The sequence below is a fragment of the Sciurus vulgaris genome (assembly GCF_902686455.1).
Source record: "Sciurus vulgaris genome assembly, chromosome: 8".
In the NCBI taxonomy this organism is placed as follows: Eukaryota; Metazoa; Chordata; class Mammalia; order Rodentia; family Sciuridae; genus Sciurus; species Sciurus vulgaris.
Genome location: NC_136468.1, coordinates 7467198 through 7595915, shown reverse-complemented (window position 1 = coordinate 7595915; position 128718 = coordinate 7467198). Strand labels below are relative to the sequence as shown.

Here is a 128718-nt window from a genome sequence, read left to right as displayed (position 1 = left end):
ACCAGGACAATGAACAAGTTGTCCTTGGCAGATACGTCCCACTGGTGACCATCCTCCGGACCATGAGCTCCCAGGGTGCAGGGTGAAGTCTCCATCAGCTAGGGGTCCCCGGCACAGACTGGACTGGAGGGGCTCCATAAAGGTCTGCTGAACGCGTGACCCAACCACCCCTCCTCGACCCAACCACCCCTCCTCGTCCCACCCACCCTCCTCCTCTGCCACCTCCACAGTTACTTTCACAGTCCCTCCGCTCTCCCTAAAACCCCCTCCCCACCTCTTCTTCAGGTCTAGTTCTGAGAAGAGAGCCCTTTTCTTTCTGGCAGTGCTGGGATTGAATTTAGGATGGCACCACTAGGCAGCACGCCGCCACTGAGCCACATCCCAGCCCAGGAAGTCCTCATCCAAGCTGCTCAGGGACGGGGTGGGCACAGGGGATGTGCAGTCTAGGTGCTGAGCGCCAGCTTTGAGGAATGAGAACATGTAGAAGAACACGGAACTTTCCAGGAGATACCTGGAAGCTGCACAGTGACAGCAATGAGCCCAGGAAGGGGTGGTGTAGGTGAGAAGCCTGCAGGGAAACGGGCACTGGGACCCTAGGATGGGAGTGAGGTTGTGTGTGGATTCCGTGACAGGCTGCTAATTTCACCTGCCATCTGACCTGCCCCTGCCCTGGCCAGGTGAAGGAGGGAGGGCCATCAAATCCCAGAGGTGGGGGTGCTGGCCAACGTGCAGACTGGGCAGCCAGGAGACGTGGGTTTGGATCTCAGAGCTGCCAGGCTTCCTGGGCTGCAGCCAATCGGAAGTTCTGCATTCTTCACTTCTCCCTGGTAAGGACCAGGAGCCACCAACGCCCCTTCCAGCAGTGACAGCAGACGTTCGGCTGGTGGTACAGCAGAACTGATGGAGGACGGGGGATGGGAGGTCACAGGGTGCTGGAGACAAGACGGGCGGGAGAGGGGGAGACATGCAATGGCGCCCTGGGTCTCCCACTCCTCTGCCTTCTCTCTCCAGGTAAAACACCAGCCCTCTAAGTGGCCACTGATCTGCTCTGGCGCCACAGATCAGCTAGCATTTTCTAAAATTTTATGTAATAGAATTGTACCCAACGTACCACGATCAGTGTGTCCTTTCACCTATTGATAACATTTGAGTTGTTACCAGTGTTTTGCTTTAGTAAATCAAATTCCTGTGAACACTCATGCACAAGTGCCAGGAAATAAGCTTTCTACTTTTCTTGGCTAAATACTTTGGCAATGGAGAAGCTGGGTCACACGGTAGCTGTTCTGCCTTTTGAGAATCTGCCAGCCATTTTCCTAAGGGGTCAGAGCATTTTATGTTTCCGTTGCTGGGCATCCTCAGCAGCTTGTTATGGTCAGTCTTCCTGACTGATGTTCTAATGGCATGTAAAGCCGTATTTCATTGTGGTGTTAGTGTTTCCTCAATTGCCAATGATGTTGAGCATAGTTTCTTGGGTTTATTGCTATCACTGTCTTATGCAGTAAGGTGTCGGGTCAGATCTTTTTGTTCATTTTTTAAAAATTTGGGTTGTTTGTTTTCTTATGATTGAGTCTTGGAATTTCTTTGCATTATTAGAGGCCCTAGCACTGTTGGGACTAATGACACGTTAACTAACTCAGGCTGACTCCTTACTCCCTGGCGAGTGAACAAGATCAAGGCCTCAAAGGCGGTTTCAAAGGTTAATGATGATAAATCAGACCACCGTCAGGGATTGGTTAACAACAGTTCGGCGAACGTGATCAGCTCCTGCTTGCCATATAGTCCTATGGGACTCTCGCCTGCATGAACCCCCGTGCCTTGCTGACCTTTAAGCTGATTGGTTCCCACCTAGCCTCCACCCTACATAAAAGCTGTGTGACCTCCTCAATAAACGAGTTCCTGCTGTGACGGGTCTCCCTGACACGTCTGATTGTCCTCCGCCTGGAGGGCTGGGTGCGGTTGGTCAGTCGGCCCTACTTATCCCGGTCTGACCTTGTTGGGGAGTGTCCCCTTCCCTCGCCACTGGTCAAGAAAAGCAAGGGGTCTTAAGACCCCGACATAGCACTGTATCAGATACGTGATTTGCAGATACTTTCTCCCCAGTCTGATCTTTTAATTCTTTCAACAGTATCTTTCAAAATGTAAATGTGGCCCTTTCGGCTTCCGCTCTTGGTCCATGTGAGAAGCAGGCTGCTGAGATGAAAGTGATCCGGGCTGCGGAGGGTCTACTGACTTGGAGCCAGCAGGATGAACTAGTGGATTTACCAAACTACCCCTTGAGTGCCAGTGAAGATGAGGGGGACAGCGATGGAGAGAGAAAACATGAAAAGCTTCTGGAAGCAATCAATTCTCTTGATGGAAAGAACAGGTATAAGTTGGCTGAGAGATCTGAGGCTAGTCTGAAGGTGTCAGAGTTCAATATCAGTTCTGAAGGATCAGGAGAAAAGCTGATCCTTGCAGATCTGCTTGAGCCTGTTAAAACTTCATCCTCATTGGCTACTGTGAAAAAGCAATTGAACAGAGTCAAATCAAAGAAGACTCTGGAATTACCCCTTAACAAAGAAGAGGTTGAACGGATCCACAGAGAAGTAGCATTCAATAAAACTTCACAAACCCTGTCCAAATGGGATCCTATCGTTCTGAAGAACCGGCAAGCAGAGCAGCTTGTTTTTCCCCTGGAGAAGGAGCAGTCAGCCTTTGTTCCCATTGAACATGTGTTCAGTGGCTGGAAGGCAAGAACTCCCCTGGAGCACGAAATTTTTAACCTCCTCCATAAGAACAAGCAGCCAGTGACAGACCCTTTACTGACTCCTATGGAAAAAGCCTCTCTGAAAGCCATGAGCCTGGAGGAGGCTAAGATGCGCCGAGCAGAGCTTCAGAGAGCCCGGGCTCTGCAGTCCTACTATGAAGCCAGGGCTCGAAGAGAGAAGAAAATCAAAAGTAAAAAGTATCACAAAATTGTGAAGAAAGGAAAGGCCAAGAAAGCCCTAAAAGAGTTTGAGCAGTTACGGAACATCAATCCAACTGCTGCGTTGGAAGAACTGGAAAAAATTGAAAAGGCTAGAATGATGGAGCGAATGAGCCTTAAGCACCAGAACAGTGGAAAATGGGCCAAGTCAAAGGCAATTATGGCCAAATATGACCTGGAGGCTCGACAAGCTATGCAAGAACAGTTGGCTAAGAATAAAGAACTGACACAGAAACTCCAAGTCGTCTCAGAGAGTGAGGAGGAGGGAAACACAGAAGAGGAAGAAACCCTTGTCCCTGATGTAGTGAATGAAGTACAGATGGATGCAAATGGACCCAATCCCTGGATGCTCAGAAGTTGCAACCCCGATGCAAAAGAGGAAGAAAAACCGATGGACTCCGAACACCTGCCTGAGCCTGTGGCCCACCAGTTTTCTGAAAGTGAGGAAGACGAGAGACCAGTGGCAGAGGAAGAAACTTTGTTGAAAGAATTTGAGGAAAGGAGAGCCCTTAGAAAAAGATCCGAGTTCAGTCAGGATGCTGAGCCCATGGGCAGCCGAGAAACACAAGATTCTAGCAGCCAGGAGGTACTATCTGAAGTAAGGGCATTGGCTCAGAGACTCAGCAAAGGAAACCTTCAGTCCAGGAAGCAAAGAGTGACTTCCACGGGAACTGTTCTCCAAGTCCAGAGAGAGGAACCTGCCCCAGAAGAAGAAGAGCCCCTTTTGCTGCAGAGGCCAGAGCGAGTACAGACTCTGGAAAAACTAGAAAAGCTGGGCAAAGAAGAATGTTCTCAAAAGAAGGAGCTTCCCAGACCTATATTACAAAGGGAGTGGACAGAGAGGAACCCAAATAATCAGCCAGATGCCTCTAAGGGGAAGAAAAAGGAGCAAATGATTAATCTATAGAACCTCCTAACTACAAAAACTCCTTCTGTGAAGTCTTTGGAAGTTCCCACAATAGAGGAATTGGAAGATGAAGAAGCAAAAGTACAAAAGCAAATGATAAAGGAAGCTTTTGCTGGGGATGATGTCATCAGAGATTTCTTGAAAGAGAAGAGAGAAGCTGTGGAGGCAAATAAGCCAAAGGATGTGGACCTGACACTGCCTGGCTGGGGCGAGTGCGGTGGTTTGGGTCTGAAGCCCAGTGCCAAGAAAAGATGCCGGTTTCTCATTAAAGCCCCTGAAGGTCCTCCAAGAAAAGACAAGAATTTGCCAAATGTGATTATCAATGAGAAGCGCAACATCCATGCAGCAGCTCATCAGGTGCGGGTGCTTCCATATCCATTCACCCACCATCAGCAATTTGAAAGGACCATCCAGACCCCTATAGGATCCACATGGAACACCCAGAGGGCCTTCCAAAAGCTGACCACTCCCAAGGTTGTCACCAAGCCAGGTCATATCGTTAAGCCTATAAAAGCAGAGGATGTGGGTTATCGCTCTTCCTCAAGGTCAGACATCTCTGTCATACAGAGCAATCAAAAACGACTCTCTGGACATCACAAAAAGCAGCTGAAGAAAAGCTCTACAGATTGAGTCACCAGAGGAGTACCACCTTGGTGCCCAGGACCAGGGGCCCCGATAGTTCCTCCTTTGGTTGCTGTGCTGCAGGATGAATTCCAAAACCAGTTTCGCACACTATGGGTATAACATAGGCCACCTGTTATAAATAAAGGCATTTTTATCTATTTAAAAAAAAAAAAATGTAAATGTGGGCCTATGCCGTGGCGCAGGCCTGTAATCCCAGCAACTGGGGAGGCTGAAGCAGGAGGACCTAGAGTTCAAAGCCCAGCCTCAGCAAAAGTGAGGTGCTAAGCAACTCAGTGAGACTCTATCTCTAAATAAAATACAAAATAGGGCTGGGGATAAGCCAATGTTCTTGATTTTCATGAAGTCTAATTTATCAACAGATTTTGGTGTCATATCTGAGACATTTTTGCCTAACTCAAAATCACACCACTAGAGCTCAACCTCAGAAAGAATTCTAATTTCTGAATTGGAATTCTTGGAATATGACAGACCCCCTCCTCTACCATGCAGAGTCCTCTCCGCCCCTCAGACCCCTGTGCAGGAGCAGAGGAGGGAGCAGGGTTCTGCCCAGCTGCCAAGCTGGCTCCTGCCCCCTGCAAGGGCAGACTGAGCAGGCTGGCTGGGGTAAGAAAGGCCGGGCCTGGCAGGCAGAAGATGGCAACAGGTGTTTCTGTGTCACTGAGTGAGTCAGGCCCGTGAGAACCTGGCTGTCGCAGGGCTGCTGCTCTCCCAGGAGACTGGCTAGAAGAGTCCAGAAACAGCCGTCAGTTGCACAGTTCAATGGGTGTAATTAGGTCAGAAAGACAGACGTGGGGGTGTAGCTCAGGGGTAGAGCATTTGACTGCAGATCAAGAGGTCCCTGGTTCAAGTCCAGGTGCCCCTTTGATGGTGTCTCTTTTACATGCCAGGGTCACATTGGCCCTTCTCCCCAGCCTGTCTCAGGCAGGAACCACGTGTGTTCCCCTCGTCTCCGGGTTCTGCTTAGGCCACGTCTGTGTCATCTGAGGCACAGGCTGTCCTCCAAGGCAGTGATCACGAGGCTCCTCACTGGGTGGCCATTCAGCTTTTCAGAGGTCTGTGGGGTTGAGGAGTGCAGTTTTTTGCTCTGGCAAATCTCCAGATTGTCACCTCTCCAGGAAGCTCCTCTTGATTCCTTGCTTTCTCCCTCCTCCCTCCCGCCTCTGCTTAGACTCCTGCCCCTTGTGTGGAGATATTTCGTTCAGGGGTTAGTCTCCCATTTGGACTAAGACACTTTACGGAACAAGGACGATACCTTCCGTGTCTTTGTACACTCAGCCTGGATGACAGGGCCCTGTATCGTGCAAGCTTAGTGTTTGTTGAATGGATGAGTGATGGAGCGAAGTAACAAGCCCCTTCCGCGAGGCCTTGGAGTGTGGAGGAGGCTCTTCCTGGACCGGCAGCTCTTGTCTGGTCACTGTGTGTGGACTTAGGAAAACAGTGGAATCAGGTGTCCCTTCCAGGTGCAAAGGTGGTGCCCCCGGCCTAGTCTGAGAGATGGAGGGATCTGAAGAGGACTGGTTGAGGTTGGAGATGAAGAAAAGAGGGCAGACTACAGTGGAGAAAGCTGGCTGACCCTAGAACATGCCGAGAAACAGTGGATCGCAAATCACAGGCAGCCTGGGTGTGGTGCCTGGGTGGAAAGGTGCTAAGGAGGGCATCTAAGCAAGGTGGGGCATAGCTCAGGGGCAGAGCATTTGACTGCAGACCCAGAGGCCCTGGTTCAAATCCAGGTGTTTCATTTCTCGTTATCCCTTTTAATCACTGAAGTAGGTGCTGGAATTTCTGCTGCTTCTTCCCACAGTGGACCATTGAATTAATATCGGTGCTTTGTTCAGTTCAGGGTCTGGAACAGGACAAGCACCAAGAATCTTCCTACAGTTGGGTGGATGTTGAAAGTGCCCCAAAGTCCCGTTTAAATCTTGTCCCTAGGGTGGCACTACTGGAAGGGGGTCATACCCTGGGGGAGGTCCTTAGGTCATCACGGGAAGACCCTTAAAGAGAATTCTGGGGACCTAACAATTCTCCCTTGGCTTCCTGGCTCAAGTTGAGACCCTTTGCTCCAACATGTGATTCTGCCATTGCTATCCAGGACCCTCACCAGAGGCCCAAACCCATGAGAAGGCCTGATCTTGAACTTGAATCCCCTGATTGTGAGCTAAATACACAAATTCTCTTTATTAAGTCAGTTGACTCAGGTATTTCATTGCAGCGATATGAAGCTCGCCGGTTGCCCTCTCCTGACTGTTTCCAGGAAAAGCGACATTTCAAAATAGGCCGCACGGCCCTTGGGTACCTGGAGACCCCCTCCCTCCATGACCCACTCAGTGACTTCACCTTCTCTCTCGACAGCCCATTTCCTTGACCTCACTGAAATGTCCAGAAAGCAGGCGCAGCTGTCCCACTGTCTTGCCCTTTGTGACATCTGGGAGGAATGTGTGCATCTTCACACTTCCCAGAGGTAGCAGTCATGACTTGAAGGCCATGTCAAAAGCAGTCTCTGGTCAGGTGCAGTGGTGCATGCCTGTGGTCCCAGAGACTTGGGAGGCTGAGCAAGAGGACTGCAAGTGTGAGGCCAGCCTGGGAATTTAGGGGGACCATGTCTCCAAAAGACAGTTAACTAAAAAGGGCCGGAGATATAGCTCAGTGGTAAGGCACCCCTGGGTCTCCGTCCTGGCAATTTCACAAGAGTGCCACCTGTACTTCAAACTCCAGACACTTGATTCTTACTTCTTACTTCTCTCCTACCACTTTATGTGCCTTACCCAGGTCAGTGACAAGTAGATCCTACCTCATGGGTTTGATACGCAATACCACAAATAAACAAACTACTAGAAACACTGTAAAATAATAATGCTAACTGTGCCAAGTTTGAAGTCCAATGGAAAATTGGAAAGCAAGAAAAGCAACCAAGAAATTTTGAAAAGAAAGCAATATGGAAATTTTGTATGCAAAAACACAGTAACTAAAATCAAAATTAATGAATAGGATTAGACTTTATGTAATGAATAGATTAATCTGAAGAGAAAATCAATGAACTAGAAAACTCAGAGGTAAAACAATCCCTTAAAAAGCAAGGAGAAGCCACACAGAAGAGAAAGAGATAAATGTAGAGGACAGAGTGAGAAGGTCTAACATACGTGTCACTGGAGTCCTGAGAGAAGAAATGAAAGAGAATAAATACACACAAGATTGAGGAGACAATGGCTGAGACTATTTTGCAACTAATGGAAGACATGAATTTCAAGCTTGAAGGACAAAATTAAGTCCATTCCTAGAGTGACTGTAGCAAACTTGCAGAAAGCCAGAGATCACTAGAAACTGTCATCATGAAAAACAAGACAAAACCAACCAACCAACCAAACAAACAAGAACAAAACCCCACTACTTTCAGTGGGGTAGCAATTAGATTGACAACTAAGTTCTTAAGAACAACAATGAAAGTCAGAAAGCAGAAGAATCGCATACACTGAAATACTGTCATTTCAACATTTCAACTTAAAAATTTGTTCTCAGAGAATGAAGGAACTTTGAATGGTGTAGAGGACAATGGGGTGGGAAGGGTTGGGGGACAGAAAGATAGTAGAATAAAACAGATAGTATTACCCTATGTATAAGTATGATTACATGAATGGTGTGAATCTACATCGTGTACAACCACAGAAATGAAAAGTTGCACCCTATTTGTGTACAATGAATCAAAATGCAGCCTGTAAAAGTGAAAAATATTTCAATAAAATGAAAAGAGTTGGAGATGTGGCTCAGAAGGAGACCACATGCCTGGCGTGTGTGATGCCCTGGGTTCAATTCCCGGTGTGTGTGTATGTGGGATGATTGGGCCATATAATAATATAGTATATTAAGAGAAATAAATGATCTCCCTGAGGCCTCCTTCTTCTGCCATGCCTGGGGCTGCTTGTGTGCTCGTTCCGTGCGGACCTGGTACCTCTTTTGTGAAGCGGCAGCTGAGGAGACTCCAGCGCTCCCCACGGCCGATGAAAAGCCCAAGGAAGGAGTCAAGACTGAGAACGACGATCATATTAACTTGAAGGCGGGGCAGGACGGTCTGTGGTGCAGGGTAAGATGAAGAGGCAGACACCACTTAGTGAGCTCATGAAAGCCTATTGGGAACGACAGGGTTTGTCGATGAGGCACATCAGATTCCGATTCGATGGGCAGCCGATTAATGAAACAGACACACCTGCACAGTTGGAAATGGAGGATGAAGATACAATGGATGTGTTCCAGCAGCAGACAGGAGGTGTCTACTAAAAAGGGAACCTGATACTCTACTTCAGAACTCTGTTCCTACAAACCAAGAATACAGTCTTCATTAGAAAACTGCAATTTGGTTCCACCACATCCTGACTACCACAGTATAGTTTTCTCTATTCTTTCATTTTCTCCTTCCCCATTCCTTTATTGTACATAAAGTAACTGGTGTGTGTGCACAAGCATATTGTATTTTTTTAAACTAAATACTCAATGATAGATTTTGATTGACATCAAAGGGAGATGGGATGGGGAAAAATACTGCTTCTGTGAAATTATCCCCTTTCTCCATTAGTTGCTTCCTCAGTCAGCTCTGATCTTTATATTCCAATGAGTTATTTTGCTCTCACTCTTTTAAATAAAAACAAAAAACAAAAACAACAAACAAAGAAAACCCTGAACAACATAAAAATCCTTGCATACCTTGTTTGATTGGAGAATTTTAATGTTTTTCATTTATCATTGTAAAACCAAGGACAATTTTATAACTTTTTTGTAAGTAACTGTTACATGTAGGGCAATCTGTCTTTAAGTAGGGGTAAGTTACTCTTAAAAAAAAAAAAAGAAGATTCCTAGTTTTCCCTTCAAGTCTTGTTTAAATAAACTTTTTGTTTAAAAAAAAAAAAAAAAAAAAAAGATCTCCCAGAGAGTACAAAAAAAAAAAAAAAAAAAAAAAATTGTTCTCAGGTAAAATATTCTTCATGAGTAAGGGTAAAATAAAAATCTTTCGAACAAACAAAAACTGGAAGAATTTATCAAAAGCAGCATGCACTGAAGGAAATGCCAAAGGATTTATTCTAAGCAGAAGGAAATTATCGAGATAGAAGAATAGAGATATAGGAAGGAAGAAAGAAATTCAAAAGCAGTTAAGTGTGAATAAATCTAAATAAACATTGCCAGCATAAAACAAAAATAATGACACTGAAACAACTTTGGAATAATGGAAAAAAACACAAATTTCATACAAGTAAATGGAGTTAAAGTGTTCTAGGATGCTCATATTAATTGAAACCAGGGTAAAATGATTGGTTAGCCACAAATTTTGAGAACTAACTCTGCAAAATGAATTTCTAGCGTAACCACCAAAATAGAAAAAATAGTATTTGTAGTTTTAAAATTAGCAAGGAGAAATAAAATAATAAAATATAAAAATCTCAGGAAAACCATAGGTGATACAAATTGAAAGTACAAAGTTGGGTGGCATATTTAAATACAAATACATCAGCAATTACATTAAAAGTAAGTAAATTAAATACCCAGGGTTAAAAGACAAAAATCATCTTATTGGGTTAGAACAATCAAATGACTAAATTCTGTTAACAAAGAACTCATTTAAAACTTAGAGACACAGAAGAATTGAAAGTAAAAATATGAAAAAATACATTCAAGGCCCAGGGTTTGATCCCTGACACCAACCAATAAGCTAATATTTGTGTGTGTGTGCATGTGTGTGTGTGTGTATGTCCTTGAAGGGGAATATCTATATTCCTTATAGGGTATTAACACAGAAAAGTAGATGCATGTTGCTATGAGGAAAAAAATAGATTTTAAGACATGACATATTACTGGACATAAGAAGATATCTCTTAAAAGTCTGAATGCACCAGGAAGATATAACCATTTCTAATTTTTAATATTTATGCTCATACTAACATAGTCTCGAAATACATAAAGCAAAAACTTGACAGAATAACAAAGAGAAATTTTTAAAAATTCAGAGTAGTAAATTTTTGTATAGTTTACTCATTAATTAACAGAACACAAAATATCACAATCAATCTAAAAGATTTGAATAATACCATTAACAAAATGAACCCCAGGCAATAAAATGAGCACCAAGTCCAACAACTGAAGGTCACTTACTCTTCAAGAAAACAGGGAACACTCAGAAAAGTTGATCACATACTGAGTAACTAAGCAAGTTCAGTTTTTAAAGGATTGACAGATAATGTATATTTTCCTGTCACAAAGCACTTAGGCTAGATATCAAACATAAGAAAGTAATAAGAAAATTTCCATATGTATAGAAATTAATGGATGTAAATAACCCATGAATCAAAAAATCATAATGAAAATTAGAAAATAATTTGAACAAATGATAATTCATATTGTATCCTATAATTGATAAGAGAGCTAAATCAGCACTTAAGGACATTTCATAGTTTTGAGCACTGTAACAGAAAAGAAAATACATGAGCTAAGAATCTTCTTAAGAAATTAGGAAACAACAAACAAACATGTGAAGGGAACCAGGAGAAAAGAATAAAATAAAACCCAAACAGAAATGAATCAAATAGAAAACAAACACGATGGACAGGATTAAAGAAACCGAAATCTGGTCTTTAAAATGAAAAATAAGATTGATTAACCTCTGGTGAGACTGATAAGAATAATAAGAAAGAAGATAAAAATAACTAATGTCAGGAATCAAAATGAAGAACCGCAGATTTTTTAGAATTTCAAAGTTCAAGAATGATGATAGAATATTGAAAAAAACAAGTGTACCCCCAAAACTGAAAATCTAGTTAACAAATAGGTAGAAAAGAAATTGAAAATCTAGTTACCAGAAAGAACTTTCCACGTGGCAGGTGCTAACCTGCATGCTTTACCAGTGTTGATGTATTCAGTCAACTCCATAAGGTAGGTGCTGTTAGCTCACTCCTATTGCTGTGTCCTGTTTCAGTTTCTCAAACTGAAACTATGAGCGGTAAACAACTTTCCAAGACTATGATCAGACTGAATTCATATCACGATGCAATGTGTTTAATTTTACAATAACCTGCGAGTGTCACTCACCACAGTATCAGACTAAAGAAGAAAAATCATGAAATTGGAACTCTTTTTATCACCTTTAAGGGCTGACACTCTGGGGGGCACCCAAATTTTAACTGGGATCCTCTTGATCTGCAGTCAAATGCTCTACCCCTGAGCTACACCCCCAGCAATGGTGCCGAGATCCAGTTAGCACCCTTCCCCTGTGCAGCCACACCCAGTGCCTCTGTCCCAGGTGCCGATTCAGGCTGTGTCTCTGAGTTGCCAGGCCCCATCCCCTGCTAACTCATCTCTCTGCCTGAGGGAGTCAAAAGGCTTCCCCCGCCCCCATGGTGTTAGAGACTCTCTACCCTCCGTCCGGGTGAGGGCAGGCTGAGCACCCCACAGCAGAGATGCAAAATGCCCACTGGGCTGGCCAACCCTGCAGTACCTCAAGGACAGAGCCTGTGTCATCTAGACACCAGGTCAGAGCTCTCTCCACAAAGCTGCACCCCAGGATGCAGCGGACCCTCTCTTCTGTTGCCCCAGAGATCCAGATCTTCAACCCTTTGATCTGCTGGGTGAGACGAATCCTCTGAGAAAAATTGAAGAGGTGATTTTCTCTAAAGTTCAAGTGCGCCCTTCTGTGCTCTGATCTGGGATCTGGAAATGAACTCTGTGAACCCTGCTTATCCTTTCACTGGCTTCCTGGCTGGTCCTGCCAACAGAGGGACCGGAATGGCAGAGCAGGGAGAAGCTCTTCCTCCCCACTGCATGGTTAATTCTTGTCCGTGTCCCCTGGCAGAGAGTTTGTCCCGGCAGCAACAGTGACTGCAGACTGCAGCTTAAGGCTCACAGGACCAGCTACGTACGTCATGTGTGCTCGGACACACTTGTACCTCCTTGGGGCCCTGGTCCCTTTGGCCCACGGAGATAACTCTAAGACCAACAGGTTCAAGCTCTTCTCCTCATACCTTGAGCTAGGGATGGCGGTAGCTCCCTGCAGGACTTTCTCCATGCTGCTTAGTCTCCCCCTTTGCCCATTCAGTTCTCTCATTCCTGTTTTCTCTCCAGTCCCCAAAAGACTTGTTGAAGTCCTAACCCCCAGTGCCACACAATGATTTTATTTGGAAACAGGGTCACTGCGGATGTAATTAGCTAGGATGAATGAAATCATGTAGAGGCAGGAGGGCCTTTCATCCAATGACTGATGTCCTAATAGGAAGAGGAAAGAGATGTTCAGGGGAAGATGGCCACGTGAAGATGGAGGCAGAGGTGGGAGGGCTGCATCTACAAGCCCGGAAGGCCGAGTTCACTCAACAAACACCAGAAGCTGGAGGAGGCATGAAAGGCTTTTCTCCAGGGCCTTCAGAGAGTGCAAGGCCCTGGGGACAACTTGACCTCAGATTTCTCCAGGACTGTGAGACAATGTATTTCTGTTATTTCAACCCATCCATTTGTGGTACTCTGTTAAGACAGTGGAAACTGATATATGGACTGGCCATTATGTGTATTGAATTCTTTCTGTTAAAATAACTGGTGTGGTTTTTATCTCCTTTATCTGCAAACTGGACTTTGGATGACAGAGAAATCTCAGTGGGGCACCAGGAAACAGATCCTCAAAGATGGCATTAGGCATGGATTTGGTTTTCTCCTTGGTTGTTCAGGCACTACTGAATGCCTGGGTGGGTCCTGAATCTTAGGGAATGGCCACAAGGGCACTGTTCAGTAGGCATGTGGTGAGCAAGCTGTGCCATCAACATAGATCAGACATGTTTGTGTCCTCCGTAAAGTCAGAATTTATTGAATAACAATTAATTTGCAAACTACATCAATTTCATCAGCTTTAATTCACCAAGGACTCATGGTTCATTTAGTGACGAGACCATGGCAATCACAAGTTCTTTTATTCTGTTCCGATTATAATTACTAATATTTATAAGATTAAAGTCACACATCATACATCACACAATGGCATGTGACATGATAATTACATATATATATATATATATTAGAGAAAGGCTAAGAAAGGTTAAGGTGCTCACAGAGTTTCAGGAGGCTGAGAGCAAATGTAAATGTAGAACATGACTGCAGGTAGTTAGATAAAGGTTCTAACCAATCCTCAGATCCAGACAGCATGCAATTTCAAGACATCTGCATTAAGTGTCGCGTTGAAGTTGGTCATGTCAGCACGGGCTGGAGAAACTGCTGAGCTGAAGCCCAGGGACAGTGGGAAGTTCATCACTGTGGTGATTCTCCTGGGTAAGACTGTGACAACTGACCAGGTGATGGCATCCGTGTGCTGCTGTGCCCAGTCTCAGGGTGCGCCTCTTTTGGGGCCTTAGGTGACGGGTTATGTCTGGTAAGACTGAGGAACTCCTGCGTCTGACGTTTCTGATATGATTTGATATGCCCAAGTGCCCATGTGCTCCCGATTTAATTTTATTAATTACTTTATTGACATGAATCAATTATTTACCAGTCTGTGCCTTATGGTTGATCTGGGCCGATGGTGGTTATTTACTTGTACAAACAAGGTGTGAAGTTTTTCTAATTGTTGTTAAAATGCCTAACTCAGGCCGGGCACAGCATGAACACTTCCGTTCCGCACAGCGTGAAGCACAGCACAGTGGGGGGCTAGGGAATGGCCTCCAGTCCAGGAAAACTTGATTTTGTCAGTTCAGCTCAGGAGGAAAAGCGTTTCAAAGAGGGCACCAAATCTGAATGAGGGAGCTCCTGACCTGCAGCCAGGCTCGGTCCCCAGCCACGCCCCCTTTTACTGAGAGCAGGTGCAGTTCGTCCCTCTCCACACTTGCAGGTGCTCGCTCTTCCTCCTGACCAACTGCAAATGGACCTCCTTTTGCAAAAAGACGACACGCTTCTTGGCACCAGCCTGGAAGGTCACTGAAGCTTCCATCTGAAGATGAAGTCTGTGCCTGGCTTGGTGCACAGGGCCGGAGGGAAGATGCTGCTCTCTGAGCAAGGACTGGACCTTTCATTGCCCGCCTTTCAGCTGACATCACTTCCCAGTAAACAATGGCGTGGAACCGAGATGACCCCTCGCCTCCCCTTCAGATCCCACGTCTGTTGCAGGCACTTGAAATCCGCCCAAGTCCGGTGAAACGAAACACTCCCACACAGCCAGCTCCACCCAGCGGTGTCCTAGGGGCAGGCGCAGGGGCGGAAGAAGCCTCGGTCTCGTGATGAGCTGGGAAAGAGGAAAGAAGAGCCAGCGAGCCCAGGGGCCCCGACCTGCTTCCAGTCAACGCAGCCGAGCTAAATCTGCGCAGGTGTATTTCCTGCTTTTGGTCACAGTCTGCCTCCTCTGCTCTAAGAGAACCTTTCCTTGTCCCTGAGTCCCTGAAGACGGAGATGTGAGGAAGAAAAAGGTCTCCTCTCTCTTCCTTGAATAAAATCGGTTTTCCCTCGCCAAAAAAAAAAAAAAAAAAAAAAAAAAAAAAAAAAAAAAAAGAAAGAAAGAAAAGAAAGAAAAGAAAGACTAAGAAGAAAAGAAAGGAAAGGAAAGAGGAATGAGGAAGCAAGTGAGCCAGCACAGTAGCTTTTTCTTGCCCAGGTGACTGTTGACATTCGTAGTAACAGAAAGTCCCGGGGTTGCAGTCTGAATTCAGAATTCAAGCGTCTAGTCTTCGTAATGATCAGTCCTCCTGAATCATGTCAGCGCCTCTCCTCACCTAGAAGTGGGTGAGTTGGGACAGGCCCTTCCTCTGTCCTTCCCCTCCTTGCATCATCCCTCGCATTAGAGAGGAAAGGCAGAATAAGAAAGCCCTTACCCGACTGGTTCTGTATTAAGGCAGATTTTCTTTCTCTGGGTCTGCAAGCCTTTAAAATTATCCTTGGGCCAGGCACAGTGGCACATGCCTGTAATCCCAGCGGTTCGAGAGGCTGAGGCAGGAGGATCTCAAGTTCAAAGCCAGCCTCAGCAACTGAGCAAGGCCCTAAGCAACTCAGTGAGACCCTGTCTCTAAAAAAAAAAATGAAAAGGGCTGGGGAGGTGGCTTAGTGGTTTAGCCCCTCTGGGTTCAATCCCCAGAACCAAAAAAAAAAAAATCCTTGGACATTTCCATGGGGACTTTTCAGTGGCCTCTACTGGGAACATTTGTCTGCTTCCATGACTGGCAGCACACTTTTCTTGGCCTAATATTTCTACCTGAGCCCCTGGCTTTCCAGGTCTGTGTCACACAGATTCTCTCTGTGGGGGGTCTGCGACCCCTCCCTCTTCTTAGACAAAGCTTAACTTGGCTCCAGAATGGCTCCCTTGTGTGAGCTGTAGGAAGGTGTCCCCATCTTGCATGGCAGACAGGACCTTTCCAAGGGTGGCACTGCTCCCCTGCACCTGTAGAACTGGCCACCTCTGCTCAGATGGCCTTCCTGCGTCTGGGCTGGGCATCCTTCCATCACACACCTTGACCCCAGGGCACGTGGACCAAGGTCTGAGGTGGGACGCTCAAAGCTCCTTTCCTGGGCTCAAAGTGAGGGGAAACACCTTAACTCTTTCCCCTTGAAAAGTAGGGGCAAGTGTTCCTCACCAACACCCTCTAACCTCCAACCAGGTAACCCTCTTACACTGGCTTGGTGGGACCCATTGCCATTTCCCCCACAGTGGGGGCCCCGATTGGCCAATGTTAATTTACCATCGCTAACAAATGAAAACACGGCTTCCCCCCTTTCCCAGCTCTTGATCTAGTTGATCCTTGATTTATCTTAACTTTGCAGGGTGGGGGGGTAGAAAAGCAAATTTATTTTTGCTTGACTTAAATAAAAACAATGCTGCCTCTTTACTGCTGTATTTAGTTTTCATTTCTCTGATTGAGAATGTTGAGCATCTTTTCATAAATGTATTGGTCATGACAATAACCTCTTCTGTGAATACTAATACTGTCTTTGTCCATTGTTTTGCTGGTTCAACTATTTTTCTTTTCTGGTTGATCTGTAGGAATTTAAAAAAAAATAATTTAAAAATCTTTAATTGTGATAAAAAAATAAGATATAAATTGGTCATGTTAAACGTTCTAAGCGTGCAGTTCATCAAGGTTAAGTACACTTCATTACATATACCCAATCTCCAGAACTTTTTCATCTTGCCTATATTCTGGTGCAAATCCATTCCCCAACATATGTGTTGCAAAATTCAGTCTCTTGTTTAGGAAATGTTTTGTTACGTAAAAATTTAAATTTTGAAATAATCAAAATTATCTTTTATATAAGGATGTAAAATTATCTTTTTTTTCTTTTTTTTTTTTTTTTTGGTACTGAGAATTGAACCCAGGGTACTTAACCACTGAACCACATCCCCAGCCCTTTTTTATATTTTATTTAAAGACAGGGTCTTGCTGAGTTGCTAAGTGCCTTGCTAATTTGCTGAGTCTGGCTTTGAATTCAACGATCCTCCTGAGGTGCCAGGTTTATAGGCCTGGGCCAACATGCGGGGCCCAAAATGATCTTTTATAGTTCATGATTTGTGTTTCAGAAACTCTTCTCTGGGGCATATTTGTTATTTATTATTAAATAATAAATAAATAAATAAATATCCTCTTCTTGGCCAAACTTCAATCCAGCTCCTGAACCTTCTCCTAGGCCCATTTGTGTACTTCCTGGTGAAATCCCGTTTTAGCAAAGAACCCTGCTAAGTCAGTCTAGCATGAGCCACCATCCTTGATATCTGATCACCTTGTGTATCTGATCAAGTTCCTTGTCATCCTCTACTGCCTCCCAGGGAATATCTGGTCCCATGTCCTGTCTCCAGCAGGAATCTTGTTAGGTTGGTTTTGCAAGAATCCCACTTTCTCCTCTTAGTAAATTTCCAGCACTGACCCCACCCTGCTCCTGGCTATACCTTTTCACTTGTCCATGATTTTCAACTCCATGTTGGAGTCGAAACCTGTCTCTCTTCCCTCACTGCAAGACCTGGTTGCTGTGGTCCGTGTACCCATCTCAATGGTCCTGAATAGAGTCTTCCTTACCATGCTTTAAGTATCATTGAATAATTTTCTCTTTCATAGTATGCATAGATGAGTGTGTGTGTTTTCTAGAAGTTTGAGTTCATATTTAGGTCTTTATTTGGATTCTTCTTAATGGAGTGAGGTAGGGATCATTTGTCATGTTTGTTTTTTTCAGTGCTGGGGATCAAACCCAGGGCCTCACATTGTTAGGCAAATGTTTTAACACTGAGTCACACCTCCAGCTTGGTGATTTTTTTTTTTTTTTTTTTTTTTGAGACAATTAACCCAGTACTTTTATTGAGTCCACTGTTTGCCCACTGATTGGTGACACCATACAGGTCTTAATATTCTGAGATCACACTTCATCTAGAGCAACAGTGTCCAATAGAAATATAATGCAAACAACAAGTGTGAGTCACATGTAATTTTGTTTTCTAGTAGACACATTAAAATAATAATAAATTATTAAAATTATCTTAATTCCATATTTTACCTAATCCAAAAATATCTAAAATATTATCATTACATCATGTACTTAATATAAAAAATAGTAACAAGATATTTTACATGTTTTTGTGATGAGCATTCAAGAATCTGATGTTGAGGACTTTTTCACGTGCTCTGACTGTGCAGAAGGTTGGAATACCTTCCCTACTGTGGGGAATTTCTTCCTTATAAGACCAGCATTCTCAAAATAAAAGCCAGATAACCTTGTTCTCCAGGACCCTTGCAGAGGGTTAGGAATGGCCCGGGGCTGTAGGGAGCTGGTGCTCTCCTTCAAGGCTTGGAGGGGGAGGAGGAAGGTGGGAGCCCTTTGGCCTGCAAGGGCGGAGTTGTTGGTGTCCTGCTGTCAGGGCTGGTTTCTGGAAGGAGTGTGGTCTCTGGCAGCCAGTGCTAGTTGCTGCCTCTATTCTTTCTCCACCAACCAGCTGGCTGCGTGGCGCAGGGCGTCCTTCCTGGAAGGCTGGCCTGAGTCACTCTCTACACCTCTGAACTTGCCAGGAGCTTTCTAATAAACTCCCCACTCCTCCAGCTTCAGTCTTGGTTCCTAGGGGCCCTGACTGACACAGGAAGCAGAATCTCGAGGTACCTACTACTCCACACGAAAGACCAAGAAACAGATTTCCGAGAGGGCTGTAGAGCAGGGCTCTTCACACTGTCCCTGGTGAAGGGTCAGCTTTGTTCATGTTTTCTTACAATCCGTCAAGGATCAATACTAGCCCATCGGACTCTCAGACTTTGAGACTCACCACAGTACCAGAGCTGACCATGGCAGATTGTCCTGGATTTCATAATTACTGACTCTCAATTTTTGAATGGTTCACAGGCAGACGGGCAGCAGAGAGGTGGTAGACTGGTCCCAATTCATAGGCCACACCCTGACTGGCACCTGTCTGCAGGATATGCTGAATGAATTTCTCTGGTGGCTAGATTTGCCTTTCCCACTCTTCTGAGTCCTCCACAGACCTACCTTTTCCAAACCAGGAGAGTTGTGCACAGCAGCAGTTAGGAGCCATATTTAGCTGCTGGGAATCAGCTGGAAAGCAATGGCCATGATGCTGAGGGCCAGAGGCTTGCTGCAGGAGTACCTCGCATTTCTCACTCTTGTAGAGAGGTGGACTTGGACCAGGCACATCCAGGTAGACCATGGACCCTGCAGCCCTCATGTGTAGCATCATTTGGCATTGTTTTTTGGCAAAACATAAATAAAATAGGCAAAGATCCAGAGTCACTATGTTTCATAATTATGTATTTGGCAAAGTTGTCATGCACAACGTATGTGGCTGTGCATGACTGTCCTGTCAATAGTCATTGTCTTTCCGATGTCCCATCTATAAAGACCTGTTATGTGAATGTCTGCTTTTTTTTTAGACCCATAAAATATGCTTCTCAGTTGATGAATTGGGTTGTTTTAATTTCTGTTTGATTTTCAGGAAATCACAAGATAGGCTTTGTGTTCACAGTAGTAGCAGCTTCTCGTGCAAACTCTCTGGGATAAATGTCTATTTCTTTCCTAGGCATTCAGGACTTTCCTCCTTAAACATATTTGTCTGCTGAGAATTTTATTGTGTCTTTATTGTAAACTGACTCAGATCCAATTTTTTAAAGAGGAAGCTTGGTATAAACAAATAAAATCAGGAAAGTACTAATTAGGCAGTAGGGAGAGAGAAAACCTAGGGCAGACTCCTACTCTCCAGGAAAAAATTATGACTGAGGACTTATAAATGAAATATGAAAAATGAAATATGAAATATGAAAAATATCACAATAGGAACACTTCAGTGTTCACCACTGTTGGAAAGATTTGATGTTGGGAGGCTGGGTCGGCCAGATAACATGGGTTACCTCTCCTCAGAAAAAGGATTGGTACTACAGGGGGCACCTGGATTTGAACCAGGGACCTCTTGATCTGCAGTCAAATGCTCTACCCCTGAGCTATACCCCCTGCTGCCATCTGCACTTAATAAAACACTTTCATAACTACAGTCATTCTCAAGCTATGCTGTGGCCATCCAGTGTCTCTGGGAGTTACCCAAGCTGCTATTCTGCTCACCCGCCCTCACACCTGCCAGAACCTGCTCCCCTTCTCTAAAATATTCCCACCTGTGCCCACCTGAGCATCTCTCTCCCCAGACCACTTTATTATTTATTATTATTATTATTATTATTATTATTAGGTACAAGGGCGTCTCCCCACATCACTTAATATCTGAGAACCTTTGCTTTCCCCGGGGTTGGTTTCTTTTTGCAGGGAACCAAGGCCTGGACCATAGGAGGCGCTCAGGAGCATAGCTGGCCCCACTGAGGCATCAGGCCAATTAAGGGGCAGCCTCAGGTTTCTGGAGGAAGCGGAGTGTGTAAGGTTAACTCCAAATGTCAGCAAAGCTGCAGGCCATTGAGCATGAGCCTTCTTGCTCTGGAACTCAAAGAGCCTCTACCTGACAGTAGCAAAGGGCCCAGCCTGGAGCCATCATGGACTCTACTTGGTATTGAGCCCTTCTTGGGCATTGCGCACCAACTCTACTATGGGATAAGGCTTCCACTCTTTTGTTCAGGTTATTCTGAGATAAGATTGGCCTGTGGCTCTCTTCTTGGAATGTAGCTTTTAATTGATTTTTGGTATCAGGAGCACGCAAACTTCCTAGTATAGTATGGAGAGATTTCCACAGTTTTCCATGCTCTGGAATCTTCTATAAAACACGAGCGTGACCTGTTCCTCACTATGCGTCGGGGAAGACTTGGCTCTAAGCCCTGGGTGTGGTGGCTTTGAGAAGAGGTGTTCCACATCTTTTAGATGTGTTCATGGTGACTGGTCCACTCAGGTGACCCACTTCGTGGGTCATTTTTACTGATTTATTTTCAGTATGAAAATGGAATGCAGTTGTCCATAGTATTCTCTTACATGGTGAAAATTCACCTCAGCATGTTCTGGCTTTTTGTTTTTCTGCAGTGCTGGGAAGTGAACCCAGGGCCTTGGGCTTGCACAGCAAGCACTCTACCACTGAGCTACATCCCCAGCCCCTCTGGCTTTTCTTTACTATGTTGTTCATTTGTCTCTTCAGTTGATTCTCGGTTAGACCACTGGAAGGTTTTCTGGTTTCTTCTCCGGGTGCTGGGGAGGGAACCCAGGGCCTTGCACATGGGAAGCGCACACCCCCACTGCTGAGCTATATCCCCAGCCCACTTGCTAATTTTTTTGAGGCAGAAATGGAGATCCCATTTCAGTGACCAAAAGTTGGTCTGAGTAGTTTTGACTTCATGTATTTTGAAGCTCTGTTAATAAATGAATCACCTTGAGGACTGTTATATTTCCTGGATGAACCGATCTTGGCATCATTATGGAACGTCCCTCCTTCACGCTGACATTTCCCTTATTCTGAAGTCTACTGACTCTGTAATAACACAGCCTCTCCATCTTCCTTTTGGTTATTGTTTGTTTAGCACATCTTTTTCTCCCTTTTAATTTAAAATATGTCTTTATATTTAAAGTGGGTGTTGTTATAGAGAGCATATAGTTGTTTTTAAACATCTACCCTAACAATCTCTGACTTTTAATTGGAATGTGATACCATCTGTGCCTAACGTGATTGTCTGCAGGGTTGCCTTAGCATCTATCAGGTTACTGTTCTGTTTATTCAGTATGTTCTTTATTCTTTTCCCCCTAACTTTGGATTGAGTATTTTTGATGATTTCATTTTGTCTCTATCACCAGCTTATTAGCTATTCCTCTTTTATAATTTTTAGTGGTTTCTCAACCACTAAAAATTACAGCAACATCTTTAATTTATCACATTTAACCTTCACACAATGTAACGCCACTTGGCTGACAGCCTAAGAATCATGCGTAGATTCCCCTTTCCCCCACATTGTCCTTTGTGTTACTGATGCTATAGATTTTACTTCTTCTGTGTTCTATAAGCCCCACCTACATTGCTATTATTTTTGCTTTAACATTCAATTATCTTTTAAAGAAATTTAAAATGGGAATTAAAATTTACATTTAAAATGAGAATTAAAAATTATATTTATCTACTTACCATTTCTCATATTCTTAACTAATTTAATCCATATTTTCATCTGATATTACTTTTGTCTTTGCCTGGGAACTTCCTTTATTTCCTGGTCTACTAGTGATGAATCCTTTTGGTTTTTGTTGGTCTGGAAAAAAAAATGTATATTTACCTTCATTGTGAAAGATACTTTCACTGAGTATAGAACTCATTGGATACAGAATGAATGGTATTTTTTTTTTTAATGTTCTTTTTCCCCCCTCTGGACTGTGTGGTTCTAATGTGAAGTCTGCTTTTCATTCCTCTGTGTGAAATGTATTTCCTCCATTTCTATAGTATTATAGGTTTTTTTTTTTTTTTTTTTTGGCGGTACTGGGGATCGAACTCAGGACCTTGTGCTTGCAAGGCAAGCACTCTACCAGCTGAGCTATCTCCCCAGCCCTATTTCCTCCATTTCTGTCTTTAATATTTTTCTCTTCATCACTTGCTTTTGGGAATATTATCATTGATGTGCTTTGATTTGATTTTCTTTGTGTTTCTTATGCGTGGTGTTTGTTCTGATTCTTGATCTGTGGATTTCTAGTTTTCATATAAAGACTCTGGGCTATTTAAAAATTATTTCTGTCCCTTTCCTTTTGCTCTCCTCCTCTGGTATTGTAGATATGTATATGCTAAACTTCTGGTCTCACAGCTCACTAACCTGTGCTCCATTCTCTGTCTTCTCTGTATTTCCGTTTGTAGCTTATATTGCTGTGTCTTTAAGTCCAATGAGCTTTTCTTTTATATTATTTACTCTTGCTATTTTTCATTTCACCACAAATGAAAATTTTCATTTTTCGAAGTTATATTTGAGTCTTTTTTGTATCTTTACTCTCTTCATTTTTAGTTTCTTCTTCGTACTTTAGTGTATTTATGAGTGCTACTTTAAAGACCTTTTCTGCTGACTCCATCATCTCTGTCTTCTGCATCTGTTTTGCTGAATATGGTCACGTTTTCTTCTTTCTTTGTATTCCTGGCCATTTTTGTTTACATTCTGGACATTTTGAATTTTATGTTGTAAATATAAAATTGGGTGCTGAGTTTGGCTGTGTTTCTTCGAAGAGGACTGAGTACTAGATGTAGATCTGTTTCCGTGGAGTGCTGGACTTTGTTCTGGCCTGTGCTCAGCTGCCATTTTGTAAGAGGACCACGTGGCTTGAACCTGACACAGGGACAGAAGGACCTCAATCCTATGACCACAGAGAAACAAATTCTGCCAAAACCAGTGAGCTTGGAAGACAACTTCAGCTTCAGACACAAATGCAGTCCGGATGACGCTTTGGTCTCAGCTTCTGAGACCCTGGGGAGATGACCAGCTGACATAGCTGGAGTCCTGTCTCACTTGTGCTTGTCCGATTTTAACATGTGGACAGTAATGCAGAGAAGCCAATGCGTCTGACATATTTTTATTCCTTTCATTTTCCAAGAGAAGAGGACATGCCATGTAACACAGAGCTGCACAAGGAGTCATGGGTTTTGATCAGGAGGCTGAAGGAGGAAGGGGAAGACGTAGACCAGAGTCTTTCTTGGGGTTTTCCAGGGGAAAGGCAAGGGAAAAGCATGGGAAAATGTCTTGGATTGGCTAATCTGAGTAATTCTGGTGGATTTAGGACATAGAGGATGTCCCTGTTTATCCAGGGTCCACACAGATGGACTCCAGATTGAGGCTGGGAGAGTCCTCCAAGCCACCCCACAAGTCACAGGTGTCCTCAAGACCATCCAGCTCTCTGGTTCCATCTGAATTCGGCTCTGTAACCCACCCCAGATTCACCCAGTTGGCACTGCGGCCCTGCCGCCCCTGCCGGCGCTCCCAGGACGGCCTTCACTGCCTTGGCTTCCCCTGGGCTTTCGTGACGCTCCGTGAGCCCCGTGCCCATTCTCCTCTGTGGCGTGTCTATGTATCTACTGGATAATAAAAATGTGCCCAGCAACCTCTCTTCAGTGACAGACAGATAGATAGAAAGTGCCTTTGCCTTTCCTTTTAATTCTCCCAAATCTGGCCCTGGACCCCTGGCTTCCTCTTTCCACCGATGCCTAAAGGGCAGACCCGCAGCGTCCTTCGGAGGTTTGTCTGCAGTAAAGCCATCGGCGCGTCACTTAGGAAGCGCCCCTGGTGCACCTGCCGAGCGCCAGGTCACTCCAGCGACAGTGGCGGGCGTTCTGCCGTGCCAGCACCTGCTCGGCGGGGTGCCCAGAGACAGGAGCCAGGCCCAAGCAGCCCGTCCCCTGCCACCCCACGGATGCGGCACCTTGTCCGGGGCACAGGGACAGAGAACCGAAAGGTGGGCGCCTGCGGCCGCGAGGCGGGAGAGCTGCCCAGCTTCTGTCCAGAGCTGGGCCTTCCGGAGACCGCGGCGCCATCGCGCCTGCTTCCTACCGCGGGGTCCCGGGCTTTTGAATGGTCACAATGGCAACTTTCATATTAGGCCTATTTTATCAAAAAAAAAAAAAAAAAAAAAAAAAAAGGAACAAGAGTTTTGCAAAAACCCGAAAGGTGCCTTCGCCGCCCACCTGCCGAGGGCCACCAGGGCAGCTGCTTGGCTCTGCCCGCCCTGGCGCCCCAGCTTGGAAGAGCAGGCTGGGCAGGCTTCCGACTTAAGTTTTGAATCTTATCTAAATCTGTATTGTGGAAGAAGTCAGTTCTCCTATAGGCCTCTTCCCCCCTGTCCCCGAGATGCCACACACATGGACACAGCCACAGGCTGCGCGTACACACATACCCAGAGACACACCACACGTGTTCCCACACAGGTACTGCACACTGACAAACACACTCCACACACATGTACGCATACCACACGTGTCCATGAACCATACCTCTGTGTAGGCAGCACGCACACACACACACATGCACCATACACACCATACACCACACGCTTCCTCTCCTCCAACTCACTGTTCGGTATTTATATTGGGTCCATGTCAGTACTTTCTTACTGCTGAGTTTCATAGCATTCTCTGGTTAGGTTTTCTCTCTGCATAACTCTATTTGCCTGGGAATTTGTGATTCGCTGCTTTATATGAACTCAGTGAATCATTCCGGTGACTGACAGAGGAGGAGGAAGTCTCCTTTCACACTGCCCAGCTCATCAGTTAATCTATTCGTGCCTTTTCTTTTGTTTCCTGGGGACTTACCTCCTGAAGTGCTCCATCTTCCTGCCTGAACTGCCCCCTGGTTCACTCAGGACCCTCCTTCCCCCCAGCCTGGGGGTCTCTGCCACCATGCCCTTTGTGGTCTTGTGTCAGCTTGCTAGGGTGTGCCCTCCAGTGGTTCCCTGGGACCTGAGATCTCAGCAGACGCCTCCTTCTAAAGCATGTTGGGTTGGTAGTAGGTGTGGGAATTCCATGCCCAGAGTTGGGAATTATTTTTCTTCCTGTTGTGGTTGGGATATCAGACATCTCACAAAGCTCATGTGTAAGACAATACAAGAACATTCAGAGGTGACACTATTAGATCATGAGAGCTATGACATAATCAGTAGGTTAATTCACTGATATGGATTGACTTGGTGGTAAGTGTAGGCAGGTGACGTGTGGTTGGATGAAGTAAGTCACTGGGGGCATGCCTTTGGGGTTTGTGTTTTGTTCCTGATAAGTGGCGCACTCTCTGCTTCCTAGTTGCCATGTCCTGAGTTGCTTTTCTACACCACACCCTTCCACCATGATATTCGACCTCTCCTTGGGCCCAGAGCAATGGAGTGGCTGACCATGGACCAAATCTCTGAAGCCATGAGCTAAAATAAAATTTCTCCTCTCTAAATTGTTCTTATCAGGTCTTTTATCACAGAAATGAAAGCTGACTAACATCCGTTTTCCCTGACTTTTAGTGTTCCTGTTAAGAATCCAATGTGATTTTAATTCCTTAGCCTCCAAATCTGCCCTTTCCCTCTTGCTTTCCATGGAAGCCTTTAAGATTCTACAATTTCAGGGATGTGGCCCCTTGGTGAGCATCTTGGTGTTGGTTGCTCCCATCTGCAAGCTCACCCCCTGGGCATTGGGAAATGTCCTCCTCTCTGTCTTCTGAATTCTTTCCTTTTGGACTTCTATTGTTGGAAAGTTGGATTTTCTAGATGTATCCTCCAGTTTTTAAATCTGCTTCCCCTTCCTATTTTTCTCATTATCTTTCCGTTCTACTTTCTGGATAAATTTTCTTTTAATCCTTCTATTGAATTTTTTATTTCTTTTGTCATATTTTAAACTTCTAAGCCTTCTTTCTTATTCTTTGAAGTCTTTTATTGTTTGTTTGTTTGGTACCGTGTTCTTATTTCATGCATGCAGTGATCTGAGAGCTAACTCCCCTCAGCGACAGGACCCGGTCAAGCAGAACCCTTCTCTTCCCTTCTCTCTCTGAGAACAGCAATGATTCACGTGTACTTTTGAAGTTTTCTTGGGCTCCCAGTATTGTCTCATTTTCTTTTTCTGGTTGATTTTTTTCTGTGTCTTTCCTATTAGAGATGTTGCCTGGGGATCTTTCATTATCCATTCAGAACAAAAAAGCATCAATTAAGAGTGAGGCATCAAGCGGGTGGGAGGCTGAGGTAGGAGGATCATGAGTTCAAAGCCAGCCTCAGCAACAGTTAGGCGCTAAGCAAATCAGTGAGCTTCTGTCTCTAAATAAAATACAAAACAGGGCTGGGGATGTGGCTCAGTGGTTGAGTGCCCCTGAGTTCATTCCCCAGTAGCGAGGCATCTAATGCAGATTGGGTTCTCTCTAAGTATGGGTGGCCCTTGCCGGTCAATGGCTTCATCGTAGGGACAGACAGGAGAGACTAATTTTGCAGATTACACATAAATGATATTACCCATCTCTGGTTAGGGCTGGCAGTGGGCTATGGCCCATCAATAGGGGCAGGAGATGGAGAGGTTTCACAATGTATCATGTAGACTTCGCCTTATTCCTCTCTAGAATGTAAGCTCCGTTAGGACAGGGACTTGGTTTTGCCTAGTTCTGTGGACGCGTTCCTGGGCCAGCTGCACTGTATACACCCAGCAGAACGAAGCCTGTTTTCGGTTGAGCACTCCTTGCTTATGCTGCAGAGTCCTGACTCCCTCTGAATCCGACTCTGCAGGGCAAGCCTCTCTCCTGCCAGAGCCGGAGGAGGGCAGCCGCTTAAGGTTCCTCTGTGGCTGAGGGACAGGGTCTCTCTGCAGGGGCAATAGTTTCAACAGGTGCTTCTGTTGCCAGCTGCCATGAAGGCCTGCCGGCTGGGCCCACTGCTCCTGCTCCTGAGCCCTGCTGGGGGTCCTCGGGGTGGGGTACTCACGCCTCACCTGGGTTTAGTCATGAAGGCATTTAGCGTTCAGCTTCCCTGATCTGTGAAATCAGTCATCACTCCAAAGTCATGCTGATACCTGTTATTTTAACTCCCATTCTCTTTGTTCTTTCAGTATAAATCCTCTCTAATACAGGAAAACACATCCGTTAATCTTCCTTTCTTGTTTTCTTTCTTGCTTCCTGAGTGCTGGAATATCTGTATTCCGCTTTCTGAAGATGATTCAGAGATTTTTTTTTGAGCAAACAAAAATACAATATTTATGATCAGCTAATCCACCCTAAAGGAAATATCAGAGGATATTCTTTAGCCAGAAAAGACAGAAGGAATGTTGGATATGCAAGGAAAGAAAAACAATGAAAAGAATATGTGTATAAATATAAATGAATTCTGATTGTATAAGATAACGATAATAATGTCTGAGTTTAAAATATATAGTTAAAAACAGCAATATTACCTGGGTCACGGTGGGAGTGAGTTAGAATAAAAGTGCTTTACTTTATGGTTCTCGCAACGTCCTGGGAACAGGGGAGACACACCATCACTGTTGGGTTTGGATGTGCCAAGGACACGCACTGTGACCTCTGGGATCACCAGCTTAAAAAGGCAACAACAACAGTAACACAATGATATAACTTTCAAGCCAAGAGAGAAAAAGATAGAATTATAAAAACAATAGTTTTTTACCAAAGAAGGGGGAAAAGAACATAGAACACTGAGCTTAAACAAAAGCACCTACTAAAATGGGAAATTTGAAATTAACATACCAGCAACTACATTAAATGAAACTCAACTAAATGTTTCTTTTAAAAGGCAAATTTGGGGCTGGGTATAGTGGCGCAGGCCTGTAATCCCAGCAGCTCAGGAGGCAGAGGCAGGAGGATCCCAAGTTCAAAGCCAGGCTCAGCAACTTAGCGAGGCGCTGAGCAACTCCGTGAGACCCTACCTCTGAATACAATACAAAAAGGGGGTGGGGGTGTGGCTCAGTGGCTGAGTGCCCCTGAATTCAATCCCTGGTACCCGACCCGCCCCTACAAAAAAAAGACAAAATTTGGCAAAGCAAAGTTTTAAAATATCTGTCTATATCTGTGTCTCTACATCTAGCTATCTAGATTTATAGAGACACAGATATAGACAGATATATGCTCCTTATAGAAACTGAAACAGAAATACAAAGCAATAGGCAAAAGCAAAAGTAAAAGGTTTGAAAAACATATCACGCCAACACTAATGAAAACAAAGCTGAGCAGCTTACTAGTATGAGACAAATCAACTACAAGGCAAAAAGATTACAGAGGAAGAGGGACATTTTGCAATATTATTTTTAAAAAGATTAAACTCTTCAGGATGTCATAATTTTTCTAAATTTGTATGACCTCATAACACACCATCAAAATGTATAAAGCAAAAAAATTACAGAACTATAAGGAGAGCAGACAAACATGTAATCATAAAAGAAGATATTAAGACATATCTTTCAGTAGGGATGGAACAGCAGACTAATATCAGTAAGGATGCAGATGATTAAAACAACAATATTTATAAATTCAATCTAATTTATAGATACATAGCACATAGTATCCGACAACTAGAGAATATTCATTTGTTTAAATTTCACACGAAACATTTTTGAAAACAGCTTTTTACTGGCCTATGAAGAAAATCTTGACACATTTCAAAATATTGAATCTGATTAAAACTATACAGAATATTTTCTCTCATCACAGTGCATTTAAATCAGTTTCAAAACAATGCTTAGATATTTTCCATACAGAGTTGGGTGCGGTGGCAAATGCCTATAATCCCAGGGTCTTGGGAGGCTGAAGCAGGAAGATTGTAAGTTCAAAGCCAGCCTCAGCAATTTAGCGAGGCCCTAAGCAGCTCAGTGAGGTCCTGTCTCAAAAAAAAAAGGGGGCGGGCTGGGGCTATGGCTCAGTGGTTAAGCACCCTGGGTTCAATCCCTAGTACTTAAAAAAGGAAAAAAGAAAAGAAAATTCCCATGCAGGTGAAGTAAGGAAATACATTGATAATTAAGCCTGGGTCAAAGAAGAAATCTTTGGAATTGAGAGTGTGCTTTGAAGTTTACGTATGAACATGTCACAAAAAATCCCATCATTATGTACAAATATAATGCTTCGAATAATAAAGTTTTAAAAAGTACTTTGGAGGGATCCAAGATGGCGGACTAGAGGGAGGCTGTGTTCCTTGTCGCTCTGTAACTCTGGTTTCAAGCAGAGGATATCTGTTTCTTGGTGAGGCAATTTTTGCTGCTTATCGATCCCCTGCTGTTTACGCCATTTGTCTGCTGTGATGACCTACAGTCAGTCTGCCAGTATATCAACGCCATTTATGAGTGCAGATAGCTCACTGTCAGGCACCTATCATCCACCATTTGCCTGCTTCTGGCCTGTCCATCGCCTGCCTTACACCTATCCATCACCCAATGCACGAGGTTCACCTCCTGATCATCCGACAACAGTCAGCAAACTGATCACCGACCGCCAGTGGAGCACCAGATGCCTGCTGTTGCCTGGAAGTTCTCTGTCACAGTACCTGCAGGTTTGATTACACGTGGCTGCCGCCATTTTGAGACAACAGCTAGGCCCCGGAGGACACCTGACTGAGCCCCGTCTCAGGATACCTCAGCCCAACCGATCACTCCCTGCCTCTGGGGCCCTCACATCGACTGACTGCTCCCTGCTGCCAGGACCCCCAGACCGACTGATTGCACCCGGCCTCCAGGATCCCACAACCACACCAAACACACCTGACCTCCAGGACCCCTGCCTGACCAACCGCATTCCGCCTCCAGGAACTCCAGCTGACCATGTCCACACCCTGAGCTGCAGCTCCCCATTTGCCAACACATTTAGAAGCCAGAGCTGCCATCTTGGATAATCCTGGAACCTGTAGCTCTGATCTTTAGGTGGGGCAAATCCCATCCTGAGACGCCTGCTGGAGGCTTGAAGCTCATTGTCAGGTACCTCTCATGCATCAGGCTACTGAACACTGAGAGGCTTCATTACTATATGACTGTTATACTGTAGATTTTCTTTTTTTCTCCTTATAGAAAAATTTAAGTTTTTATTTCTTTACTTTTCTTGCTCTCTTTTCCTTTTGCTTACTTGTTCCCTCAGTGTCACTTTCTCCCTTTTTTGCATGCTAATATCCAATTTCTTTTGATTACACTCTCACCCTTTCTATTATCTAGAACTTCTGTATAATCTTTTCTTATCCCATTAACAGCCACATTCTACATCCCTCTGCATCCTCTTTGTCCTCCACTAGAAACTGCAGACCTTATTGCAAATCTGTTTGTTTTATTGAAGATAATATTTTAACTCATTCTGTTTATTATGACAATTTTGTTATTGTCCTCATAGGGGCTATTTGGTCTAGGATTGCATAGTGTCTGAATTGGGCACTGCTAGTATTGATCTCCCCTTAAAGAAAGGGTTTTGGAAACCTATAGGGCCACTATAAGCCTATAGGGGGAAATCTGCAATACCCCAGATCTGTACTGCTAGAGGGGAAGATACATAAACAACATGAAAAAACAAGGGAAGAAAATGATCCAAACAAATCTAGATCCTATAGTAATAGAATCCAATGACAGTATATTAGAAGAAATGTCAGAAAAGGACTTCAGATTATACATGATTAAGATGATTTGCGAAGCAAAGGATGAGATAAGAGAGCAAATGCAGGCAATGAATGATAATACCAATAAGCTGAAAGAGCACCTGCAGGAAGCAAAAGATCATTTCAACAAAGAGATAGAGATTCTCAAAAGAAACCAAACGGAAATCCTTGAAATGAAGGAAACAATAAACCAAATAAAAAACTCAATGGAAAGCATCACCAAAAGACTAGACCATTTGGAAGACAGAACCTCAGACAATGAAGACAAATATGGAATCTTGAAAATAAAGTTTCCCAAACAGAGAAGATGGTAAGAAATCATGAACAGAATCTCCAAGAACTATGGGACATCATGAAAAGACCAAATTTAAGAATTATTGGGATTGAGGAAGGCACAGAGATACAAATCAAAGGAATGAACAACCTATTCAATGAAATAATATCAGAAAATTTCCCAAGCCTGATGAAATGGAAAATCAAATACAAGAGGCTTACAAAACACCAAATGCACAGAATCACAACAGATCCACACCAAGGCACATTATAATGAAAATGCCTAACATTGAAAATAAAGATAGGATTTTGAAGGCCATGAGAGAAAAGCATCAGATTACATATAGGGGGAGACCAATACGCACAGCAGCCGACTTCTCAACCCAGACTCTAAAAGCTAGAAGGTCCTGGACCAACATATTTCAAGCTCTGAAGGAACATGGTTGCCAACCAAGAATCCTATACCCAGCAAAACTAACCTTCAGATTTGAAGATGAAATAAAATCCTTCCATGATAAACAAAAGTTAAAAGAATTTACAAATAGAAAGCCTGCACTACAGAATGTTCTCAACAAAATATTCCATGAGGAGGAAATGAAAAACAACAATGTAGGTCAGCAAAGGGAGGAACTACCTTAGAGAGAAACCACTCAAAGGAGAAACCAAGCCAACTTAAAAACCAAAAATAAGCCAAATGACTGGGAATACAAATCATTTCTCAATAATAACCCTGAACGTTAATGGCCTAAACTCATCAATCAAAAGACATAGACTGGCAGAATGGATTAAAAAGAAAGACCCAATAATATGCTGCCTGCAAGAGACTCATCTTATAGAAAAAGACATCCACAGACTAAAGGTGAAAGGATGGGAAAAAACCTACCACACACATGGACTCAGTAAAAAAGCGGGGGTTTCCATCCTTATATCAGATAAAGTGGACTTCAAGCCAAAGCTAGTCAGAGGGATAAAGAAAGACATTTCATACTGCTTAAGGGAACCATAAATCAGGAAGACATAACGATAGTAAATATTTATGCCCCAAACAATGGTACATCCCTGTATATCAAACAAATCCTTCTCAATTTCAATAATCACATAGACCACAACACAACAATTCTGGGTGACTTTAACGCACCGCTGTCCCCACTAGATAGATCTTCCAAACAAAATCCAACCAAAGAAACCATACAACTCAATAACACAATCAATAACCTAGATTTAATAGACATATATAGACTATTCCATCCATCAACGAGGGGATTCACTTTCTTCTCAGCAGCACATGGAACCTTCTCGAAAATAGACCATAGGTTATGCCACAAAGCAGCCCTTAGGACATGCAAAAAAATAGAGATACTGCCTTGTGTTTTATCAGATCACAATGGACTGAGAGTAGAAATCAAAGACAAAATAAAAAAGGGAAATTACTCCAACAGTTGGAGACTAAATAATATGCTATTGAATGAAACATGGATAACAAAAAACATCAGGGAGGAGATTAAAAAATTCTTAGAGGTCAATGAGAATGATGATACAACATATCAAAATCTCTGGGACACTATGAAAGCGGTACTCAGAGGAAAATTCATTGCATGGAGTGCATTCCAGAAAAGAATGAAAAGTCAACAACTAAATGACCTAACATTACAGCTCAAAGCCCTAGAAAAAGAAGAACAGAATAATAGCAAAAGTTGTAGAAGACAGGAAATAATTAAAATCAGAGCTGAAATCAATGCAATTGAAACAAAAGAAACAATTCAAAAAAATTGACGAAACAACAAATTGGTTCTTTGAAAAAGTAAACAAAATAGACAAACCCTTAGCCACACTAACAAAGAGAAGGAGAGAGAAAACTCAAATTACTAAAATTCGTGATGAAAAAGGAAATATCACGACAGACACCACTGAGATACAGAACATAATGAGAAGGTACTTTGAAAATCTGAATTCCAACAAAATAGAATCTACTGAACACATTGACAATTTCTAGAGACATATGCTGCTCCCAAACTGAACCAGGAGGACATACAAAACTTAAACAGATCGATATCAAGCAATGAAATAGAAGAAGCCATTAAAAACCTACCATCCAAGAAAAGCCCAGGACCAGACGGATTCTCAGCTGAGTTCTACAAGACCTTCAAAGAAGATCTCATTCCAATACTTCTCAAGTATTCCAGGAAATAGAAAAAAGGGTACCCTACCAAAGTCATTCTATGAAGCTAATATCACCCTCATACCCAAACCAGGAAAAGACACATCAAGGAAAGAAAATTTTAGACCAATATCCTTGATGAATATAGATGCAAAGATCCTTAACAAAATATTGGCAAACCATATCCAAAAGCATATTAAGAAAATTGTGCACCACGATCAAGTGGGGTTCATCCCTGGAATACAAGGGTGGTTTAACATCCGTAAATCAATAAACGTAATCCATCATGTCAATAGACTAAAAGATAAGAATCATATGGTTATTTCAATTGACGCAGAAAAAGTGTTCAACAAAATACAACACCCTTCATGCTCAAAACACTAGAAAAAATAGGGATAGTAGGAACATACCTGAACATTGTAAAGGCTATTTATGTCAAGCCCATGGCCAACATCATTCTTAATGGAGAAAAACTGAAACCATTCCCTTTAAAAACGGGAACAAGACAGGGATGTCCTCTTTCACCACTTCTCTTTAACATTGTCCTCGAAACTCTAGCCAGAGCAATTAGGCAGACTAAAGAAATTAAAGGGATATGAATAGGAAAAGAGGAACTTAAGCTGTTACTATTTGCTGATGACATGATTCTATATTTAGAGGATCCAAAAACCTCCTCCAGAAAACTTCTATACCTCATCAATGAATTCAGCAAAATAGCAGGCTATAAAATCAACATGCATAAATCTAAAGCATTTTTATACGTAAGCGACGAAACAGCTGAAAGGGAAAGAGGAAAACAACTCCATTTGCAATAGCCTCAAAAAAAAAAAATAAAATACTAGGGCATCAATCTAACCAAAGAGGTAACAGATCTCTACAATGAAAACTACAAAACATTGTAGGAAGAAATTGAGGAAGACCTTAGAAGATGGAAAGATCTCCCGTGTTCTTGGATAGGCAGAATTAATATTGTCAAAATGGCCATACTACCAAAAGTGCTGTACAGATTCAATGCAATTCCAATTAAAATCCCAATGATATACCTTACAGAAATAGAGCAAGCAATCATGAAATTCATCTGGAAGAATAAGAAACCCAGAATAGCTAAAGCAATCCTTAGCAGGAAGAATGAAGCTGGGGGTATCACAATAGCAGAACTTCAACTATACTACAAAGCAATAGTAAGAAAAACAGCCTGGTATTGGCACCAAAATAGACAGGTAGATCAATGGTACAGAATAGAGGACAGCGACACAAACCCAAATAAATACAATTTTCTCATCCTAGACAAAGGTGCCAAAAATATGCAATGGAGAAAAGATAGCCTCTTCAACAAATGGTGCTGGGAAAACTGGAAATCCACATGCAACAGAATGAAACTAAACCCCTATCTCTCACCCTGCACAAAACTCAACTCACAATGGATCAAGGACCTTGAAATCAGACCAGAGACCCTGCATCTTATAGGAGAAAAAATAGGTCCAAATCTTCAACTTGTTGGTTTAGAATCAGACTTCCTTAACAGAACTCCCATAGCACAAGAAATAAAAGCAAAAATCAATAACTGGGATAGATTCAAACTAAATAGCTTTCTCTCAGCAAAGGAAACTATCAGCAATGCAAAGAGAGAGCCTACAGAGTGGGAGAATATGTTTGCCAATCATACTTCAGATAGAGCACTAATTTCCAGAATATATAAAGAACTCAAAAATCTCTACACCAAGAATACAAATAACCCAATCAACAAATGGGCTAAGGATATGAACAGACACTTCACAGATGAAGATCTACAAGCAATCAACAAACATATGAAAAAATGTTCACCATCTTTAGTAATAAGAGAAATGCAAATCAAAACTACACTAAGATTCCATCTCACCCCAATTAGAATGGCGATTATCAAGAATGCAAGCAACAACAGGTGTTGGCAAGGATGTGGGGAAAAAGGTACACTCATACACTGCTGGTGGGACTGCAAATTAGTGCAGCCACTTTGGAAAGCAGTGAGGAGATTCCTTAGAAAACTTGGAATGGACCCACCATTTGACCCACCTATCCCGCTCCTCCGCCTATACCCAAAGGACTTAAAATCAGCATGCTACAGAGATACAGCCACATCAATGTTCATAGCTGCTCAATTCACAATAGCCTAGATGTCCTTCAATTGATGAATGGATAAAGAACCTGTGGTATATATATACAATGGAATATTACTCAGCTATAAAGAAAAATAAAATTATGGCATTTGCAGGCAAATGGATGAAATTGGAGAATATCATGCTAAGTGAGATAAGCCAATCTCAAAAATCCAAAAGGCGAATGATCTCACTGATAAGTGGATGATGACACATAATGGGGGGTGGGAGGGGGGCAAGAATGGAGGAAGGAGGGACTGTATAGAGGGAAAAGAGAGGTGGGAGGGGTTGGGGGAATGAAAAAATAACAGAATGAATCAAACACCATTACCCTATGTAAATGTATGATTACGCAAATGGTATGCTGTTACTCCATGTACAAACAAACAACATGTATCCCATTTGTTTACAATAAAAATAAATTAAAAGAAAAAAAGTACTTTGAATGATAATAAAAATACTACATGCGGGATTCATTTAAAAGGATGATTTAAAGACTATTTATAACCAATATGATCACGTAGTTGTTTTGCATAAAATGCTTGGAAGACCTGCCATATCTAAAATGGTGGTGTCCAAGCACAGCCAACCTCCAGGGCCCCTCACAGTGCTGGGGCATCTGCTTTCTCAGCATCAGCGCCTCACGCGCCTCGCCCCCCAAGCTACAAGTGCAGGCTTGCTCCGCAGCCTCCCTGTGCTGCCCCCATGGACCTTCCTATCTTTTTATCTGCTATTTCATCCAGGTCGCCAACTCAACTCTCTGGTCAGACACTCATCCCTGGAGTCCAAAGTGACCTAACCATTGCTTTTTGAAGACTTTTCCCACTCTTCTGGTTGAGCCACCTTCTCCCTCTTCTGTGGCTTTTTAAAAAATATTTTGTTTTAGTTGTAGCTGGGCACAATACCTTTATTTTATTTTCATGTGGTGCTGAGGATCGAACCCAGGGCCTCATGCATCCTAGGCAAGCGCTCTACCACTGAGCCCCAGCCCCAGCCCCAGCCCCCTCTGCTGTGTTTTAAAAAACATTTTGTTGGCAACTCCACTGCAGCACACCTGCTCTTGTGTGGTAACTACTTCCCTTAGGCTCTGGGTATGTGTCAGGCAGAAGTGTCCAGACAGCCCGCGTGTGCACTCTCCCGAGCCTGGGCCCCAGGAGAGGCTAGAACAAGAGAGCTGAGGCTCACTCGGAGCAACACTTGGCCTTTCCACCTGAAACTCCATAACACTGTGCAGAGTTTTGCTTGGGGCCGAGGGACCGCATGTGGAGAAGTTGTGAGGACAGGGGATGGAGAGTTCGTGGCAGGAAGGAAGAGCAGCATCTAGAGGCGTGCTGCTGTTAGGAACAGGATGGTGGGAGTGCAAGGCCAAGAGGATCATTCTACTAGTGGGGCCCACTGTGCTGACCCCCACATGTTTCCTTTTCCAGGAAGCAATTTGCCCCAGCCCTGCCTGGCCTAAGTGGGCAGGATAGAGCACATTCTTCAGTAAACTACCTACCTGCAGGAGAAATGCAGGCCCAAGATAATGTTGATGGGAGGAACCCAGGAGCCTTTTGTGACCAGATCTTGAAACTCAGAGAGATAAAGATAGTTCCCCCTGATCCTAAAATCTGTAGGACTGTATGGGAAGGATCCAGTTAGAACCAGTCAGCATGGACCAGTGTGACGGAGAGTTTCCATGACAGTGGGAACATGAAAGTCTGATGTCATCCCACTGTAAGTCAAAAGTCAAGAGGTGGACCTGGGCAGGACTCTCGGAAATTTCTCTGGGATCCCCACTAAAACTGGAGTGCAGAAGAGGTATGTCATCCCTTCCTCTCTGAGAGGACCCACTCTCTCCCCTGAGAGTGTCCCCTTTCCCTTTTCCTGTCTCCTTCCTGTTACTCTGAGTGACATGTCTGAAATCTTTCTGATTTGGTTGTAAGAACTGGGTTCAAAGGGGCTTTTTGCATTACCTGAGTTTCTCGAAGGCCCCGGCCCTCTAACGCTGCCAGCTGCCACCAACAATCCTGAAGTCCTGGATGTGTCCCCATAGCAAGAAGGGGGCAACTGCGAAATTATAGCAGGACAGGAGGATGGCTCAGGACAGCATTTGACTGAAGGCCAGAAAGCCGTGGTACAGGGCTGGGGGTGCAGCTCAGGGGTAGAGCACTCTCCTCACATATGTGGGGCCCTGTCAGAAAGTACCTGGGACAGACGGCAAACGGTGTCCAAATGGTGTCACCTCTGCCAAGTCCTCAACCCTGGTACTCCTGGCCCTAGATGGACATCTGCCCAGGGATGTCCCGAGAGTGAGGCTCCTCCCAGCCCTGCTCCACACCAGCCTTGCAGGCTCAGCCCTCGGCCCTGCTCTCCAGGGTGTGCGCCCAGAGGGAGAACCTACAGCCACCAGAGCCAGGGCTGAGGGGCTCAGGCAGCGCCAGTGTGAGCCCTCGTACCAGAGAAGCCACCTGGCTGGGAGGGACACTCTGCAGCCCTTTGTTCCTCCGCCCCTGTGATGACACATGGCACCCACTAAGGAAAGGCCAAGCCGGCTGCTGGGATCCAGATGTGAGCATGGTGGGACATCCAGTGTGGAACCCTGACCAAGGGCGGGGAGGCCATGAAGAGAGGGGGCTCATCCCCCAGGCACCTGAGAACAGGAACCATGGCAAGGGATTCCACAAAACCGCAGCCTGGCACAAAGGAGATTTCTGGAAGGACGTCAGCGACTGTCCCTTCCTGTTGATCTGGGTACCCTTGTTGGGGATCCTTGTGGCCATGCTTCATGGCCTTGCAATAGCTTGTGGGGTTCTCCTCACTCTGCCTGTGGCGTGTCCTCCACCCAGACCCCTGGAGTCCGCCAGTTCCCACGGCCTGTCCCCCTTACCCCAGTTACACGCCGTGACCGCAGGCTCCACGTGTTTGCTATTTAAGGTTTGCACTTAGGCTCCCAACACTGAAAGGCCACGAGAAGCCACACTCTTCTGCTTTTATGACCTCAGTAATGGACTCGAATCCCCAAGCCGACAGAGCCATGCCACCGGTACAGATAGCTTGGTTTTGACAGGGATGGTGGTTGTAGGTGTCCCCTGCCCTGGAGGGCAGGGAAAGGTGACCAGCATGATTCCCGAGTGCCACGTTGTCCTCCACCTCCCAATGCCAAATGGGGCCCTGGTTTTCTACTGCAGCGCCCATTCCTTGAATCGCAAATGTCCCTTTCTGGTTTTCAAGCAATGAAAGTTGGATTGTGACTTGCTTTGTTTTCAGCACAGGTCACGAGCGGGGTTTGGGATGGCGCATGGGACAAGGCTAGGATACAGGCCTGGCCAGGGGTCTCCTCCATCCCAGCGCTAACAGTGCTACTGCACCCTGCTGTGGTCCAGGGCCCTGCTGGTACCTGGGTGGATCCTCTATGTGCCAGCCTGGATGCAGGACAGCCCCACCTGAGTTACCCGCTTCACTTGGCACTCACCTCGCGGGGATCCCCCATGGGGCTTCTGGGGCTGTCTCTGTGCTGGCTCCACATTTGAGGTTTGGATTCCCAGAGCAATTGGAGCCTTTACCTGAAAATAAACAGAAAATCTACTTATATATATATAAAATCTGTTTTCTACATTATTATGGTGAGAGGAGGTGACAACACACTGGTCACTGGTAGTGTGTTCCTGGGCAGATCTCTGAGGGGCCTGGCACTGTGGCTGTGGCCCCCACCTGTGCTGTGCACTGGCACAGAGTCACTGTAGGAGTCCAGAGGGAGCAAGCAAGAAATCAATAGCATCAGACTGTGACCCAGAGTATAAAATAGATATCCATGGCATAAATAAATGATCAAATGAATGAATAGGGGAGAATAGATGAGTCTCCTGGGTAGAAAAATTGCAAATGATTTATGCAGGTACTTTTATGTGCTTATGTAACTTCACTCCTTTAAGTGAAAACTGTTCATAGCAACTTCCTTCCAATATGGAAAGGCAGGTGGTTGAGGTTAACATCTGTGTGTTGATAATACCTAAGGATATGGCGACATAAGGAGCAGAGATATATAAACATTAGAATGACCCTATACCTCCAGGACCCTCCTCCCCAAACCCATCACTCTAGTCTAATGAGAAAAACATCAGACAAATCCAAGTTGTGGAACATTCCATGAAATACCTAAGCTGTACTCCTCAAAACCGTCAAGGAAGCTGGGTGCAGTGGTGCACGCTGGTAATTCCAGAGATTTGGGAGGCTGAGGCAGGAGGATCCCAAGTCTGGGACCAGCCTCAGCAACTTGGTGAGGACCTTCTAGGGAAGACTAGAGTAACTTTGGATTAGGTAGAGGGGAGTAAAGGGAGGGGAGGGGCAGTGGGGTAGGAAGGATAGTAGAATGAATGGGACATTATTACCCTATGTGCATATATGACTGTATGAGCAGTGTGATTCTACATCTTGCACAAGCAGAAGGAGAAGTTAGACTCCATTTATGTATGATGTGTCAAAGTCAGGTACAACCAATTGGAACAAATTAAAAAATTTAAAAAGTTAAAAAAAATACTAAAAGGGCTGGGGATGTGTCTCAGTGGTTAAGCACCCCTAGGCTCAATCCCTGGTACCAAACAACAACAACAAAAACTCAAGAAAAGGAAACAACAAAAACCTGCCAAGGACATTAAAAACATGAGAAGTTTGAGAAACTGTCCCAGTCAAAAACAGCCGAAGGAGACAGGACATCCAAAAGCCATGTAGCGCGCAGAGTGGGACACTGAGACAGAAAAGAGCTTCCACAACATGAAGCAGACTGAACAGGGTATGGAACGCAGTTGGTACTAACCTGTCCATATTGGATCCTTGGCTGTGACGAATGTACTGTGATAACATAAGACGTTAGCAAGGGATGGCAGTGTGCCTCAGAGGTACAGCCCTTACTTGCCTAGCATGTGAAAGTCCCTGGGTCCAATCCTCAACATTAAAAAAAAAAAAAAAAAAAAATGTTAAGCCAGGTGCGGTGGTGCACGCCTGTAATCCCAGTCTCAGGAGGCTGAGGCAGGAGGATTGTGAGTTCAAAGCCAGCCTGAGCGTCTTAGAGAGGTCCTAAGCAACTCAGCAAAACCCTGTCTCTAAATAAAATATTTAAAAAAGGGCTGCAGATGTGGCTCAGTAGTTAAGTGCCCCTGGGTTCAATAGCTGGTACAAAAATAATAATAATAAATAATAATAATAATAATAATAATAATAGAAGGAATTAAGGAAGAGGCAGAACCATTTGTTCATTGGATTTGGTACCATGAATGTCATTGGTGACTTTGACTTAGTGGACTGTGAAGAACAGAAGGTCAGAGTAAGTTAGGGAAAGATGGAGGGGGACGACTGGGTCAGAACAGAGAAGCCAAGCAGCAGCAGAGGGGGAGGGGGCAGGGAATAAGTGCTCCTGAGAGCAGTGGCGTTGCTGAAAGGTAGGTCCTTGGTCCCAATGCCAATACAACAACAAGGACACGGTTTTGAGAAAAAGGAAAAGGTTTGCTGCTTTGCTAGCAAAGGAGAAACACAGGGACTCCTGTCCCAGAGGCTGTGATTCTGCCCATCAGCAGGCACAGAGGGCTTTTAGAGAGGTGATTCAGAGAAAATGAAATTGGAGAGGAGAGATCAGGAAGGAGGAGGTTAGGGAAAAGAAGATCAGGGAGGAGAAGATCAGGGAAAGAACCTCGGGGAGAACGTCCGGGAAAAGGTAGGGAAAAAGAAACACCATGTGAGCCTCAGAGCGCCAGGGGTATAGAAAAGCATCAGGTGAGTGGCATGCACTGGACCCACTCCTCGGGGGGAGGAAAGCTGGTGAGGAAGCAGGAGACATGGCAGGAGGCAGGAGTGGAGGCACACAGAGGCCAGGGGAGGGCTTGCAGGGGCCCCGGGCAGGAGCAAGGACGCAGTCTCCCCAGGGAAGCAGAATCAGGATGCAGGAGGGTTGGCAGACTTGACAGGCAGAGCAGGGGGTCCGGCTGGTTAGACACGCAGGGAGGACCCAGCGAGGGTGAGGAGCGAGGGAGTGTGGAATCGGGGAGGAGGTGTGCTGTGGGTCCGGCGCTGGGAAGAGCCCTGGCCGGAGAAATGAGGCGAAGCGGGACAGCGTGGGACGCCCAGCGGAGAGCCGAGTTCACGATTTGAGAGCTACTTCTCAGGGGTGTGGGCTGCACTGTGTCCCCCGGGGATCACATGTGGCATCCGAACCCCACAGGACCTCCAAGTGTGTCTGTATTTCGAGACAGGGTCTCTTCAGAGGTAAGCAAGTTAAAATCAGGTCACTAGGCCAGTGAAGTGGTGCACGGCCTGTAATCCCGGCTACTTGGGAGGCTGGTGGGAGGATCCCAAGCTTGAGGCTAGTCTCAGCAACTTAGTGAGATTCTGTCTCAAAATCCTTTAAAATTTTAGAAAAATACCTGGGAATGTAGGTCAGTGGTAGAGAGCACTTGCCTAGTACATGCAAAGTCCTGGGGTCCATCTCCAGCATCACACATAGACACAGTCATGAGGTGGCCCTCGTCCAGTCTGAGTAGTGTCCTTTGTAGAAGAGGAGATGGGGCACAGACACACACTCACAGAGCTGTGTGGAGACACAGAAGGAAGATGGCCAGCCCTAAGTCAAGGAGAGGGGCCTGAGAGGGAGCCAACTCTGCAACACGTTGATGTCAGACTTCCAGCCTCCAGAGTTGAAAGAAATTAAAATCCTGTTGTTCAAACCACCCAGTCTGTGACTTTTTGCTATGACAGTCCTGACAAACTAACATACCAGGACTGTGTAATTTTTTTTTTTTTTTTTTCAGTAATAGGCAAGACCCGAGTCTTCCCCTTGAGTAAGAGTGTCATTGGATTTTCCAGGTGGAGTTTTGCCATCCTGGGAGAAGAGGAGGAGGGGGACAGGGGGACAGGGAATGAAAGCTCAGAACATGGGCAAGCGCTTATTTATTCATTCATCTTATTTATTTATTTTACTGTTTCCTAAAAGTGCTTTCACTTTTAGGTCTGAGGACGCCGCTCTCTAACATGGTTCTCAACAGCGAATCTCAAGGGTCTCTCCATCTCTGGTGGTCCCCATAGGGTAGCCCTGCCTCCATGGTACTTGCTGGATTATGACGGTCACTCTGCCCCTCACCGTCATCTTCACCCAAGTACTAATAATTAGCTATAAAAGGGCACCCAGAAATCCCGAGCCAGCAGACCTTCAGCCTAGGCATCAAGATGTGGGGCTTGAGCTTCCCATTTGCAGAACAGACCCCTCCAGTGGTAGCTGCAAACTGATTTGACCAGACTCTCAAGATGTTCCTAATTAGGCTCTCAGAGACTGATCCATAATGAACCAGAATGCCCTTCAGGTTACCTGGGAAACCAAATTAGCTAGCAAGGTTGCTTAGGGAGGCTGCAATCAGAGCAAATGGAATTGATGCTCTTGAGACTGTTTTCTCAGGCTGTGGAAAATTATTACCAATGATTCTTGTTCCAAAATATTGTCCTCTCCCTAGAGGCCACAATACCTACTCACATCCACTAACCCGAAACCTCAGTGGTGCCCGCTTATCCCCATATATCAATGGGCCCCCTGGATTTATACATTATTGTCACTGTTAGTGTCTGGGCCCTGTGATCTGCTGTGTGAGGTAAAATTGAGGGATGGAGGATATAGAACTTTATATTCTTTTACAAAACAAGCTGATTTCTAATTGAAGTCTTGTTCTGCTGGAGGGCAGAATTTTTATTTATTTAGTACCAGGGGCACTTAGCCAGTGAGCCGCATCCCCAACCCTCTTTTGTATTTTATTTAGAGACAGGGTCTCACGGAGTTGCTAAAGCCCTCACTAAATTGCTGAGGCTGGCTTTGAAGTCAAAATCCTCCTGTCTCAGCCTCCTGAGCTGCTGGGATCACAGGTATGGGCCACTGCGCCCAGCTGCATGACAGAAATGTAATGATCTGGGTGGGGCATGTTGGTGCACATCTGTAATCCCAGTGACTCTGGAGCTGAGGCAGGAGGGTCAAGAGTTCAAAGGTGCCTCAGCAACTTAGTGAGGCCTTGAGCCACTCGGTGGGACCCTGTCTCTAATACAGGCTGGGTATACAGCTCAGTGGGTAGAGTGCTTGCCTCGCAAGCACAGGGCCCTGGGTTCAACCCCCAGCACTGAAAAAAAAAAAAAAAAAAGTGAAACCAGCCGAGATGTCACTCAGTGGTTAGTGCCCCTGCATTCAATTCCTGGTACCAAAAAATAAAAATGGTAACGATGATAACTGATAAATAAAAAGTGTGATGACTTAACTCTGGGTTCCCCCAATATTCCCACCTGCTGCACCGCAATCCTGAAGTTGCTGTGTCACAGCAATGGGACGTCACAGCAATGGGGACGGGATGGCCGGCTCCACATCATCCCAGCCCCTGTAGGCGTGGCTTTTCTGTTTTCCTGCTGCCTTGAACTCATGGTGTCGCTTCCTCAGCTGCTCCCAGCTGTGCCCAGATGGCTTTGCCACACAAGGACCTTGGGTTGCTTCCACGCCAACCATGATTCCCTGAATCCCCACCACTAGCCTGTTGGGACTTAAAGCCAAGCACTGACGATTTGCATTCCACAGTGTCATCCCTGGCCTCTGGTGCTGGAGACCCAAGACCTGCCTGGCTGGCTGTAGGAGAGGAGGTGGGGGAGCAGCCCAAGGGGGCAGACACCCTTAGTCCATGACCTAGCCTGCCTCAGTGGCAGGAAGACCCATCTTCCTGCCTGGTTTCTCTGTGTCCTCTCTTCCTCCCTAGGCTCTCCATCCTTCCCAGAACAGTGCCGATAGGACTGGCTTCCTAACCGCTTTCCAGGAATTGCACAGTGAGATATGCACTCATTGTCCCCGATTTACAAACAAGGACAAAGCGGAGAGAAATTCATTAACCCTCATCGTCTAACACCAGAACCAAAAATTGGGATTATATTGTTACCGAAAGTTGGGTTCTCTGTCCCTAATGCCGATCTAATAATGCAGATGTGGTTTTGAGAAAAAGAAAAAAGGTTTATTGCTTTGCTAGCAAAGGAGAAACGCAGGGGGCTTTTAAAGAGGTGACTCAAAGGTGACATTCCACATGTTCTCCTTGGAGTCGTAATTCACTTGTTAATTTGGGAGAGAGTCATTTCTGAGATTTTCTGGTACCTTCCCCAAAGTCTGGATTACTGCCTTCCTATGGTGGGTGTGTGCTCAGGAACTGATAACTTAGTCTAGATGGGGAAGAAAGGTAATCCTGTTTCCCTGAGATTATGGAGGAGGAGAGATTAGGGAGGAGCAGGGAGAGAGGAAGAGAAAGAAACATGTCCATCTTAAAAGTAAGTTGCAGTGGCCGAGCAGCAAGGGTTATATTCAAAGCATAAAGGGGACCCACTGTTACAGGGAGACCTAATGCAGTTCAATTTTCAATTCTATTTAAAAAAAAAAATGAATTCTGAATTTACAAAAGTTCACAGGAGACGATATTCAAAAGGAACAAAAAAATGTGCAGTGGAAATTCTCCCTCACATTCCTTTCCCACTGCTGGGAAACCCGTGCTGGCAGCTTCTTTTGCTTTAGTCTAGATGATCTGCACCCGTGTTGCTAATGTCTAGTCTCTGTCTTTCCTGGACTGTCACCGGAGTTCCTGGCTGTAAGCACAAAAGGACGGGAAGCTGACCTCCATGGATTCAGAGAAGCCTTGATTCCTTCGCAGACTCGGGTGCCATCAAGGCCCACTTTCCGTATGGGAAAATGGCCGCCAGTTACAGGGGGATTCTGGTTTTATAGGGTACCAGGAGGGTGATGTAATCATCGTGTAGTGCAGTTTTGACCATCAGGGGCTAGTTGTATGGGTTAAAGCCAGATCCCAGGGATGAGTATTCAAATCCTGCTCGTTGTCATTCAGAACTGCGTTGACAGGGGGAAGGCCAAGGTTTAGGGCCTGGCATTCCATATCCGCCCCCTTCCTTTCGGGCCCATTGTTACCAGGAATGCACTGGGAGAGGTTTAACGTTTGGCCAATTTCCTTTCCCACCCCCCCCCCCACCCCCAGCCACACCATCCCTCCATTTTCTTGGGGAGTTACTTATAGGAATATTATTTTCTATAACCCTTCACTGGCCAGAGGCCTGACTCTGAAGATCCAACAAATCAGGTCTGGCCACTCACTCCAAAAACCTAACAGAGAAGGTCATGGTGAAGAGCGTGAAGGAGTGGGGTTCACGACATGCTTTGACTTTATCCCTGGTGGCTTTGAGACTTAACATGATTTTTTCCTCTTTCCCAACCTTCTCCCTGACCTTCCCCTTGGTCTTCTTTTCCCTGATCTTCTTCTTGATCTCTCCTCCCTAATCTCATTTTCTCTGAATCACCTCTTTAAAAGTCCCCTGTTCCTGCAGAATCAGAAAGGCAGAGTCACAGCCTCTGGGACAGGAGTCCCCTGTGTTTCTCCTTACTAGCAAAGCAATAAACCTTTTTCCTTTTTCTCAAAACTGGGTCCTTGTTATTGGATTGGCACTGGCGACAAGGACCAAGCTTTCAGCAACAGTGCTACCTTGAGAAGACAAGAGACCCAGCCCTGTTTGAGGAACTGACAATGACTTTGAGGTTTTACAGAAAGAAAATGAGGGCAGGGGCTGGGAATTTGCAGAGATGGAGGCATTTTCCAGCTGCTAAAGCCAATGACCTCAATCAGCTGTGGTCTCAGGAATGAGCAGGGGAGGGTGGGAGGTATCCCCATAAGAAAGTTGCTGTTGTGTGTGAGGGTGGGGGTGGGGTGTAGCTTGGATTTATCAAAAATGTTAATCAGATCAGATGTTGTTCTGGAATCCAAGGTGACTCAGTCGGAAAAAAGTGGATGCAAAATGAACGCAGAGATGGCAAGTCTCTAATCCTGCTTTTAGCCACTCTCCAGGCATTCACAGGCAAAGGCAGAGTCCTTGCTGCAGAAACACAGACATCCTAAACTGCATTTTGCTTCTATCACCTGATTTAATTCCCTTGCCATTTAGCACTTATCCCCCAGGAAATGGGGTCAAGGTCGTCTAGGGAAGCTTGTCTTCTCTGGTGTGTCCCAAGGTAGCATGAATTGGAAGAGGGAGACAAATAATTAGGGGGCACCCGGATTTGAACCGGGGACCTCTTGATCTGCAGTCAAATGCTCTACCCCTGAGCTACACCCCCTGCTGGCAGAAGTGGCTTCCAGTGCACTCCTTTCTGCTGAAGTCACAGCCAGGACACCTGCAGCAATTCTGTTTAATGTTTTTAAAGCCCTTGTAAAGTAAGTGTTAGATAAACTGTTCTAAGAGTTTCATGTATGTAGATTTAAAAATTATTTGTAATAGCACTATGGATGGCAATGACATACGAAATTGAAGTAATTTGCCCCAAATCACAGTAAATTAAAGAGGCAGAATCAAGAGTTAAACAATCACTTAATACCCTGCCTGGACTCCGCTGTCGGTCAGGATGGGCTCCAGAGCTTTGCCTCTTCGGAGGCCCTCCCTGCCTTCTCTTTGCTCTGTGACCCCCTGGCCTTCCTGTAGGCCTCCCCTTTATCTGATGGGGTTGCCCAGAGAAGCAGAAAGCCTTCTATCCAGATGCTTTGAGAGGAGTCAACGGAGGCTTTTGGAAGCCAGAAGTTTGAACTGAGGTTCTCAGAATGTGTGAATTAACTGGCTTTTGTATGAGTCATGCTTTCTCATGACTCAGAATCGAAAATGGCACACAGAGAAAAATTAAGACTCCATCCCAATCCCTGTTCCCCAGTTTCCATTTAACCTCCTTACCCTTCTCTGATACACCTTTAAACAGCAAGAGCTCACAGGTTAATTTTAGTTATCACAGTGCTTACGTCTATGTACAAATATGTACACCAGATGAGATGTAAATGCCTATGCTTCCAATTTTATACACTGTAAAAGACAAAATAATTTAAAAAATCAATACAAACAGAATCACAATTTAATCTGGCTCGTTAGATGTACTGGGCCCGGGCAAGCTACTGAGCCAGCCCAGACTCCGTGGGCCCCAGCGCCTCTCGAAAACACGCCAATCTGCCTGCCTCTTGTGCTTCCATGTTCCTCTGGCACACTTGCGTTGGCTTCTGTCCTTCTGCCGTCACAGGTATCGAAGCTCTACGTGGTGACAATCATAAGCACTCAGGCACACGCCAGCACTGAGTATCTGGAAGCAGCTCTTGATTATAAAGTGGCCACACATTCCTGTGTTAAAAACATTAAGCCGGACACGGTGACATTTGACTGTAATCCCTGTAACTAGGGAGGCTGAAACAGGAGGAGCGCAGGATTGAGGCCGACCTAGGCAAATTAGACCATATTTCAAAAGTGAAAAATAAAAAGGACTGGGGAAAACAGAAAAAGCTCAGTGGTAAGCGCACGCGGGTTAACTCCTAGCACCAAAAACAAACAAAGCCATGAAGATTGTTATTGAAATACAAAGAGGAAAAACTAAACCCTGGGGAGAGCTCAAGGCCACTGGAAAACTGGCCCGGCAGACTCCCCAAGCTCCACCTGGAAGAGGCTCTGCCCTGCCTGGGCACTGCAAGACTGTTGGTGGTGGTCAGGACCAGGACTCAGGGGTTTGGTTTCTGCCCCAGATTAAACCCCAGACCTTGGGAGGGGCAGGGGCTGCCCTCTTGGTCCTCTCTCTTCCATCCTGTTGACGTTCCAGGCATGGAGAGGACCCTTTCCCAGGAAAACACTCATCCCCAGGATACTTGGTCATAAGTTGGTGACTCTGGAAGTGAAGGAGCTAAAAGTCCTCATTTGGAAGGGTGAATATAAGTCTGACGGGGGACAATCACTCTTTCAGGCCTGCTGTCCTGGTACCCAACTCGTGGAATCAAAGCAAAGCGTTTGGAAGTTCATTTTGTCAAAGGTGTGATGCCTGCGGTGAATGTGGTGGCAGTCACTTTGCAAGCCCAGTGTTGAAGGCAGACTCTGCTTTTGCAGTGATAATACAAGAGTGCAATGTTTGGAGCACTGTGCTGATGGAAGCAAGCAAGCAAAACAAGAAACAGGGTTCTTCCGAGGAAATCTAGAACATCCTAACAGAAGGAAGCAGAAACGTCTTTGGAACCCGTGGTGATGCATGTGTGACTCACAAGAGCATCCAAACGAGCGGTCCCATTCTGCCAATTAATATAAAAGCGGAATTTGTAAGGGAAGAAAGGTAGGACAGAAGCAAATATACTAAGTTAGTTTTGTGACAGAGTTGATTTAATGCGAGAGGATTACCATGGGGGTGAGCACTTTATGCAAATATCTTTGAAAATAGCTACTGAATAGAACTGTTTTGTGGGTCCGTCAGTCAACTAAAACAAGATTGTTGGTGATAACTAAGCATTTCCAAAAAGTATGCCGCGTGAATTGCGTTTAACATCCGGGTTTACTCCCTAGGTGCCGACCTGAACCACCTACACATCAGGTGGCTGAGGTCCACTCGCCCCATCAGGGAACACAAGAGTCTGCTGTTTCCAGATACCAAATGTGTTGTCCTTTATGCCTGGAAAGACAGGGACAGTTCGCATGCCTGCCTGCTCTGGGATCGCCCGTCCGTCCGGGGGTTACACAAACTTGCCACCTATTAGAAATTCTCAAAGGCTGCACAAAGCCGGCGTCCAGATCTGAACGAGGGACCCCTGGTCGACAGTCGCATGCTCTCCTGAGCCTTGCCCACTCTGCCCTGGCTTGCCAGCCACCCCTGGACCTCGCAGTGCCCGCAGGCCCCCACGGACCCTGCATTTTCTATACCCGAGGGGACATTTCTCCCGGTCACTCCACACGGTCTTTCTGCCCGGTGGGGACATTCCTCCTCGCTCTCTTCCCCCGTCTGGTGAACTGTTTTGCTTCATCCTGATCTGTTGCCCACGGCCCAGGCAGCAGTGAAGCAAGATCGCTCTCATTACCTGGCAGCACCCACCAAGCCCCCTGGAGCCCGGGCAGCACCCAGCTCCACCCCGAGAGCCCTGGCCACCTCGCCATCCTTCGCCTCGTTGCTCCCTCCACTTGCCCTCTCCTCTTCGTTCTCCAGCCACGTCCTTCCTCTTGCCATCCTCCTTGATGTCAGGCTCAGTTAACAACAGGAAGACCACTGATTTTGTAAAACAAAACAGGTGACAGAAGCTAGGAAAACCAAGTCACAAGAGCTATGTGGAAGCCCAGCTTGGTGGCCCACGCCTGTAGTCCCAGCGGCTCAGGAGGCTGAGGCAAGAGGATCGAAAGTTCAAATCCAGTCTCAGCGTGTTAGCAAGACCCAGTCTCAAAATGTAAAATAAAAAGGGCTGGGGATGTGGCTCAGTGATTAAGCATCCCTGGGTTCAATCCCCAGTACTAAAAACAAAACAACAACAACAACAACAAAAAACAAACAAGAAAAAAGAAGCAGTAGTGGAAAGTTTGTTTCATTATAAACATCAGGACATTTACTAAGACACAGAATGAAAACAGCAAGGAGAGAATATCTGGAATTTAGATTTGGGAACATAGCAGGGTACAAATACAAATTAAATAAAAGACAATCATGAGTGTGCACAGAGCAGTAACTATGTTCACAACAACCCTGCAGTATAGGCACCATGGTTACCCATTCTACAGATGGGGGAACTGAGGCACAGAGATGTGAAGCAAATTGTTCAACATCAAAGGATTAGTAAGAAGGATGGAAACTCAGGCCTTTGGCACCACAGTCCATGCACTTAACTACAGTGTTCTACTGTCTGATAAATAAAGCAGTTTCAGATTCATAGGGGAAAGAAGGGCTCTTTACAGAATACATCTGGGAGATTTGGATGGCTATTTGGGCAAAATAAAGTGGCAGCTAAACTTCCCATCATATACCAAAAGGAGGACCACATAGATTGGAGCATTAAACATGAAATAAATATAAATACAAGAAAGTATAAATGGCATTTAACTGATTTCTGCATGACAGGGAAGGCTTGTTATGCAAATGGATTTGGCTACATAAATACTAAAGATTTGGGTACGCACAAAGAGCCAAAAGGTCAATAGCAAGATGGGAAAATATTTTCATCGTTTATGACATCCAAAATATTGCAAATTAATTTCCTTAATATGTAAAGAGTTCACATATAATAGCAAAAGCCATCAACAGACAATTCATAAAAGAAAATGAGAACAGCTGATAGACTTAAATGTTCAATCTCAGTATGTCCAAATAAGTCTTGGTAAAACCAAAGATATACAAATTAAAACAGCACCATTATAATAGCTTTCACTGTTTAAAATAGAAAAATAAATAAGACCGTGGTTTCCATACTGGCAAGGGCATGGTGAGACTGGTACTATCTAGGGCTGTAAACTCATACGATCTTTCTTGGGAGGAAAAACTAGAGATAATTCCCTTTGACTTAGGTAATTCAATTTTTAGGAATCCATCCTTAGCAAAAGCCTGAAATGTCTGGTTCACAGATATTTAACTGCTCTCAAGTATTATTTAAAATATTTAACAGGAGTGGGATGTAGCTTCGTGTTGAAGCACCTGCCTAATATGCAGAGGGCCTAGGTTTGATTCTCCAGCCAACGTTCACACCGAAGTGAAACCACTGAGACGCCGAACACCAGAGAAGCCGTGAGTCAAGTGCGGCACGTCCACAGGTCGGCGTGTCCAAGAAACCGGCTCATACGGGAAGCCCAGCAGTGCTCAGGTCTGACGGTGCACTAGAGTCGCCAGGCGGTTTAAGAACACTAACCAGGGGCTGGGGATATAGCTGAGTTTGTAGAGTACTTTCCTTGCAAGCACAAGGCCCCGAGTTCAATCCCCAGCACTAGAAACAAACAAACAAACAAAAAAACCCACTAACCAGAGGGAGAAGAGCTTGGTGCTTTTAAAGCCGGGGTCCCTACAGTGCAGCCATGTTTGGGAATCATGGTGTTGGATGACAGAACATTATCGCCAATGTAAAAATAAATGGAACCAAACAAGCAAAAAGGGAATATTCTGAAAATCCTGACAGTGCCTATTTCCATGGTAACAATATTAGAAATATTAACAATATTTCTTCTTCATACTTTTCTATATTCTCAGTAATTGTATTTTTTTCATAAAAACACTTATATATTTCTTTAAAAAAAATTAAGGACCGGGAGAAGCACTTGTGATTTCAATCTGAACCAATGTCCTACCTTGGGCCACACCTTGCAAAGCCTAGACTCTCAGAATTCTGTCACGCATCGTGGCGCCCTACCATCAACACAGGGACTTTCCATCGCCTGGCAGGAAGCAGACCCTACCTGTGAGGCTGCCTGGCTTCCCTGGTCACCTCTGTTCCTAACTGAATGCACTTCATTTGTATCATTTAATCCACAGCATACAGGTGAGGCCTGCAAAAACAGGTTATGGATGATTTTTAAATTTCCTTCTCTTTCTCTTCTATAGTCTCCAAATTATCTGCAATAACATTACTTCCAAAATTAGAAAATTTTAGAATGAATGATAAATATTACAATTGAACCATATTTCCTTCTAGTAATTGCAAGTGATACTATTTCCTATTGACATAATTAATAAATCTTTGCTAAATTGACAAGAATGCATGAACTGCTAATAAGTGCATTAAAATTTACCTAGGACATGTGCAAACTTTTGTAGGAATAATTATTTCCATTTTGCAGATGAGGACACAGCCTCAGAAAGTTTCCAAGGAATCAGTTTTAAGACTTCTCTGTCTGATACAGAACCATTTCCACAAGACCACACAACTATCCTTCTGTAGCAAAGGTTGGGTCATTGGAATAATATGAAGCTGAATCAAGGGGGTCTGTAAGAGTGACCATCTCATTTCACAGCTTGGGAGGCTGAGGCAGAATGATTGCAAGTTCAAGGCCAGATTCAGCAATATAGTGAGGCCCTGAGCAACTTAGTGAGACCCTGTTTCAAAATTAAAAATAAAAAGATCTGGAATGTAGCTCAGTGGTAGAGTCCTGGGCTCAATCCTCAGTACCAGAATAGAGCTCACAAGAGAAGGTGTAATGGTTACATGCTTCGGGAATCTGAATGGTAACAAGTGACAACAAGCCAGCTTTGCAGCAGGAAGTGGCTTGGCAGGATCAAGGAGCAAGAGAATGCCAGGGTAGCTGCAGCAAAGGGACGGAGCAGGACAGTGAGTCCAGGAAAGGTCAGGGAGGTGGAGTGGGGTCAGTTTATATAGCGCCATGATAAGGGTGGGGGTCTTATTTCATGTGCTTTATTTCAATGGAGCCTGAATTTGAGTCTCCCTCCCGTGGAGAGGGGCCACTGCCTCTGAGATCTTCCCAGTGGACTCTGCAGTGGACGCTTCACAGGCCTTCGTTATCTAGGGCCTGTCCTACTGAGGCAGGCTTCCCCCAGCAGTATGCAAGCACGCTGGCCTTGAATGAAGTTTGTTATTGTCATTCCCTTGACCTGCTTCCTACCCTCCGAAGCAGATCTCAGTGAGGAAGGCACTCGTGAATACAGACTGTGACTCAGCGTCACCCCAATTATAACTGACACATGCTGTGAGCCCAGAACAGGTCAGGGTGGGTGGGTTACTCAGCTAGGGGATTCAGAGACTTCTCTGAGGTGGTGACATTTCCAGCACCTTGCAAGAAGAAGGAAATTGGTTCGTAGTTGAGTGGCCCAGCAAGATGGTGAAGGCTTAGAGAGAGGAGAGGGGCCTGGGGTGCTGAAGTCTGGGGACTCAGCTTCTTGTGTTTTGAGGAGAATCTTCCCAACATTAATGTCCTTCCAAGAACCTCAGAATGTTACGGTAATTTGGAAATAGGGTCAGTTGAGATGAGGTCATACTAGAGTACGGGGGTCTTCATTCAATCTCATTGTCATCTTTCTATGAAGGGAGGGGTGGAGGAAACAGCCCAAGTGAAGACGGAGCAGGCATTGGCAAGATGCGTCTGCAACCCAAGGGATGTCCAGCCACTGCCAGAAGCTAGGAGAGAGGTGGGGATTCCCCTCCAGACCCTCCAGGAAGAACCAACCCTGCCCACACCACCATGGTGGATTTCTGGCCTCCAGAACTGTGAGAGAATAAATTTCTGTTTCTTTAAAGCAATCCCCACCCTCCCTCCAGATTGCCACCAGCAAGGAATTAACGCCTGTCAGGACTGGGGAGCAGGACCTGGTGAGATTTTAGTTTACCCTAAGATGGGGAAGCCCCCAGGGTGTTAAGCAGGAGAGGACCATGTTTGGATTTGCCAGACCAGGACCCCCTCTGGTCGATGTACGTTCCCAATTTTCCCAAATTCACTGAGTCGGGCCCAGCATTCCAACGCCTCTGCCCGCCTCTAAGAACGCGTTGCTTAGCGTTTCTCCATCCCGGGGGGCAGCTCTGCCTCCCCACTTCCCAGAGGAGCCCGGACCGCGGAGAGAACTGTTGGGCGACAAGCATCCAGGTCCTAGGAAAGGCCCACGCTCCGAGACGGCTCTAGGAATCTATCTTTGGGAATAACTGCTCTTTCTTCACGTTTTCGGGTGCCGATGGGCACTCTTATTTAAGTGCGGTGCCTCCCACTGCTGGGCAGTGCGCTACCCCTGCGCCACAGCCCAGGCCTTAGTCAATATCTTGAAATGAGGAAAACAGCGCGGCCTGTCACCAGAGGCGCCCGGGCCGCTTCCGCGGGCGCCTACGACCGCCGCCGCGGAACCGGCCGGGACTTCGGCCTCCTCGCGCTCGAAAAGGGGAAAGTGCGGCGGGCGGCGCTGCGCGGGGAGGCGGGCCGCCCGAAAGCGAGGTGTGAATTCGCGGGGCGCCCCTGCCTTCGGGGCCGCCGCTCCTCCGCGGTCCTTTGTCCTCTGCTCCGCGCGGGCCGTCGGTGGCGGGCGCCGCGGACCCGCCATGCTCTGCCCTTCCCGGCCCTCGCTTTGTGTCTGCACGAGGGTCGGCACAATGGACGGGTCCTCCAGCCCTCGGGCGCCGGGCCGGGCGGCCCGAGGCCCCAAGGCAACGAGGACGCGGCCTGCCGCTGCGAGGAGACCGCTTCCCGCGCAGGAGAGCGCTCCGCGCCGCCCGGAGCACCGGTGATTCGGCGCGGGGACCACAGGGCCGGGCGAGCCCAGCCCCGGGCGCGGGCGGGGACAGGGCGCGCGGAAGCGGCCCCGCGCCACCACCGAGAGGGCCCGGCCTTCCTAGAGCGGCCGCCAGCGGCCAGGTGCGGGCGCCGGGCCTCCGGGGCCTCCCCGACGCCGGCCGGCAGGGGGCAGCACGCCCGCCCGCCCGCGCCGCCCGACGTGGCGCCGCGGGAGCGAGATCCCCGCGCTGGGCCTGCGGGCGGCCAGCCGCACCACCCCCGCATCATTGGACGGGGAGGGGACGCCGGGGCAGAGGAGCGTTGAGCATTTGCGACCCTAAAAAATAAGGGCATAGAATGGACCTACACCTAGCAAACTGCAGAGGCACGCGGACGCACGCCTCCTAAATTAGGAAACGGCGCAGTTTCTTGGCGCCCTTGTCCCTCTTGTCGCAGCCCCGCTTGGGCACCCTGTGACACTTCGCGCTGTGCCCACTTCACGCGTGCCGGATCGGGGCTCGGGATCCTGTGAAGTCTGTGATGGGGCAGCGAGGCCCCCGAAGGAGACCGGGAGGACTTGGGGAGACTCGAAAGGGGTCAGGGGCCCGGGGCTGGGAGAAGACCTTCCCGGGTCGGCCTCTGTGCCTTGAAGAGCAAGCAGGACAGCCACACTAGGCGGTTGCAGGCCCTTCAGGGTCGCTGCCAGCTGGGAAGGGTGGGAGGGCTCCCTAGACGTCTTCGAAAGGTGTTGGATTTATTTTGGGGCGGAGGGTACGGGGGATTAACTCAGGGGCACTCAACCACTGAACCACATCCCCAGCCCTATTTTGTATTTTATTTAGAGACAGGGTCTCTATTTAGAGTTGCTTGGTGCCTCGCTCTTGCTGAGGATGTCTTTGAACTTGCAAACCTCCCGTCTCGGCCTCCCAAGCCCCTGGCACAGTCGTGGTACCCCCCACCTCCGCACCAGGTTTTGGATTAATTTTAATGAAAAAAATCATCTCCATCCTAGGTAGGCAGAGATTTGGGATTGTCCCTGTTTTTAATGCACAGTGTCATCTGTGGCTTAGCGTCTTCATTTACTGGGTAGCTCTTATGTGCTGAAACCTGGTTGCCAGATTCTGGAGCAAGCACAAATGAACAACGGCCATCCCTGTCCCACTGGAAATCAAGCACGCAATGGCCACTGAGTGCCCCTGGAGGCACCACCAAGCCCAGGAGAGTCCCCCGCCCCCCACCATGCCTGGAGGTCCTGCAGGGCTCTTCCCTGCATTTGGATCTTCCCCGACCTTCCCAGTGGAAGTGCTTGCTGTAATCACCATTTTCTTTGTCAAACATCATTAAAAAAAAAAAAAAAAAAAAAAAAAAAAAAAAAAGGTAGATAGACACAATACCTTTATTTTATTTATTTATTTTCATGTGGTGAAGAGGGTCGAACCCAGTGCCTCACAGGTGCTAGGCAGGCGCTCTGCTACTGAGCCAGGACCCCAGCCCACCATGTTCTGACATGGTGAGAAATATAACACAGAGGTTATAGAAAAAGAAATGCATGTATACTCCACAAGGAGAATTAAAATTAAGAAGCCCTGTGCTCTTTCAAAGAATTAAGTAATTATGGAAATGTCACTGAATAAATCAAACATATCAAGTTTGGATTGAGACTGGGAAACACTGGAGCAAGGGAAAGAGAATTTCGCTGACTTGCCCGGGCATGGGGTTTGAAGGGAGGATCCTCCTTGGAGGCCCCTCAGTGCAGGCCTGGCAGGGGGAGGCCAGCAGGTGGGCCTGGCTCCCCTACAGCCACCCCAGATTCTCTGCTTCCAGTTATTTTCATATTTAGCTCAGAAAATGGTTTTTATTTAAACAAGGAATGCTGAGGCTAAAAACAAAAATGTGAAAACACTGGCAAAAGAAATAGCACATTTGAAGCACAAAATATTTGACAGCCCAGTATGTGTGGTTTGTCTAATTCCAGCCCAGCGAGAGCCTGGGACAGGAGGATGGAAGTTCAAGGCCAGCCTCAGCAATTTAACAAGGTCCTAAGCAACTTAATGAGACCTTGTCTCAAAACAAAACAAAACAAGACAAAACAAAACAAAACAAAAAAGGGCTGGAGATGTAGCTCAGTAGTAAAGCACCCCTGGATTCAAGCTCCAATTTAGAAAAAAATAAAATTGACTTTCTACATTCGATAAAAGTTTTTTGAGTCCTGAGATTCTAAAATATACAACAGAAGGGGTGAAACTCTTCCAAGTAACTCCCTAATGTCACAGGTGTGGACATGGTTAAAAGCTATGGGTCAGAAATAAAATGAATATCTTCCCTCATAAGAGACTGATACCTTCTCTCATAAAAAAAGAGACACATTCATTTCTGAATTTTTATTGTTTAGAACTTAGAAATTCTTTTTACAGTCAGAAAAAAAAATAATGATTTTTTTCATTTGGAGAAAAAGAATTTTCTGTTATGTGACTCTTTCATACTCTTTCATATGAATGCAAGTTAATCTCTTTGGTAAAGTGGACACCCAACCAAGTCTGAGTACAGCTAATGTTTGTTGCAAGACTCCAAAGATCTAGCGGAGTCTTGGACAAGAAATGTGTCGATTTCTCTCAGTATGTCTGCTGTTTGAATGAAATATGCTAGAGATTGTTTTAATTTGGCCTGGGTTTTGACTTGCTTTTTCAGTAGCATTCTGAAACTTTTGAGTTTTAGCTTTTTCCCCAAAGTTATTTCAGAAGATACCACAATTTTTTGGCTTGGTGAGACATTAATTCAAGATAAGCTGAGCCACCACTGGGTTCAAGTGGGAAGGAATGATGACTTGGGTTGGGCAGTCCTTTTTATTAAGTTGTTGAGAGGGTAACTATGGAAACTGATTTAGTGTCTTTACTTCTGGACAAAATTAATATAATTCTCAGTGGTGTCTGTTCATCCAAGTAGCAAAATATCCACATAAAAATTTTACCTAATACTTTAGAATTTGTGTAAGTAATTTACCTCCAAAACTTGGATCATGGGCCCATACAATTCTTTGATCTTACTTTCCATAGAAAAATGGCAATGTTACAACTTTGTCACCAGTTTACTTGTCTTGACTGAGGTTAGGTTAAATTCAATCAATTCCCAATGCTTTGAGAGCACAATTTTAGCATTCGTGGATCCTATAAATAAAGAACTAATTTAATTTACTTCTTGAAAAAAGATTTTATACTTATCAAACTATGCTGATTCTAAGCAAGTCTGTCCTGATAGTCTTTAAATAAAAATAGTGGGGATAGAAATTATCATTGGCATATTTTGTCATTGAATTTCAACTTTCTGTTATACCAATTAATAACCTGAAGTGATGCTCTTAGATGCTGGAGTTTTTATTATTTCATAAAGAGAAGTAGTGAGTTCCATGCAGGTGGTAGTAGTGGTGGGGGGTACGGTGGGGACCGTGACGGGCCGGCCTGGGCAGGAGTTGGTGGTGTGCTTTTTGACTCGGGAGCAGCCCTGGCTTCCCGAGCAGTCTCCTTGGCAAGGGCTTCTCTGAACAAAAGCCTCTTAGGCCCCTCTCTCCCAAGTCAGGGCCACGTGGCTGCGAGTGCAGTTTGATTGAACTTCCTCACATCACTGCAGTCATCATTTTGACAAACGTGTCTCAAAGTCCCTCACAAAAGAAGGGCTCACTTTTAAATGTGGGCCAGTGTGGTGCTGGTGCTTCGGCCCCCAATGCACCAGCAGCATCTGCTCCACCCAGGTCATGTGAAGGGCGTTGCCTGTCCTGGCCTTTCTGGGTCTGGGCTGGACTGGCCAGAGGTGTCTGCTTTCAGTCCAGTCTGGACTTGCACGGGTGTCCATGATAGTCAGAGCTGCGAGTCACAGAGAAATAGTACCATTTTCCGTTTTCCTTTTTTCTTTTTATTAAGGATCTGTTTTGCAATTGGAAGGCAGTAAATAACAGCGGGTAACAGCAAACGCTTTGGTTCTACACACTTAGTTTAAGTTCTGGCCGTGTGACTTTGGGCTCATTGCTTAACCTCTGGGAACTTCATCTGTTAAAGGGGACACACGTACCAATTTCACAGCTTGTTGCAAGATAAAATGAAAACATTCACTGCGCACAGTGTCTAGAACATGGTAAGACTCAGTGAATCATAGTGACGTTACCATTATCCTGGGCATCCAGGGGTCTGATTTCTGACTGGAAGTCTTCATGTAAGGGTGCCATAAGTAGTACTATGTTAATTTCCTCCCCTTTCTCTTTCCCTCCCTCCCTCCCTCCCTCCCTCCCTTCCTTCCTTCCTTCTTCCCTCCCTTCCTTCCTTCCTTTGTTCCTTCCTTCCCCAACTTCCTTCTTTCTTTCTTTCCTTCCTTCCTTCCCCTCTCCCTCCCTCCTTCCTTTCTTATATTTTTTCCTTTTAAAGAGTCTTCCAGCCTGGAGCTAGCCTTTGTAGAAAATGGAAATACAAGGGCTAGATTCCATCCTGACTAGAAATACTCATTTCAAGGAACCCAACAAAACGTGATCAATGCAAAATTGATTTTTAAGAAATTCGAATGTCGAATTTTCCACTGTGACTGGAAAACAACAGGAAGCTTCCGCAGTCCACAGGCTTCCCAGAAAGCTGGAGCAGAGGCCCCGGCCTGAATCAGCGTTGCCCTGGCAACAAGAGGGCCTGGAGGGCCTCAGTCCCTGATCCCTTAATCTGAGGAGCTGCCACACAGTGCCTCAGGAAAGGTCTCCCCGACACCTGGCTGCTCACTGCGGCTCTGACTAAAGGGGAAGCAGGAAAGATGGAGACGTGGCGCTTTCTGCCCAAGACAGCTGCCTAGGATTCTCCCTGAAGGCCCGGCTCTTCCAGATCCCTGAGGGCTCAGTTTACAGAACAAGGCTGCAAAGTCGGCCTGGATTCTAAGTGCTGTCATGGCAGTGATGGTTTTCTAACCCTTTTGTGCTTCTTCATGGGGCCCAGCACAATGCTTTGCACACAAGTGGTGCATAATAAATACTGGGGGGCTGAATGACAGTGAGCATCCCATTCGCTGCCTCTTGCGTCAGTATCCGTGAGTTGGCTGGGGTGACCAGAACATCTCCAGCTGTGAAGTAATAGGGCTCGCCTCTGAAGCCATCTCTGCCTCTGAAGCCATCTCTGCCTCTGAAGTTCTTCTCGATTCCTAGTACATTCATCATTTTGACAAACAGAGCATGTTCTGCGTGATATGTTCCGTTTCCCCCAAATTTATCTTAAGTCAAAAAATCTGGAATAAAATGGAATAACTTAAAGGAGGTGTTGACTGTTTTCAACAGCCACACAGGTCCCAGGGAAAGAACTTTGTGGCTAAGCACATTGCTTGGAAGCAGAAGACTTGCGTTCAAATCCTGACTCTACCATTTGGTTGCTGTGTGACTTTGGGCTTACTTAACCTCTCAGAGTCTCAAGCTCTTCACCTATAAAATGGTGTAACAGTAAATACCTCAGAGTTTATAATGCCAATAAGGTCTTCAAAAATATGAAGTGTCCAATAAATAGCAGCTAATTCTTTCTGGTATACAACCTCAAGGGGCCAATGGCAATAGACAACTTATGAATTTCAGTCTTTCTAATTGAATTAAGGGCACCCAAAGAAATCACAGTGAAAGTACCAGAAAACTCAGAGACTTGTGCTCCCATTTGTGGCAAACCTGGTGTGGGGCTGAGAGGCTGGTTTAGACCTCTGTCCACTTGGATATCAGGATATGGCTTGATGTGACCTTCCTCACACCACAGTAATTTTCTGTTTCTGTCCATCGAAGAAATTTCCTTCTCAGAGATTCTTACTTTGAGGATACAACACTAGCCTGCTGAGCTTCTGTTTTTTCCTAAGTTAAATCATCATTAGCAGTATGTTAATAATGGAATTAGCAAACTCTGAGACCTTACTATGTGGCCATGTCTTTGCTATGTATTTATGCTTTCTGTCACTTGGGCCTGGGAACAATGGGAACTTCATTATTCCCATTTAACAGATGAGGAAGTTGATGGTAATGAACTTGTTTAGGGTCAAGGTTGTGCAATCATTAAATCTGTATCTGTGTGACTCTAGAGTCTGTACGCTTCAGTGACTGTCCTCTATTTGATTTTGGCCTCTGGTCACTAGCAGAGAGTGCAGCAGATGGACAGCAAGGATCAGGGGAGCAGTAGGGAGGTGGGACAAGGGGACCCATGATTTGGAGCATAGGGTGCTGGGCCTAAATGGGAAAAAAGAGGCGTGAAGAAGGGTCAGAGCCAAGGAAGTTCAACACCCGCTAGCAGCCCAGCTCCACACGAGAAAGACCAGTCTTTGACTATATTTGGTTTAATTCGATTAAAGGCTAGATTTCCTAGGAAAAGAAAGGCTCTTCAGCACCGTCCCACTTGATCTCTTGGAGTCCTGATAACTTCGCACAGCAGATGAAATCACCTGGAGTACCTGATTGGGCTCCACCCTAAACCAAATGGCCTCCACTGAGTGGGAGTGCTTCCAGCATCCAGGGCCTCCAATTTTAGGCCTCGTAAAGACCGAGCAGCAAAAGACCTGTGCTACTATCTCCTTGGGGCTTTGAATATTTCCCCGTTCAAAAGAATCATTTAAGCTCTGCCATCCCTACAACCTTCACCCACAGCTTCCATCACCTGTGAGCTGGCCACGAAGCTCAGCCACCGTCCCCGTGATCTGAGGTTAGTTTCCTGCCCCTCCAGTGTGCTCCCGGATAACCGCTGGCATCTTGTCGCTCCTGCTCATGTCTTCCCCGGTCTCTCATACAAGATCCCATCCCAGCTGCACAGCCTGAAGCCTTACACCCAGAACCCTTTCGGAACCCTCTGTCCACTCCAAGACAATAGCTGGCCCTTCTCCAGTTTGGTGGGACTTGTGGGTCACTGTCCCTCTCTCCTTGCAGACTCCCTGCCACACCTTGGCTTTTAAGAACACCTCACCTTTTAGATCTTCCTTGCTATTCTCACCTATAGAAATTCTGCCCCTTGGACGGACTCCCTGGACTCCACCTGCTGGGGACACCCTCCCTGTTCTGGCAGGGCCCACCTGAAGCCTGAGGCCCGATTACCCTCTGCTTGGCACTTGGTGTTTACAGCATGCTACCCTGATGTCCTGCTCCCATATCCATCCCACCTCTTCAGCTGGGACTTGGGACTGGCCTGCTTGCTGCTCTGGCTGTCACCTCTGATGTCCTACCATCATTTTAGAAACCAGCTGTGTAAACACATTATAGCCTTTCGAATATGAGTTCGTGTGCCAGCTCTTTGCCCTCTCTCTGTGCCTCAGTTTCCATCTTTACAGAAGAGTGGGCTGTGACCTACAGTGCCCTCAAGATGAATAACATCATCTCCCTCCAAAGTCCTTTTCGAACCCTGCATAAGCAGCTTCTTACACGCAAGGTGCCCCATTTGAGAGCGCTCTGCTCTGCTCTCAGGCAAGCCTCTGCCTTCCTGGAAGCCCAGCCTCCCACTGACACAGCTGAGCTGAGCTTCTGCTATTCTCCACCAACTGTCCCTTCAAATTGCCAGGATCCTCTCGGTTACTTCCAAGCCCAGCCACAGAGCGAGAGGAAGTAACTCTGGGCCGTGAACTTCACCTGCAGTTTCTCTTTCTGTAAGAGAGAGAGCTGAAGATGAGGAGAAAGAAGCCAGGTCCTCAGTGCATTCAACAGACCTGGAGAGCCACTTTGGTACGAAATTCACATAAACAGTGTTCTGACTGATGCCTTCTGTGGCCACCCCAGAGGGTGGCACCGGGGCTTCTGTAACCCTTAGGCCGCTGCTCACTTCCACCACTGACTGCTCTGCCAGCTGCATTTCAAGCTGGGCAGCAAAGGTGGGACCTGAAGAAGGTGCCCAGCTTTGCTATGGGACCTTTTCCCCCAGATCATTCCAACCTGTCACTCTCCCTGATCATTCTAGTCAACTGGGCTCTATGCCATCCTGAATTCCCAGGGCCCCAGTGGGCACCAGGGCACGCAAGAAGGTCGGCAGCCAGGAGCCTACCCTTCCCTAGACTCTGCTACTTCTTCAGCTGGTCAGTGCTGTCCTCCCTTTTGATTTTATAATCAGTGGGAGCTGTTTCTCCTTCTCTACCCAACGTGGAGAATGAGCACGTGGAAGGGACTCAGTAGAACCTGTCAACTCACACTAGGCACATGTCCCTCGGGCCACCTTCTCAGCCCCTCCCCTTCAAAACCAAACAAAAACGGCAAACAGGAAACGCTCGTCTTTTAAAAATTACTCTATTATTATCAAATAGAACCACAGTATCCAAAAGGTAATTATAAAGTTCTATCCCCAACTAAATGGCCCTGTACCGCCCCTCCGAGTGGCCGGCAGCCAAATCACTCCCCCCGTGCTGATTGATTTCATCCATTTTATTGTCAAGGAAGTTAACAGCCCGAAGGGGTTCCCCAGGCCCACGCTCTCCCCACAGGGGCCCAGGGGAAACAGGCAGCAAGCGGCCAGGTCTCACTACCTAGCGTCCTTGGGAGGAGGGACGAAAGGGGAAGGGGGGCTCACAGCAGAGGGGCTCGGGGCGCCCCGCCCCCGCCCGATGGGCTCGGGCCTGGCGTGGCCGAGGCAGGTGTCCGAGGGGCTTGGCCCGCGCACCTGGCCGCACGCCTGGCCGGGGCGGCGGCGGGGCGCACGCTCACTCGCCCGTGTGGGTCCGCAGGTGGTACTTGAGCGACTGCTTGTAGCGGAAGCACTTGGCGCAGTGCGTGCAGGGGTAGGGCCGCTCGCCCGTGTGCGCGCGCTGGTGCTCCAGCAGGTGGTGCTTCTGCGTGAAGCGCTTGCCGCACTCGGCGCAGTGGTAGGGCCGCTCGCCCGTGTGGATGCGCCGGTGCTCCAGCAGGTGGTGCTTGCGGATGAAGCTCTTGCCGCACTCGGGGCAGGCGTGCGGCCGCTCGCGCGAGTGCACGCGGCAGTGGTTGGTGAGCTTGGACTTCTCGCTGAAGCTCTTCTCGCACTCCGGGCACTTGAAGGGCCGCTCGCCCGTGTGAGTCCGCTGGTGGCGCAGCAGGTGCGAAGGGCGGCTGAAGCTCTTGCCGCACAGGCTGCAGATGAAGGAGACCTCGTGCTTGCCCGCGTGCACACGCTGGTGGATGACCAGGCTGATGTGCAGGCGGAAGCTCTTCTTGCACTCGGGGCACGTGTAGGGACGTTCGCCGGTGTGCGTGATCTGGTGCTTAGTCAGGCTCGACTTGTGGCTGAAGCTGCTGTCGCATTCGGGGCACTTGTAGGGTTTGGGGCCGCCACCACTGCCCGAGCTGGGCGACTTGGGGCGCGGCTTGAGCGCGTGCTTGGGGTTGAAGGCGGGCCCGCGCTCGGGCGAGGCGTAGCCGCCGCGCACGCGGTGGATGCGCTGGTGCAGCGTGAGCTGCTGCTTGTGCCGGAAGCTGATCTCGCACTCGGCGCACTCGTAGGGCCCCTCCTTGATGTGGTTGCGCTGGTGGATGATGAGGTTGATCTTCAGCCGGAAGCTCTTGCCGCACTCCATGCAGGTGAAGGGCCGCTCGCCGCGCCGGTTCCGCTGCTGCTGGCTGGAGGCCCCGCGGTTCTCGCTCAGGTGCCGCTCGCCGTGCGAGTGCGGGTGCGAGTGCGGAGGGGGCGCCAGCCTCTTCACCGCCGGGCTTCCCAGCTGCAGGGGCGGGGGGCTATCCTCGCCCTCGGGGGACATCTCCCCAGGCAGCGGGGTCGGGTACATACTGGCATCGTACCTCCCGGACAGCTGCCCGAGGGACTGCAAGTGCTGGGGCAGTTCATCGTCGTCCTCCTCTTCCTCCTCCTCCTCCTGTTCCTCTGTCTTTATCACGATGCCCTCTGCTCCGGGGACAGAGAAAGAAAGGCGTTAGCTGCTGGCGAGGGCCCCTGCCCCGGGCGGAGGCACTGCATCACTTCTCACCAGGAGGCACTGCACATGTATTATGTCGTTGTCCAAATTCCTTCCCCTGCAGCTCATGGTCCCCACCCCCACGGGACTGGCCATGTAACCCAGGCTGACCATGGCGTTTGGTCAGAAACCAGCAGAGGCCTAAGCTGGGCCATTATTTCTCTCTTGGCATTGTATGCAGAGGAGGCAGGGGAGGTGGCTCCCTGTTGGTCAAGAGGGGAAACTTCTGGAGCAGCACCATCTAGCAGAAAAGGACACCAGCTCCAGGGTCCTGCGTGAGTGGCACCCAGATCCAGCTGTGCCTGAACTTGTCCTACTTGTGAACCTGCCAATTATGTGAGTCCACAAACGTCCCTTTTTCATTTAGGCTATTGCCAGCTCTATCAAAAGCTCTTGACTCAAAGTTCTCCATCTTCTCATTTTTAAGGGCTCCTCCTCTACGTGAACTCTGCTCAGCCAGGCTGGCTTCCTTCTTTCCTCAACCCACCTCAGTGTGGCCCTTATGCACACTCCTCAAGCAATCCCCTCTCCTCTCCAGGCCTCCCTTGGTGGTCCTGACCCTCCCAGAGCCCCTCAGTACTCCATCAGACTACCAGCCTTGAACCCCAGGGTCAGGAGGGTGCTCTTCCACTCAAACTCTGGTGTGCAGTGGCTGCATCAGCCCTGACTGGTGGAGAGCCTCCCAGCTCCCCCTGCTAGTCTGGCCCTTTCAGTGGTGCACCAGAATGTCAGTGCAAGGAAAAGGAGTGGCCTCCACCTCCTGTTTGAATTTCTTCAGATGTCTTGAACTTACTTGGCACTCCCTACCTCTGTTATTTTAAGTCATTGACTTTGTGTGCCATGACAGTTACTTGTATTTTGTGTTTTTGTGGTGCTGGGGTTTGATCCCAGGGTCCCATGCATGCCAGGCAAGCCCTTTACCACTGAGCTACAGCCTGAGTCCCAAAGTCACTCACTTCTCTGAGTCCATCTGTAATTCTGCAAGTGCAGAATCCTCACAAACAACTCCTTGGAAGCACTTCCACACCTCTGCTTTCTCTCATAGGTACAGTATCTTGGTGTAAAGTCAAGAATCATCCCCATTTCACAGATGGAGCATCGAAGCCCAGAGATATCAAGTGATGTTTCTTAGCAAAATAAAAAGTCATAGGCCTTTTTGGAGCTTGCAGCTAAGGGACTATCTGGCCTACTCCCTCACTGACTGGGAGACTGAGGCTAGTGATGTCGGAGAGCTGGCCTGGGTCTTGCTCAGTTGCCAGTGACTCTCCACTGCTCCTCTGGGGCCTGTAAACTAGTGTTAAGATGGGACGGTGGACTCAAGTCAAGGCGGCCTCTGCAGTGTCAGGATTCCCAACAGGAAGTGACCCAGAACACCCTTGGAGCACAATCCCTAGAAGATCAGGAAGGAGTGGGCAGCTGGTAAGGTGGGCAGCTGGCCACCCTGGAGTTTATCCTGAAAGTACAGTCAGGTCTAAAAGACTGAGCCTTACAGATCTAAACTCTCCTTGAGCATCAATGTCACTTTTCTTTAATGAAATGATGAAAATGAAACATTTGGCCCTAAGATCCAAGACTCAAATTTCTACCAACTGCTTAGTAGTTTTCTAAGGTCCTATTAGAATTAATGGGCAATGTTCAGACAACAATCTGGAATTTATATTATGATGCTCCCAATTTAGTATATACTCAGAATTTGACTATGTCTTCCTGCTATTTTATTTTTGTTTTTGGTACCAGGGATTGAACCCAGGGGCACTCAACCACTGAACCATATGCCCAGCCCATTTTTTTATTTTGAGACAGGTTCTCACTAAGTTGCTTAGGGCTCAATTGTTGAGCTGGCTTTGAACTTGTGATTCTCCTGCCTCAGCCTCCTGAGCCACTGGTATAATAGGCGTGCACCACCATGCCTGGCTTTGCTCTTCTTTTATCAAAGAGAATGTAGTATATTCAAAAGACTTCTGAAATACCACAGTTATTTTAAAAAGGACTTTTAAGTAGTTATTTTAATAAGGACTTAGATCAATTGCTTGACCATATAGGATGCCCTTTGTCTTTTATTAACTACAAAAATGGCAAGTTGTAGAACTATCTATAGATAAAATGGAAAAAAATTCAATTTGAAAAAACCTAAATAACTGGCTATGTACACATTTCTAACTATGAATAATAACATACAGATATGTGATGGTTAATGACACTAACACATACATAAAATACCCAAGCAAAGGCCAAAACCCAACTGGGTTCTACCAAATTTTCAAGGAACTTAATTCCTACCTTACTGATTTCCCCCCTGCCCCCTGAATATAGAACAAGAGCAAAACTTGGCCAGTCCATCCAATAAGTCTAGAATAATGATGTTTCTAAAACTAGATGAGGATCATTCAAGACAAGTTTAGTTTCACTGCATTTTATGAAAACAGGTGCAAAACCCTGGAATAAAAGATTTGTTAAGTCCAGGAGCATGTACTTAAAAAGTTCACCATGCTAATGGCGTACACCAAGCGTTTTCCCAGGAACACAAGGGTGGTGCAACCTCACAAGTTCTGGGATCAGGCGTTGTGAGCCCACTGCCGATATTACATTCTTGTACTCCCAAGGAGCTATGGGTGCAGAATGATGAATAATGAACAAAAAAGATGGCTCGATTCTACCAGGGGAAGACAGTAATAGTAGTCATTTTAAAAACATGCTCTCTAGGGTTGAAATTTCCAGGTTGGCTGAGGCTTCTAGTGTGACAGAATCAAGGACATGTTGGGAGGAGGAAGTTCTTTCTAGCCGTGGCCTTAGACAATGGATGTGGCCTTGTCTGCCTCTAGGAGGGGGCGGGACAGATATCTCCACCATCTCTGTGTCCTTGTCTGAACCAGTCTTTGGGTATGACAACTTCTTTCCTAGTCCAGAGACAGATGCTTATAAATGCTGAGCAGGAAACCTAACAGAGGCCTTGTTTGGGGCTTTTCACACCTGTCAGCCCGTCAGTGTCCAGCTGTCTCTCTGGAAGACCCCTGCAGGTTCCTCACCTGCCTGGAGCTTACCTGTGCAGTTCCTCTGCTGCACCAGCATCTGCTTGAGTTGGCTGAACTCGCCTGAGCCCTCCGTGGACTCCTCCAGTGCGTTGTCCTGGTCCTGCATGTCCAGGTCTGGCTGTTCTCCGCAGGGGTCGCCCAGCTCCGAGTCCTGAAAGCCATGTTCTTCCACTTGTCCCATTAGGGGCTCTGGCGTCTCCAAGCTTTCTGAGCCCTCGTCGTTGGTCTGTACTTCGATCTTGATCACGATGCCATCATGTGCTGAGAGGAGGAGGGGGAGAGAATCCAGAACACGGTCATGCACCTGCCCAGGTTTCCACAGCCTTAGAATTTACATTCCAACAGTTCTTATTTTAGAAATCCTGAAGAAATATAATAGAGTCGGTGGTGAGTGGACAGAATTTTCTGGGCACTTTGTAGACCTGAACACCAATACAAACTAGAGTCAAGTTAGGACAGATGCAACTTTTATTCTCCACCAGCCCCACAAGCTTTTAGAGACCTCATTCCCTTCCCCAGGTTAGGGAGCCAGGACCCCCCCACCGTTTCCCTCGACTGGCTTGATCATTGTCAAGGTGAATAAAAGGGCCATCTCCTCTCCACTCGCACTTACAGACCTCCTGGGGCTCTTCTGGCCCACAGTTTCAAGAACATTTAAGAGTACAATAGGAGCAGTTTGGCTTTGTTTTAAGCTAAACAGCATCTCTGTTGTACACTGTGTTTTTTAAACCCTGCCCATAGGTCTGTGGGTCACCTCCAATGCAGGGTGTAAGTGAAGCCACCGGTTTACGTAGGCTTTGGTAGGTACTGGTGTGCGCATCTTTTGACTTAGTTCCAATTAGATTGTCTTTTCTAACAATTCGTTAAGAATTCCGAGTCTTGTATTAAAGACAACTCACTTTCTCTTCTCTGCATTTCAAATATTTTTTCCCTCAAATTTGTCATTTGCCAGTGGTATGGTACCTTTTGCCATACAACTTTAAAAAAGTTTTCATATGGCCAAAAATGTATCCCTCTCTATAACTTCCGGGTTTTCTTAGTTCAAGTCTCCTCTGCAGCTAGATGGTGCATCTGGTTTCCTAGATTCTAGATACTAACCCAATTTTTTTTTTTAATTGTTATTATTAACATTTAAGTCTTCAGTACTCTTGGAATTTATTTTTACTGTGTATAAGGTATGAGGTATGGGTTCAAGTTTTATTTTTTTCATATGGATAGACCTGTATAGGCCAGCATAAGCCCCTTTTATGTTAAAAAAAACACATTTTTTAGTTGAGGAAATGATAAATATGTAAGGCATAAATATATTCATTCTTTCATTAGATGTTTATTGGCATATTGATCACCAGCTATGGGCCATGCAGTGTGTTCTAATGACTTAGAATTTATCAGTGAACAGAACACACATCTTACATAAGCCAACGAACACAACAGACAAATTGTATAGTACCTTAGAAGGAGACCGTGCTGTGAAGGGGTTAAGCAAACCAGGAAGCAAGGGAAGGAAGCAGAGAGCCCTGCCCTCAGGAAGCCTCCTCATCTCTTGTCCTGTCTTTTCTTTCCCAGTCCAGTGTGGACTGGGTCACTGAGTAATCAGACCAACCAGTGAGGCTGAGAACAGATGCCCTGTGACCTAACGCGGGGTGATTTCTAATGCTTGGCAACCCTTAATTCCTCCCTGGCCAGCCACAACAACGCACTGGGGATTGCCGGAATAGAAAGCACTCTAAGGCTCCCATGCTGCGGTCCTGGGGGTCTTCAGCGTGGACCTGGGCTGCTTTCCCTTGGAATCAAGGGAATGTCTCCCTCTCACCCTCCAAAGGTGTGTGTGTCCTGCTCTCCAGTGAACAGAGCCCGAAAGTCATCCACGTTCACACTGTCCTCCTCTTCCTGCTCAAGCTGAAAGTCATCACCTTCCCCTGCTAGGGTTTGGATGCTTCCAGGGTGTCCCCCAAAGGTTTGTAGTGTGGTCCCAGCTTGGTATTGAGGTCAGGACCTTGAAGAGATGATTAGATTGGGGCACTGCCCTTGTGAAGGCAGCAATGCTGACCTCTCAAAGTGGGTTAGAGAAAAACGAGTCATTACAAAGGAGCCAGGTTGGCCCCTCTGAGCTCTTGTTTCCTATCTCAACATGTGATTCTCTCTCTCTCTCTCTCATGGGTTCCCACCATGAGGCCATCCGCCAGGTTATGATGTAGCTAGAAGGCCCCCATCAGAGCCAAAAGGTGTTGGCGCCATGCTCTTCGACCTTCATAAACTTATTTTCTGTATCAAGTGCCAAGCTTCAGATATTTTGTTACAGCTACACGAAACGCCCCCTTTTCTCACCAATCTCAGAAAAAGTAGGGTCCTACCTCCCCCTTCCTCCTTTAACCCAAATCCTCTGTTTCCTTAACCTTGCCCACGTTATCCTTCTGGTAATTTGCTCCAAGAGTATGTCCTGTCCCCTCTGTCTTCGGTCTTTATCCCTGCACTAGACCATTATGCTCCCTCCACAAACATGACTTCCTTGGTGAAAATATTTTTCTTGCCTACTCCCTAAAGTAATTTTCAAAACTATGTGCCCCTTTGCACCATTTTGAATAAATATATAAAATGCATCAGTAACTGGAAAAGATGTAATTTCTGGAGTATTCTAAATATTGATATTTTGAAGTAAACTCTTCCCACATCCCTTAATGTCACCAATGGAATCTAAGAACCCTAGCAATTTTTAAACCCACCATTATTCACTTAAAAAAATATGTGAACAAGTACTTCTTTGACAGCTGGAATTTTTACATCATTCCTTTTCACCTTGAACTTCTATTTCCATTCCCACTTTACCCACAACATTTTATCCTAGTAGAGCATATTTTTATGCTTAGAAGGCTTTTACTGATCACTTCATTTGCCAAAAAATGTGTATGTAAATTTAAAGTTTAATTTTGCTTTCATTTCTAATAACTGTAGGCTCTAGGTGTTCATTATTTTCCTGCATGAAGTTATCCTTAGTGATTATCACTATAGAATGGTAACCAATTATCCAAGATAGAAAACAAAAACTTTTGGAAATGTATCTCTTATGAGAATGAATAGGAATTATTTTTTTCCAATTAGTTCACTTATCTGAGAATAAATACATATTCTTATTGTATAATGAGACGGAGTTCAGAATCAATTCTATTCTAATTTTCATTTTCATCAATGCAAGCATTGGGAAACCTTATTTCATCAATATGTAGATGGGCTGGAAGAAGCTGTGTTATGAAACTGTCACTTGATTCTTTGAACTTATCCTGAATTATATGCCACAAAAAATTGTTCTTAATGGCCTATTAGCTGACAACTTGATTAGGTTCTCTTTCAATTTTGTTGAAAGCAAAGTATTTCAAACACCCTAACTTGGAATAGAATTTGTCTTTCAGGCCCAAGTGACGCACTTCTTGACATGTACCCCAACATTCTGGATTCTCTGTTTGGTGATCCAAAGTCTATACTGCACAGGAGGGCTCCACAGTGAGGGAGGGCCAGGAGGACCCCCTCTGTGTCCATGCAGTAGGAGACGTGGGAGCCGAGGACCACATTTCAGGAGCCGCCGGTGTGTCTTGGCTCATCAGTTTATGAATGAGGGGGTCAAGGACCTGGGAAAGGGAGCCTCAGGGCCACCCATGCTGTGCTCCTCTTGGAGAGGTTCCTGTGCCCCCAGAGCATGGGTGCTTCCCTTGAAGAGGAGTGACTCTGAACTGCCCTGACTTGGACCCAGTCCACATCCCCTGCTCCACCGCACGCCTAACCGGGTTCTCAGTGGAACCTGCTGGTCTCTGGACCCAAGCTTTTCTCCGTCCTCTCTAGGGCATTGCAGGTTCTCTCACAACACCTTTGCAGACCCCACCTGCCTGTTAGAGAGCAGGGAGCCAGTGTTGCGCACTCCAAACAACTTTGGTAAGCATATGGACAACCAAAGTGCATTTATAAGCATTTACAATTTAAAAAGCCCAGGCACATCCGTTTTATAACTCTGACTGGAGATCGTTCCTTACCTCTAAGGCCTCAGATAATTCCTTCTAGAAGCTGTATGGTCACGAGTACCAAACATATCAAATGATCTAAGCCACATCAACCCTAATTTTTTGCTGTCAATTGTTCTGAAAGGAGTCTTGAAGTCTGCTTTGACACTGGCTTTGAGAGATCACTTAATCTGTCACATGTGCACCTAAGAATTCTGGGGAAATGGAAAAATCTAGCCTACAAATTGTTTTCAAATTTATTGTTTTTGAGGCCTGAACTTAAAAATTGATGGAAGAGATATAATACTATATTTGGAGGCACTTAGTTAAAATAAACATTTAATTATTCACATTTAGCAATTTTCTTTTTGTTTCCAAGAGAGGGGGAAAAGGTTTCAGGTTTTTAATGCTTTGATGGGTTTTCAAGAAGCTCACAGGGCCAAGGCCTGTGATGGTAGCATTTACTGAATAAAATGGTCTATGTATCTATTTTTGCACTTGATATGAAACCCAGATGCCATAAAGAAAATGACTGATAAGTCTGAATACACAGAAACATAAAATGTATGAATTTGACATCACATACAACCACAAGTCTGGGATCCTAATTAGATAAAATATATTCAAAGTTTGTATAAATATGTCAAAATATACTCTACCGTCATGCATATCTGAAAAGAACAAATAATAAAAAGAAAATCCTTAAAATGGCTATACCATATACATAAACACTATGAACAACAATAAACCAAAAGCTAGGGAAAATATTTGGATAGATGTGATAGATATGAGCTAATATCCTCGATGTTCAAAAAACTTTTGGGCTGGAGTGTAGCTTGGTGGTACGAGGCTTGCCCAGGATGTGAGTTTGATCCCCCACATTGCCAAAAGAATAAATACATAAAAAGCTTTTATAAATCAATAATAAAAAGATGAATTATCCAAAAGAACAATGTATAGAAATAATTCACAGAATCAGACATACTAGTAATCATTAAAGATATAACAATATGCTCAATATTATCCTCTGAAAGTCTAAGGAAGAACATCAAAATGTTGTTTCTACCTGTCACTTTGCAAGTAATAAAAAGCTAAAAGTACTTACTATTGCCATAGGTGTGAGGAAGCAAGTATCTGCATGTTAGCTGAAGGCATATAAACTGGCACAACTGTTTTGAAGGCCACGTGCCAAAAATCTATTAAATGTTTAAATGGGTATATCCTCTGATCCAGAAAATTTGTTTCTAAAAAAGTTTCAGACGAACACATAGAGATCTATTTATAAGAATCTTTACCAATGCACTGAAACCTATGAACACCCTAAATGTATATCAATGGGAGAGTATTTAAATAAATTATGAAATCAATACACAATACTATAATATGCTATTAAAAAGAATAAGATGGACTCATATTCTGACGTGTACAGATGTCAGATATATTTACGTATTGCTTATATAATTGAGGGTGTCTGTAAGTGTATGCACATGAAATCGGAAGGAATGAGCTCTTGACTCCTGAGAATCATGGGGAGGTGCACTCACTCTATATTTTTTAATATTAAAAACCAGTGTTGCCATATGAACCATTTCTACCAGCTCAAAGCAAAGAAATAATGATTTCCAATCTCCTCATGGCTATACTTTCTATGAGGCTTTTAAAAATCTGGTAAATGATTTTTTTCAATCTTTTTTTTTTTTTTTTGTAAGTTACACATAAACATAGATTGGGGGTTGAGTGGTTCTTTGAACCTATTTTCAAAAAGTGCTTCTGCAACTTTCGACTCCCCATTTCTGGCTCCCTGGAGCCCATCACCTTCAGGTCTTCCTGCTGATCCTTTTGTTGTTTCCCTCCTAACTCTAGGAACACACCTTGAGTTTGCAGTTTTAAACAGCTACCTACTGACGCCCAGGAGCTGGAAGTCAGGCCCACCGTCTCTAGATCAGAAATGCAGACTCGTTATGAACTTAGTCGGACTGGCTTTTGGTGTTCACAGTACTGTAGCATACGAATGTCACCTATAACAGACCTACGAGGTGTAGTACGAGGACTCTTCTCCTGCAAACCTTTTTGCTTCTCCTAGAATCATTTATTTATTGACTTATTTTGGTATCAGGGATTGAACCCAGGGGACTTAACCACTGAGCCACATCCCCAGCCCCTTTTGTATTTTTTTTTAGAGAGGGTCTTGCTGAGTTGCTTAGGGCCTCGCTAAATTACTGAGGTTGGTTTTGAACTCGACAGCCTCTTGCCTTAGCCTCTGGGATTACAGGCGTGCACCACGGCACCCAGCTCGTAGAGTGATTTACTCAGCCTAACTTACTAGTAATCATCATGAACTCAGTTCCAAACTCTCCTCAGTCCTGTTGCGCAGCTCTCCTCCAAAGCATCAATTTCATCTACTTGAAGAAACATTTCTGGAATCCTCTGATGTGCCCAGGACATTCCTGCACAGCCCTCAGCCTGCCCCCAGTCTTTTCTCTGTCAACCCAGCACATCTTTTTTTGTCTACATCCTCATTTTGGCAGAGCTACCCCCAGCTTGAGAAGGTGCATGGAGGCCTTGACCATCTCAGGATGTCTTGATTTCATTCTCATATTTAATTAAAAGAGTTTGGCTAGATATCAAATTCTAGGTTGCAGAAAATATTTTCCCTGATAATTTTAGAGGGACGTTCTATTCTACTGTGTTGTACAGGAGATGTTACAAGTCTGAAGCGTCCCAGGGCTTGTATCTGAACCTGTGCTTCCTGGCTGGATGCCTGCAGGACATCTTCTGTCTTCAGGTGCTCTGAAATCCCTGCTGAAGTGTCTGACGTGTAGGCCAGTTTTCTTCCACTGTTCTGAGTAGCTGGTAGGTCCTTCCAGTCTGGAAATCTATGTCTTTAATTGTTGGGATTTTTCTTGAATTATTTTGTTGATGATTCCCACTGCCTTCACTGTTCTTTTCTGATACTCCTATTATCTGTATGTTGGACTGACTTCCTTTGTTTTTCTTATTCTTTCCCTATTTTCTTTTTTTTTAATCTTTTAGTTGTATTTTCTGGGGCATTTGCTCAACTATCTTTCAACACTGTTACTGAGTTTTAAAACTGTATTCACATGTTTGAATTTCCAAGAGTTCCTTTCTTTCCTTTAAACTAAGCATTATACTTTGAGTCATGGATGCATTCACTTTTCATTAAGAATTTACTGTGTAAGTTTTTATTCAGTTTTTTCCCTCTCAGTATGGTCTGTTCCTCTAAATATATATTTTTTCTGATATTATCTATTTCTTTATTTGCCTCTCTATATTAGAGGCTTTCCCCAACTGCACTGAGGTTCTTGGTTGTCCATGTAGAATTAAAAGTGAGACAGTCAAGAGAGAACTGAAAGATCAGTGCATTTGAGTGGGGCTTGCTAACTACCTGTTTCCCTGTAGGAAGCTTTGGTGGCCATTTCGGTAAGAAACTTCTTGTGCTGGTCCCAAAAGTCTCCAGATAAGACGATTCCAACATCCTGGCCCCACACTTAATCGTGGAGATCAGCTTCCTCTTAGGAACCAGGTAAGGGAAGCAGGTTGAAGATCTACATGTTCCATGTCAAATCTCACTCGTTCTCACGTGTTCAGTTTGGTACCTCATCACCCACTGCCTGGTGCCCCCACCCAGAGATTCTCTTCCTCACCCTTCTCTTGTCTTCACATATCATGTTTTCACTTACGAGAGAAAACATATGACCCCTGACTTTCCCTAACTCCTGAGTCTTGAGCAGGGGAGAGGGGGTGCCTGTTGGGGTTCTCAGTTTTCCCAAGTACCAACGTCGGATTCAGCTTCCTAAATCTGCAATCACCATCCACCTGCTTTCAGGCTTCCAAAATCTTATCCCTTTCTGAAGTCCCTTCCCTCTGGCTTCATGAGGACTTGGGCAGGGGGAGGAATCAACACCTTCAATCTGCCCTCTTCAACTCAGTCTTCATTATGCATTAAAAAAAAAAAAAAATCTTTTTACTAAGAAGTAATATCTGCTCTCATTTGAAAATCTTTACAAATCACAGTGTTTTCATCCAGTTTTTTCTATTGTTTACATCACTGGCTTCACATTACATTTACAATTCCCTGTTGACTATACTCCATCAACATTTTAAAGACTTCAGCAACCCCTACCCCCTTCTCCTGCCCCAGATGTCCACTCCCTATGCCCTACTCACAGCCATTCTTGAAGACATGTCCTCATAGCTGCCTCCTGAATTTCCAAGAGTTCCTTTCTGGAAGGAACTCACCTGCTCTATCTATTCGGGCCTCTACCTGTGCGAGGCCACTGACTTTTCTCTTGCTAAGGCCACTCATGGTTTTTTTTTTTTTTTTTTTGGTTCTTTTTAGTTATACATGATGCTATCATATACTCTGACATAATTATAAAAGCATGGACTAGAGTGTTCTACTTCCCCTTCCCCTCTCCTCATTCCACCTCGTTCTCTTCCCTCTACTCAACTCTTTCTGCTACCTACTTACAGTCTGTGCTGATGTCTTATGGGGTCTTACGATAGTGGGACTCACTATGATATATCCATACTGCACACAGGGAAGTTAAGTTGCACTCAGTCCCCGAGTTTCCCCATCCCATCCTTCTTCCCTCCCCTCATGCCCCTTTGGTTACTCCTCTGATCTTACTTCTGTTTCTACTCCCTGCCCCACTTATTTTGGATTAGCTTCACTCCAGTGAGAATAGCGATTATCAAGAATACAAGTAACAATAAATGTTGGCGGGATGTGGGGAAAAGGGTACATTCATACATTGTTGGTGTGACTGCAAATTAGTACAACCACTTTGGAAAGTACTACCAAGATTCCTCAAAAACCTAAGAATGGAACTCACTCCTTGGTATATACCCAAAGGACTTAAAATCAGCAGACTACAGTGATGCAGCCACATCAGTGTTCACAGCAGCTCAATTCACAACAGCTAAGCTATGGAACCAGCTAGGTGCCCTTCAGCAGATGAAAGGATAAAGAATATGTGGTTTATATACTCAGCTATAAAGAATGACTTTGTGGCATTTGCTGGTAAATGGGTGGAACTGGAGACTATCATGCTAAGTGAAAGAAGTCAGTCCCCAAAAGCCAAAGGTCACTGACTCTTTCCAGTCTTCATATTACTAAGCTAAAGAGTAGAATTCAGCATTATTGACCACACTTCCTCCTTCCAGAAACATTTCGTTTGAAATACCAATGGAGCACTGTCCTGATTTTCTTGCCACCTTTCTGGCCACTTGTGCTGCTTCCTTTGAAATCATATGCAACTTTACTTTTTGTGGTGCTGGGAATCCAACCCAGAGCCCAGTGCAGGCTAGGCAAATACTATGCCTATACCTTAGTCCCTTTCTTCTTCCTTTGATTCCTCTAGTTACTCTTTCTTTTCCCAAATCCTACAACAACTTTCAGGCCTGGGGGCACATGAGAATCACCCTGGAAGTTTTTTAAAAAACTAACACCTGGGCTCCATCCTGACCAATATATTCCAAATCCCCAACCTGCTCCAAGAGATTGCTGCACTCTTCATCTCTTCTTTCTCTGCAGACCAAGTTAATCCTGCCAATACCACCAAAGCCCAAAGGTTCATATGTCCCAGTGCCAAGCATCTCTGGCTCAGACCTGTCTTTGAACTCCAGACTCTTTCAGCAGCTTTCTCCTTGGTGTCCTGGGAATTTCACTTCAGACATGTTCCAAATTAAATTCTCATTGTTTCCCCAAATCCAAGCGTCATGCCCGCCACCTCCCCTGTCACTTCAGCCCAGAGCTGGGAGTTATCCATGCCACCTCCCTTCCCTTCCTACTCATTCCCACTGGTTGCTATGTCCTTCTGGGTCTATGGTAGGTGAGAGAACATCACACTGCTTTCTAAAAGTCTGAAGCGAGGCACACTGAGTGGCGATGCGTGAGGATGTTCACTTCTGCCTGGCCTCCGGCTTGGTTTCTTCTGGCTGATCTGCTGAAGATGGCAGATCTTCTCTGGGCATGACCACCCATGCAGGGCCATAACAGGAGTCCCTGTTCTAAGTGTTTTGAGAATAGGGCTGATCCTCTGCTCTGCTCTGATCCTCTGTGGCTCTCTTTGCCCTCAGGGATCCAAATCATTCAGTGATAGTTTACTGAATGAGTTTGCATAGGCAGTTCATAACACTGCCATGTTTGATATCCCGGGAACTCTGAAGTTTTCCGTTTTCTGGACATTCCCCGCTTGGTGTCACACCTCTGGGTCTGGCTCAGGGCTGGCTTTGCTGCTTTCTTGCTAAGGGAGGAGATGCACAACAGGACAAGCTGCCACAGTGTGAAAGGCTCTGGTGCCTGCAGCTTCTCACCCAGCCTTGTAGGGCTGGGGCTTGGCTGAGTGCAGGTGTGGGTATTATGAGGCTGCTCTGTGGGGTGGCAGTTCCTCCTCCCACTGCAGCCTCCGTGGGGCTGGAGATAGACCGTGGAAAAAAATGGCACAGTTCAGTCACACAGGGACAGCTGTGTGAGGGTGCCACCTGCCAGTAGCAGCTCAGGGCAGAGTGGGCTGGGGTCAGCTGCCTCTTGACCCTGGCCCCACTCTGTGGGAGGTCCATCTGCGATAAAGGTGGGAAAGGAGACGGGCCGGACACTCCTTCATCCCAGCCCTTCTAGGAAATACCTGCACAGCAGCGACTGGACCCCAGAATCAGCTGGGGTCTTGCTGTATGTCAGGATTTGACCACAAATCACACCTGAATTCTCATCCCCGCTTCCCATGATTCTTTCCCATATCGTCTACCTTGAATCTCTTTATTCCGACACAACCCTTGTTTCTGATTTTTTGGTACCAGGGGTGCTTAATCACTAAGCCACATTTCCAGCCCCCCCCCCCTTTTTTTTTTAATTTTGAGATAGGGTCTTGCTAAGTTGCTGAGGGCCTAAATTGCTAAGGTTGGCTTTGAACTTGCAATCCTCCTGCCTCAGCCTCCTGAGCAGCTGGGATTACAGGTGTGTGCCACCACTCCTGACACACATGACCCTTGTTTTTGGACATGACCAATAAAACCTTTAAGTCTGCATGGATTTTCCCCAACCAAAGGGTCACTCTGCTGCATGCCTCCCTTTCTCCCCAATCCCACATCTTCATCTACTAAATACATTTATCTCTTGTGTGCTGGAATGAATCCAGGAATAGCCTCTCTCTCTACCATTTAAATCTTCAGGCAAATTCTTTTTTTTTTTTTTTTTTTTTTAATATTTTTATTTGTTGTTGATAGACCTTTATTTTTTTATTTTTTACTTATTTATATGTGGTGCTGAGAATTGAACCCAGTGCCTCACACATGCTAGGCACGCACTCTATCACTGAGCCACAATCCCAGTACCGAGGCAAATTCTGAAAAAGTTCTGACACTGGATTTCTTTGAGACAGGCCAGTACGTCTGTTTTCGCAGGGGTCCATCTGTCCTGTAAATTATGTTCTTAGTACACAGAGCTGACATTACTCATTTTCCTGGAACCCCTCCTGAGAGCCAGTTTATAGGCCCAGGAATCAAAGACATTAATTTATTAAAGGCCTTGGATGCTTGGTCCCAAACTGAACTCTCCAGCTGGATCAGCTCTCCCCTTTGCAACAGACACAATTCTCAGTGATGTTAGGCTATTCTTGCTCCCCACATGCACCCACTAAGGACAAGGGCATGTTCCTCCTTAAGACAGGGGCATGTGATATAAGTCCAAAGGCAACTGCAGAAAAAAGCTTCCAGAAACTAACCATGAAAGCACCGTCAGTGAACGTGTGGCACTGCTTCGGCCACTGAAGGCGTGACACCTGACTGCAGCCGCTGCGACACGCTAACCCCCGTGCCAGGCTCTAGTGGAAACCTAGCTCCAGTTCTGCTCCGCAGATGAGGAAACAGACTCCAAAACACTGACACTGATGGGAAGGAAGGGATTCGTTTAAAAGCAGGCAGCCCCACGTCAGGGAGCTTCCGGGCCACACGGCCTGCCTGCTGCCTCCATCTCAGGGCCCCTTCCAGACATTCTGCTAGAGTTCTGCACTGCAGGATGCTTCTAGGAGGCAAGAGCGCTGGTGCCCTGACACACGAATGCCTTGTTCTTTGCAGGCAGTAAGGCATTCGTGTGTCAGTATACTGGCTCTACCTCAAGCAGAGTGAGGTTTCCCTGGGTCACGTCCAAAAACCCCTGAGGGGAGGAACCCCACAGTGTTCTAGTTTACCAATTACCTGCGCCACAGGTGGCTGTGGGTTCCTCGGTAGATGCCTTTTTCTGCTCAACTTGCTGTCATGCCCCCTCAGTCCACTCTGGACTGTGATCCCCGTGCTGGGTACTGAGACCTCGGGCGCAGGCCTCTGGGCCACCTGCTCACCACTCACCAGCACTGGGGTCTGTGGGCGTCTCGCCTTCCTCAGAGTCCTCCTGCTCTTGCATGGCTGGCCTCTCCCCGCGCTCCATCTGTGACATTAGGTCTGGCTTGGAAATTGCATAGTCTGGAAGAAAGAAGGAAAGAAAATATACTGTGGGATGAGGTGACACTACGTGCTGCTAATGGATCACCTATGGGAATGTACCCTGGAATGGCCCTGCTGCTGGGACCAGCAATGTTGGAAAAGAAATGGCCAAGTGTCCAAGCACCTTCCTCAGTGCACGTTGTGCATGTCACGCAGGCCACAGGTGCAGATGCCTGCTCAGGGCTTCATGACAAAAGCACACAATATTTGAAATATTTTTAGAGCAAAAAATTAATCCAAAAGTTTTTGGATTTTGGTAAAATCCAAAAATTATAAAGCAAAACAATGATAAATCTCCTCACATCTGAAAAAAGTTTCAGAATTGGGAAAGTAGAACACATGCTCAGCATGCATGAGGACCTGTGTTTAATCCCCTACACCCAAGGAAACAGTTTAAAGTTCTTTGGAAATAAAGTTTAAAAAAAATGAAGAAACCTGGCAGAAATATACAGATGCACACACATATCTATCATACATAGCTAAATATAAAGAACCTCTGCAGTTAGTAAAAAATAAAAAAGCAAAGAGATAAATAGGAAATTCACATAGAAGAAATGCAAATGGCCAATAAATATATAAAACGATGCACAAGTTCACTTGTCACCAAAGCAATGCATATTAAAATAACAAGGCATCATTTTCCATCTCTCAGAGATACAAATGTTTAAAATGGGAAGCACTGGTGCAGGCCGGGCTGTGAAGAGATGGCCTCCTCATGCGCTGCTGCAGGGTGCACCCTGGCCCAGCCTTGGGGGCGCAGGCAGCAGCCACAGAATTGCAAACTGTGCCCTCTTTACTCTGCAGCCCACTTCTCCACATCTGTACTATTCGACACTTAAGCTCACAAAGACAGCTGTAAGTGAAACATGGACTCAACCATGTTCTGTGCCAGCAGAGAGGTGGGAAGCCTGACATTCACCTGAATACTACACTCTTTTCCATGGGGCCTGGGTGTGCCTGTGGAAAGCCGTCTCTGGCTACTGTGAGTATGGAAGCCCACGGCCCGTCTGCAGGCCCCACACTGCTGGTACAGCCGGGTACTAGCCATGTGGAAAAGGTAAGAAGGAACAGAGGGCCTGGGGCCACCGTGGCTGTGCCTGGGCTGGCGAGTGGGGGCTGCTCTTCATGACATCAGTCTAAATGTTGACTTTTCACAATTATACGTATGTATTTTTAATACAAGAAAATAATTTTTTAAATGGGGAAGGTTATCCTATGTAAAGGTATGTGTAAAATTAACAATTACAGCAAATATTAAGTTTCTATCCAACAGCACATTTAAGGTTTAAAAAATTGTTTTGTATGTGCCAAAAGATTTTTCCATACCAGAGAAAAGGATACAAACAGAAGTAAAGTACATGTTTTCAGGGTTTTGTCACTAAATATTCTTTTTTTTTTTTTTTGGCGGCGCTGGGGATCGAACTCAGGGCCTTGTGCTTGCAAGGCAAGCACCCTACCCACTGAGCTGTATCCCCAGCCCACTAAATATTCTAAATGAAAGCAACAAGAGTCCACGGATTTTGGGATAAGACAAATCTTGGGGAGAATGTGTCCTCCTCTTGGTGACCTGGGGTGAGCCTTTGGCCCCCTCGTCCAGCCTCCCCATCTGCACAAGGAGATGAGGACCTGCGGGATGTGAGGTGTTCAGTCACCTGAATAAGAACACAGCGCCAGTGAGGGTCCTGGCTCCCTCATGGTAGAGCTGGGGACTGGAGGACGTGGCTCTTGAGGAGCACCCTACACACCGCTGGCATACAGAGGGCACCCAGTGTGTCTGCATCCCCTTTCTTTTTCCTTCCTTAGTAATAGTTTGCCAGACAAACTAATTTTTTAAAGAAGGGTCCATGGGAAAGAGAGACCCTGATGTGTTCTCTGCCTTCTCCCTCTGCCCCCATGGGCTTCTCTGAGAGCGGGGTCTCCATGTACAAGCTGTTCTGATTGGTGCTGCCCTGTGATGTGGGCGTACAAGGCCACTGTGTCCATTCCTTGTGCTCTCTAAAATCCTGCTTGCCTGTTTCCCACCACCCCTGAGTTTCTGCGTGGACCGCACGCCAATGCCAAGGTGGCCCTGGTGAGCAAAGCCTTGTCCTTACCCATGGAAACCAGAGACTCATAGTTGCCCCTCATCACATTCTTGTAGAGTTCCTTCTGCCACTCAGACAGGTTTCCCCACTCCTGCTCCGAGAAATGAACGGCAACATCATCAAACGTGACAGGGACCTGAAACCACACAACAAGGTCAGCTTGGACCATGAGGACGGCACTCACAGGCGGTCAGCTCCCATGACTCACCCCAGGCCCTGGCTCAAACACCTCCTCCTCAGGACCCAGAGGGGAAGGTCCACATCCTCAGCTCTGGGGCTTCAACAGGACCTGTCTGCAAGTCTGGCCACTGTCCTGGCCACAAAGAGTGGGGGAATTGTCTCGCCTGGTGCTTTGCCTTACAGGCTAGCTCATGCTCCTCTGGAGCACCGTCCGGGGACCAGCTGCAATATCACCACCAGGGAATGTGCTGGAAATGCAGACTTCCAGGCCCCACCCTAGGCCCATTAAGCCGGTCTGCATTTAGAAAGACCCCCATGGGTTCGTGTGCACAGTAAAGTTCCAAAAGTGCTGGCCTGAGCACATAATCGGCATTCTCCTAACACAAGGCTGTGGAAAGGGGGCAGCAGCACAGAGGACAGAAGGAAAACCAGTCCCCACAGACACTCCTTCAGAACTTCTTGGAAAATAAGGTGCAAACATAGCTTTCTCTAGTTTTTGAGGAAACCTCTTGAAATCAGTTTCACTGGCATAAACATCATTTTTAAGTGACCTGATAAAAATGCTGAACAGGACAGCGCCTGTAACACTTCGCTGCAGCCTCCCTCAGACCACCCTGGGGGTTGGACCACCATTCGATGCTCATCGTGCTTGGTATCTGCAGGGTATTGCTTCCAGAACCCCCAAAGGTACCGGAATCTGAGGATGTGCAAGTTCCTTTTAAATAATAGTGTAGTATTTGCATGTAACCTCTGCATACCCTCCTGTATACTTTAAATCATCTCTAGCAAACTTACAATACCTAATACAAAGTAAATGCTACAGACATAATGGTTAGACTGTTTAGGGAACAAAGAAAAGGAAAAAGTCTTCTGTGTTCAGCACAGACACAATTTTCTTTTGTCAGGTATTTTCCATCCATAGTTGGTGAATCCCAGATGCATGGAGGGCCGGTTCTATCTGACCACAAAGCCTCTGCACAGCGCTCTCATTAGGCTTTGCCTTCTGTCCTTGCACATTAGAGGATGGCTCGACGGAACAGCCTTGGAAATGGTGATCCTGATTCTGAGGACATTTTTGTACTAGCCTGTGCTTTCTTCAACAGCAGAAATAACTTGCTTTTGGTGAAGCAGCACTGGCAGTAACTAGATCTGTGTATGTTTTATTCTTTCTCAACTACTGCTTTCCCTTTTTTTCAACTAAACTAAATTCCCAAATCACTCCAATTCAGATTGCTTCTTGGGAAGCCCCAGGGGGATGAGCATACCTTGGGAACTTCTCCATTGCTCCCGGGGGGCAGCCGCAGGATCCAGAAATTTCTGTTTTTCAGCAGGTTCTCCATGTTCTCCAGCCGCCGCTGCAGCAGCCCGTACTCCTGCAGCAGGGTCCCCAGCACGACCCACTTGCTCTCCAGGTGGTTTGCGAACTCCACGGCCGTCTTCTCGCAATCGGCTATCTTTTTTTCATTTGTCCCTGTCCTGCCCTCCAGGGTCAGTAGCCTCATGGCCTGGGCCTCCAGTTTCCTCTCCACGGCTTGGACGGCCGCCCACACGGCCAAGCGGGTGATCTCTGCTGTGGGCAGTGGCTGTTCCTTCTGGGCTGCAGAAGATACCTGGAAGGGGGTGTCCTTTTGGGAAGCTGGGCTCTGGAGCAAGGGGTCCATGTCGGCCTCAGGGACTGTGGGGGAAAGGGTCAGGGGGTCTTTCTCAGGAACTTCAGGGGAGTGGAGTGGGGCTTCCTGATGGTGAGTGGAGTGGGAGAGAAGGGAGATTTCCTGTTCAGCAGGATACTGGGTCTCTTCCTGGGAAGCCAGGGGGCCCTGGAGATGCGTCTCTTGTTCAGAGGTGGCAGGATACAGGAGTGACGGTCCCTTTTGGGGTACATGCGGCATCTGGCCAGAAGTCTCTTGCTTGGGAGCACTGGAAGTTTGGGGTAGGGAGGCTTGCCGGGGAACAGTAGGTGACAAAGAAGAAATTTCTTTGGGGGGAAGAATTCTGGATGGGAATAGAGTTTCTCTGGGGAGTCCAGCAGAGGCCTGACGTAGGGTTTCTTCTTGCGGGACACTGGAGAATGACAGAGGTGATGAGCGTTGGTTTTCCATGTCCAGCTGCTGGACCTGTGTTCAAGGAAAGAAAGGAAAAGACAGGATTGAAGGCCACAGTCCCCAGCAGGAAAATGGATCCCGAGTGTTCACATTAAGAGGCCGTCAGTTTCTGTAGTGATAAGAAGCGCTCCGCAAACACAGATCTCTCGGGACAGCAGCACTGAGGGTGTCAGTGATGGAGCTGTGAGACGTGTGCCTCCCCGGTTCCTACAGAGCCGCCTCCTCCCGCAGCGCGCCTTCACAGCTGCCTTCCCGCCGGCGAGTGCAGAAGCGAAGGGCACGGGCACACCTGGCTGCCTCCCATCTGTACCCAAGGCTGCCTGTGTCATCCTGGCCCAGGTTCGTGACCGCTCTAGCTTCTGCTACACAGAAGAGGGGGACAGGGAGAGGGCAGCAGGCGATTCAGCCCTCCTACAGGAGCCCAGGTCCCTGGGCAGGTGGGCCCTGGGGTAGGTGTTCTCGGGGGGCTGCGTCCCTCCCTGTGGCTCTGGGTGGGGGCAGGGGAGTGAGAAAGAAAGGAGGCCTGGAAGGACAGAAGCCACGCGGGAGTCACCCATACAGAGACTGGGTCAGAGTGGTGGGGCCTAGAACCAAGATAAAGATGTTTCCTTTTGGGACTTCAAAGAGCCTCACTCACCTCTCCCTGTTCCCACCTCACCACACCCACCGGAGAGAACCCTCGAATCACTAGGGAGGTAAAACCAGGCTCCTCTGAGTGACCAGCTCTGTATTTACCCTGCCAAGCAGAGTCTTCATTGGAACTGAAAACAATTTCTCCTATGACAATTTTTGTCCATCTCCTCATAATCTTCCTTCAATGAATCTACTCTATATAAGTGATCTTAAAGTAATTAAAACTTCCATTTTCTTCATTTGAAAATTAGACCATCCCCAGTGTGCAGTCTGATATATAGCATATGCTCAATAAACGTCAGCTCAATGAATCGACAGTAAGTTGCTGAGTCACATCAAAATTATTGGAATAAGTAATGAAGTTCCTTGAGTCACCTATCAGACATATCTCGAACTTCTTCAGACTGCTACAGTTTTCTTTCTTTTATGTGTTCATTTATTCATGTATAAGCAGCTTGGCTGAAATGACATCACACTTTGAAGCCAAGAATTGACGATTCAAGATCCCATTCAGCAAAAGGCCTTGAGAAAGTATCATCCATTTGTCCTTTGATGTGAGAGCCAATTAGTCAGGAATAGCGAACAATTATTCAAAGTTTATTGTATCATGAACTGTGATAAGCATTTTAAAGGATTACCTCATTTAATTCTCACAAAACCCTATGATATAGGCACTATCAGAACCACTATCCACACCTAGCACATGAAGGTACAGAGGATAGGAGAGGCTCAGTAACTTGGCCCAGTCACACAGCTGCCTGGCTGGAGCCTGTGAGGTGCCTCCAGGCCTCACTGTCTACTGAGGCAGCCAGCAGGTATGTGCTCTGATCAGAGGCTGGAGGGTAAATACAGACCTGTGGGAGTCTTCCTGGGGGTGGCCAGGATGGGGTGGAGGCCATGCTCTCAAAACCACTGAAGTGGGGTCAGGGATCCTTTAGGAAACCTAATGCAAGTTCTGGGTTCTCAAAAATATACATAAAACCACATATACAAAGTTCTGCAAACATTTAGAGAGTTCACAGATCCCTCGACCTGAAGGCTCATCAACAGTGAAGCCCCCTTCCACCCTTCACTGTTCCCAGGTGAAGGCAAGACTGGGGGCCCCTTAGGCAGGAGCCCCACTCACAGGTAAGGGCTAGCCTAATGCAACATAATAGGCACATTATGGCCCTGTCTTCCAGGGGGGATTAGGATATTTGCCTAGGACTAGTAGGAAGAAGGGGAAAATCCCTGGAGGCCAAGTTAGCCTCCCAGGGTAATACAGGGGTTTAACTGAAACAATGAAAAAAAGCTCCAGTGTAGAAAATAAAGCCAGCAGAGCAAGACATCTTTACCAACCAGTCCAATCAGAGCTCAAAGGAAAATACTATTTCTTTGCTTTCTATTATTAGACCATCTCTCTCCATTTTGGGATTTGGGGGACTGGAAAGGGATGAGGGACCACAGGGGCACTGTCCCCTCCCCCAGCCTCCAAACAAAAGCAGCCTGCTATAATTTCATCACTCCCAGTAAACCTGTGGCTTGATCTCACCCCAAGCAGAAAGCAATGGCCAAACAGAGGGTCAGTAAATATACCTAAAACAAACGAGCTCAATTCTTAACCTGCTGGGAGGGGGTAGGGTCCGAATCCTTCTGAACCTTACTTCATAGGATTTAACAGTCCCACCCTCCCCTGGTGCAGCATAAGTGATAGGGCCTGCAGGATTCATGCCACATTAGTAGAAACACACATAACCAACTATCTGACTTGCACAATGTGCAATTTCCTTGCATGACCCAGGATGGTTCATCCAGAATTATATACCATTTAAGAGCCCTGAGGACCTAAATCCAGAGGTCTGGCAGGTAAAAATTTTCATTTTATTTCCGAAGAATTTCTATTATTATTATTATTATTATTATTATGAAGAAGAAGAAGAAGAAGAAGAACTGGGGGGTTGTTAGAAAGCCAACAGGGCCCCCTCTTCCTGTACACAATAGGAAACTGAGGCTCAAAGGCACTGACTCTCATGCAGTGAACCTCCCCGGCACAGCCAGGGCACCTGAGGGCATTCAAAGACCGATTTTTAAGAATGGTGCACCGAGGAGGAACATCAGCCTCAGGCCCCATCCGTCAGGACACCCAAAGTTCAGACGCAGAGGCCGGCGGCGGCCAGGGCCGGAGCCCGGGGGTCACCAGCTCCCCACCGCGGAGATGCTCGCGTGGGCGCTGCCCGGCCTCCCCTCCTCCCCGACGGGCCGCGGCCACCGCCCGCCGGCCCAGGCCGCCCACCCAGGCCGCCCCCTCCCCGTCCAGGCCCGCAGCCCGCCAGGCAGGCCTCTCCGGGGCCGCGGGCACCGTGCCACGGATGACTCGCTACGTGACCTTGGGGCAGGCAGGGCAGGTCGCCGCCAGGTGTCTGTGCCTCAGTGTCTCCGCTCTGCGAAATGGGAGAGCCGCGTCAGCGCCGCGCCCGGGCCGGCAGAGGCTCGGCGGGGCCGAGCTCTGCGGAAAACGTGCCGGCGGCCACCCCGACGGACGCAGCGCCGGCTCCGCAGCGAGCGAGCGCGCCGCCGGCGCCCCACCTCGGGGCCGCGTGTGCCGGGGCCGGCGGCCGCGCAGCCTCGCACGGACGGCGGCCGATCCCCGGCCCGGCGCCGGCCCGCAGCGCCCCCCCAGCCCAGGGCGCGCGAGCCCGCCGGGGCGCCCCCTCCCCCGCCAACGTCGCAGCGCTCCCGTCCCTTACCGAGACCGCAGGCCGGGCCGCCGAGCCCGGGGCACGCAGGCCGTCCCCAGAGCCCCGAGGCCGCGCGTCCGTGCGCGCGCGGGCCGCCCTCACCGGCGCCGGGGCCGCCTCGGCCATGGCCCTGCGCTGTCCGGCCCGGGCCCCGCGAGCCGCCGCCGCCGCCGCCGCCGCGCGCCGCCCCGCGCAGGCCTGGCCGCCCGGTCCTCTCCGCGGGCGGCGCCGCGCGGCCCTGCCTTCCCCGCGGGGCTCGCGCGCGGCCGTCGGGCCCCGGCCTGCTCGGGGCGCGCGGGCGCGGGGCCGCGGAGCCCGGGCGGCGGCGTCGGAGCGGGGCGCGCGGCTGTGCGGGCGGCCCGGCCGGCTGCGCCCCGGCCGCGAGCTGGGCCCCGGCCCTCAGCAGCGGCCCCCGGCCCGCGCGCCGCCCCTCTGCGGCCGCCGCTGCGACCCCGGCTCGGGCCCGGCCCCGGCTGCGAGCTGCGCTGCCGTCCCGGCGCCTCTTCAGCAGGGGAGCTGCACAGCAGCTGCCATGTTGATACAAACTGCATCCTGGGAGGCATGTCCCTCTCAGGCCGTTTAAAGAGAAACACTCCGAGGCTCGTCGGAGGCTGCCGGAACCCAGACAGCTCCATCTACAGCCGGTAGGAGCGAACAGTGTCGAGCGAGCAGCCAGGCGGCGACGGACACGCCCTGAGCCGGCCAGCCCGTCGTGGAGCCCCGGCCGAGCCGCCGGGCCTCCCCCCGGGACCCGCGGGCCTCTCACCTGGGGCGCTCGCCGGCCGGGCACCCGCGGGCGCGGCGGGCGGCGGGCGGCGGGGCGGAATTGGGAGCGCGCAGCCCAGGCGACGTGCCGGGTCTGGAGGCGGGTCGATCGGCTCCGACAGCCTTCCTCCCGCCGGTCCCTGCTGCTCTCACACCCAGAACCCGGGTCGCTCGCTTTCAAAACCTGCGCGCACAAAGGATGTGAGCGAGCCGTCACACCAGAGAAAGCCCCGGGTTCATGTGACCAGCGGGGCCGCGGGGCCGGGGCCGCGGCGGCCGCCCCGCGGAGGCGAGCGGGCGGGCGCTTTGTGAGGCGCCCCGTGCCGCTGCGCACCGGGGGCCCCCAGCCCCGCAGCCCCTGGGTGCCAGGCCTGGCGGGGGCCAGACGGTCACTTAGGAGGAAGCCGAGCCGAGCGGGGAGCACTCGTGTACCCCGAGTGGGGTCTCCGTCCCTGCTGAGGGCTTTCTCGCCTAGAGGGGGACGTCCCGGGGGCGGCAGCGCCTCCGTGCCCTCCCTGGCAGGTCCACTTGGAGATGTTGAGTGAATGCCGAGTGGGTGCCAGTAACTGGGGGCGAAGTTGGCGGGGAGGGAGGAAAAGAGGCGAGTATAAGCAGGTGAGCCGTCGCTAGCAGTGGAACCCGACCGAAACCAGCTGAAGAAGGGGCAGAATGTGTGCGTCCCCAGGGAACCCCTGGGAGGCCAGGCGCAGAGCTGGCCTGCGAGGCCGGGGCGGCGGGCCACCAGGCCGCAGCTCACGTCTTTAAAAATGGAAAGTTAGAGATAAGGCAAGGCCACCACATCCGGTCCCCCCACCACACATGGCTTTATGCATTTCCTGTCACGTGTGCATCCACAATTTGCATACTACTGGTTTTGATGTTTTAATATTTTAGATAAATGATATTATTCAGTCTGTATCTTGTGACAACTTGCTCTTTTTTCGTGGGTCGTTGTGTCTTTGAGATAGAGTCGGGTTTAACCAAGCCTATCTGGTTCATTCATTTTAACCACTATATAGTATTTCATTGAGTACTTAGAAACTCCAGTTTCCCTGAGGGGAATGAAGACAAACCTGCCGCCAGGAACTTCTGCACACATCTCACTGTGCACGGTTGGAGAAGGTCTTCAGGACAGAGGCCTGGACGTGGACTACTGGGTACAGGAGCACCTTCAGCTTTCCCAGTCTTCCCCGAGGGCGCAACAGAGAGGTGGTGCCCACTTAGCTCTTCCAACAATACAAGACTTCCTGTTTTCTGGTCCTTGCCAACTCAGTGATAAGGGACTTAGATCATTTGCCAACTTAAGGAGTGGGAAATGGTAACTCATTATTTTAATTTGCATTTATGTTTTTATTTCCCCAATAAAGAAGTAGAGCGTTTTCATACTGGTAGTACTAACATTGGGTTTCTTCCTTTGAATTTCTTCTTCATATCCTTTGTCCTTTTCTGTTGTAAGGCTTTTGTTTTATTAGTTTATAGGTATTTTGTAAACTATCTGGATATTAATCCTATCTCTGAGCATTTAACATAGTTGCTGATATTATTGCATTTACTTATTTTTAAAATATGCTTTTACTTTTAATTGATACCTAGTAATTATGCATATTTGTGGGGTACAGTGTGACATTCCAATATATGTAGACAATGTGTAATGGTCATATCAGAGTAATTGGCATTTTACTTGACCACTGAGCCACATCCCAGCCCCATTTTGTATTTTATTTAGAGACAAAGTCACACTGAAATGCTTAGCACCTCACTTTTGCTGAGGCTGGCTTTGAACTAAGGATCCTCCTGCCTCAACCTCCTGAGCTGCTGGGATTTACAGGCCTGCCCCACCGCCCAGCTGTAATTGGCGTATTGATCACCCCAGACCTTGATTGTTTCTTTGTGTTGGAAACGTTTAAATTCCTCTCTACTAGCTCTTTTGAAATAGTCAATTAATTCTGTGGTTGTCAACCGGTTTTCCTGCTCTGCTCTAGGACATTAGAGGTTAGTCTTCCACAGACTCAATTGCACTTAAATCTACCATCTTTCTGGTTATTTTCTGTGGGTTCCATGTGTTCAATAATACTCTTTTCTCCATTTTTTTGGGGGGGGTCAGTTTTGGGGCTATTTTTGAGTAACTCTATTTTTATGTTAGTATTCTATTTTTTTTTTTTTTTTTTTTTTTTTTGCGGTGCTGGGGATCAAACCCAGGGCCTTATGCTTGCAAGGCAAGCACTCTACCTACTGAGCTATCTCCCCAGCCCAGTATTCTACTTTTTAAAGTTACACTTCATTTATTACACTCCAATTTAAATGACTGCCCTAAGTTTTACAATGTATGTATCCTTAATTTTTAACAAATTACTTCTCATCTGGTGCAATAACCACACAATCAGTCATCCTTACCATCTTTTGTGCTATTGTTATCACACATGGTAGGTTTACTCAATTATTCTTTGGTATCGCATGGGAGACTGGTTCCAGGACTCATGGAGAATTCCCAAATCTGCAGATGTTCAAGTCCCTTATATAAAATAGCATAATATTTGAATATAATCTATACAATCCTTCTGTATACTTTAATCATTACTAGATAATTTATAATCCTAAAACAATCCTAAAACTTATAATCCTAAACATAATCCTAAAACAATATGAATGTTATATAAATAGTTATACAGTATTATTTAGGGAAAATGAGAAGAAAAAATGTCTATACAAGTTCATTGCAAGCACACCCCCCCCCACCCCCAATATTTTGTCTTAGGCTGGTTGAATTCACAGATGTGGGACCCTTGGATATAGAGGGCCAAGTTCCTGCCACCATCCATAGTTTCAGTTACCTATGGTGAACTGTGGTCTAAAAATATTAAGTGGAAAATTTCAGAAATAAAGTACTGCCAAGTTAAATTGCACCCCATTCTGGGTAGTGTGATGAGATGCATCCCATGCAGGACATGAATCATGCCTTTGTCCAGGGTACCCACACTGTGTGCACTACTCACCTTTCAGCACTTAGTAGCCCTCTTCATCATCAGATCCACTGTGCTCTGTTCAGATAACCCTTATTTTACTCAGTAATGGCCCCAAAGTGCAGGAGTAGTAATGCTGGCAGTTTCATTAAAGTATGTTATTGTTGCTCTATTTTATTATTATTAATATCTTAATATACCTAATTTATAAATTGAAATTTATTACAGTTGTATATGCATGTATAGGAAAAATAGCGCATACATAACTGTACTCATGGTTCTGTATCCACAAATTCAACCAATCTCATTCAGGAAATGCTTTTTAAAAATTGCATCCGTCCCCGACTGGGGATATAGCTCAGTTGATAGAGTGCTTGCCTTGCAAGCACAAGGCTCTGTTCAATCCCCAGTACCTCTCCCCACACAAAATTGCACCTGTACCAATTATATAGCTTTTTCCTTGTCATTATCACCTAAACAATATTGTATAACAACTATTCATATATTATTTACATTGTATTAGGTATTACAAGTAATATAGAGATGATTAAAAGTTTGCAGGTGGGTGTATCTGGGTTCTCCTCAAACACTACTCCACTTCCTAGAACATTTTCTTTCTTTCTTTTTTTTTTTTTTGTAGTGCTGGGGATTTGAACCCAGGGCCTCGTGCTTGCAAGGCGAGCACTCTACCAACTGAACTATACCCCAGCCCAGACTTAAGCATTCTTGAATATTGGTTTTACAGCAGGGTCCTGTAACCAGTGTCCCTTGAATCCTGAGGGACAACTGTGTAGGGTTCAGTACTATCCAAGGTTTCAGGCTTCCTTTGGGAGCCTTGGAACGTATCCCCTGTGGACAAGGAGGACTGCTGGGTATTATGATCTTCACTACACGTTGTGGGTTGTATGTGTGGCAAATATCTTTTCCCAGTCTCCTCTTAATATTTTTTAATGGTTTAAGTGTTGCATGCTTCTTTTTGTTGTTGTTGCTGGTGATTGAACCCAGGAATGTTTAACCCCTGAGCCATGAGCCACATCCCCTGCCCTTTTTATTTTTTATTTTGAGACAGGGTCTTGCTCAGTTGCTTAGAGGCTGGCTAAGTTGCTGAGGCTGGCTTTGAACTTGCAATCTCCAAGCCGCTGGGATTACAGGCGTGTGCCACCATGCCTGGCTCAGTGCTACACAAAATTTTAAAAATTTTTAATCAAAGTATTATTTATATACACTTGAGTGCACAAATCTCAAGTTTATCAGTCATAGATGCAGAGGCATTTTGTAATTCACATGGTCAACCAAGACATAAAACATTTCATCACTCTAGAAAGTGCCCTCCTGTTGCTTCCCACCTGTGAGTCCAGGTGCATCCGTGAATCCGTTCCTCATGTGGCTTACTCTCACACACCCTGGTTGTGACGTCTTCTGGCCTGCGTGTGTGGTAGCGGCTGGGCGGTTGGTGTTCTCCGCTGCTCAGTTTCATTCCATGCAGTGCCGTGTTTAATACGAGTACTTCTATGACTGTGTGTACTCTTGGTGTATTTTCCCTCTCAAGATTGCCAACTGTATGTTCACACGTTAATATTAAATAAATATTCTGTAATTGGCTGGAATTTTTTGTTATGAGCTTTTCATAGTAGGATTGCTTCAAAAAACAGTATTGTTTTATATTTTCTTCATTAAATGGTCATTCTCTTTTAAAAACCTTTTGTATAGCCAGGCGTGGTGGTGCACGCCTATAATCCCAGCAACCTGGGAGGCTAAGGTAGGAGGCTGGCAAGTTCCATGCCGCTCAACGCCAGCTTTAGCAGCATAGCCGGACTTGTTTCAAAATAAAAACAAAAAGGGTGTGGATGTGGTTCAGTGATTAAGCACCCCTGAGTTCAATCCCTGATACCAAAATAAAGCATTTTGCGTGTCATTTTATTGTTTAGTTCTAATTTTACCACATTGTGATTTTAAAGGGTAGTCTGAATAAAATAGATTATTTGGAATTTGTTTTGTAGCCAGTGTTTGTAAATACTTGAGAACAACATAAAAATCTACTTGGATAATACTAGTTAAATGTGAGCCCTTCAATTTTTTTTATGCCCTTACTAATTTTTGTTAATTTTATCAAATTTCCCTCTTTTCATTCTATCCCCCTCATAATTTCTTTTGAGGCTGTGTTTTTAGAGACTTACAATCTTTTCTCTTTCTCAAAAAGGTGACCCTCTTTATTGGGTGATTTTTTTGTTTACTCGAAAGCCTGTTTGTCCAGTAGATTATACTCCACCTCTCCTTTGCTTAGTGTTTGCGCGTATGCTGGCCCCCTCCTCCCAGCCCCAGCCCATTATTAACTTGAAGTATTTTGTGTTCTTAGTTTTTAGGTATATCTCTTATAACAGCACATGACAGAATAGGAAGAATTTTTTCCCCCTTATCTGGGAATCAGGACTGAGGACAAAAGATGTGAAATGCCCCACATTTTACTTTCACGTGGCCAGAAGGAGTTGGGACAGACTCACCAAGAGGCACCACCTCCCGAGGGCCAGCCACTGACTGACCCTGCCCCTATCCTGGGTACAGGGAAGACTTGGTCTGATTTTGTGGAGCCCAAGGGGCAGCCCATGGTCCTTTATAGCCTCCCTGTTCCACGACAGGCGAGAAGCAGAGGGCCCCTGGCGTGTGTGGCACTGGGACGTGGAGCGTTTTAGTGGAGAGTTTTCTGAGGAGTAGCCCTTCCAAGTGGGGAAAAGTCGTGGCTATCCCCACCCCAGTCCAGTTCTCAGCGCCAGGTGGTGCAGCAGAGACCCGGAGGTTGGAGGGAAGGTGGAGCTCTGAGGGTGCCCACCTGGCCACAGGACAGATGCCTTCTCCAGAACGAGTGAGGGGCAGAAATTTCCAGTTACCTCGCTGGGATTGACTCTGTGTCAGAGGGGTCAGGGTGACGGCTGGAACCACTGAACTAGCAGGTGCCCACAGTCACAGGTGGAGCCACGCTGAGTGGAGATCCGTATCAACGGACGTGAGCGTGTTCTCCCCTCCCTCCTTCGTAATGGAAACCAGAAGGACTTGACGTAAAGAACTTGACTTGAAGGATTTGACTGGACTTGACTGGCGTGAAGGAAGCGAGGGAAGATGGTAGTTGCCAGGGCTTGAGGAGTAGGCGCCTGCTTGCTCCACCCAGCTGCTCATGGCTGGACAGCCTGAACTGGGGTCCGGGACACACGGCTCTGAATGTTGTTTCACACTGAAGTTCAAGTGTAGCTTGCATTGTGGCTGGAATAAGACTTTTCTGATAATAGAAAGTGATGGAATATATTGGAGTTTCAACAAGATGTCATTGTGGTGCTGAATAGCCAGTGAGAAAGGAAGGGTGGACACAATTACAGGGCAATCACGGGAGAAAGGAAAGCCATTCGACCTCTACTTAGTGGTGTGAACGAGCATCTTAAATATGTACGTTTGACTTAACAAAGTCTAAATGAAATTTACCTCTCTGTTCTTTCCTTGAAATCACGAGGACTATAGATGGTCATACTCCATCCTCCTATGGGTTATTGTTGCCTAGTAGTTTAGTTTTGCTGTTTTATATTCCCCAAATTTATCTTTATTATTGTTTTATGAATCCAGTGCATGTTAAGAGGTTCCCACCTTCCTGAAGGATAATCCTCAGTTGTTGTTTTTCAGTGAGCATCTATGAATGGCGTATTCTGAGTTTCCATTTTCTGAAAACATCTCCATTTTGTTGTTGCATGATAGTTGATCAGGGTATAAAATCTGGGTTGACAGTGATTTTCCATTACTACTTTGTAGGCATTAGTCCATTGTCATCTGATATCTGTTTGTATCACAGCTGTCTCACACTTTTAATCTCAAACTTTTCCTTTGATGTTTGTTTGTCTTTTTCTCTGACTGCTTTTAGGATTTCCTCATTGTTTTTGGTGTTCTATAATTTCACATATTTTTATGTGTAGATTTACCTTTATTTAGCTTATTCAGGACATTTGCTTCTTGAGTATCCATTCTTGAAATTTGCTAGTCATTCTTTTAAAAACATTTCTTTTCTCTTAACTTCTTAATCACTTCCTAGTTAAGAGTATAAGTATTCCTAGTCTATGATTATAACATCACTTCTCCATCCATCATTTTCTTTCTCTGTATTTCATTCTGGGTTCTTTTTTCATTTATATTTGATTTAATTACCGTCAGGCCTCTGTATTTGTGGGTTTGGATATAAAATATTTGTACTGAATGTACAAACTTTTTTCTTGTCCATTGTTCCCTAAACAATATAGTATAACAACTATTTATATAGTATTTACTTTGTGTCATATATTATAAGCAATCTAGGGATGATTTAAAATATACAGGAATATGTGCACAGTTTGTATAAATACTGTGCTATTTTATATCAGGCACTTGATCATCTGCCCTCAGATGGTATCTGGGGGAAGTTGGACTTCCCAGTGGATACCAGTGGACAATCATAATTATTTTTCAGCTGTATCAGGTTATGTTCTTTAACCAGGCCATTAAGTTAAAAAACAAAACAAAACTTTTTTTTTTGGTGACTTTACTAATGTTTTTGGTACTGGGGATTGAACCCAGGGGCACTCACCACTGAGCCATGTCTCCAGCCCTTTAAAAAATTTTTATTTAGAGACAGGGTCTAGCTAAGTTGCTAAGACTGGTTTTGAATTCTTGATCCTCCTGCCTTAGCCTCCCAAGCTGCTGGGATTACAGGCATGTGCCACCATGCCCAGCTTTACTCTTTAAAAAAAAAAAAAAATTGTTGTTTTTTAGTTGTCAATGAACATTTATTTTATTTATTTATATGTGGTGCTGAGCATTGAACTCAGTGCCTTACCCATGCTAGGCAAGCACTCTGCCACTGAGCCACAATCCCAGCCCATGACTTTACTCTTATTTCTAGAGATTCCACTGGTTCCTTTTTCAAATGGTATTTCCTTTTTCATAGTGTCTTAATTTTTCTTAAGGTTTGGTCATTTCAGTTGACTGCTTTTTTCATATTGCTCCTACCACTTTATGCCCTGTGTTAGATTTATACTATATAAACATTTCCATGTTATATTCTCTTTGGGAGTATTTTACATGAATTTGAGTTCTTGGACTTGTAACCCTGCGCTTGTCTTCTCATTAATGGTGGTTTTATTCCTTGTGGTTTTGCAATATGTGATTGTGAGTTTTATATTGAGCAGGGCTTGTGGTCTGGATTGTGGGATGGTTCCTCCTATTTTTGAGTTTGCTTCAGCCAGAAACCTCAAGTGCTATCATTGGCTTCTGTCCATTTTTTAATGTCAGTTTATCAGCCCTGTTGATAATGTAAATTTGAACCCAAACCTGGGGTACTAGCTATGGTCTTGATTTCTCAAGGAAGATATGGCCCCCACCATGGCCAGTGCCCAGTCTGAGACAGGCAAGCATTTGTCATCTGTGGCAGCTGTGCAGTCACACTGCTCAGATCTCAGTCCAAGCACTTGCCATTTGGCTGTGGAGTGCAGGTGACCACAGGTCTGGCTGTGAGCACCCTTGGGAAATGCTTCAGTTTTCATGCTCTTCTTGGGCATCACCAGCCAAGGACTGAGTGCAGGGCTTGGCCACTGCTGCCCAACATTGGAGTCCCCAGTGGGCAGTGTTTGCCTTGGGGTTCCATCTGAATGGTTGTAGCTCTGCCAGGGCTGCATCCTGCACTGCTTCTGTCCCTGCCTTGCTTCCCTGCCTCTTCCTTTCACAGATATTGTGGCTGAAGATTTGGTCTGTGAAATCCTGCTTCCTCCTCCTGTTGTCTTCCATAGCTTCATTCCCCAACACGTTTGCACTTCAGACTGTCTCAGCATCTGCTTCCCGAGGACCCAACTTCGTATCATCTTTTGGCACTAGGACGTGTGCTTCTGAACCTGCATTTGGTGACCTTGAGGTCTTCAAGGGCTTCATGTGAGTGGCCATGGCCTGTATGCCCTTCTTACCCCATCCCAGCTGGACACAGTAGTGACTTGTATGTTTACAACTTGGGCCTACAGTTTGTCTTCATTTTGAGGGTATAGGTTTTCCCTTGATTTCTTTTTATTTTTGTATTTGAATTTGTTTAGTAAATCCTATTCATAATTTCCAGATGTTTGTATCAGTAGTGTGTTTGGGTCATAAAATCCACAGCATTTGCATTTATTACCTTTTTGGCTAAAATTTTTTTTTCTTCTTTTTTTATTTTTTTGTGGTGCTGGGGATCAAACCCAGGGCCTTGTGCTTGCAAGGCAAGCACTCTACCAACTGAGCTATATCCCCAGCCCACATGGCTAAAATTTTTATAAGACAGAAGTTAAGTGTATGTTTAATGTCTAAACTGTGCTTTCAATGTTGGTAAATAATCATGTATAAACCACTTAATTTTCTGGGTTAAAAGAAACTTGACAATTAAAATCAGGGACTCCACTATATATCAGTCAAGGTATAAAGGCCTCCTTATGCATTATAAGCCTAGTGCCTCCTTTTTAAATGGACAACTTTTACAGACATTTACAAAGTATGGGAGGGTCTGACCAGTCAACAGATGGAGTCTGAGTAGGGGTCTGTGGGAAAAGCAGGGGAGGCATCACTTCCAGCTGCAGAGATCAAGGGAGCCAGGTTATGCTTTGAGCCAAGGCCTATGGGGAAGTGGACTGTGTCAGTTGGGCCAGAGATGAAGGGAGGGTGGACATTGCCTGCAGTGGGAACAGCGCATGCAAAGACAGGGAACATATGGTGCTCTGGGGAGGGCTGGTCATTCCGATTGTGTAGAGAGTGAGATGCACGTGGACAGGGGGAAGGGAGAATAAGGAAGCAGCCCCCATGAGGGGGCTGTGCTGAAGTTTGGATTTTAACCAGCAGGTGATTAAGATTTCCCGGAGGCCTTTAAACCAGAAAGCAATAGTGATCCGATTTCCTAGTTAGAAAGGTAACCCTGGGCTGGGGAGATAGCTCAGTTGGTAGAGTGCTTGCCTTGGAAGCACAAGGCCCTGGGTTCGATCCCCAGCACCGGGGGCGCGGGGGAAGGTAACCCTGGGGCAGTGTGAAGGATGAACTGGGGGATCAAGGGGATGGAGTCATAGACTTGAGATCCGAGGCCTCCAGCAAACCTTCAGTGATGTGGAAGAATGACCAGTGAAGGACAGAAAACGTGGCAAGGATGATCTCTAGAGATCTTGATGCTGTCGAAAGGTTTGGAATGTGGCTTGACCCATCTCGTCTTGAATGTGACAATGATGAAGTGCTGTCACCCAACAATGGAAGAATGGGAAGGGATGGGGCCATCTTTGGAAGCTTCGGGAATGAGAACAAAATTGTAAAACCTGAAGGTAGAGATGGATGTCAAGAGCAGGCAGACAGCAGATGAGTATCTCTTGATAGGCAACAGAGGGTAGCTGAGACAAAGGAATGACTGGGAGTGACAAGCCCCAAGTGTCCTCATTTTGGCATAAGTTATTTTAGTGCCACATATCAGTGTCCCAGGGAGTGTTGGCCTGGGCTTAGGGAAGTGACCAGAGTCGCCCTGAGACTGGAGCATTTAGAAAGCTGAATCATCGTCCCCACAGATGTCATTGAATCCCTAGAGCCTGTGAATGTATTACCTCACATGGCAGAAGGGACTTTGCAGATGTGGTTACATTAGGACCTTGACAGGCTGGGGATGTGGCTCAGTGTTTTCTTAGCGTGTTCCCTTCCCCCAAGAAAAAGTAGGATCTTGAGAGGGAGAGATTATCTTGGTGGGATCAATGCAATCAGGTCTTTATGAAAGGGAGGCAAGATCAAAGTCAGAAAAAGGGGACATGGCAAGGGAAGCAGAGGTTGTTGTAGTTCCCTTTGGAGGAAGGGGCCATGAGCTAAGGGGTGTAGGTGGCTTCGAGAAGTTGGAAATGGAAGGGCACAGATTCTCCCCTGGAGACTTCAGCAGGAACATAACTTTACTGACCTCTCTATTTTAGCTCCAAAAGACTCAGTTTGGACTTCTGACCTCTGGAACCACAAGACGTATTTGTGTGAGTTTAAGCCACTAAGTGTGTGGCAGTTTACCAGCCCTGACAGATGAACCCAGGAAGGATGGCCATGCTTTGGGCTAGCGTTTCCAGGGGTGGGGCAGTGCAGGCCCTCCTTCCATGGTCTGGTCTCCCACCTCCTCCTGGATGGCTGAAGTTCTGATGTAGTGAGGTACACCCAAACCCAATACTGAGGATCCTCCATTTGGGCAACCATGGCCAGGGCTTCTAGGCATGACATTGATTCCTGCACATGGAGAGTGGGCGTGAGGGTAGGAGGGGCAGGGAGGAGTGGAGGGCAAGCCCCAGCCGGCTTCCACGTACAGGACATGTCCAACAAGGGAGATGGGCCAGCGTGCAGGAGAGGGATCAGGTTGGTATCACCCCTCTCCACCATGGCCTGGAAGAGCCACCAACGTCTCTTCTCCACATCTGACTCCCAAGTCTTCTATGGAGAAAATGAAAGTGAATTTTGCATTTCATGTTCTTAAAGGCCACCAGAGGGACTCAGATCATACCGTAGGCATCACTGGTCCTCTGCCTACCACCCAGCCAAGAAAAGATGAGGACAAAATAGCCAACATCCATTTTCTTTTATACTTTGCACTTTTCCTCCCAGACTTCCTATCTGCATGCACAATACCAAATTAAAACCAAATTACATAAGCCTTGTTTATATTCCGATGCAGTGTGATTTAATGTGTTTTGATTGTCCTTCCAATGTCAGTTTATCTCCAAGGACTCAAACTGCTCTGGGATCTCCCATTCCTACTTCTCAAAGGCAGTCACCTCTCTGAGCCCAGGGTACACAGCAGGGTGCTGAGGAAGTTGGCCCACAGCCCCTGCAGGATGTGTGTTTAGCAACAGACACAGGTCCAAGAATGGAACCCACCAAACTGCCTTGGTGCTGGTTAGGTTTATTTTAACAGGATGTTTTCTGTTCATTTATTTTTCAAAATATCAGTTATATCAATATTAGAAGTGTAAACAGGTACAAAATATACAGTACATAGAAACAATTTTCTTAACTAGTCTATTCCTAATAAAAGTATGCAGGAGAGAGTGAATGAATGGATACCATGATCTCTCCCTTTGCAGGGAGACAAGGAACCCATCTGGGCAAGAGGACCAAAGGCTGCTTCAAAAAACAGGAATGGATGTGTGTGTGGTGGGGACAGCACTATGGTGGACAAGAAATCTGGGCCTATTTGTAATTCCATCTTGAAGGTATCTGACATGGGACTGAGCAAGCCACTCACGTGTTGCCAGCTTCCCACGCTGCCTCTCAGGCAGCCCGTGTGTGTGAATGAGTGCACACACCGAGGAGGCCAGGTTCTCCAGAGCGCCTGAGCCAGACACTCCTCTGAGGCCTGAGGATCTGACTCACTGGGTGCAGACATGTCTTTTCAGAGGGCAAAACCTGAAACCTTTTCTCCCCTAAACTGAGGCTTCAGGAACAGGAGCCATGTCCCAGCGGTGGCTCTTCCTGACTGCTGGCACACATTGTGTACTCATGGTGAGAGGCAGAGATATGCCCCTCTGAGCCCTTTATCTCCTCATTTCTTTAGAGAAACAGACATCTGTCTTGCTGCTTCCCAAAGTCAGGTATTGATAAATGAGATGTGAGGTACAAGTATTCAGAAAATGAGACACTACAGGAGGGGCAGCAAACCAGAAGCATCTGGGGTGCCAGCCGCTGGCTCCACATAACCAGATGTAAGGGCGCGATGATCAGCCTCGGCTTCTTCACTTCTTCCAGACCTGACACAACTGCTCCATATGGCTCTCCTTGATGGGCCCAGGAGTCCCTCAGGGGGTGCTGCCAAGTGCCCTAGGGCAGATGCTGCAGATGGTGCAGAACAGGGAAAAGCCAGGCCAGTGCTTTGGGGGCCTTTTCAGGAGAGGCAAGCTGACCACTGCCTTGACTCTCCTGGTCTGGTCCTTTCTGCTGAGTGGAGGGTGGGGTTCCAGGTCCTGCACCCCTCACTGCCCGGGCCCAGACTGGCTGCCTGGTGACTCATCTCCCATGGGCTGTGTGGTCCTGGGACCCGTTCCTAGAAGTCCTGGGGCCTCCAGGACCCCCGCCCACCAGCTCCCCAGCACTGCCATCAGACTCAGGAGACATGGCAGACACACACCCCAAAAGCCAAAAGTGCACGACAAGATCTCAACTGGTGCTGCTACTGTTTTCCAGCTTTTTCCTCAAGAATTAAAAAAGAAAACAAAACCAAAACCAGGCTTGCAGTTAAATTTCTTGAAATTCTACTAGGGTGTTCAGTTTCACCATCAGAATCCTACTTTGTCTAGAGGTGGAGGCTGTGTTTGATGGTTTCTTTTTCCAGTGATCAGTTCAGCAACGTGGGATTTGGTTCTCTGCCGAGTCTCCCTTTCTGCCTCTAGTCCGTCAACGTCGCCCTGCTGTCTGCGCTAGGGACTCTGTACATTTTGGCCCACAGGGGCTTGGTAGTGAGGGTGTTCACAGGTCGCCACCATCGGTGGGTCCCAGGACGCTTAGGCCACAAGTCCAGTCGGTCACGAGGTCTGTGGAAGCCAAGGGTCCTTTGGCGGCGGGGCTCTTGAAGGGGTCCGGGGGCCCGGCGGGCAGGGGTGGGAGCGGCTGCCCGCGGGCCGGAGCCTTGGCACCCGCTGCGTGGTTGCGCTGGTGCTTGCGGAGGTGGTCCTTGCGGATGAAGCTCTTGCCGCAGACCGTGCAGGTGAAGGGCCGCACGCCTGTGTGCGTTCGGTAGTGGTCAATGAGCTTGGAGCGCTCGGTGAAGCGCTTCTCGCACTCGGTGCAGGGGAAGGGCCGCTCGCCTGTGTGCAGCATGCGGTGGCGGATGAGGTGCGCGGGGCGCGTGAAGCAGCGGCCGCACTCCCCGCACCGCAGGGCACTGCCGTCCCGCGCGCTGCTGCCCGCCGAGGTGGCTGTGCCCGCACCCGTGCCCGTGCTGGTGGCCGAGCCCGCGCCATCTGGCAGGCCGCAGCTGCGCTGGTGCGCGCTCAGGCTCACCTGCAGCTGGAAGCTCTTCCCGCAGGTGGCGCAGGTGAAGGGCCGGCCTCCTGGCGGTGCTGCCGGGTGCTTCTTCATCCCGGGTTTGTGGCCGAAGCCTTTCGTCCGGCCAGGGTATTTACAGGGCTCGTTGAAGGGTCTTGGGGCCTGGCTGGGATCCAGGACGGCCTCTCCGTTGTCTGGGGAGGAGAAAGGCAGCCCCTCTGGCACGGTCCTTGGGTTCAGGCCCACTGGAGGTTTACAGCGGAAATTCCAGCCCCACCGGACTCCACCGAAGAGCCAGTCCCCTGCAGGGGTCTCCTCCTGGGCCACGGCAGGGCTGAGCTCTCCCATGTCCCTTTCAGGCCTGGCCGGCTCACGTAGCCCCAACACGGGGTCCTGGCCAGGAAAGGAACTACCCTGGCTTTCCCAGGCTCCTTCTTGGACAGGACTAGGGAAAAACCTTGTGGCTTGGCCAGGTGCAAATAGGGTCCCATGGGCCTCCAGGTCAGTAGGATGCACAGGCGTGGCCACCACCTCCTCTTCCTGGACTTCTGTTTTGATCACAATTTTTACATCTGCTGAGAAAGACAGAAAGGCACCTATCATCTTGGCCCTCACTCTAAGGAACTAAGGACCTGATGCCTTCACTGGAAGCACAGCAGCTATTTAGCCCTTGGGGCACTACCCTGGGCCCTCCTGGCCAAGTCCCAGGACCATAGCTCCACAGAGCACTCCACCATGGTGGTGAGGCTGCCTGGTGGCCCAGGGGACACTGTCCTGGTGCCTTTGCCACAGCAAAGCAACACTCAGATCTGCCCACCCCCAGCTGTTGTTTTCATTTTGGCTGTTAAGGCTAATCATGAACTTATCCTAAGAAAGGAATTCTGACCAATGGTGTCCATGTGCCCAAGGGGCAAAGGCACAGGCACGGGTTCAGACAAATCTGAGATGGGCTTTGCCATGTACCAGCTGTGGACATCAGGCATGCTTCCAACCAGCAGCTGTCTGTGAATGTCCCATGTCAGGGGGTCAAGCCAGATAACAGGCTAAGAGCACCTTACTTAGTACACCATTTGGCATGCAGCAAGCCTTCAACAGAAGCAGCCACCTAGCGAATGATGAGAATATTGAGAACTAGTAGGAATGTGTGTAAAGGTGCTTTAATTTCATATCCCAAGGTTTTATATCAGAGATCTTGGCTTTTAAACATATTTTGGGGGGTGCTATGATGATAGGAATTATAACCTGAAGTAACATAACTGACCTTCAAAACAGAAGAAAAACAATGAATACATAAATTTGGGAGGCGATGCTTCTAATTCTGGTCTTTAGACACCTGTCTTTGGTAGGACCAATATCTAGGAAGTGGTTTTGGCTCTGCTTTGTTTGCTTCGATGCCAGAGGAGCCTGTGTTGTGTGAGCTGGGGAGGAGGTCTATTCTTCAAGGGATCAACACTTTAGCATAGACTGCTTACCGCCACGTGGAAGGGAATGGCCTAAAACATGGACACTGCCAAGAAAGGCTGCACAAGCCTAAGCAGTTTGGAGGAGATATAGAACAGAATTAAAACAGTCATAAGACCACAGACACCCAAAGGTCAGGGTACCTCACCAATAAAAACAGGGCTTCCAGGTGGAGGCATCCAGCCTCCTCTCTCACCATCCCCATACCTTCTGTGGAGGCTGCTGTGTTGAGCTTCAGTGTCCCATCCGAGCATGCTGATGAAGGGTGGTGGGGAGGGAGATCTGCTTGCCAGGAAGTGGGCGGGATGGTGGTTGAAAAGTTGGAGTGGACGCCTGCAATGAAGAGATCAGAGCCAGGGTCAGGAGCAGAGGAAAACCATGAAGGGCAGGGCAGCTAACCATAAAAGGCCCACGAGGACTTTTCTGAATGAGCATGACAACCTAGCCTCTCTGAAGTCGGTGAGAAGCAGCCCTTCTCCAACAAGAGGCAGCTCTGACGCCACTGCCTGAGGCGGGGGACAGGAAAAGCAGGCATGTGGTTGGCCTAGAGGATCTGTTAGGCCAGAAGAACACTCAGGAACGGTGTCACCAGCCCCTCTCGGGCCCGTGAGATGTGCTTTAGCGCAGGCCCTCCCTCAGGTAGGAAAGCTTCTGCACTAGTCAGATCAGATGTTCCGAGAACCCACAGTGCCCGCAGCCTCAGTTTCTACAGCTCATTCCTGTGTCCACTGCTCTGTCTTAGCACTCACCAGAGGTAGCATCTGTGGAGATGTCTCCTGTCCCAGAGTCCAGCTGGCTGAGGCCCCAGGGCTCCTCCCCGATGTCTGGCTGCCCAGATGCCCAGGCCTCCACGCCCAGTGCCTGTGGCTCCTGCAGCTGGAGCTCGCCCTCCTGCTTGATCTGCATCAGAAGGTCAGGGGCAGGAACAGGGGGCCCCGAGCCTGGGGAAGGGAGAATGTGTGAGTCCCTCGGCTCTGCGCTGATGAACATCCAGCCAAGAAAGTGGACATACTGGCTCTACCACAGGTCCAACAGCAAAGAGCCTGATGGGAAGGAAGGCCATAGCAAGTAGGGACTCCGGGCTGGGGCTGGTCCATGAGAAAGTCTGAGCTGCCCTGGGAAGTCCTGCTCTCACACAGGAGTGACAGATAAAACTGAACCTCAAATTCCTCTTCCCCCCCCCGTGTAACCCTCTATACACACGCTTAAGTGAACTCAAAAGAAAGTTCAGATGTGTGAATCAGAGTTCAGTCAAGAGTTGCTATAGAACTCAAACGACCCAGAGAGTTGCTGGAATAGGACACAGGCCTTAGGGACAGGTCTTTCGTGTCCAAGTGGTGCTGACCTGCTGCAAAGCCAGCAGCTAGAAGGCTATGTCTTGATGTGAGATGAGGCCTAGGAAAACCCTAACCACTCGAGGGAGTTACTAGGAAGCTGCCCACCTGTCCAGGGCTGTGCATGGGAAAGTGATCCATAACACACTGAAATTCAATGTCTACACAGAATTCACACTATCCACCCCGTGCAGATGCCCTCAGCTGAGAAACTCACTGAAAAATTGACTGAGAGTCATGGCAGCCCAGGAAATCCCAGCATAGGTAACAAACCTGCCCCATGGGGGCAACCCTATAACTCAGGCCGCAAGGGGTCCCTTACAAACTAAGACTAGAGGAAAAATTAAAACTTACAAATCAAAATAGGAGCCATGGGAGTCATTGGCAGACTTTGCTATTAAGAACCACAAAAAATAGGATAGGCTGAATGATACATACCTAAAATATTCAAAGAAATAAAAGAAGGAGCAGAATCTCCAAAGCAAGGAGAGTAAGTTAATTTTAAACAGGCAGATTTGAAGAAGAGTGAAATAGATTCTATAAGTGACAAAAGCAGTTGTGGAAATTAGAAACTCAATAAATGGCTTAGTAGTCTGAACACAGCTGAAGAGAAAATTCATCAATTGGAAGATGGATCTAAGGAGATAACTGAGAGCAAAGCGCTAGAGATAAAAAGTACAAAATATGAAATAAAAGTTAAGAGACATGAAGGATAGAATGAGAAGGTCTAACAAATGGTGGTAGAAATCCAGAAGTAGAGAACAAAGAAAAGAGTAACTGGCAATAGGCAAGAAAAGAATGGCCCATAGATTAAAGGAACACACATGTTCCCAAGTAGAAAATAAACACAAATAAATAAATATAGACAACATTCATGTGAAATGGAGTAACAGCAAAGACAAAAAAATCTTAAAAAGCACTAAAGAAAAAACAATAACATTCAGCCTAAAAGCAGATTTACTACAGTAATCAGGACATCAGAGATAATGTAACATCTTCAAAAAGCTGAGAGAGGCAGGCACAGTGGTGCATGTCTGTAATCTCAGCGACTTGGGAGGCTGAGGCAGGAGGATTCCAGGTTCAAGTACGGTCTCAGCAACTTAGTGAAACCCTGTCTCAAAAAATAAAAAGGGTGGGGGGTGTGACTTAGTGGACAGCACCTCTAGGTTAAAAAAAAAAAAAAGGAAGAAAAAGCTGAGAGGAAAATATATATCAACTCCTTTTATGAAGCTATTATAATTTTCATTACATAAATTAAAGTATATGAAAAATGTATAAAATAATCTCATTTATGAACAGATTTAAAAGATTCTAAATTAAAGAATTATAAATCAAACCCTGTAATATATTTTCAAAATAGAAAAAGAGATAACACATTATGAACAAATCAGGTTTATCAAGGATAAGACGACTCTAGAAAATACGGTACTATAATTCACAAAGTTAACAGAGTAATGTCAAAGACAATATGATCATCTTAACAGATGTAAAAGCAGCACTCGACTCTTCTTTTTGGCATATGGCTGGTTAGATGTGCAGAGAAACAGAGAAACTCCTTCCAGACTGGAATATCTAAAAATAAAAATGCTGGGTATAGTATAAAAATAAGAAAAAAATTCAAAGTATGGATGACTTACAAATAAAGTAAGGAAAACAGAGGCCAGAAACTAAGAAAGTTCTGGTATCCAGCAGTAAATTAGAATGGAGGACGTGGAATGTGCGTGGTAGGGGAGGAGTGTGACAAGACTGGGGTCAGGCAGGTGGGAAGCTGGCTGGAGACACCCACCACCCAACCAGCAACACGCCCAGTGGACTAAACTTGCAACCCAAAGCAAGACTTGCACACGGTATCCTGCCTGCCTGTCCTTGGCTCCAGGCTGTGTGGGGAAGACGCCTCCTGACAGCTGACACTCACAGGCGGCAGGCAAGGGATGTATGGTGCCAGGCCTCACGGTGCCAGTGTGGTCCGAAAACCTCCAGGCCAACACTGGGTCTGCACTGGCCCCAGGTGACCAGCAGAGGTGTCATTCTCAGGGGAAAGCACACAACTTTCAAATCACAAATGAGCTCACAACCACAAACCACCACCCCAACAGGAAGATGCCAACACTCAGCAGAAACCATGGACCCCATAAAGCCTTTGAATATTGGAATTATCCACAGAGAATATAAAGAAATAAAAAGTGAAGAACAAGCACTATCAAGGAAACAAGGGACTATCAAACCTACCAAATTTTGAGAAAGAACTGACTATAACTTTAGAATTATAAGAAAATTAAAAAAAAATTTAAGTAATCGAAATTTAAAATTCCAGTCTATGGTTAAACAGCAGAGTGGAAACAAATAAACAATGATAAACTAACTAGAGGATAGAGCAGAAGAAATTATTCAGACCTCAGCGTGGGGACAGAGCTGAAAATATGAAGAGAGGGTTACAGAGGCCAAGGTGAAAACCTCATTAAAAGATTGGAGAGAAAGGGGCAAGACAATATTCAAAGAGAGAACATCGCCAATTTCCTTAAACTGATGAAAAATATCAGATTGAAGCAAGAGAAAGAAGAAGAAATCCATGCATGAAGGTACTGCAGTCAAACTGCAGATTCTTAAAGACAAAGCCTTATTAAAAGCAGGCAGGGAAAAAAGGCAGATTACCCCCAAGATCACAGCTGACTCTGCAAAGTGATACTCACAAGGTTAAGAGAATATAATAAACCAAAATTCTCTCTTTCAAACGGGATGGAATTAAGATCTTTCCAGACAGAAATAGACTAAAGTACACATAAACTGAGAGTTATTACCAACGGACTCACAAAAAATAACTCCTAACAAAAATTCTAAAGCTTCCTCTAAAAGAGCAGGAAGGAGTCACACCACCCAGTCACCCATGACCAGGGGAAAGGTGTGGAGCAGCAGGATCCCACAGGACAGGCAACGCAGCAGAAGGGCCCCAGCAGCTGCATTATAAAAACCTGAGGAAACACCTGGCAGGACTCACCACAGTATGTCCAAAATACTACTTCAACATATGACCAATACAAATAGGTAACATATTATTTTTATACATGAGTCGTCATATACACATCTCTCTCTTTTCTTGTACATAGTTTTCAAAATCTGGTCTGCATTTTGTCCTTACAGCATATTTCAAGTGCTCAATAGCTACCTGTATCTGGTGGCTACGATTTCGGACAATTAAAGGGCAAAGATTATTAGTCTGGAAATAAACAAAAACCCCAGTGATATGCTGTTTACAAGAAACTCACACCTGTAACAGAAGGATGCAGACAGCAATATAAAAGAATAAAAGTTAAACTAAGCCAGAATTAACAACAAGTGATGTAGCTCTACATATCAGAAGAAATTGACTTTAAGAATGAAAACATTCATAGAAATAAAAAAAGATCACTGTACAATGGCAAATTGGTCAATGAGATACAATAATTCTAAATTTCTATGTTAAAACACAACTTCAAAATAATAAAGCAAAACTAACCGAGCTCTGTGGAGGAATGGGCAGCTCTGCCCTCACGGTGGGGATTCTGATGCATATCTCTCCATGACTGGTAAACATCACCAACGGAAGGTCATGGAACAACCAAACAACACTTGGCAAACCTAATCAAATGGACACAAGTAGAAACCAAACACAGGAGCATACATGCTTCTCAAGCACGTAGTGAGGAGGGAAAATGAACACTCTGGGTCATAAAACAAATCTCAGCAAATTTTAAAAGAAGAGTATTTTACATACTGTCTCTTATAACAATAATACAATTAAGTTAAAAGTCTTTAACGCCTCTTATATACTAAAAACAAAAAACAAAAAACTTGCTTTCTAGATAATCCAAGGGTCTAAGGAAAAAATCCCAATGATGATTAGGAGATACCTGGACCCTGTAGAGAATACTATCTATCCAGACATGCGGGCTGCAGGCACCATGGCACAGAAGATTTCTACAGCCTTGTATGCTCATAACAGAAGGCGGGTTGGAAAGTAATGGGCCAAGCAGTCACTGCAAGGTGTCAGGAAAGAAAGAATGCCAACAACAAAATCCTTTAAAAAAGGAGAAGAGAGTGACAAATATCAGAGTATAAATTAATAAAAGGGGAAAAAAAGAATACTGAGAGCATGAAGTTGGCTCTCTGAAGAGAAGATCAGACCAGTTTATCTCCAGCTAGAACATCAGGAAGAAAGGAGCCCACACCAGTAACCATATGGAGAATGACGGAGGGGGGGCGATTCAGATGCCACGGAGCTTAGAAAGATAACAAGGCCCTATGACTGTCATTCCAAGTAACTGGAAAATCCTGGGGAAACAGACAAATTCCTAGAAAAATTACAACTTGCCAAATTGACCAGTGAAAAATAGAAACCTCAAATACTAACTCAGTAGTCAAAATGTCCCCTACAAAGACAACTGGAGGTCCTGGTGGCTTTATTGGGGTTTTCTACTAAATGTTCAAGGGAGAGATAATTCTAACATTATACAAACTCTCTAAGAAAATAAAACAGAGGGACTGCATCAGAGTTTATATCATTAATACTCAAATAATGCTGAGACAGTCTGAGAAAGGAAAATTATAAGCCTACCTCGCTCACTGACAAAGATTCTAAAGTCCTAAGCAAAATGATCATGGTAACAAGTCTGGCAATGTATATAAAGGTCATGACTATGTTAGGGTCACTCCAGGATACAACACTGGCTTAGGATTAGGAAATAATATAATTGACCATGTTAGAGAGTTAAAGGAGAAAAATTATATAATCATCTCAATGGACAACAAGAAAAAAAAAGCATTTTACAAAACTCCAGTCACTCCTGTTGGAAATACCTAGCCAGTCAGAAATGGGGGAGACTTCTTCAGTCTGATAAGGGGGATTTATAAACTAGATATTTAGTAAACGTTATTCTCATTGTGAGAAGCTAAAAATTCTTCTCTTTAAAATCATGAACCCATAGGACACTTGTTAGCATCACTTCTATTTAAGGATTTTCTGGGATTTCTCTACACAATAAAATAAGATAAAAATAAAGATTTGAAATGAAAAAAAAAAAGTCTTATTACTCAAAGATGATGTGATTAACTTCAGAAAATCTGAAAACCATTAGACAATTACTACAGAAATTACAGTGCTACTGAGAATTTTAGTAAAGTTCCTGTATAGAAATATCAATAAATAACACAACTGCCTTTTTATGTGTTATTAGGGTTTTGAGGGAGCTGATCCCTGTCATGGATCTTAAACTGAGGAAACACATGAGGCACGCCACTGAGGCTAAGCTATTATTACTGATAATTAGGATGTAGCTTTTATCTGTGGCAAAAGGATTCATGCTGACCCAAAAAGCAGAAGTTACCTGGGCCAGTGTGGAGCCTGTCCCTGGGGCAGCAGGTAAGTGGGCTGCACGGAGGGCAGGGGGTCGAGATGGGGCCTTGACTGAGCTGCAGGAAAATGGTGCTCCCTGCCCCCAAGCTCCAACACAAACCAGAAACTAACAGAAAATGCAGGCTAAAAAGAGATACCACTGACCACAGAGACTGAACAACAACAAACAAACAACAACCTAAGAATATAACTGACAAAAAATGTTTAAGACCTTATTGGGAGAAAATTACCTATTTTTATTTTTTGCAGTATGGGGGATTGAACCAAGGGTTGTGGGCATGCTAGGAAAGCATTCTACCACCAAGCTACACCCTCAACCCACTTCTGGGGAGAAGATTATAAATCTTTGTTGAGACCTCACTGATGAGCGAAAGGGAGGGACTGAGGATAGTCGTGGAGAACACAGGTCAGTAGAGTGAAAGGTCAATTTTCTCCCCACTGCTTTGAAGATTGAAAGCAACTCCAACCACGACCCCAACTGGAGTTTTCATGGTGCTTGATGAGGGGACTTGAAAGTTTCTCTGAATAGCAAAGGAAAAATGAGAACAAAGTGCTTGTGAAAAAAAACCCGGGGTCTTCCTCAGATCACCACAAAATCCATTCCTGGTGGATTAAGAACTTGCACATGAAAGGAAAGTCTAGAAAACCTCTAGTAGGAAATGAGACGTGTACTACGACCTCAAGGTCAGACAGTGTTTCTTAACTGGAGAGGACGCACAAAGGATCAACCATAAAGCAAAGGACTAGAAGATCCAAGAACACTGAAGTGAAAAGCATCTGTGCTTTGAAATATGCCACAGGCTGGGGCTGCAGCTCAGAGGAGGAGCGCTTGCCTAGCACACACGCGGCCTGGGTTCCATCCCCAGCAATGCAACAACCCCCATGCAGAGAGCATACCATCAACACCCATAACCCCATGCAGAGAGCATACCATCAACACCCATAACCAGCACAAAGATTCATATCCAGAATATGTAAAGAACTATTAAAACTAATAAGAAAGACAACTTTAAAGAAAAATGGACAAAAGACATAAACAGAAGAAAAAAGACCAATGGCCTTCATAGAGGATATGATGCTGAAGCTCCCTAATTTGGAAAATGCAAGTCTGAACCACAATTTTTTGACTATTTCAACCTCTACCAGACAGGCAGAAATGGAAATGGCACTTCAAGGCCAGTCAGAATAAGATATGACAGGAACCCTCAGGCCCTGCTGAGAGGGTTACTGACTGGTGTCCCCACTTCTGATGAGATTGAGCGCCCTCAGGGTGGTAGGCCCTAGAGTGGTATCCCCACTTCAGAGACATTTTGTCATCACCAGGTAATGTTGAGCACATATCTTTCCACAACCTGGCACCCCCGGTCCACTCCCACATCTCTATCTAGGGACTTTTACACACGCACAAGAATTCTCACAACAGCATTGTCTTGAAGTAAAAGAGAGAAAGAACACAAACACCCACCAACAGCAGAAGGAAAAAATATGTTATAGTCACAAAACAGAACTACAGAGTGGTGCAATTCATGGAAATGAATGCACTGGGACTGCACTGTGCCAACATAGTCGCTCAAGCACGTGACGTCAGAGGGGAAAAGCAAACTCAAGAGGAACATGCGCGACGACTCCATTCATAAAAAGTTCAACAGGCAAAACTAAACAGTGTTACTTAGGAATAATACAGAGGAAACAAAAATGTACAGAAAAGCAAGTGGTTGATGAGCTGTTTCTGAATTTTCTGTTGCTCTGCAAGAGGAAGGCAGGGAAGCCCAACGGGCTCTGAAGGCTCTGGCTGTGCTCTTTCTGTGCTGGGTATTGGGAGCACAGTGCTGACTAGCACTCTACACATTATGTGAGTTTTGCTTACTACTGTGTGTAATACAAAGTCATAAAAAAACAAAAAAACAAAAAAACTAGACACTACTAAAAAGGAGGAAAAAAAATCCAGCATTTGGTATAACATTTATTCATAATTAAAACTTTTGGTTAGCCACATGCAGGAGGACATACTAAGAGCATCTTCAAATGTCTACGGCAAGGGGCTGGGGTTGTGGCTCAGTGACAGAGCACTTGCCTGGCATGTGTGAGGCACTGGGTTTGATTCTCAGCACCGCATATAAATAAATGAATAAAATAATAAAGGTCTATCAACATCTAAAAAAATTTGAAAAAATGTCTATGGCAAAATCAAATTTAATGTGGGAACTAGGGAAACATATGTTGTCTGTAGATGAGGATGCTAACTATCATTCTACTATTCAACGAGGTCCTAGCCAAAATGCTAAAAAAATTGAAAAAGAGGTAATGCGTGTGCTATTGTGAAGGATTTAATTGAACACATAATAAATGCAAGAGCCTCTAAATAGACAATTCTTTCAACCTAATGAGAGCACAAATTTTCTTTTATTAAATGCAAGCCAATAGCACACCTGACTCTGTAACAATCATAAAACATGTAATTAATTCTATAAATCTGACTTAGAAGAGAAACAATAACTATCAGGAGAAATTGTAAAACCTTATTCAACCACACAGAAATCTTTGTTAAGTTTTCCCATGAAGAGCAAGGCTCGATGTTGTAATGATGGCAATTCCTCAATATTAAATTGTAAATACAATTCCAACAGAATTTTCTTTGAGAAGTTGACATAAATATTCTGAAATTCATAGAGCAAAGATCTAAGAATAGCCAAAAATAAATTTGAAGAACAAGCAGGGAAGGCTTAGTCTGCTAGGTGCTGAGGCATATTATGAAGCTGAAAGAATGTGTTGGCTAGAGAGGGACCCACAGAAACCACAGAGCCCAGGAACAGCTTCATCACAGGTAGAACCCGGCTCAAGACAGAAGCTGTGCTACAAACCAATGGAGAGAGGGCAAGACACTGCGGGAAAAGCAGACATCTTTGTGGGGAAGACATTTAAATTCTCTCTTGTAGCCTACACAAATATGAATTCTAGAATGGATTAAAGAATTAAATTTGAAAAGCAAAACTTTAAAAGTTTTATAAGAAAATATAGGAGAACAACTTTCTGACCTTGGGTGAGGAAGGCAAGGATAGCCATAACAGAAAAAGCACAGATTGTAAAGGAAAAGACTGGTACGTTTTGACTACCAAAAATAAAAATGTCCACAAAAGAACTACAAAGCTAAAAGATCTGCCAGACTAGGGGAAGATGTTTGTAATGCAAATAACAGAAAAGGATCAGCACCTAGAATGTGTACAAAGACACCCAGAATCAACAAGGTAAAAAATGACTCAGTAGAAAAACAGAAAAAAACAATTCACAGAAGAAACCAAATAAACTTACGAAGAGGACGCTTGACTTCACGAACAGTTGGGAAAATACAAATCAGACCAAGAAACAATTGTGCCTCTATCTAACTGGGGAGAAAGGATGGAAAGCGGGCAAACACGTGAGAAAACAGGTGCCTCACAGCTGCTCGAGGATCTGTGGTGACGCTGGGAGAGCAGTGTGCCCGAGCGGCCGGGGGTGCCTCTGGGTCTGCTCCCTGGAGAAACAGCAGCCCTTGGGCACAGAGGTATGCTGGGGGCACAGAGGCCTTGTAGTGTTGCTTGTGATAGTGAAAAATTAGAATGGAAAATGCAAAATCAATTGTCACATAATTGCTATCCAAATATTAAACATCTATGAATCAATCTATATGTATCAACATGTGTAAATCTGAAATACATTATACTGAGCAAAAAAAGTGAAATTCATGTAAGTTTTTAAAACATGAAAAGTCTTATGTACTGCTTACAGCTACATACATACACAGTAGATGTTTCAGCTTAGCCAGACCGTTAGCAACCTAGCAAGATCCAGTATCAAAATACAGAATACAAAGGGCTGGTGATGCAGCTCAGTGGCAAATGGCCCCTGGGTTCAATCCCCACGATCAAAAAAAAAAAAAAAAAAAGTAAAATGTGAATGAAAAGGATAAAGGTGTCAACTACTTCAGGCAAGTGGTCACCCTAGTGAGGCGTGGGGCTGGGAACCCTACAAACGAACCTCGAGCTAACAGAAACATCATATTTCAAACACACCACATGTACTTTTTAAATGATGGAACTTCGCATACGTCCAAAAACACTTGTTGAATTCCTACTCAGTGCTAGGCGGTATTCTAGGTGCTAGGAATGATCATGTTAATAAAATGGGTAATTTTTATCCTTTTGAAATTTATATTCTAATGGGGGGGGGGACAGGCATACAATGAATCTATAAATAGGAAATATCTATAATAAGAGATGCAATCTGATCCGAAGAGGAACTGGACTGGGTGGCACAGTCTGTAACCCCAACTACTCAGGAGGCTGAGGGCAGGAGGATGACAAGTTCAAGGCCAGCCTCGACAACGGAGTGTCTTAAATTTTTAGACAACTTGGTGTCTAAAAATAAAAATAAAAAAGGCCAGGGGGATACTCAATGGAGCACCCTTGGGCTCAATCCTTAGTACTGAAATAAAAACTAAAAACCGTTCTCAGCTTGTGGGCCACAGGAACAACTGGCCTAGTTTTTGCCCATAAGCCATAGTTTGCCAATATCTGGGCTAGTGAGGTGATGCCAGTGACCGCTGGGCAGTACAGGGTGCTCACTTGACCTTGCTGGTTGGAAATATCAGGAGAGACCAGCAGCAGGCTTTGCTCCAGTCACAGGCAGCTACCTGGGTGCAGATGCACAGCAGGCAGGCAGAAGCCCCAGAATTATGCTTCTGCCAGGTGGGTACAAGGAGTGAAGGAAGGGCAAGGGAGTTGGGGCTGTGTGAAAGGGCCCACTACAGATGGCCACAGAGGGAAGTGAGGATGGACCAGGACAGGGTGAAGGAGGGAGGATTCAAGGCCCGCGGGTCCCTGAGGTTGTGGACCTGATGGACTCGGGCTTTAGAGAGAAATGGAAGGATGGATAGCAGGTGGTGGTTTGAAGGGGTTGGTCATGTGGGGAAGAGAAGCGCCAAGGACCATCCAACTGGATGCTGCCACTGCCGAGAGCGAAGGCAGAAGGAGTGACAGGCGGGAAGGGGGTTCCCCAGAGATCCCAGAGACCTGAGCCCCTGGGGCAGGTTTACAGAAGAGAGAGGAGGAGGCTGGCAGAGGGACAAACTGAGGAGCAGGACATCTACTCCTGCAAGCCCAACATCAGAGGGACATGGGGAAGAGGACAAGAGAACTGCAGGGAAGCGAGACAGGCAGGAACACTCAGGATCCAGCAGGACTTGCTGAGCACTGTGGAGGAATTCATAGACGACAGGGAGAAAGGAGATAAGGCTTGACAAAGGCATGGACAGGGGCTGGGGAGATAGCTCAGTTGGTAAAGTACTTGCCTCGCAAGCACAAGGCCCTGGGTTCAATCCCCAGGGACAGGCCCGAGGACGTGGGGGACGTGGGGGACGAGGGGACGTGGGGGACCAAGTGCTTGCTCTGAAGAGAGAGGGAAGGGCCACATGGGACTCCCACCAGACAATGGGAGTCTGCGTGCTGGAGGGGGCTTGATGGCAACTGGGGTCCCTCTGAGCCCTCATTCACTCTTATCCATGGTGGTGTGGAAACCTGGAAAAGCCCCAGTGTTACAGATAAAATAACGCCAGCCACAGCACCTCCCACCCAGATACGGAAGCTGGAGGCTGCCTGTGACCTAGAGCTGCTCCCTGTGGACAGTGCTCTGCTCCTGCCGCCTTCCCGTCCTCCAGCCACCAGCACTGTCCTCAGCACCTAGAAGACTCTCAGAATACTTCGCTAAACTAAACCGGTGGGTGCATTAGCAGAAGGTGACCACGAGGTCAGCTCTGTATGTGCTCTGTCCTCGATAAAATGAAAATCTAATTGAGATGAAGCAACAAACACATAAGACACATTTAAGGGGCTGGGGAGATAGCTCAGTTGGTAGAGTGCTTGCCTTCCGCAAAGAAAAAAAAAAAAAAGACATTTAAGTACACACGAGTTGACCACAGGAAGACTTCTGCACCAGTGTCAGAGGAAGGGAGCCCTGGGACAGTCACGAAAGGAAGCAGGGATCAAGCAGAGACAGACAGGGTCTCCCTGGCCAAAGGACCCCGCGAGTCTTCCCTCGGGAAGGTAGTTTTTCTCATGTGTCCCCCGTCCTTTCCTTAACTTTCAAACCTGCTGACTAGCTCCAGGGAAATCTGAGACACTGATATCGAGTATCTGCATTCGCCTTAAATAAATTCATGAATTGAATCATATTGGACCACACAGCTTGCCAACAGGATCACACTGCACAGCTGTGAACAGATTTGAAGGCAGGCTGGTGGATGCTGTGAAGCGCTGGATGAATTTTGTCTTCAACACACTCCTCCCTTCCCTGCCCTGTCCTCCACTGTCTTCCCCTTGTTCTGTGCCACTGGCTGACTGGCTGGGCTGCCCGTTTCCATGGTGGAAGGCACTGGTTCAGAGAGCCAGCTTAGTAGGTTAGAGGTTATAGCTCGACCACAGAAGGCAGCCTTCATACACTCATCTCATGTTTCTCCCCTCTCTCTGGAAACAGGCAGCTAGCATCCCGGGCCCATTACTTTTCTGCTTCCATCCAATCACCTGGTGTCTCCCTGGCCTTCTCCCACCCTTCACCTGGACTGGGGTCCACAGGAACGTCTGGAACCTTGGGGCCAGCACGACGCCAGGTGCAGGGCTCCTTGCCTTGTTCAATCTGGGAGAGGACCTCAGGCTTGGAGATGGCATAGTCTGAGGAAAGACAGGAAGGTTAGCTTTGGCCATGTTCCTGTCCAGCAAGGGACAGGCAGCTGGAAAACCAAGAATGGTCTGGAAACTAAATATCCTGGTTGGTGTAGAGCAGTGGTTCTCAATGGTGGGCAATTTTGCTAGAAAGCTTGATCATCTTGTGTAGTCTAGGGGAAGTGTTGCTGGCATCTGCTGGGCACTGGCCAGTGTTGGCTTGAACATTCAACAGCACACAGGACAGGCCCCAGCCCAACCAAGACTTATCTGGTCCAGTGCTAGCAGTGCTGGGGTACACAGCCTCCACAGGAAGCAACAGCTCACGCCTGCACACTAGAGTGTGAAATCACACCTGTGCCCATTCCCTTCCTCGCTAAGCACACCTCATCACTCTTTGCTCTGGGGTCACACAGAGGTCATCTTGAGAGGAAATGGGCCCAGGAAGCAGAATCTAGGCCCTTCACAGTCAATGACCCTGAAAACTGGGGCAGCAAGGCTTTGGGACAGGGCAAAATGCTTGCTGCAGGAAGCAAGGTCTGTCTCGTTCTACACTGACCCCAAAGAATGTCACATAAAGGCCAAAAGCTCTGCAAGAGAAGGTAAAACAAGTCCTGCTCCAATATGTGGTCAGCTAGAGACTGGGCCTGAGGGCAGGGGAGCTCCTATAATCCATGTCTCAGCAAAAGCAGAGATGCCCACAGTCCATGCCTGGTTAGGAGAGGGGCCTTCACCTTCCTCATTCTGCCACTCTGCCAGGCAGAAGGGGAGTCTGTCACCAGCAGCATCTTTAGGAGGAGGAGGACTCTCTGCCTAAAGTATCTAGGGGTTTACATGTCACTGAGATGAAAACGACCAGCAGAAAGAGATCTGGGGACTTGCAAAATCCCACCTGACAGAGAAGGGAGTGCCAGGCCTTACCCAGGGAGACCAGCGTCTCATAGTTGCCCCTCATCACGTGCTTGTAGAGCTCCTTCTGCCAGTCCTCCAGCTTGCCCCACTCCTGCTCAGAAAAATACACGGCCACATCATCAAAGGTCACGGGCACCTGGAACCACAAGTGTACACTCGCTCACCCACACTTACAGGCATAGCCCCCAGCGCTCCCCACTCCAGGGCACCCAAAGGCTACCTTGGGGACCTCCCCCTTGCTGCCGGGTGGCAGCCGCAGGATCCAGAAGTTCCTGTTGCGCAGCAGGTTCTCCACGTTCTCCAGCCGCCGCTGCAGCAGCCCGTACTCCTGCAGCAGGGTCCCCAGCACGGCCCACTTGCCCTCCAGCTGGTTGCCAAACTCCACGGCCGTCTTCTCGCAGTCGGCCAGCTTCTTCTCAGCCATCCCCGTTCGACCTTCCAGGGAAAGCAAGCGGGCAGCCTGCGATTCGATCTTCCTCTCCATGGCCTGAATTGTAGCTGCCATTGTCCATGGAGAAATCTTTTAGAAATAGGAGAGAAACCAGCATCACTCATTGTATTCACTGTGTCCTGTGAGCCCATCTCCCTAGGTGTGGGAGAGGCAGGATGGGAGTGGGGAGTCCATGTCTGTGGGAAGTGGGAATATCCTGTCTCATGAGCCAGATCTCAGCCTGGAGATCACCTCTTTGGGGAATCTCAGATCTGGCTTGTGGCTGTGGGCACCTTGCTCCCAGGCCGCTGGAGCACACTGCAGCACCCCATCTTGATGCTCACCACCTGTCCTGGTCATTTCCTGCATGCCCTACAGCATGCGGTCTTGGAGGCGCACTGCATCTTTTCACAGAACAGTGCTTGACACACGGCAGGCGCTCAGTGTGATTTTGCAAAGTAAACAGTGACTTAGCATTGCTGGGGTGTTTTAGTGGAGAAATGGTAAACTGCAGATTTACTAGAGCCCAGCCTGCACTCCCGGCACCCACAGGAACTGTACTGATGATGACCCAGCAAAAAACCCCCAGCTGCTCCACTGAAACCACACAAACAAGAGCATTGCTCAATTCTTTTTTTTTTTAAAGCATCTCCTGTCCCCTCTTAACAAGGCAGAAAAATCTAATGGCCAATTCCCCTTCCTCCAAGACAATGTATTTTGTCCCTCCCCGCCCCGCCCCGCCCCACCCCTGCAAGCTAGGATCACCATTACTGCAACTTCACCAAGCTAGTTGGATTTTTCATACTACCTGAACCCCCTGAAATTCTTTTTCCCTCCTGGTTCCCACCTTTCCCAACGTAAAAACGAAGGTCTCAGACATTTTTGTAGCTGCATGAAGTGAGTGGCACACCCTGGAGTCTGGGGAGGACAGACACAGAGCACCCACGTCATATTTTTAAATGGACAGCAACAATCAGAAGATTTCCCTGTCAATGGAAATGGCCAGAGGCCTGATGGACCAGCAGTTGGAGACCATAAGGAAAACACATTTTGTGTGGGAAGCTGGACTACCTGCCCACTAAGATCTGAGGGTAGGACCCGCAGGCAGACAGGAGTCATGTTATGGAGGCTTTTTCCGGTCAGTGACTGTAGATGGATGGATGACTTTCTGAAAAGCATTCCTAAGTAAAAGGCTGGCAACTACTTGTAAAATAAAGTGACTTCTAGGAACCAGTGTGGATTAATATGAAGAGAGTCACTGAGAATCAGAACATGGAAGGACACCTCAGGAAACAGGGACAAAAGGAGAGCTTGACAGGAGGTAGAAAAAAACCTGCCCAGATGGTACTTAAAAAGTTATCTGGCTGTCTGGAAGGATGGACTCTGGGTACGACTAAGGTGGGACTTCAGCTGGGTCTTAGAGGGTGGAGTGCAGATGGACAGAGGGCTGTTTGATGTGGGCGGGGGCCTGCTCTCAAGGAGTGTGGAGTCCAGTCCTGCTGGTGCCTTGGAGGTTGGCTGGGCTCTGAGCTTTGCTAGCCCTCCCTTCACCTGCTATTCCTCTTTGGGACCAACCTTGCCATATATCCAGACTTTAAGAGTCTACTCCAAAAGCATCCTTGCCCCCCACCACCTGCTCCTCATCCCCTGAAATCCCGTATGTTGTAAATGCACTGTTAGAATCTTCCTGTTGCATGAAAAGGCACCTGTGCGAGCTCCAACTTCATTAAGAGGATATTCCTCTTTAACAGCTGAACAGTGGTGCAGTCTTCTTCCCATTCATGGGGCCTGGGAGCCCTACCTGAGGCCTTCAGTGTGTAGTGGGAAGTGGGGACTGTGCTCTGTTGAAGTCCAGAGCCTCATTAATGGGCGTGTGGAGTAGCCCTGCTGCCTTAGCTGCCTTAGGCACCAGCAGGAAAACCCAAACTCCACTTAAGAGGAGCTGCTGGTCTAAGAAGTAGCCAAGTCCCTCAACAGCTCCCACGCACATGACAAAGTCCAGGCCTTCCAGCCCCTTCCGATTCTCTGCAGCCTCCTCTTAAAGTCATCTTTTCCAAAATCCTTTCCGTTCCTGCACGGTGGGGTCTTTCTTTCTCTCTGTGCCTTTGCTGGAGCCTCCTCCCTCCCTGGAAAGCTCCCGGCTCCAGCTCAGTCTAGTGAAACCCTAGCCTCCCGCAAAAAGCAGCTCAAATCACAGAAGAACAAAATACTGGGCCAGGATGGGTACAGGGTCTCTGCAGCCCGGCTTCTGCTCCTGCATTCCCACGGTGCGCTTCCACCTGGACACCGCTCCCCTTTTTCTGTTCTGCACGGTCTTTACCCGTGTACCTGTCTGCTTCCTCGCCACACACTGGGTCCTTGAACACAGAGCCACTGTGTCTTCCCACACTTTCTAGCTGTGCGAACATGGGCAAGTTAACTTCACTGGGCCTCCGGTTTTTCTTTTGTACGGCAGAGATAACAACAGTACCTACCCCATAGGTTTGCAGTGAGGACATAATAATGCCTAAACAGGGCTGGGTGCAGCGCCTGGCTCGGCAAACACCAGCGGCCCTCCCGCGCCGCCCCGAGGGAGCTGGGCACGTAGTGGGCGCTCGGTGTCTGCGGAATCGACGCCGGACACCTCCCAGGTGCCACCAGGCCGCTGGGGGGAGCTGGGGGAGGGAAGCCTGGGCCGAGCGCTAGGCAGAGAAAGGGGCCCGGGCGGGGGGGCGCGGGGACCAAAGGGACAGCGGCCGGGTCGGGGCAGGCAGCCCGGAAGGCTGCGGGAGCTCGGCGCGGGGCGGCCGTTCCCCCTGCCCGGCTCGGCCCGCGCTGCGGGGCCCGGGCGGCGGGCGCCGTAGGCCCCGGCGGACCCCGCGCCCCGCTCGCCCGAGCCCCAGGCCCGGCGGCCCGGCCCGGCCCCCGGAACCCCTCCCCGGGGCCTGCGGCGCCGTGTGCTGGGCCCGGGCCGCCCGGCGCCCCGAGGCCGCGCGTCCGAGCGCGCGGGCCGCCCTTACCGGAGCCGCGGCCGCCTCGGCCATGGCCCTGCGCTGTCCGGCCCGGCCCGGAGGAAGTCGCCGCGCCGCGCGCCGCCCCACGCAGGCCCGGCCGCCGGTCCTCTCGGCAGGCGGCGCCGGCCCGGCCCTGCTTCCCCGCCGCGCTCCTCGCTGGCCGGCCTGCCTCCGCTCCGCCCGCAGACGCGCCGCCGCCGTCAGCGCCCGGCCGGTCCACACTGCATCCTGGGAGCCGGCGCCGCGGCCCGGCCGCCGAAGGCCCGTGAGGCTTCCTGGAGGCAGCGCGGCCGCACAGCCCCACCTGCAGCCCGAGCGGCGAACGGCAGCGCGCGCCGCCCCGCCCCGCCCCGCCCCCGCCCGCCCGCCGCCCGCGGGGACGCGACCCCCGCCGCCCGCCGCCCGCGCACCCACGGCCCGGCCGAGGGGCTCGCGGCCCGGGGTGCCGTCCCCGCTCACGGCAGCGCGCTGGCGGCCGGCGCGAGCGGGAGCCGCCCGGGGCCGCCCGCCGCCCCGCGCCTCCGGGTGCCCGCGGCCACCGCGGCCCGCTCGCCCGGCGCGCCCCGCACGGGGACTGGAGCGGCCCCCTCGCCCGGCCAGGGGCTCGGCTTTGTGTCGGGGACAGCGGCACGCACGTCGTCGCCCTGCACGGGGACACATACTCCAACAATGGCAGCGGCTGGCTGCGTCGCGGCAGGCGGCCGCGTGCGAGTCCCCGTGGTGTTTATTACTGACAGTGGATATTCTTGGTGGAACGAATAACGAGACACACGCCACCATTTGAAATGATTGTGGCGAAGGACTTGGTATGGAAAGATGTTCATGACGTATTAAGACAAGTCTGGACACAAGGATTCGATTTTTTTTCTTAAGATGTGCGTATAACAGAACGCGCATATGAAATTGCCCTATATATGGGATCTCCTATATACATACATGTATATATGTCATGTTCTCTATATCATGTACATTTTATATATAACAGGTTGGGAAGTGTGTACGTTAACATAGTCTAGACATTTTTTCTTTATTAGCGAGACGACAGGCCATTTATATCTAACTTTTTAAAACTCTTGTTTCTACTTTGTAATTATAAGAGTAGTATTTTTGTCAGGGAGAGAAAACTCCTTAAGCAGCAAAGGTGAGCAGGCTAGTGGAAGGAGCCCGGTGTGAGGCCCCCAAGTAATGACCAAGATGCATTGTCTTTCAGAATTGCTTCTGCTCAGGGGACTTCCCCAGTGAGGAACCTTCCCACCATGTGGTCCAGCAGCTTGGATCTCAACACTTACCCTTAGTCTCTCTTTGATCTGAACTCCACCGGGCCAGCAGAGAAGGGCTCATCCCAGATTCATTATTCGTGTATAAATATGGAATTGGCCAGGGAGCTGTCCTGGGGGAAGCCCTTGCTGACTGGGGAGATCTACTCCCAGGGCCTGACTTTCCTTTCTCCCTTGCTAATGCAGGAATTTCCTGAGGCCTCCCAGGCTGGGTGTGTGTGTGGGGGGGATTGTCCCTCAGTGTAGGGATTTCCTGCCTGGAGCCCTGCCTTTCAGAGTAAATCCTTGAAAGTGAAGTCAGCCTGCTCCCCCCAGGCACTGTAGGCAAATGCTCTGGAATCTACCCCCAAGTCCTTTTCCTGTTGTTTTCTTTGAGTTCTTCTTCCACCTGATTCCTTCCCCTTCCAATTAACACATCTTCTTTGTCAGTGCTGGACCCATGTTTGGCGGGGAGTACTAAGGAAAAGCCCTGACAACCGGACTGTAATAGTAGTTGCAAGGAAGGCATCCTGAAGCCTCACCACAAGGTCCTGAATTTAAAAAGGAAAAAAGCCAGCAGGAACTTCAGGACACACCTAAACCTAAACTATCCTGGGCAGGTGGAGACCAGTTGAGGTGCTTGGGCAAGTCAGTCAGCCTTCCAGGGTATGTGCAAGGTGGGAACAGATCATTCTAGAAACATCCCTGAGTCTGATCTCTTTCATCACTAACTAGTTTTGACACTGGACCCCAGTGAAGACCAGTGCCTCTTTTCTCACTGTGGCCTAGCTGATGGTCACTCTGCACGATTATTTGCTTATATCCTCACGACCATCATGTGCTGGCCAGTCCCTTACACACTGCCCTGAGGGCCTACTCCCAGATGACTGGAGAATGGGCTGACTTGTGTTTAAGGAGAGGCGGTGTTAGCTCCATGGTGATGTGGCTTCTGTGGTCCAGTGCATCTTTGATGGACGCGTCCCTGTCTCCTAGAGGACGGGAGCAGTGGGATGGGGTGCTGCCTGGGCTTAGGGGGCCGTCTGTGAGTGCCTCGAAGGAATTCTTCCTCAGGAAGAGGGTCTGATTGAGCTGGTTCTTACTGTCCAATAGGGGCTGCCCTTTTTGAGCACAGGGGAAAGTCAAGACCACCGGAGGGCTGGAGGCCAGAATAGCAGGGTCAGGCTAACTCCTTGTGCTTGGTGAAAAGTGTCAGCAATTTTATGTAGAGAGAATTGCCAAGGATCACTTTCTCTCAAAGAGTTGTGAGTGTGAGAAATTTTAAATTTCATGGGTCTCTTCCAATTCATGTCCCCATCACATACTCTGGCCCTTTGGGCTATGTATTGTCCTTGGACAAGGACCATAACTTGTTCATCTTTATAGTCCCCAATACCAGCCAACTGAATATCACACAACCAATAAGAAAATATATATTGAAATATACATGTATATATTTATTATGCATATATTTATCTTTCTTTTATTAAACAGGGCAGACTTTATAAAGTATCTAAAATTTAAACACTTTTGCAGGATGGGCAGAGAGAGTTTCAGACCAGAGGGTTGTGGTAGAAGTGTAAACTGGGTGAAAACCTAGAAAAAAATGGACTCAGGGAGGTACACCCTTTTAGGAGAAGTAGAGTAGTCAGTATGGCTAAGATTTTGAATGACAAAGAAATAGAGGCTGTGCTAGTCAGATTTCTGTCTCTGTATCAAGCATACCTTAGGTAATTAACTTATAAAGGCTGTGGTCCTGAACTCTTCCAGGCTGAGTTTGACCTGCATCCTGGAGGGAGGAGATGTTGAGTAGAATCCCCAGCCAATGCTTGGTCCCCATGTAGTATGAACATGAAGCAGACCTTTGCTTAATGCGTCTTATGACTGTGGGGTAGCTCATTACTACAGCTAAACCCAGCCTATCCTAGCTGGTACAAAAGATTGGTGAAAGGCACTGAGGCAGATGTCCTTGGGCTCCAGGCAGTATCTGTTGAAGCTTGACTTACAGACTTTATCACCCCAGGGAGAAGGAGGCACCACCTGAAGGCTTGCAGCTGTTAGTGTGGCATTGTGCGGGAGACTCTGGAGTCTCTCCCGCAGAACCCGTGCCAAGCGCCTGCTTGGAATCCCCAAAGTTGCAAAGTTGCAGGGGTGATGGTTTTCAGGACCGTGGCTCTGTGGAGCTACCTCCTCTTCAGTTCTTTTTCTGGGAGCTGGGAGACTCGCGTGCCCCGTGGTTGGGCTGGGGCTCACTGTGGACCAGTGCCTTGGAGACACTACACTGGTGCACTCAAGGACAGAGAAGAGGCAGTGTCTCTCCTCACTCACTCAGAAACTGCTGAATTGTCACACTTTACCATTCCATGCGCACCTTGTGGTCTTCTTTATAAACTGTCCGTGCGTGTTCTAATTTTAAAGATTGTTTTGATTTATTAATCACTGAACAAAGTCGGTGAAAGGGAGCTTTGGGACCCTGCTCCTGCTCCCCCATCCTTGGCCACTCTGGGCCTCTCTCGAGGGGAGTCCCTGCCTCTGTCTGAAGCACAGCTCTGGGCATCTCAGGTGTCACCAAGTTCCCACTGTGGTGACACCACTCTCAGCCTGGAGGTAGGGTTCTCATGTGGCACGATGCCAGGGACAGCCTGGGCACTTGACACGTGGAAGAAGTTGTTGTGCCCTTGAGTCCGCAGTTGCCTTTCATGGTTTCTAGATCCTTCTGTAGCCTCAATTATTCTGATGTGCTGATGTCAAAACCCGCCTACATCAAGGCTGTCTGTGACCGTGACAGGCTTCAAGAATGACCCATCCCATGGCCCCTGTGTCTTCCCTGGGGCCAGGGCTTTGAACCGCAGTGCGAGTGAAGGATTGAACACCCAGGAAGTCCAGGCTCCCTCAGCAGGGCGAAGGCTCTGGTCCTGAACTCTCCCAGGCAGGAGAGGTCACCTCACCTCAGCAGAGATGAGGAGTACGGTCAGAGAATGTGTCAGCGGGCCTTCACGCAAACTCCAAACACGGGAAAACCCAGACTTATATGAGAGCTGCATCAGAGTTTGTTTTTAGATTTACTTTCAAAATTTAATAACTAACGTTACTGAATTTCCCTATAACTAAGTTCTCCACAGCTTTGAAAATAGTGTTCTAGTTTCAAAAATTAGATATTTCACCATGTAATTCAGGAATACTTACTGTGTGGAACATGGCCACCCCAGCAATGGCATTATTCATTATAATAGAGGCAAGCTTATTACTTAGATTCTGACTCATATTTACAAGAGATTTTGAAGTTTTAGAAGGCTGACCCTTGAGTCATCAATTTTTGATGACCTCGTAATGAGTACGATACTGCCTTATAACTTTCACAGTGGGGGAAAGATGTCACATCAAAGGCTAGTCACATGGAATTAGGAATATTTTATAGGGACACCAAGTTCTCTCTAGCTTGGGTAGGGACAAAACCTACTCAGTAGGAATGAGTCAAGCCTATATTGAGTACTTACTGGGTCCTCAGCCTAGTATTGGGAGTGAAGGACATATAATCAAGGTGACCATATTTTCTAAGCAGAAAGTCCATAGTTTTTATGTCACTTATGGGTGCTAAGAGATAATCTGGGAAGTGTGGTGGCTGCAAATCCCTTTCTTCAAATGAAAACCTGAGAAGAGGAATAGAGAAATCAGATTAATGAGAAACTGCTGTGTTCCATGGCTTGCCCTCTTCTCTCTACTGGAGGTCTCAGAAGAATTTCTGCAGAACATGCTCTAAAAACCATTGATTTAGGAATTGGAAAGTCACTGATGGAGTCTGAGCGGGGAATACAAAATTAAATAGGCATTTGGAAATTTAAAGTGGCAGGAAGAGTTCCTTAAGGGGAGGGCAGCAGATGTCACGAGGTAAGCACTAAAGTATTGGAGTTCAAAGCTTCCAGAAGGAGAGTCCTGGTGCACATGCCACCAGGATGCTGGACCAACTTCGTGGGTGCCGATATCCACTTTGCATCATGTAAGTCCCTGACTGATCTGTGATGATCTGCTCCCACCCCAACTGCCTACCAGAAGAAAGACTGAATTCTCTCTGGGAGATGGTGATGTCCGGCAGAGTCTCAAAGTATGTCTATGAATTTTTAAATATTGCACCTGTTATTCAGAAGCAGGCACACGTGCAAAAATATAAATTAGAGTGAAAATCAAGAGAAATACACATAATACACAAAAATTCATAGGAGAGTCAAATAGCAAAGTTATCAGACATGGACTTTAACTGATTTACAAGTTTAAATGTGATTAAATAAATGACGGAATGGATGATTTCAATAGAGAGCTGGATATAAGAAAAAAGAACCAAACTGATTCTATAATATAGAGACTCTAGATGGGTTTCACAGCAGAGTGGGCAGGGGTGAAGCAAGGATTAGTGAACAGGAAGAAAAGCCAGTCAGAAGAAAATGGCTAGATTGTTGCACAGAAGGAAAATAATGGGAAATATAGGACATCTAAAAGAAAATACGGAACAGGGTGGGATGACTCAACATGCGTGTAATCAGAACCTCAGGAGAGGAGAATGAGACAGGGGCAGGAGCAAGAGAGAGTGCGGCCAAGAATCTTTCAAAACTAATGAAGTGAGACAAGTCACACTGCAAGAAGAATTGTAAACTCCAGTTAAAATAAATGAAAACTGTGAGAACGAATAAGTAAACTGAGGTACATCCAAATAATAGAATAGTATTCAGAACTAAAAAGAAATGGGCTATTGAGCCATGAAAAGACATGGAAGAAACCTAAATGGGTATTGCTGAGTGAAAGAAGCCAATTGAGAAGGCTACATACTGTATGACTTCTACAATGTGGCATTCTGGAAAAGGCAAAACTATAGAAATAATAAAAAGATCAGTGATTGCCAGGGTCAGGGAGAGGGAGAACAGGATGTTCAGGACAGTGAAAACACTGTATGATACTGTGTTTAAACCCCCAGAATCTGCAACACCAGGAGGGGGCCTTCACGTGAGCCGTGACCCCGGGGAATGACGATGCCAACAGGTCACGACAAACCTGCCGCCCTGGTGGAGGATGCTCCTGGTCAGGGAGGTTGTGCGTGGCCTTTCTGCTTAACTTTGCTGTGATCCTAACACTGCTCTTAATGCGTGTATTTTTAACACTCCCATGAGGGAAATTCTTCATAGAAATAATAAAAAAACCAAAGAAAAAAGAAAACGTTCTATATAACCAGATAAAAAAGACATATTCATTTCAAAGGAACATAAAATAAGACCTGTTGCTAATTTCTCAACAGAAAATATGGAAATCAAAAGACAAGATTGATCTTTCAAAAGTCCTGAAAGACAGTAACTGACCACGTAGAATTCCACGCCCATTCAGAGCATCCCTGACAAATATTGAAATAAAGGCATTTCCAGATAAGCAAAAATGGTTTGTTAGCAGCACACTCTCACTAATGAAAATAAAATGGAGCCCTTTAAAGACAGCAGAAAAAACCCAGATGGAGATACAAAAAGGAATGAAGAACAAGAAAGTATAGCTGTGAAAATCTAAATTAATTTTGACTTTATAAAGCAATAAAAATAATGTTTTATAAGCTTTATCTGTAGAATCAAAAAATGACAATATTAATAGAAGAGGCAGGATAGATGTCAGTGGACTTAAAATCTTGTAAGATCCTTATGTTGTATGGGAAGTGTTCAGAGGCATCATTTAAGTAAAATTGTTTTATAGAGGTTTAGATCTTTTCTATAAAGCACAAGGTAATGCAATCACTGTCAATGTACAGAAGTTACAGGGATTTTGGTTTAATGAAAGACACTTCTGCAACATGTAAATAAGATTTTAACAAGACATAGTTGGATCACCTAACAT

The 128718-nt window shown here is 46.7% G+C and overlaps 3 protein-coding genes and 1 long non-coding RNA gene across 14 annotated transcripts; 1 reads left to right on the top strand and 3 right to left on the bottom strand.

Moving 5' to 3' along the window:
• The first annotated feature begins 2162 nt into the window (after window positions 1-2162).
• On the top strand, window positions 2163-4651 carry LOC306667728 (U3 small nucleolar RNA-associated protein 14 homolog A-like). Its single transcript, XM_079150430.1, has one exon. The coding sequence runs from the start codon at window positions 2196-2198 to the stop codon at window positions 3870-3872; it is 1677 nt and encodes a 558-aa protein (XP_079006556.1). The 5' UTR covers window positions 2163-2195; the 3' UTR covers window positions 3873-4651.
• A 13131-nt stretch (window positions 4652-17782) lies between these two features.
• LOC306667070 lies at window positions 17783-37085 on the bottom strand. The gene is made up of 4 exons (XR_013765441.1): window positions 37027-37085; window positions 27778-27917; window positions 22036-22156; window positions 17783-17863 (listed from the first exon to the last, which is right to left on the bottom strand). It is a non-coding gene; the product is annotated as an uncharacterized lncRNA (long non-coding RNA).
• A 25668-nt stretch (window positions 37086-62753) lies between these two features.
• On the bottom strand, window positions 62754-88570 carry ZNF777 (zinc finger protein 777). Of its 2 annotated transcripts, none has more exons than XM_079149299.1 (6): window positions 88427-88570; window positions 83474-84322; window positions 82038-82164; window positions 79810-79923; window positions 67463-67714; window positions 62754-64351 (listed from the first exon to the last, which is right to left on the bottom strand). In XM_079149299.1, the coding sequence occupies exons 2-6, from the start codon at window positions 84305-84307 to the stop codon at window positions 63180-63182; spliced, it is 2499 nt and encodes an 832-aa protein (XP_079005425.1). In that variant the 5' UTR covers window positions 84308-84322; window positions 88427-88570; the 3' UTR covers window positions 62754-63179. The 2 variants fall into 2 exon arrangements, with proteins under 2 accessions (XP_079005425.1, XP_079005424.1); XM_079149298.1 differs by lacking the exon at window positions 88427-88570 and adding an exon at window positions 87670-88314.
• Window positions 88571-100294: 11724 nt separating this feature from the next.
• On the bottom strand, window positions 100295-121909 carry ZNF746 (zinc finger protein 746). Of its 10 annotated transcripts, none has more exons than XM_079149286.1 (7): window positions 121607-121909; window positions 118398-118697; window positions 118187-118313; window positions 117128-117274; window positions 104600-104791; window positions 104058-104183; window positions 100295-102964 (listed from the first exon to the last, which is right to left on the bottom strand). In XM_079149286.1, the coding sequence occupies exons 1-7, from the start codon at window positions 121628-121630 to the stop codon at window positions 101871-101873; spliced, it is 2010 nt and encodes a 669-aa protein (XP_079005412.1). In that variant the 5' UTR covers window positions 121631-121909; the 3' UTR covers window positions 100295-101870. The 10 variants fall into 10 exon arrangements, with proteins under 10 accessions (XP_079005412.1, XP_079005414.1, XP_079005417.1 ...); XM_079149288.1 differs by having other exon boundaries at window positions 100295-102961; XM_079149291.1 differs by having other exon boundaries at window positions 118187-118268.
• Between the last annotated feature and the right edge of the window lie 6809 nt (window positions 121910-128718).

Bases quoted from the DNA above. Each gene is read 5' to 3' on its own strand.
- LOC306667728 (XM_079150430.1), top strand. From the start codon at position 2,196: ATGAAAGTGATCCGGGCTGCGGAGGGTCTACTGACTTGGAGCCAGCAG.
- ZNF777 (XM_079149298.1), bottom strand. From the start codon at position 87,786: ATGGCCGAGGCGGCCCCGGCGCCGGTGAGGGCGGCCCGCGCGCGCACG. The intron at 82,165-83,473 runs GTATGCTCATCC...GTGTGGTTTCAG, and splicing joins GCAATGGAGAAGTTCCCAAG to GTCCCTGTCACGTTTGATGA. The intron at 67,715-79,809 runs GTGAGTGGTGAG...TCCTCCTCTCAG, and splicing joins GCCCACAGACCCCAGTGCTG to CACATGATGGCATCGTGATC.
- ZNF746 (XM_079149286.1), bottom strand. From the start codon at position 121,630: ATGGCCGAGGCGGCCGCGGCTCCG. The intron at 117,275-118,186 runs GTAAGGCCTGGC...GTCTTTCCTCAG, and splicing joins TGAGACGCTGGTCTCCCTGG to ACTATGCCATCTCCAAGCCT. The intron at 104,792-117,127 runs GTGATTGGATGG...TCCCTTCCCCAG, and splicing joins GAAGGCCAGGGAGACACCAG to GCTCGGGGCCCCCTGTTCCT.